Here is a 142,500-nt window from a genome sequence, read left to right on the forward strand (position 1 = left end):
AACATCCGGCTGATGTCACTCCTTTGCTCATCTCCAGCATGGACATAGAAAGGGTCAAAGGTCAAAGCCCTCCTTCGGCTCTGGGTTGCCTGTATCTCCCAGTGAGGTCACAATTAAGCTTCCACGTTGGTGTGCCATAAGCTGGATTCCAATACCCACAAAATCACTCCAGCATGGTACAGTAGGTAGGTGGTGAATCACATCAACGTCGTCATTGTCCGAACGTAAATCATTGTGGTTTACTTTATTAGATTAAGCATAGTCCCTGCATGGGACGCGCTGAGAGCTTGTAGATCTGCTAAATTATAATACCCTTTTAGGGTATTTCAGCCCCTGCCTCTCTGCTCGTCACCCCCGTGCTCAGATGTGTGAAGGAGAAGGGAAGAGGAGGAGAGAGACCCTCCCTCCTCCTGGGGATCAAAGTCTGTCTCGTGATACAGGTCTGGAACATCATGTGAACCGTGTGAACCCAGGACGGTGATGTAACATGTCTCTGTAACTAACCTAATAACCCTATGTAAACGCCATCATTTTATATTAAAACGCAATAAACCTCAGAACCATAATTCCTACCCGTCCCCTTGAATGTGTCGTACATACAGTAGAGATTTTAACAAGAGGACTTACAGCTTTCACGTAACTTTTTTTGTTGTTTTTCTAGGACAGGCTTATGTGAGCCCAGCCATGCATGAGCCCTTATATGGAATGTATGGAATGCAATGTGCTAATAAAAAACCTATTTAAAATATTGTTTTGATGTTCACATTAGCCTTCGGGAAGTATAATTTATTTTTTATTTTTTAAATCACATGCATTCCATACATTCCGTAGGGCTGGGCGAATACAAGACAGCTCGCCCACAAAACACTCTCGCTCAGAGAGAGCGCGCTCACCAGTCTCACCAGGGATTCCTATAAACCTGCCCAAACATTACCTATAATTGCTCCATTCATATTCTGTACCGTTAGTCATAGAATAATCTCTTACATCAAAGCTGTTCAGGGCAACACGCCACACAGTAAAATCTGTAACAAGAGTTTACAAAATGTAACCAAATGGACCGGTGATCGAGGGCCATAATCAGTAAGTAAGTCCCATGTACAGTAACAGCACGGTATGCATATGGGACTGGGGCGAAAGATTACGCTATGTACTGTATGGCAAAATGGACACAAATATAGCAATCCAAGTGAGAAGACCAACTTTGCCATTGCCATGAATACGTTTTCTGTGATTTCGAGGTGTTTAAAGGGATAGTTCAGATTTTTTTAACTTAAGTTGTATGAAATACTTGCCATTAATATAGTGGTTGCAACTGTATTCATTGATTGCCCGAGTCCCGTGGTGGGAGTTCTGCTCTGGTTTTGGTGAAATATCAAGTAGTTCCGGTCATTTTGTGGGGGGGGGGGGGCCACTGGGGGCCACGCAGTAAAGGTAAATTAATCCACAAAACTAACGTCATTTGTATTGTTGACCTATTTCTATTTCTAAATATTAGTGCAACTTTCGTTATTTTTTTACCCCTCTATCACACAGAACTATGTTTTTTGTGTCCATATCACTACGCCCAAAGAATAGTTCCATGTGATGGAGGGGTCAAAGTTGAACGAAAGTCACCAGAGCAGAACTCCCACCACAGAACTCGGGCAATCAATTAATACAGTTGCAACCACTATATTAATGGCAACTATTTCATACAACTTAAGTTGAAGAAATCTGAACTATCCCTTTAAGACATGTTTTGAAAGACATCAAACGTCAAGGCATACATGAGGCAGATGCATTAATTATGGAAAAGATTAAAAAAGGGATCCACAAAGCAGTAGAATGAAGGGCAGTGGTGTGGCGAGGGCGATAATACATTCTGTGACATGTTGATGCCGACAGGCAGCAAAGATTAAAAAAGGGATCCACAAAGCAGTAGAATGCAGGGCAGTGGTGTGGTGAGGCCGATAATACATTCTGTGACATGTTGATGCCGACAGGCAGCAAACTTTGATTTAGTTTAGTGGCGAGTCAGTGTGCAATTGTTCAATAAAAAAGGGCTTTTATAATATAGGCTAATTGCCAAGTATAGCCGTGGTCCTGAGCTACTTAAATCAATAAATTAACTAGAGTTGCGTTATGCAAGTAGCCTATACCTGACGTCGGGGAAAAAAAATCTAAATCATGACATTTTTTGGAAAGATTTGAGGCACATTTTAACGATTTTTCAAAAATAGCAGACCTACAAGTTCATAGCGCGCCACTCGGTGGCGCGCTATGAGCTTGTAGATCTGCTATTTTTCCAAGAGCTAAATTATAACAACATTTGAAAAACCAAAAGGGGTTCCCGTCTAGAATGGGTTAAATATATTTAACGTTCAGTCAGTTGACTCGCCTGTCAGAATAAGCTGATCTACCAGTTCATATGCTGCGCGGTGCATCGCGGACCACCGCGTTCACCGCGGTACGCTCGGAGATGAGGAGATCTGAGCATTCTGCAGGAATGAGATGACGTTTTCCCCCCCGAGGAAATATGTTTCCCGTTGCCTTATATGGCGTGGAACGGGCGTGGAGGCGAATAATCGCTGGGGAAAGAGGCGAAATCAGCTCCAGCCGCGATCGGCACAAATGAAGCCATTATGCAGCCTTTGGTGAACGACGCGTGAGATTAATACGCTCTCATTACGCACTTCATTTACAGCTGTTAAAATGTACATTTCCTTCTCCTAGATCTATTTTTAGACCGCAACACCCAAGTCTAAGGAGACTTAGACTTGGGTCTATAGAGTCCCCAGACTTAGTCTAAGTCTAGGGCCCGCATAAATAAATGAGTCTTAGACAAAGGGCCCTTATGCAAGCGTAGCCCTTATGTCCATGTCGCCACAGTGCAACGCCAGTGGTGGAAAGTACATTTACTTAAGTACTGTACTCAAGTACAATTGTGTTATTTGTACTTTACCTGAGAAATTCCAATAATATTACTTCTACTCCACTACATCTCAGAGGCAAAACTTTTTTCTTTTTTTAAACTTTTACTACTACATTTATTTGAAAACTTTAATTACTAGTTACTTTGTAGATCTGGGCTCACAATGCGTTGCGATGCATTGTGAGCTTGTAGATCTGCCATTTCCAAATATCTGTAAACATTTGAAAACTTGAAATGAGACATTCTGCATCGTGAGTACTTTCCACTTTAGTATACATTTTGTACTTTTACTCTAGTACATTTTGAATTGCGGACTTTCAGGCTACTCGCAACGGAGTAATCTTTATTTATTCATTTAATGGGATTAACCTATTCTGAACGGGAACCCATTTTGGTGTCAGCATCATGTCATGCTTTAGCTATTGAAAAATAGCAGATCTACAAGCTCATAGCGCGCCACCGAGTGGCGCGCTACGAGCTTGTAGGTCTGCTATTTTTGAAAAAAAATCGAAGAACGACTGACATTTTTAGAATCTGATCTCAGGTCAGAATGGGTTCATCAGACCAGTGTGTGTGTCCAGTGGAAACCTCGTATGAATCTGATCTCAGGTCAGAAGGGGTTAAAAACGGAGTAGTTCTGTAATCAGAACCAGCTGTATTTGGAGGACGCTGCCGCAATGGGAATGATGGAGGGGTGTGACATCATCATGACATCATCATCAAACCAGGAGGATATGCATGAACGCCCACTGAGTAAATAAACTACTTTCTGATTGACAGCCCAGACACATCCACACAGAGAAGTCCTGTCTGATTGACAGCCCAGACACATCCACACAGAGAAGTCCTTTCTGATTGACAGCCCAGACACATCCACACAGAGAAGTCCTTTCTGATTGACAGCCCAGACACATCCACACAGAGAAGTCCTGTCTGATTGACAGCCCCAGACACATCCACACAGAGAAGTCCTGTCTGATTGACAGCCCCATACATCCACACAGAGAAGTCCTGTCTGATTGACAGCCCCAGACACATCCACACAGAGAAGTCCTGTCTGATTGACAGCCCCAGACACATCCACACAGAGAAGTCCTGTCTGATTGACAGCCCCAGACACATCCACACAGAGAAGTCCTGTCTGATTGACAGCCCCAGACACATCCACACAGAGAAGTCCTGTCTGATTGACAGCCCCAGACACATCCACACAGAGAAGTCCTGTCTGATTGACAGCCCAGACACATCCACACAGAGAAGTCCTGTCTGATTGACAGCCCAGACACATCCACACAGAGAAGTCCTGTCTGATTGACAGCCCATACATCCACACAGAGAAGTCCTGTCTGATTGACAGCCCAGACACATCCACACAGAGAAGTCCTGTCTGATTGACAGCTCATACATCCACACAGAGAAGTCCTGTCTGATTGACAGCCCAGACACATCCACACAGAGAAGTCCTGTCTGATTGACAGCCCCAGACATCCACACAGAGAAGTCCTGTCTGATTGACAGCCCCAGACATCCACACAGAGAAGTCCTGTCTGATTGACAGCCCAGACACATCCACACAGAGAAGTCCTGTCTGATTGACAGCCCAGACACATCCACACAGAGAAGTCCTGTCTGATTGACAGCCCATACACATCCACACAGAGAAGTCCTGTCTGATTGACAGCCCAGACACATCCACACAGAGAAGTCCTGTCTGATTGACAGCCCAGACACATCCACACCAGACCTACAAGCTCGTAGCGCGCCACTCGGTGGCGCGCTACGAGCTTGTAGATCTGCTATTTTTTAATAGCTAAAGCATAACATGATGCTGACACCAAAATGGGTGCCCGTTCAGAATGGGTTAAAACATGCGCATACCCTCTATACAGATTAATTAAATCAAGATTAATTTGCCACTCGGCACGTCACCACGCATCACGTTTTCGTTCAAAGGAAGTAATTAAAATTAGATTTTTATGGACTTCTGATGTAAAAATAGTAAAATACACAAAAATGTTCCCAATTTTTTTGCCATCCATTGTTGGGTACAGTATGCCCATATATATGATGACCACGTATATGGTCTAAAAGTTTTTTTTTTTTTTTTTACATTAGGTACAATGTTTAAATTATGTTTAAATTAATTGCATGACTAAAATCTGAAAAACAAAAAAGTAATCTATAAATTGGGTGCTTTTCTGAAAAATGTTCTTCCAATATACAAACAATAACAAATAGGGAAAGCCTTCCGATATGTCTATGTGTATATCGTGTAATCTGTAATGTATTGTATACTTCCAATTGTATACTTTTATGAATCTGTGCTCTGAACCATGTGATCATGGTTGTGAGTTAAATAAATGAATTCTTCCACCCCTGATGAACACCATTTGTTTGGTGTTGTGAGGGAAACCAAACCGATCACCATCACAAGACATAACAGCTCCCCAAGGACATGAACGAGGCACAAAAACACCTCATGAGTCTCATGTTGCCTCTGAATGAAGCCGACAGTCAGAGAATAATAATGTCAAATCTGGGAATACATTTCTTACCAAGACATTTATTTCTTCACCAATGTGTTTGTAAAAAGGTGTCCGTCTAGCGTGTAATAACCAGTGTTGTTTTTGGCAGCAAATTTCTATTTTAGTTTTAGTCATAGTCCTTTGGACAGAAACGTCATTTAGTTTATGTCATATTTTAGTCACCTGGAAATGTCGTAGTGTTAGTCTAGTTTTAGTCGACTAAACGTCATAAAGATTTTAGTCGACTAAATCTATAGATTTAAATCTATAGATTTAGTCGACTAAAATGTATTTTGGTTGGCCTTGATGCCGTCGTAATGAGTGTTTTTACACTTGCTGAAACTAGACTTGTAGATCAGCTTGTAGATCAGCTTGTAGATCGGCTATTTTCAGCATGCAACCAAAGTGTAAAATGACTTATACTGGATCTCTTGTCCACTAGTCCCTTTCCTAACATTTTAGTCTAGTTTTTATTTGTCGACGAAATTGTCAGTATATTTAGTCTTAGTTTTAGTCACCGTAGCTTAATTTTCATTTAGTTTCCATTCGTTTGTCAGTGAAAAAAGGTAGTCGAACATTTTTCGTCTTAGTTTTAGTCGACGAAAATAACACTGCTACTAACATATACAACATTGGTTTCCATTGGTTTCTATTCAGCCACCCCCCCCCCCCCTCCACCGGCAGGAGCGATGGCTGGGGTCCTCTGAACAGCACTCGATAAATCTAATCATCAGACCTAATCAATCTGCAATTTCATCATGCTTTAAGTAGCGTGTGTGATTGTGTTTCAAACTAGGGGGTTTTCATGATTCTGAATCCAATTCAGAGCATTAGTTTTACACGAAGAACCCTCCTTGGGCTAAACGTGGCCATATTATTATCCACTGCTAAATCAGGTCCTTCATTTTAATCTGCCTTTGCGATGCAAGCTGCTCCACGCAGTGATATTGGTATCATGGCTATACGCGAGGCCATGGCATTTGGAGACGTTTCCGAGAACCCATTTTATCATCACACTGTCCGAGCTGGTTATGTGGACTGCAAGTCTGCTGCTATCCTACTACTATCAGTGGCGTGCACAGATAGACACTAGGGGGTGCTAGAGCACCCCCTGCCCTTTTGGCAATGTGCCCTTTTGAGAAGAAAAAAAAAGGGTGGTGTTAGCATTATGTTATGCTTTAGCTATTGAAAAATAGCAGACCTACAAGCTCATAGCGCGCCACCGAGTGGCGCGCTACGAGCTTGTAGGTCTGCTATTTTTGAAAAATCGAAGAACGACTGACATAGAAACATGGCTTTTTCAGAAAACTGTCAGGATGTAGAAGACATTTTTTAGAATCTGATCTCAGGTCAGAATGGGTTAAGGCATCCGGGCCGGTTCCACATGCTATAGGTGCCCTTTTTTCACTTGAGCACCTGCCCCTCTAAATGTCTGTGCACGCCACTGCCTACTATAAATGCGCCACGTCTCTCTGTGTGTGTGTGTGTGTGTGTGTGTGTGTGTGTGTGTGTGTGCGTACGGTATAATGCACGTAACTCGAGAACCGTTTGCCACACCGACTTCAACAAACAGAAAATGCAGCGAAAACAAACAAATACAGTTCTCTGTCCCAACTGCCATGGCGGATCCAGACATGGATAAGGTGTTATCTTTTTTTAAAGGAGATTCCTCTACCATCGACACTGCTATTATATATATATATATTACTGCCCATGTGAACTACTTCTCAGAGAAGATCACCCAACACCCAACCAGCTGGACCAAATTCATGAATGACCTACGACCTATGACCCAAAGAGCAAAGAGGCTTAAGAAAGAAATATGAACCACTGTCAATCTCTCCCCGCGCGTACACACACACACACACACACACACACACACACACACACACACACACACACACACACACACACACACACACACACACACACACACACACACACACACACACACACACACACACACACACACACACACACACACACACACACACACACACACACACACACACACACACACAGTTGTTAAACTAGTCCTTTCTGAATATATGAACACCAAAGTATGTGTGGGTAGGATTTGTTAACAGATGATCTTGGGAAGTTGGGCTGGGCACAAAAGTAGGATAATGTTAGCATCTAAGACGGACGGTCGGACGGACAGATAGATAATGTTGCTGGGTGTCCATTGCTGTCCAAGCGATAACCGTTAGGCGTGAAGATTTTAATAGCCAGCCCTACGGGGCGCCCGCACTGGTCTAACTTCCTCCCCGCCATTAGCCCCGAACATGGTGGACCCTCTTGTAAACAACATGGTGAACATGGTGGACCCTCTTGTAAACAACATGGTGAACATGGTGGACCCTCTTGTAAACAACATGGTGAACATGGTGGACCCTCTTGTAAACAACATGGTGAACATGGTGGACCCTCTTGTAAACAACATGGTGAACATGGTGGACCCTCTTGTAAACAACATGGTGAACATGGTGGACCCTCTTGTAAACAACATGGTGAACATGGTGGACCCTCTTGTAAACAACATGGTGAACATGGTGGACCCTCTTGTAAACAACATGGTGAACACGGTGGACCCTCTTGTAAACAACATGGGGAACATGGTGGACCCTCTTGTAAACAACATGGGGAACATGGTGGACCCTCTTGTAAACAACATGGTGAACACGGTGGACCCTCTTGTGAACAACATGGGGAACATGGTGGACCCTCTTGTAAACAACATGGTGAACATGGTGGACCCTCTTGTAAACAACATGGTGAACATGGTGGACCCTCTTGTAAACAACATGGTGAACATGGTGGACCCTCTTGTAAACAACATGGTGGACCCTCTTGTAAACAACATGGTGAACATGGTGGACCCTCTTGTAAACAACATGGTGAACATGGTGGACCCTCTTGTAAACAAGCGTTACTAGTGCTTCATTTTTGTCGTCCTGCACCAATTCCTTGTTAAGCATTTGAGCCTGATTTATATACCGCATTGCTCTGCGAAAATAGCCGATCTACAAGCTCATGCCCCCCCCCCCCAAAATAAAAATGGCTGCCAGGTTGAAGATGGTTAATGATGAGCCTTGACATGCGTTTCTTCAAGACAAAAGTTCTGTATAGTTGTCCACTATAGTTGTCCAGTTGTCCACTATAGTGCAAATTTACTCATTGAATTATGGTTCAATTTGGAACGCCCCTTCAAGTTACTAAATCAATGGATGTTATCCACCCCCCCCCCCCCTCCCCTGGGCAATAATGTAATCTTGTGACCGCCATGACTAAATAACATTAAGTTCAAATTAGTTGTTTTTGAGGCTACACGACAAGAACACTTAAAACACGGAACATGTCCACTTAAATTCTGCCACGGCGTTTAAAAGTCCAAAAACAAAATGGTTAAAGCTTTGCGTGTTTGTCCAGTGACAGACGGGGGTCTCCCCATCGTTCAGTGACAGACAGGGGTCTCCCCATCGTTCAGTGACAGACAGGGGTCTCCCCATCGTTCAGTGACAGACAGGGGTCTCCCCATCGCTCAGTGACAGACAGACGGGTCTCCCCATCGTTCAGTGACAGACAGGGGTCTCCCCATCGTTCAGTGACAGACAGGGGTCTCCCCATCGTTCAGTGACAGACAGGGGTCTCCCCATCGTTCAGTGACAGACAGGGGTCTCCCCATCGTTCAGTGACAGACAGGGGTCTCCCCATCGTTCAGTGACAGACAGGGGTCTCCCCATCGCTCAGTGACAGACAGGGGTCTCCCCATCGCTCAGTGACAGACAGACAGGGGTCTCCCCATCGTTCAGTGACAGACAGGGGTCTCCCCATCGCTCAGTGACAGACAGACGGGTCTCCCCATCGCTCAGTGACAGACAGGGGTCTCCCCATCGTTCAGTGACAGACGGGGGTCTCCCCATCGTTCAGTGACAGACAGGGGTCTCCCCATCGTTCAGTGACAGACAGACAGGGGTCTCCCCATCGTTCAGTGACAGACAGGGGTCTCCCCATCGCTCAGTGACAGACAGGGGTCTCCCCATCGTTCAGTGACAGACAGGGGTCTCCCCATCGTTCAGTGACAGACAGACTGGTCTCCCCATCGTTCAGTGACAGACAGGGGTCTCCCCATCGTTCAGTGACAGACAGACTGGTCTCCCCATCGTACAGTGACAGACAGGGGTCTCCCCATCGTTCAGTGACAGACAGGGGTCTCCCCATCGTTCAGTGACAGACAGACTGGTCTCCCCATCGTTCAGTGACAGACAGGGGTCTCCCCATCGTTCAGTGACAGACGGGGGTCTCCCCATCGTTCAGTGACAGACAGGGGTCTCCCCATCGTTCAGTGACAGACAGGGGTCTCCCCATCGTTCAGTGACAGACAGGGGTCTCCCCATCGTTCAGTGACAGACAGGGGTCTCCCCATCGTTCAGTGACAGACAGGGGTCTCCCCATCGTTCAGTGACAGACAGGGGTCTCCCCATCGTTCAGTGACAGACAGGGGTCTCCCCATCGTTCAGTGACAGACAGGGGTCTCCCCATCGCTCAGTGACAGACAGGGGTCTCCCCATCGCTCAGTGACAGACAGGGGTCTCCCCATCGTTCAGTGACAGACAGGGGTCTCCCCAACTCCTTAGTATACAGAAAATACATTGTCAGGTTGGGATCCCACTGAGCATGTTTTGGTCTAATAGACGTCTAATATTCGTCTAAAGGGCCGTCTAAAAATGGGATAAAAAACGTCTAAAAATTGAAGTTTTATAGACGTCTATCTACTAGATTAGACGTTCATTAGCTGTTGTTTAAACGTCTATATATAGACGGTCTATATATAGACGTCTAAACAACAGCTAATCAACGTCTAATCTAGTATAGACGTCTAAAAAACTTCCATTTTTAGACGTTTTGTATCCCATTTTTAGACGCACGTCTAAAAGTCCAAAAACAAAATGGTTAAAGCTTTGCGTGTTTGTTCAGTGACAGACGGGGGTCTCCCCATCGTTCAGTGACAGACAGGGGTCTCCCCATCGTTCAGTGACAGACGGGGGTCTCCCCATCGTTCAGTGACAGACAGACGGGTCTCCCCATCGCTCAGTGACAGACGGGTCTCCCCATCGTTCAGTGACAGACGGGGGTCTCCCCATCGTTCAGTGACAGACAGGGGTCTCCCCATCGTTCAGTGACAGACAGGGGTCTCCCCATCGTTCAGTGACAGACAGGGGTCTCCCCATCGTTCAGTGACAGACAGGGGTCTCCCCATCGTTCAGTGACAGACAGACGGGTCTCCCCATCGCTCAGTGACAGACAGGGGTCTCCCCATCGCTCAGTGACAGACAGACGGGTCTCCCCATCGTTCAGTGACAGACGGGGGTCTCCCCATCGTTCAGTGACAGACAGGGGTCTCCCCATCGTTCAGTGACAGACGGGTCTCCCCATCGTTCAGTGACAGACAGGGGTCTCCCCATCGTTCAGTGACAGACAGGGGTCTCCCCATCGTTCAGTGACAGACGGGTCTCCCCATCGCTCAGTGACAGACAGGGGTCTCCCCATCGTTCAGTGACAGACAGGGGTCTCCCCATCGTTCAGTGACAGACGGGGGTCTCCCCATCGCTCAGTGACAGACAGGGGTCTCCCCATCGTTCAGTGACAGACGGGGGTCTCCCCATCGTTCAGTGACAGACAGGGGTCTCCCCATCGTTCAGTGACAGACAGGGGTCTCCCCATCGTTCAGTGACAGACAGGGGTCTCCCCATCGTTCAGTGACAGACAGGGGTCTCCCCATCGTTCAGTGACAGACAGGGGTCTCCCCATCGCTCAGTGACAGACAGGGGTCTCCCCATCGTTCAGTGACAGACAGGGGTCTCCCCATCGTTCAGTGACAGACAGGGGTCTCCCCATCGTTCAGTGACAGACGGGGGTCTCCCCATCGTTCAGTGACAGACAGGGGTCTCCCCATCGTTCAGTGACAGACGGGGGTCTCCCCATCGTTCAGTGACAGACAGGGGTCTCCCCATCGTTCAGTGACAGACAGGGGTCTCCCCATCGCTCAGTGACAGACAGGGGTCTCCCCATCGTTCAGTGACAGACAGGGGTCTCCCCATCGTTCAGTGACAGACAGGGGACTCCCCATCGTTCAGTGACAGACGGGGGTCTCCCCATCGCTCAGTGACAGACAGGGGTCTCCCCATCGTTCAGTGACAGACAGACAGGGGACTCCCCATCGCTCAGTGACAGACAGGGGTCTCCCCATCGCTCAGTGACAGACAGGGGTCTCCCCATCGCTCAGTGACAGACAGACAGGGGTCTCCCCATCGCTCAGTGACAGACAGGGGTCTCCCCATCGTTCAGTGACAGACGGGGGTCTCCCCATCGTTCAGTGACAGACAGGGGACTCCCCATCGTTCAGTGACAGACAGGGGTCTCCCCATCGTTCAGTGACAGACAGGGGTCTCCCCATCGTTCAGTGACAGACAGGGGTCTCCCCATCGTTCAGTGACAGACAGGGGTCTCCCCATCGTTCAGTGACAGACGGGGGCCTCCCCATCGTTCAGTGACAGACAGGGGACTCCCCATCGTTCAGTGACAGACAGGGGTCTCCCCATCGTTCAGTGACAGACAGGGGTCTCCCCATCGCTCAGTGACAGACAGGGGTCTCCCCATCGTTCAGTGACAGACAGGGGTCTCCCCATCGCTCAGTGACAGACAGGGGTCTCCCCATCGTTCAGTGACAGACAGGGGTCTCCCCATCGTTCAGTGACAGACAGGGGTCTCCCCATCGTTCAGTGACAGACAGGGGTCTCCCCATCGTTCAGTGACAGACAGGGGTCTCCCCATCGTTCAGTGACAGACAGGGGTCTCCCCATCGTTCAGTGACAGACAGGGGTCTCCCCATCGCTCAGTGACAGACAGGGGTCTCCCCATCGTTCAGTGACAGACAGACAGGGGTCTCCCCATCGCTCAGTGACAGACAGACAGGGGTCTCCCCATGGTTCAGTGACAGACAGACAGGGGTCTCCCCATGGTTCAGTGACAGACAGACAGGGGTCTCCCCAACGTTCAGTGACAGACAGGGGTCTCCCCATCGTTCAGTGACAGACATGGGTCTCCCCAACGTTCAGTGACAGACAGGGGTCTCCCCATCGTTCAGTGACAGACAGACAGGGGTCTCCCCATGGTTCAGTGACAGACAGACAGGGGTCTCCCCATCGCTCAGTGACAGACAGGGGTCTCCCCATCGCTCAGTGACAGACAGACGGGTCTCCCCATCGTTCAGTGACAGACAGGGGTCTCCCCATCGTTCAGTGACAGACAGACGGGTCTCCCCATCGCTCAGTGACAGACAGGGGTCTCCCCATCGCTCAGTGACAGACAGACGGGTCTCCCCATCGTTCAGTGACAGACAGGGGTCTCCCCATCGTTCAGTGACAGACAGACGGGTCTCCCCATCGCTCAGTGACAGACAGGGGTCTCCCCATCGCTCAGTGACAGACAGACGGGTCTCCCCATCGCTCAGTGACAGACAGACGGGTCTCCCCATCGCTCAGTGACAGACAGGGGTCTCCCCATCGCTCAGTGACAGACAGACGGGTCTCCCCATCGCTCAGTGACAGACAGGGGTCTCCCCATCGCTCAGTGACAGACAGGGGTCTCCCCATCGTTCAGTGACAGACAGACAGGGGTCTCCCCATCGTTCAGTGACAGACAGGGGTCTCCCCATCGCTCAGTGATGCTGAACGATGATTGAACCCTAACCCTAACCCTAACCCCCTGGAGCTCGCCTCATGAGGGTCCCCGGACCCCACTTAAATTGAGAATCACCGTTACAGAACACAGGAAAGCCTACACCCTACAGAATAAACAAGTGACAATATAAGTAAACAAACGAACAAATAGCAGACAGATTCTGAACTGTAACACAATTCAAATCGAATCCGATATAAATGGGTCCTCTCTTCTGACTATAAGTTTGTTTTTTTTCTCTTCTTCTCACGTCTAACTTAATCATTTTTGCTCACCTGTTGCAATTATAAGCTATTAAGGCTCCCACACAGGTAGGACATGTATAGTGGCAAAGAACAAATGGATTGTAAAATGTGTGGAATGAACCTTTAAGAGAAAAAGGCTTCTGAAAATAACATTAAAAGGAATTCGCATGGAATCTTTAAAACTGTATTTACAAAAAAAAGGACAGCAGGGCGTTAAAAAGTGGATGAGTAGCCCACAGAGCTCGACCAATTATAATAGCTATACTTAATCATTATCACCGCTCTGCCCAAAACAGCAACAATAACAATAATAGTCATGATTCAACATATCAAGGCTAGTAATCCTGACATCATGGCGTGTTAATTAGGCGTAATTGACAACAAGGGCATGTTCACTGAGGAAGCGCGCAGAAAGAAAGAAAGAAAGTCAGCTGCTGTGTTGTTGTTATAAGTTAGGTCATTTCTTACCTCACAAAATGCTCAATGCAGAATACAAGCCGAGCCAAATGCACGCTTTGCTTTGCAGACAGAGCGCTGACCGGTGGAGACGCGCCTCTCTCTCCTCTCCTCTCCTCCGCTGGGGGAGAAAGAGTAAAGTCCTATCCGTGCCGTGCGCTCCACTCTACTCCTCTCCTCTCCTCCGGGAATAAAGTCCTATCCGTGCCGTGCGCTCCTCTCCTCTCCTCTCCTCTCCTCTCCTCCGCTAGGGAAGAATTAAAGAGTAAAGTCCTCTCCTCTCCACTCCTCTCCTCCGCTAGGGAAGAATTAAAGAGTAAAGTCCTCTCCTCTCCACTCCTCTCCTCCGCTAGGGAAGAATTAAAGAGTAAAGTCCTCTCCTCTCCACTCCTCTCCTCCGCTGGGGAAGAAAGAATAAAGATCCTCTCCTCTCCTCCGCTGGGGAAGAAAGAATAATTAAAGTCCTATCCGTGCCGTGCTCTCCGCTCCGCTCCGCTCCTCTCCTCTCTGCTATAGTTGGAGTTGTTGAATAATATCCTTTGATTTCCTGAAGAAGGCAATCAGCCTAATGAAGAGCTGCCTGTGCGCGCAGACTGTTGTTAGCCCCTCTGGGTCAGCTCGATCTATCGTGCCGCCGCGTCTGGGTCTCAAAAAAGTCAGAAACTTCAGTACCATTGGGTTCTGACTTGTGTTGTGGGGCTAGCAGACTGTCTGTCTGTCTGACTGACTGTGCTGTGTGTGCACGTACGGTAACGCGTGTCTTCGTTCAACAGCTGTGAGTGTTGACAGTTCAACAGCTACGGCAGCAATATGTAGCCTACTGCACTCACTCACTGCAAGTCTGCAACTACAGCCAGCCTACCTATAATGTACTCTACAGTACAGTTGAGTGAGTGAGTCCACTACTAACTGACTGGCGTCATATTATACGGACCGTGATCAGTCAGTCAGCGATCAACTCGTGTGTGTGTGTGTGTGTGTGTGTGTGTGTGTGCCTGTAGCCTAGTAGAGGCTTCATTCCATACCCCGGAGGTATGGGTGAATAGACGCGCTGTGATTGGATAGTTTTACTTGTCAGGCCAACAGCTGACTTTAATAATAATTGTCCTCATGATCCTGTACTGTATAGAGTACAGGATCATCGACATTATTGATCACAATCTATTGCTTGACAAACTTTCATGTTATGGTTTTACCTTATCTGCACTAAGGTGGATAAAAAGCTATTTATCCAGCAGATCACAGAGAATATACCATAATGGGAGTCTCTCAGACACTAAACATATTCACTGTGGAATTCCACAAGGAAGTTGCTTAATAGGTCCTTTGTTGTTCACTATATTTACAAATGACATGCCACTGGTCTTAGACAGGGCCAATATAGCCATGTATTCTGACGACACTACTTTGTATAATGTCTGCCACTAATGTGGAAGATCTGTCTGTAGCTCTTAACAAGGAACTACAGAACATATCAGAGTGGGTGGTGAACAATAGGATGGTCCTGAACATCTCAAAGACCAAATCCATTGTATTTGGATCACAGCATATGCTCAAGTCAAAACCCAAATTGAATCTGAATCTGAGCGATGAAGCAGTTGAACAGGTAGATGAAACAAAACTACTTGGGGTTACATTAGACAGTCATCTAACATGGTCTACTCATATTCAAAACATAACTAAGAAAATGGGAGGGGGTTTGTCCATGATTAGGAGAGGTGCTGAGTTCTTAACTCCAACATCTGCTGTCCAGGTCATCCAGGTACTAGTGATATCCCACCTTGACTATTGTCCAGTTGTGTGGTCCAATGCAGCTAAAAAGGACCTGCGTAAATTACAAATAGCCCAGAATAAGGCAGCTCGCCTTGCCCTGAACTGCAATACTAGATCTAGTACACTGTTAAATCATCAGAAGCTGTCATGGATGTTGGTGGAGCAGAGATTAGCTGCCAGTCTGGCTGGATTTCTTAGGAACATTTGTTCAAATAAAAAACCAAAATGCTTATATAAAAATATTCATTATACCAGTGATAGACATATACATAATACCAGACATGTTGCAATGGGTCGATTTACAGTGCCTAAGCCAAGAACTGATGCAATGAAGAATACAGTCATGTACAGGGCAATGCCTTTCTGGAACTCTCTACCAGTATGCATTACAGAAATGAAGGGTAAAAGGCATTTTAAGAAAAGACTGAAGGACTTTTTATATATATGGTAAATTGTAATTCTGTTTATTTTAATGTAATCTAGAGTGAATGCACGGTTGTTGCATGGTTGTTATGCTTTAATGTATTTATTTTGTGATATCTGTAATGTTGTTCTTGTTTCAATTTTTGTATGTATGTTGTTCTGTGAGGACCCCAGGAAGAATAGCTGTTTTGATTGATTGATTGAAATATTTATTAACAGTTTGTAGAATTTACAGTACATTTTAAGCACAAACTCAATACAAAGACTGTCAACTGTGAGTGGACGACCCAATTAAGCATTACACTTGTTTACAACAGGGTCCACATTGTTCAATTCATCAAAACATTTAAAGACATACAAACATTTAGAGACATACAAATAGACATTTCTATGTAGCTAAAGAACAGAACAGGAATTCATCATATGGGAAGCAAAAAAGGGAAAAGATACAATATACAGTGAGGGAAAATGGGGGTGGGGGGGTGGGGGGGATTCAGATTTTACAGAGGCCAGTTTCGAATTGCAGCCATCCGTAGGTGCCCTTTGAGAGCGGTTTTGAAGGAGTCAAGGGATTCACATGTCTTAATGACTGTTGGTAGGGCGTTCCACATTTTGGTGGCATAGGAGCGAAAATAATTTAGTCCCTTGTTTGTGCCAAATCTGGGTTGTACATGGTTTGTTGCACTCCCTCTGGTGTTGTGGGTGTGGACTTCGTTTACATTAAGGAAGTATTTAGACAGGTACATGGGTATCTTGGTGGTGTATCGAATATTGTGGACCAGACCCATTGCAAGATGCTGTACTCTGTCGACGACCCTAAGCCATCCCAGCCTGTCAAAGTGGGCAGGGGTGAGGTGGGTTCGGGGGGTGAGGCCAAGTAGGAGCCTGACCAGTTTGTTTTGGGAGGTCTGGAGCCTTGTTTTAAGGGCCTTTGAGGTGCTGTGGTACCAAGAGGTGGATGCATAGTCAAAGAAACCTTGTACGAGGGCTCCTGTTAAGGTCTTCAAGGTGTTTTTGCTGACCAGTGAGGAGATCCTGTAGAGGAATCTTGTTCTTTGATTGACTTTTTTGATTGCCAGGTGTAGCAGCTAATGGGGCAAATATCTCACAACGGGTAAGGGCTAGTACAGTATGTACAGTATGTACAGTATTCAAAAATGTAAACATTTTGATGCTGCTATATAAATATTTGAAGTTTTTCCAGAAACCTTAGGTCAGGATTCAGAGGCGTTTTTGGAATCGGCCTCAGGCCTGAATGGGTTAACTGTCTCTGGGCTGTCAGTTAGAGAGACAGCCTAGAGACCGTTAACTGTCTCTGGGCTGTCAGTTAGAGAGACAGCCTAGAGACAGTTAACCCATTCAGGCCTGAATGGGTTAACTGTCTCTAGGCTGTCAGTTAGAGAGACAGCCCAGAGACAGTTAACTGTCTCTGGGCTGTCAAAGTAAAAAAAAAATCAAAGAAAGGCGTTGAGCTGAGGCTGAGCGCTAACCAATGGACAGCCAGCCCGCCATGCAGCCAGCCAATGGACAGCCAGCCCGCCATGCATGCAGCCAACTGCTATACAGTTCACTGTTACTGTATGTCTGCTACAGTTCACTGTTACTGTATGTCTGGACTTGTGATTTCCCCACAACCGTTTCACCATCACTTACCCTACCCCCTTAGATAGCATTTGATACAGACTCATAGCATGTTATGTAGACGGCACTATAATTGTATTGCATATAGTTATAGCACGCCATAGTACATATGTATAGCATAGTATAGTATATATGTATAGTTTATATGTATAGTGTATGTATAGTTTCATTATATAGATATTCCACTGTTACGTTCTTAGCTTACGCATGTTTTATGATAAATGCTTTTTATGTGATGTATTCCCATGCTTTTTTGTTCTTGCTTAATGTAAGTCGCTCTGGATTAAGAGCGTCTGCTAAATGCCTAAATTGTAAATTGTATCACAGCCCTGAGCCAGGGCAGGGAGCCCTGAGCCAGGGCAGGGAGCCCTGAGCCAGGGCAGGGAGCCCTGAGCCAGGGCAGACAGCCCTGAGCCAGGGCAGACAGCCCTGAGCCAGGGCAGACAGCCCTGAGCCAGGGCAGGGAGCCCTGAGCCAGGGCAGGGAGCCCTGAGCCAGGGCAGGGAGCCCTGAGCCAGGGCAGGGAGCCCTGAGCCAGGGCAGGGAGCCCTGAGCCAGGGCAGGGAGCCCTGAGCCAGGGCAGGGAGCCCTGAGCCAGGGCAGGGAGCCCTGAGCCAGGGCAGGGAGATGAGAGACAGCCCTGAGCCAGGGCAGGGAGCCCTGAGCCAGGGCAGGGAGCCCTGAGCCAGGGCAGGGAGATGAGAGACAGCCCTGAGCCAGGGCAGGGAGCCCTGAGCCAGGGCAGGGAGCCCTGAGCCAGGGCAGGGAGCCCTGAGCCAGGGCAGGGAGATGAGAGACAGCCCTGAGCCAGGGCAGGGAGCCCTGAGCCAGGGCAGGGAGATGAGAGACAGCCCTGAGCCAGGGCAGGGAGCCCTGAGCCAGGGCAGGGAGCCCTGAGCCAGGGCAGGGAGCCCTGAGCCAGGGCAGGGAGCCCTGAGCCAGGGCAGGGAGATGAGAGACAGCCCTGAGCCAGGGCAGGGAGATGAGGAGAGACAGCCCTGAGCCAGGGCAGGGATTTCACTGAGGCCAGGAAGGCCATGGCCGTCTTAAGCGCCTCAAGTTTGGCCTTGTGGCCCCCAAAAAACAGAAAAAAAAAGGCATCCACAGTGGACCGTAATGCCCCAGAGGACTGGACCACTTCATCTGGTCTCAGACTAGACATCCACAGTGGACCTTAATGCCCCAGAGGACTGGACCACTTCATCTGGTCTCAGACTAGACATCCACAGTGACCTTAATGCCCCAGAGGACTGGACCACTTCATCTGGTCTCAGACTAGACATCCACAGTGGACCTTAATGCCCCAGAGGACTGGACCACTTCATCTGGTCTCAGACTAGACATCCACAGTGACCTTAATGCCCCAGAGGACTGGACCACTTCATCTGGTCTCAGACTAGGACCTTAATGCCCCAGAGGACTGGACCACTTCATCTGGTCTCAGACTAGACATCCACAGTGGACCTTAATGCCCCAGAGGACTGGACCACTTCATCTGGTCTCAGACTAGACATCCACAGTGGACCTTATAATGCCCAGAGGACTGGACCACTTCATCTGGTCTCAGACTAGACATCCACAGTGGACCTTAATGCCCCAGAGGACTGGACCACTTCATCTGGTCTCAGACTAGACATCCACAGTGGACCTTAATGCCCCAGAGGACTGGACCACTTCATCTGGTCTCAGACTAGACATCCACAGTGGACCTTAATGCCCCAGAGGACTGGACCACTTCATCTGGTCTCAGACTAGACATCCACAGTGGACCTTAATGCCCCAGAGGACTGGACCACTTCATCTGGTCTCAGACTAGACATCCACAGTGGACCTTAATGCCCCAGAGGACTGGACCACTTCATCTGGTCTCAGACTAGACATCCACAGTGGACCTTAATGCCCCAGAGGACTGGACCACTTCATCTGGTCTCAGACTAGACATCCACAGTGGACCTTAATGCCCCAGAGGACTGGACCACTTCATCTGGTCTCAGACTAGACATCCACAGTGGACCTTAATGCCCCAGAGGACTGGACCACTTCATCTGGTCTCAGACTAGACATCCACAGTGGACCTTAATGCCCCAGAGGACTGGACCACTTCATCTGGTCTCAGACTAGACATCCACAGTGGACCTTAATGCCCCAGAGGACTGGACCACTTCATCTGGTCTCAGACTAGACATCCACAGTGGACCTTAATGCCCCAGAGGACTGGACCACTTCATCTGGTCTCAGACTAGACATCCACAGTGGACCTTAATGCCCCAGAGGACTGGACCACTTCATCTGGTCTCAGACTAGACATCCACAGTGGACCTTAATGCCCCAGAGGACTGGACCACTTCATCTGGTCTCAGACTAGACATCCACAGTGGACCTTAATGCCCCAGAGGACTGGACCACTTCATCTGGTCTCAGACTAGACACCAGTGTCTCAAGGTTCAAGGTTCAAGGTTGTCTTAATTTGTCTACTATTTTGGAGCAGATTGCCCAAACTGTAAACTACTTTTGGTACCAAAAGCTTTTTAAATCTTAAATCTTAAAAACAAACTAAAAAATGCAAAATCTCAAATATATAAAATATTTAAAAAATGTATTTAAAAAATACTAAAACAGTCTGTAACAAGCAAAAATACCAGCAAGTTTTATTGAAACTGTTGTCTTATTGTAACCTTACTTGATGTGGTGGTCATTCATGTTCATATATATTGTTATATTTTTTGTCATGTCACTTATTGGTGTTAGTGAATCACCTGCCCATGCAGTCGTCATCAGTCACGTGATGTGACGACTGGGTTTAAAAGGGAGTTGTCACATATACTGCCGATTATCACCTGATGAAGGCCGTTCACGGCCGAAACGTTGTGTATTAATTATGGTGTTTTGAATAAAAAGCAAACACCTTGGAGCAAATCTGTGTGCGGACTCTCCTCTCTTCATTGTCTTAATTTGTCTCCCTTGGGAGACATATGTCTTGGAGACAGAGTCACAGCTGCATACGAATAACAGACACGTTCACATACGAAAAGGAAAAAACACCATGAAACACCCACATATACACAAAACAGAGATATTGCACACATTCCCTTGAAGTGCAACTATAGTCAAAGAAGTGCTTTTGGCAACCTCTGAATCTCTGAGTCATTAAAGTGCATTCGGCAATCTCTGATTGAGCATTTTGATTGACAGGGGAACAAAAGAGTGTTTGACCCTTTCTGAACGGGAACCCATTTTGGTGTCAGCATCACGTTATGCTTTAGCTATTGAAAAATAGCAGATCTACAAGCTCATAGCGCGCCACCGAGTGGCGCGCTACGAGCTTGTAGGTCTGCTATTTTTGAAAGAAATCGAAGAACGACTGACATTTTTAGAATCTGATCTCAGGTCAGAATGGGTTAATCAGACACAGTGTGTGTCCAGTGGAAACCTCGTATGAATCTGATCTCAGGTCAGAATGGGTTAATCAGACCAGTGTGTGTCCAGTGGAAACCTCGTATGAATCTGATCTCAGGTCAGAATGGGTTAAATCTATATTAAACATACCGGATGGCATTAGCTCATACTCTCGGTACGAGTCGGTCTCTTTCTTGTCAATATGTAGACTATGCAACATAGTCATTATTTTGAACAAACATATATATAATCGATATATATATTGATATATCGTTATATATCGTATCATGGCCTCTGTATCGTGATACATATCTATCGTGAGATTGCAAGCAATATCCACCACTACTATTTGATGGCCTTCCTGCCCTAGCTGGCATTTGGTATTTGTGCCCTCAAAAAAATGGACACCACTAGAAATGGTAAATGGTGCATTTATATAGCGCCTTTATCCAAGGCGCTTTACAGAGATTGTGCATTACATTCACCCATTCATACACCGATGGCAGCGGAAACCATGCAAGGCACCAACTAGCACATCGGGAGCAATTAGGGGTTCAGTGTCTTGCTCAAGGACACTTCGACAGTAACTCTGGGGGAGCCCACAGGGTTCGAACTGGCAACCTTACAGTTACAATCCAGGCACTCTACCCCTGAGCCACCGCCGCCCATAAAAATTGATTTTTAGAAGTCAAGCTGGCCTTGCCCCGGCCCCTAAAAATGACAAAATTCCACAGCCAAGATCTCCAATCCATTGTGTATATTTACATTATAACCAATCCTCGTAGATTAACACGATAAGCCTTTGGCTTATGTTCTTATACGGGTAAGAACAACAAACAAGCGGTATCCATAATGAATAATGTACAGTTGTCTGTCAGTGCAAGCTGAGTAATAAGAGGCTATGTTATGCCAAGTCCTGTTGTAGGCTACTTATCCCATTCTGACCTGAGATCAGATTCATACGAGGTTTCCGCCGGACACACACTGGTCTGATGAACCCATTCTGACCTGAGATCAGATTCTAAAAATGTCAGTCGCTCTTCAATTTTTCAAAAATAGCAGACCTACAAGCTCGTATCGCGCCACTCGGTGGCGCGATATGAGCTTGTAGATCTGCTATTTTTAAATAGCTAAAGCATAACATGATGCCGACACCAAAATGGGTGCCCGGTCAGAATGGGTTATAGGACTTATGTACAGAATGGCTATGTACAGTATAGCCTACTTTGTTTAATATTCTGTTGTTGTTACACATGACATGCTAACCATTTATGCGTGCCCTGCAACATGATAAGAAGTAGACAGTATGTTTTCAGTCTTTTGGGGGGTCTATGAAGGGAGTCCATAATCTTTGAGAATGTCTAATCCATATTAGATGTACGTATGAAAAATACCGCGTGTCAGCCTGGGTCTTTTATGTGTATGTCTTTAAATGATCTGATGAATTGAAAATGGGTGACCCTTATGTAAACGAGTATTTGTCTGGTTTTATCCTCTTAGCATATTTTGTATTGACCTGTACTGTTGAACTGTACCCACTCTAAAAACTGTTAATAATAATTATGTAGGGATCTGATCATCAAGGGAACATGAAGCTATCTCAGTCAGTTTAGGGGTCTGATCATCAAGGGAACATGTAGCTATCTCAGTCAGTTTAGGGATCTAAACATCAAGGGAACATGTAGCTATCTCAGTCAGTTTAGGGATCTAAAGGGAACATGTAGCTATCTCAGTCAGTTTAGGGATCTGATCATCAAGGGAACATGTAGCTATCTCAGTCAGTTTAGGGGTCTGATCATCAAGGGAACATGTAGCTATCTCAGTCAGTTTAGGGGTCTGATCATCAAGGGAACATGTAGCTATCTCAGTCAGTTTAGGGGTCTGATCATCAAGGGAACATGTAGCTATCTCAGTCAGTTTAGGGATCTAAACATCAAGGGAACATGTAGCTATCTCAGTCAGTTTAGGGATCTAAAGGGAACATGTAGCTATCTCAGTCAGTTTAGGGATCTGATCATCAAGGGAACATGTAGCTATCTCAGTCAGTTTAGGGGTCTGATCATCAAGGGAACATGTAGCTATCTCAGTCAGTTTAGGGATCTGAACATCAAGGGAACATGTAGCTATCTCAGTCAGTTTAGGGATCTAAAGGGAACATGTAGCTATCTCAGTCAGTTTAGGGATCTGATCATCAAGGGAACATGTAGCTATCTCAGTCAGTTTAGGGGTCTGATCATCAAGGGAACATGTAGCTATCTCAGTCAGTTTAGGGATCTGAACATCAAGGGAACATGTAGCTATCTCAGTCAGTTTAGGGATCTGAACATCCAGGGAACATGTAGCTATCTCAGTCAGTTTAGGGGTCTGATCATCAAGGGAACATGTAGCTATCTCAGTCAGTTTAGGGGTCTGATCATCAAGGGAACATGTAGCTATCTCAGTCAGTTTAGGGGTCTGATCATCAAGGGAACATGTAGCTATCTCAGTCAGTTTAGGGATCTAAAGGGAACATGTAGCTATCTCAGTCAGTTTAGGGATCTAAAGGGAACATGTAGCTATCTCAGTCAGTTTAGGGATCTAAAGGGAACATGTAGCTATCTCAGTCAGTTTAGGGATCTAAAGGGAACATGTAGCTATCTCAGTCAGTTTAGGGATCTAAAGGGAACATGTAGCTATCTCAGTCAGTTTAGGGGTCTGATCATCAAGGGAACAATGTAGCTATCTCAGTCAGTTTAGGGTCTGATCATCAAGGGAACATGTAGCTATCTCAGTCAGTTTAGGGGTCTGATCATCAAGGGAACATGTAGCTATCTCAGTCAGTTTAGGGATCTAAAGGGAACATGTAGCTATCTCAGTCAGTTTAGGGGTCTAAAGGGAACATGTAGCTATCTCAGTCAGTTTAGGGGTCTAAAGGGAACATGTAGCTATCTCAGTCAGTTAGGTATCTCTTTGTAAGGGTTCGTTCCCTGAAGAAGACCTTATGGGTCGAAAACATTGATTCTTGTTAATAAATATTCAGCATTGTGGCTATATGAGTGTGCAGCCTTTTTCTTATAATAATAATAATAATACATTTTATTTATAAGGCGCCTTTCAGGGCACTTTATAAGGTCGCCGTACAGGTTAAAAACTGTACAAAAACACAGTTAAAGGCAGAAGACACCGAGGTCACACAGAGTCATAGGCCTGCCTAAACAGGTGGGTTTTGAGGTGAAGACACAGAGGTCACACAGAGTCATAGGCCTTTCCTAAACAGGTGGGTTTTGAGGTGAAGACACAGAGGTCACACAGAGTCATAGGCCTTTCCTAAACAGGTGGGTTTGGAGGTGAAGACACAGAGGTCACACAGAGTCATAGGCCTTTCCTAAACAGGTGGGTTTGAGGTGAAGACACAGAGGTCACACAGAGGTCACACAGAGTCATAGGCCTGCCTAAACAGGGGGTTTTGAGGTGAAGACACAGAGGTCACACAGAGTCATAGGCCTGCATAAACAGGTGGGTTTTGAGGTGAAGACACAGAGGTCACACAGAGTCATAGGCCTGCCTAAAACAGGTGGGTTTGGAGGTGAAGACACAGAGGTCACACAGAGTCATAGGCCTGCATAAACAGGTGGGTTTGGAGGTGAAGACACAGAGGTCACACAGAGTCATAGGCCTGCATAAACAGGTGGGTTTGGAGGTGAAGACACAGAGGTCACACAGAGTCATAGGCCTGCCTAAACAGGTGGGTTTTGAGGTGAAGACACAGAGGTCACACAGAGTCATAGGCCTGCCTAAACAAACAGGTGGGTTTGGAGGTGAAGACACAGAGGGTCACACAGAGTCATAGGCCTGCCTAAACAAACAGGTGGGTTTGGAGGTGAACACACAGAGGTCACACAGAGTCATAGGCCTGCCTAAACAGGTGGGTTTTGAGGTGAAGACACAGAGGTCACACAGAGTCATAGGCCTGTCTAAACAGGTGGGTTTTGAGGTGAAGACACAGAGGTCACACAGAGGTCACACAGAGCCATAGGCCTGTCTAAACAGGTGGGTTTTGAGGTGAAGACACAGAGGTCACACAGAGTCATAGGCCTGCCTAAACAGGTGGGTTTTGAGGTGAGTTCGGAATATGGTGATAGAGTCCATGTTTCTGATGTCAGAGGGGGGGGGGGGAGGGGGGGGGGGTTCCAGAGGTGAGGGGGGGGGGAGTTCCAGAGGTGGGGGGCAGAGCGGGCTGACGGCTCTTGACCCCCATGGTGGACAGACAGACAGACGGGCTGGGAGGACTTCCAGTTTGACGGAGGAGGCAGACCGAAGAGACCGGGTGGGAATGTCGACGTGGACGAGGTCAGGCAGATAAGTGGGGGGGGGGGGGGAGAGGTTATGGATGGCCTTGAAAGTATGGAGAAGGATCTTATTGTTCCATGTTTACCGCCCAAGGCCATTTAGCACTTCACCTTCTCTTTATCTCTTTGTAAGGAAACATGGACCTGCGTCAGTTTACCGTAAGGTCGGTCGGTATGTGTCAGTGTATTGAAAACAATACATAAAATATTCTGTCCTCTTTTTCAGCGCGTTTCTTTTCCCCCTAGGGGTTCGTGGTACAGATCGTGGGGCCCATCCTCCCTCACCTATGGGTTCATGGACAGATCGTGGACCCCATCCTCCTCACCTATGGGACCCATCCTCCTCACCTATGGGACCCATCCTCCTCACCTATGGGACCCATCCTCCTCACCCTATGGGACCCATCCTCCCTCACCTATGGGTTCGTGGACAGATCGTGGACCATCCTCCTCACCTATGGGTTCGTGGACAGATCGTGGACCCATCCTCCTCACCTATGGGTTCGTGGACAGATCGTGGACCCATCCTCCTCACCTATGGGTCTCGTGGACAGATCGTGGACCCATCCTCCTCACCTATGGGTTCGTGGACAGATCGTGGACCCATCCTCCTCACCTATGGGTTCGTGGACAGATCGTGGACCCATCCTCCTCACCTATGGGTTTGTGGACAGATCGTGGACCCCATCCTCCTCACCTATGGGTTTGTGGACAGATCGTGGGGCCCATCCTCCTCACCCTATGGGTTTGTGGACAGATCGTGGGCCCATCCTCCTCACTATGGGTTTGTGGACAGATCGTGGGCCCCATCCTCCTCACCTATGGGTTTGTGGACAGATCGTGGACCCATCCTCCTCAACCTATGGGTTTGTGGACAGATCGTGGGCCCATCCCTCCTCACCTATGGGTTTGTGGACAGATCGTGGGCCCATCCTCCTCACCTATGGGTTTGTGGACAGATCGTGGACCCATCCTCCTCACCTATGGGTTCGTGGTACAGATCGTGGAACCATCCTCCTCACCTATGGGTTTGTGACAGATCGTGGACCCATCCTCCTCACCTATGGGTTTTGTGGACAGATCGTGGACCCATCCTCCTCACCTATGGGTTTGTGGACAGATCGTGGACCCATCCTCCTCACCTATGGGTTTGTGGACAGATCGTGGGCCCATCCTCCTCACCTATGGGTTCGTGGACAGATCGTGGGCCCATCCTCCTCACCTATGGGTTCGTGGACAGATCGTAGCCCATTTTGGTGTCAGCATCATGTTATGCTTTAAGCTATTGAAAAATAGCAGACCTACAAGCTCATATCGCGCCACCGAGTGGCGCGATATGAGCTTGTAGGTCTGCTATTTTTTTTTAAATCGAAGAACGACTGACATTTTTAGAATCTGATCTCAGGTCAGAATGGGTTATAATCAGACCAGTGTGTGTCCAGTGGAACCTCGTATGAATCTGATCTCAGGTCAGAATGGGTAAAGGAGATGGGAGACACGTCGGTATCTTTCCAAACCCTCCGGCCAAACACAGCATGAGGGTCACTGTCACTGATGACTTACATCACACTCTGGAGGTGGTCTTATATAAAAGGTGCACAAACACACGCGCCCTTGCGCGACACACACAGACGGCTAACATCGCGCATGTGTGTGTGTGTGTGTGTTCGTGTGTGTGTGTGTGTGTGTGTGGTGTGTGTTTTTCTCTTTTGTGGATTGTGATGTGTAGGACTGAACTGGGGGGGGGGGGGGGAGGGGGGGGGGGGGGGATTAGTAGAATTGTGTCGCTAACAGCAGACAGTGTGGATTTCCACAATAAGGTGATCAGATTGATAAACCTACTAAACCTATTGGCATCTTTCATGACACAGGGCTGCAACTAACCATTATTTTCATAATCGATTCATCTGCCGACTATTTAAACCCATTCTGACCTGAGATCAGATTCATACGAGGTTTCCGCCGGACACACACTGGTCTGATTGACCCATTCTGACCTGAGATCAGATTCTAAAAATGTCAGTCGTTCTTCGATTTTTTTCAAAATAGCAGACCTACAAGCTCGTATCGCGCCACTCGGTGGCGCGATACGAGCTTGTAGATCTGCTATTTTTCAATAGCTAAAGCATAACATGATGCTAACACCAAAATGGGTGCCCGGTCAGAATGGGTTAAACGATGAATCAATGAATCGGATTATGACACTTATTTAGCTATCACCTTAAAAATATAATTTTAGGTTATTTTAGACATGTTCTAAAAAATATATAATTCATTCAAAAATTAATTTGATTAGCTGCTGATTATAGGCTGCTATTCGAATAAAAGAAAAAAACTAAAATGTATTTAATTAAAGCAACTCATGGTGTCTGATAAATTGCAAAAAACTCTAGTGATTAGTTGCCGATTCGATGAATCGATTACCAAATGAGTTGACAACTAATTGAAGAATCGATTCGATTAAGATTAATCGATGAATCGTTGCAGCCGTCTTATTGGGGCTTTTATCCCCCACATGTCATTTATTCCAAATCACGCGCCATACTTTAAGTCCTCATCATTTTCATTTCTGATCATTTTCCTGAATTTGGTTTAAAGGGCAAATAACATGCATTTTAAAACTGCTTTTAATATTTAATAATCATATGGTCTATGTCCCTCAAAGTTATTTCTAATGGTTTGAGCCTCAATCACCACTCTGATATAACCAGGCCTTGTCATTACTTTCTGGACTTTGAAAGCAGTTTTAGCTGCAGTACCACAATGTCCTGAGGTGGTGGGGGGTGCTGATATGCACATTATTTAATATTTGAGTCATTATAATACTGATGCTAGATAAAACCAGGCTTGTTTCCATTCCATGCCAGCTTGGAAAATCAACAATGGTGGACATTGTAAACAAAGTGGAAATGCAAATTTGGAACTGAAGACTGAAGAAAAGGAGGAATTATACAAAGTAGGGTGACATTGATGACATCACGATGAGGCCAAAATCAGTCGAGCTGTTCCTGAGAGCAATTTCCATTAAAACACCCATATGACATGAAGGCCTGATTGTTCAGAATTGGTTATTTGTGGGGATAGAAAACACACATGGGAGCCCCAGAAACACAAAAGAAATGGAAAAAGTTGAATTTTATGTTATAGGTCCTTTAAGTGATTATACGAGGGAGATGATATTTCCTAAAAGAGGATTCTGTCAGGCACGTACTGTACAAGCAAAACCCACAATGTACATTCTATGATACAGATTATTTGTATTCCTTTTTTTAGGGAACAATAATTAAGCACAATTAGCACACTTGTATTCCCCTTTACTCTCCTTTATCGCAGTTTGTATAAAGTTTAAAAGAACGACCAAAAAGCAAAGAAAATAATGTAATCAGCAATAAACAAGTAAGTGTGTTCTTTTTAAACATAGTTTATAAATGATTCATTATTAAACCAATATATGCACGGTCTATTCAATTAAAGTGGAGTATGAATCGGCCCATAGTCATGCTGTGCATCGACCAGCATCGTGGTAAATGGTGCATTTATATAGCGCCTTTATCCAAGGCGCTTTACATAGATTGTGCATTACATTCACCCATTCACACACATTCACACACCGATGGCAGCGGAAACCATGCAAGGCACCAACTAGCACATCGGGAGCAATTAGGGGTTCAGTGTCTTGCTCAAGGACACTTCGACAGTAACTCTGGGGGAGCCCGGGTTCGAACTGGCAACCTTACGGTTACCATCCAGGCACTCTACCCCTGAGCCACCACCACCCGTGGCTATATGAGTGCTGCCTTTTTCTTATTTTCCTATATTTACCGCACAAGGCCATTTAGCAAATGGCCCTTAGCAAATGGCCATTAGCAAATGGCCCTTCTTCCTGTTGCAATGAATCGATTCAGGTCATCTTTCACATAGCATAACATTCCATGTGCTACGTGTATATATATATATATATATATATATATACAGTATACGACATACTGTTTCGCTGTTAAACTGCAAATATTGTCTACTGTTTAAATATGGTGTTCTGCCCTGTCCTCTTTAGAGTTTAAAGGAGAATTCCATACTAAAAGGCTTTCTTACCTTTCTTTGTAGTCGTTACGTCCCCACCAAAGAGGTCCAGGTGTTATTTTGTGCAAAAGCTCCTTATTGGCTATTTCCCCTACCATAAGCCCTACATGAATTGCATTGAATTGAATGGGGCTATGGGGTGTTGTGCTAATTCGCTTATTTCCATCGCTCAAAATTAAAATTTCTTTGTATATATCCTCTCTTCATAATGTAAATAATATCCCAAGCGGCACACTTTACTACTTATTTCGATGGAAATAAGCGAACTAGCATAACACCCCATAGCCCCATTCAATTCCCATTCAATACAATGCAATTTCATTGAGGGCTTATGGTAGGGGAAATTGCCAATAAGGAGTTTTTGCACAAAAAAAAAACACCTGGACCTCTTTGGTGGGGACGTAACGACTACAAAGAAAGGTAAGAAAGATAAGAAAGCATTCTAGCATGGAATTCTCCTTTAACATGAGCATCAGTTCAGATTGAACAGGTGGAACCTCAAAGTGTTTGAAGTCTAAGCCAATCGCTTTGTCTGGTGTCAGTGTTGTTTTCGTCGACTAAAACTAAGACGGAAAGTGTTCGTCGACTACCTTTTTTCCACTGACTAAAACTAAATTAAAACTATGCTATGGTGACTAAAACTAAGACTAAATATACTGACAATTTCATCAACAAATAACAATTTCATCAACAAATGTTCGTCGACTACCTTTTTCCACTGAATAAAACTAAATTAAAACTAAGCTATGATGACTAAATCTAAGACTAAATATACTGACAATTTCATCAACAAATAACAATTTCATCAACAAATGTTCGTCGACTACCTTTTTCCACTGAATAAAACTAAATGGAAACTAAATTAAAACTGTGCTATGGTGACTAAATCTAAGACTAAATATACTGACAATTTCATCAACAAATAAAAACTAGACTAAAATGTTAGGAAGGGACTAGTGGACAAGAGATCCAGTACAAGTAATTTTACACTTGGTTGCATGCTGAAAATAGCAGATCTACAAGCTCACAACGCGTCAAGTGTAAAATAAGTAATTATGACGGCTACAAGGCCCGCAAAAATACATTTTAGTCGACTAAATCACCTGTAGATTTAGTCGACTAAAATCTTATGACATTTAGTCGACTAAAACTAGACTAAACACTAGAACATTCCAGGTGACTAAAATGTGACTAAGACTAAGTGAAAACTATTCAGGAGACTATGACTAAAACTAAAATAGAAATCTATTTAAAAATAGCAGATCTACAAGCTCGTATCGCGCCACCGAGTGGCGCGATACGAGCTTGTAGATCTGCTATTTTTGAATAGCCAAAAACAACACTGTCTGGTATTACTGTAAGAGCTTTTACACAATGCTGTACCCATTGAGCTACACGGGGGATTCAATCCCCTCAGAAAATGTATGTACTTATAGTTACTTTCCACCACTGCTGAAACTACTGCCTCGCCTTTTCAAAACGATGCAAGGGCTATTATATTATTATATATTATATTATTATATTATATGATGTGGTAGAAACCGTAAACGAAACGAAGTCCACACCCACAACACCAGAGGGAGTGCAACAAACCATGTACAACCCAGATTCGGCACAAACAAGGGACTAAATTATTTTCGCTCCTATATGCCACCAAAATGTGGAACGCCCTACCAACAGTCACTAAGACATGTGAATCCCTTGACTCCTTCAAAACCGCTCTCAAAGGGCACCTACGGATGGCTGCAATTTGAAACTGGCCTCTGTAAAATCTGAATCCCCCCCCAGCCCCCCCCCCCCCTTTCCCCTCACTGTATATGTATCTTTTCCCTTTTTTGCTTCAAATTTGATGAATTCCTGTTCTGTTCTTTAGCTACATAGAAATGTCTATTTGTATGTCTCTAAATGTTTGTTGTCTCTAAATGTTTTGATGAATTGAACAATGTGGACCCTGTTGTAAACAAGTGTAATGCTTAATTGGGTCGTCCACTCACAGTTAACAGTCTTTGTATTGAGTTTGTGCTTAAAATGTACTGTAAATTCTACAAACTGTTGATAAATATTTCAATCAATCAAAAACCGTAGAACAGCAACTACCTTCGCTCTGTCTGCAAATGAAGCAATCTACTACAACTGTTCTGCTGATGAAAACACAATCGATAATGCTGGGATTATAGAAAGGATTACTTGTCAAATTTAGCAGGGATTTTAACTATTATGCACTAATGGTATACCGTAGAAACCAGAAAGCCAGGCTGTGCTGTTGTTACAGCCTAAATATTTTAATTATAAAATAGTGAAGCACGTGAAGGGAGTCTCAAAATATTTAACATTTGAACGTCGGCATTTTTTTTTTTTGCCGTTTCACAAACAATAGAGAAGGAAATGTGGGAATGCACTTCCCATTGCAGTCAGAACTGCAGCATCACTCCCAATCTTCCGCCGTAGTCTGAAAACCCACCTTTTCAGACTCCATCATGGCCCATAGCACTTACCCTAACCCCTTAGATAGCATTTCTGTAGACTTAGACAGCATTTGATACAGACTTATAGCACTTATAGCACTATAATTGCATTGCATGTAGTCATAGCACGCCATAGTACATATGTATAGCATATAGTCAGGGGCGGCCTTAGGAATCTGGAGGCCCGTTTCAAGACCAAATATGAGGCCCCCATATACCTATGACATCATTATTTTGTTGAGGCCCCCCTGAGGGTGGAGGCCCGTTTCAATTGAAACTGATGAAACATACTTAAGGCCTCCTATGAGTATAGTATATATATATGTATGTATAGTTTATATGTATAGTTTCATTATATAGATATTCCACTGTTACGTTCTTAGCTTACGCATGTTTCATGATAAATGCTTTTATGTGATGTATTCCCATGCTTTTTTGTTCTTGCTTAATGTAAGTCGCTCTGGATTAAGAGCGTCTGCTAAATGCCTACATTGTAAATTGATAGTCAAGGCATTTATCACAACATATCAACAGTTCACCAGGCAAGTATATCACAACATATCAACATATATATATATGTGATAACATATCAACATATGACACAACATATCAACAGTTCACCAGGCAAGGAGATCATAGAGAGTCATCCATGCACATACGTACGGCATGCGTGTAATTCATGTTGCCATGGTTGCCATGGTTGCCAGCGTGCGTTTATTGCGTGTATTCTTGGCTCTCCTTACAAATTATCAATGAACTAGTGGAAATTGGAAACACTCAAATAAAGTACAAATACCTCAAAATTGTACTTAACCCGTTTTGGGGCGGGAACCCGTTTTGGTGTCAGCATTACGTTATGCTTTTAGCTATTTAAAAATAGCAGATCTACAAGCTCTTAGCGCGCCACCGAGTGGCGCGCTATGAGCTTGTATAGGTCTGCTATTTTTGAAAAAATCTAAGACACTTTTAGAATCTGATCTCAGGTCAGAATGGGTTAATAATAATGAAACTGTCAGGATGTAATAATAGACTTTTTTTTTTAGAATCTGATCTCAGGTCACTATGGGTTAAGTAAAAGTACTTAGTTACTTTCCACCACAGAATAATGATCTTTCCGTGGAGTGGAGCTACTGGGCTATTAGATAATGTCATTAGATAATGCTGTAGTTAGAGAGAGAGGATTAGTTCTGCCTCTGCATCCAGATTGTTGACCACGTCATCTCATACTTAAACTAGAGTGCCCAGTATTCTTCACATACACTTGTTTTCTTCTTTACATATCAGACAGTCAGGAACAGCTTTATACATGTAAGAACCAATCAGAACCATGCGTTTGCTTTATGTCATGTAAGCCTCCGTTTAATCAGAGGGTGGAATTTAGGATTTTCTCCATGGATACGTAGCTAATGGTATATATATATATATATATATATATATAGTGGCGGACAGTGTTGTTTTCGTCGACTAAAACTAAGACGAAAAATGTTCGTCGACTACCTTTTTTCACTGACAAAAACAAATGGAAACTAAATGAAAACTAAGCTACGATGACTAAAACTAAGACTAAATATACTGACAATTTCGTCGACAAATTAAAACTAGACTAAAATGTTAGGAAGGGACTAGTGGACAAGAGATCCAGTATAAGTCATTTTACACTTGGTTGCATGCTGGAAATAGCTGATCTACAAGCTCACAACGCGTCGCAACGCTATTGCTATTTTCAGCAAGTGTAAAAACACTCATTACGACGGCATCAAGACCCGCCAAAATACATTTTAGTCGACTAAATCAACTGTACATTTAGTCGACTAAAATCTCATGACATTTAGTCGACTAAAACTAGACTAACACTAGAACATTCCAGGTGACTAAAATGTGACTAAAACTAAATGACGTTTCAGTCCAAAGACTATGACTAAAACTAAAATAGAAATTTGCTGCCAAAAACAACACTGGTGGCGGAAACAATCAGCTTATATTGGAAATAATCCCCAACAGAAGGTTAAAGTATGTGTGTGTGTATATATATATATATATATATATATAATTATATATTATATATATATATATATACACACATACATACTTTATCCATTGATATAATGGTGAAATCAGTGATTGATGACGCAAAACCAACGAACGTTGGTTTTGACCTCTCAGAGTAGCGATGAAGATCTTATTATTAATTTCCGGGAAGGAAACTCGCCACGGCGACAATAATAACATAACAACAGTGAAAGTACATTTTCCGAGCTCTGCTTCTATACAAACAGCAGCGGAATATAATTATAACAAGTATTAGTTCCTTATTCTTGATTTAAACACCCACTTTGCTTTGTTAATATTTATCGGTACGGTGAAGATCCAACTTCCTCCACTGCAAATGAACTATGTCGCCATAATAACTTCCTCCATAGGTTGTGTGGTCGCTCCAATATGGACTAATCATTTGTTTGTATTTCTTTTCATTATTTCCACAGCTACTAGTGTTGCAATCTCTTGAGAACAAAAGCAGGAAGTAAGCTCAAATATCCTCTTTTGTCCCTTAATTTATAGGCCTTAAATCCCCTGAGAGACTATATGATAGTATATATATATATATATAAGATATAGGACTAGTGGAATATCTGTCTCTGCATTTCAGAGATACTTTTACACCACTACAATAGTCATAGCCTACTTACACTTACACTTTTTCCCTATATACTCAAAACCCCTTTGCCAGAAATAGACAGTCTACAAGTAGCTAATGTTCCCCTCAGAATATAGGGTTCAAGTAGCTAATGTTCCCCTCAGAATATAGGGTTCAAGAAGCTAATGTTCCCCTCAGAATATAGGGTACAAGTAGCTAATGTTCCCCTCAGAATATAGGGTTCAAGTAGCTAATGTTCCCCTCAGAATATATGGGTTCAAGTAGCTAATGTTCCCCTCAGAATATAGGGTTCAAGTAGCTAATGTTCTCCTCAGAATATAGGGTTCAAGTAGCTAATGTTCCCCTCAGAATATAGGGTTCAAGTAGCTAATGTTCCCCTCAGAATATAGGGTTCAAGTAGCTAATGTTCCCCTCAGAATATAGGGTTCAAGTAGCTAATGTTCCCCTCAGAATATAGGGTTCAAGTAGCTAATGTTCCCCTCAGAATATAGGGTACAAGTAGCTAATGTTCCCCTCAGAATATAGGGTTCAAGTAGCTAATGTTCCCCTCAGAATATAGGGTTCAAGTAGCTAATGTTCTCCTCAGAATATAGGGTTCAAGTAGCTAATGTTCCCCTCAGAATATAGGGTACAAGAAGCTAATGTTCCCCTCAGAATATAGGGTTCAAGTAGCTAATGTTCCCCTCAGAATATAGGGTTCAAGAAGCTAATGTTCCCCTCAGAATATAGGGTTCAAGAAGCTAATGTTCCCCTCAGAATATAGGGTACAAGTAGCTAATGTTCCCCTCAGAATATAGGGTACAAGTAGCTAATGTTCCCCTCAGAATATAGGGTACAAGAAGCTAATGTTCCCCTCAGAATATAGGGTACAAGTAGCTAATGTTCCCCTCAGAATATAGGGTACAAGTAGCTAATGTTCCCCTCAGAATATAGGGTTCAAGTAGCTAATGTTCCCCTCAGAATAGAGGGTTCAAGTAGCTAATGTTCCCCTCAGAATAGAGGGTTCAAGTAGCTAATGTTCCCCTCAGAATATAGGGTACAAGTAGCTAATGTTCCCCTCAGAATATAGGGTTCAAGTAGCTAATGTTCCCCTCAGAATATAGGGTTCAAGTAGCTAATGTTCCCCTCAGAATAGAGGGTTCAAGTAGCTAATGTTCCCCTCAGAATATAGGGTACAAGAAGCTAATGTTCCCCTCAGAATATAGGGTTCAAGTAGCTAATGTTCCCCTCAGAATATAGGGTTCAAGTAGCTAATGTTCCCCTCAGAATATAGGGTACAAGTAGCTAATGTTCCCCTCAGAATATAGGGTACAAGAAGCTAATGTTCCCCTCAGAATATAGGGTTCAAGTAGCTAATGTTCCCCTCAGAATATAGGGTTCAAGTAGCTAATGTTCCCCTCAGAATATAGGGTACAAGAAGCTAATGTTCCCCTCAGAATATAGGGTACAAGTAGCTAATGTTCCCCTCAGAATATAGGGTACAAGTAGCTAATGTTCCCCTCAGAATATAGGGTTCAAGTAGCTAATGTTCCCCTCAGAATATAGGGTTCAAGTAGCTAATGTTCCCCTCAGAATATAGGGTACAAGTAGCTAATGTTCCCCTCAGAATATAGGGTACAAGTAGCTAATGTTCCCCTCAGAATATAGGGTTCAAGTAGCTAATGTTCCCCTCAGAATATAGGGTTCAAGTAGCTAATGTTCCCCTCAGAATATAGGGTTCAAGTAGCTAATGTTCCCCTCAGAATATAGGGTACAAGAAGCTAATGTTCCCCTCAGAATATAGGGTTCAAGTAGCTAATGTTCCCCTCAGAATATAGGGTTCAAGTAGCTAATGTTCCCCTCAGAATATAGGGTTCAAGAAGCTAATGTTCCCCTCAGAATATAGGGTTCAAGTAGCTAATGTTCCCCTCAGAATATAGGGTTCAAGTAGCTAATGTTCCCCTCAGAATATAGGGTACAAGAAGCTAATGTTCCCCTCAGAATATAGGGTACAAGTAGCTAATGTTCCCCTCAGAATATAGGGTTCAAGTAGCTAATGTTCCCCTCAGAATATAGGGTTCAAGTAGCTAATGTTCCCCTCAGAATATAGGGTACAAGTAGCTAATGTTCCCCTCAGAATATAGGGTACAAGAAGCTAATGTTCCCCTCAGAATATAGGGTACAAGTAGCTAATGTTCCCCTCAGAATATAGGGTTCAAGTAGCTAATGTTCCCCTCAGAATATAGGGTACAAGTAGCTAATGTTCCCCTCAGAATATAGGGTACAAGTAGCTAATGTTCCCCTCAGAATATAGGGTTCAAGAAGCTAATGTTCCCCTCAGAATATAGGGTTCAAGTAGCTAATGTTCCCCTCAGAATATAGGGTACAAGTAGCTAATGTTCCCCTCAGAATATAGGGTACAAGTAGCTAATGTTCCCCTCAGAATATAGGGTTCAAGAAGCTAATGTTCCCCTCAGAATATAGGGTACAAGAAGCTAATGTTCCCCTCAGAATATAGGGTACAAGTAGCTAATGTTCCCCTCAGAATATAGGGTACAAGTAGCTAATGTTCCCCTCAGAATATAGGGTTCAAGAAGCTAATGTTCCCCTCAGAATATAGGGTTCAAGAAGCTAATGTTCCCCTCAGAATATAGGGTACAAGTAGCTAATGTTCCCCTCAGAATATAGGGTACAAGTAGCTAATGTTCCCCTCAGAATATAGGGTTCAAGTAGCTAATGTTCCCCTCAGAATATAGGGTACAAGTAGCTAATGTTCCCCTCAGAATATAGGGTTCAAGAAGCTAATGTTCCCCTCAGAATATAGGGTTCAAGTAGCTAATGTTCCCCTCAGAATATAGGGTTCAAGTAGCTAATGTTCCCCTCAGAATATAGGGTACAAGTAGCTAATGTTCCCCTCAGAATATAGGGTACAAGTAGCTAATGTTCCCTTCAGAATATAGGGTACAAGTAGCTAATGTTCCCCTCAGAATATAGGGTTCAAGAAGCTAATGTTCCCCTCAGAATATAGGGTTCAAGTAGCTAATGTTCCCCTCAGAATATAGGGTTCAAGTAGCTAATGTTCCCCTCAGAATATAGGGTTCAAGTAGCTAATGTTCCCCTCAGAATATAGGGTACAAGTAGCTAATGTTCCCTTCAGAATATAGGGTACAAGTAGCTAATGTTCCCCTCAGAATATAGGGTTCAAGAAGCTAATGTTCCCCTCAGAATATAGGGTTCAAGTAGCTAATGTTCCCCTCAGAATATAGGGTTCAAGTAGCTAATGTTCCCCTCAGAATATAGGGTTCAAGTAGCTAATGTTCCCCTCAGAATATAGGGTACAAGTAGCTAATGTTCCCCTCAGAATATAGGGTACAAGTAGCTAATGTTCCCCTCAGAATATAGGGTACAAGTAGCTAATGTTCCCCTCAGAATATAGGGTACAAGAAGCTAATGTTCCCCTCAGAATATAGGGTTCAAGTAGCTAATGTTCCCTTCAGAATATAGGGTTCAAGTAGCTAATGTTCCCCTCAGAATATAGGGTACAAGTAGCTAATGTTCCCCTCAGAATATAGGGTTCAAGTAGCTAATGTTCCCTTCAGAATATAGGGTTCAAGTAGCTAATGTTCCCCTCAGAATATAGGGTTCAAGTAGCTAATGTTCCCCTCAGAATATAGGGTTCAAGTAGCTAATGTTCCCTTCAGAATATAGGGTTCAAGTAGCTAATGTTCCCCTCAGAATATAGGGTTCAAGTAGCTAATGTTCCCCTCAGAATATAGGGTACAAGTAGCTAATGTTCCCCTCAGAATATAGGGTACAAGTAGCTAATGTTCCCCTCAGAATATATGGGTTCAAGTAGCTAATGTTCCCCTCAGAATATATGGGTTCAAGTAGCTAATGTTCCTCTCAGAATATATGGGTTCAAGTAGCTAATGTTCCCCTCAGAATATAGGGTTCAAGTAGCTAATGTTCCCCTCAGAATATAGGGTACAAGAAGCTAATGTTCCCCTCAGAATATAGGGTACAAGTAGCTAATGTTCCCCTCAGAATATAGGGTACAAGTAGCTAATGTTCCCCTCAGAATATAGGGTACAAGAAGCTAATGTTCCCCTCAGAATATAGGGTACAAGTAGCTAATGTTCCCCTCAGAATATAGGGTTCAAGTAGCTAATGTTCCCCTCAGAATATAGGGTACAAGTAGCTAATGTTCCCCTCAGAATATAGGGTACAAGTAGCTAATGTTCCCCTCAGAATATAGGGTTCAAGTAGCTAATGTTCCCCTCAGAATATAGGGTTCAAGTAGCTAATGTTCCCCTCAGAATATAGGGTACAAGAAGCTAATGTTCCCCTCAGAATATAGGGTACAAGTAGCTAATGTTCCCCTCAGAATATAGGGTACAAGTAGCTAATGTTCCCCTCAGAATATAGGGTTCAAGTAGCTAATGTTCCCCTCAGAATATAGGGTACAAGAAGCTAATGTTCCCCTCAGAATATAGGGTTCAAGTAGCTAATGTTCCTCTCAGAATATAGGGTTCAAGTAGCTAATGTTCCCCTCAGAATATAGGGTACAAGTAGCTAATGTTCCCCTCAGAATATAGGGTTCAAGTAGCTAATGTTCCCCTCAGAATATAGGGTTCAAGAAGCTAATGTTCCCCTCAGAATATAGGGTTCAAGTAGCTAATGTTCCCCTCAGAATATAGGGTTCAAGAAGCTAATGTTCCCCTCAGAATATAGGGTTCAAGTAGCTAATGTTCCCCTCAGAATATAGGGTTCAAGTAGCTAATGTTCCCCTCAGAATATAGGGTACAAGTAGCTAATGTTCCCCTCAGAATATAGGGTTCAAGTAGCTAATGTTCCCCTCAGAATATAGGGTACAAGTAGCTAATGTTCCCCTCAGAATATAGGGTACAAGAAGCTAATGTTCCCCTCAGAATATAGGGTTCAAGTAGCTAATGTTCCCCTCAGAATATAGGGTTCAAGTAGCTAATGTTCCCCTCAGAATATAGGGTACAAGTAGCTAATGTTCCCCTCAGAATATAGGGTTCAAGTAGCTAATGTTCCCCTCAGAATATAGGGTACAAGTAGCTAATGTTCCCCTCAGAATATAGGGTTCAAGTAGCTAATGTTCCCCTCAGAATATAGGGTACAAGAAGCTAATGTTCCCCTCAGAATATAGGGTTCAAGAAGCTAATGTTCCCCTCAGAATATAGGGTTCAAGAAGCTAATGTTCCCCTCAGAATATAGGGTTCAAGAAGCTAATGTTCCCCTCAGAATATAGGGTTCAAGTAGCTAATGTTCCCTTCAGAATATAGGGTTCAAGTAGCTAATGTTCCCCTCAGAATATAGGGTTCAAGTAGCTAATGTTCCCCTCAGAATATAGGGTTCAAGAAGCTAATGTTCCCCTCAGAATATAGGGTACAAGTAGCTAATGTTCCCCTCAGAATATAGGGTACAAGTAGCTAATGTTCCCCTCAGAATATAGGGTTCAAGTAGCTAATGTTCCCCTCAGAATATAGGGTTCAAGAAGCTAATGTTCCCCTCAGAATATAGGGTTCAAGTAGCTAATGTTCCCCTCAGAATATAGGGTTCAAGTAGCTAATGTTCCCCTCAGAATATAGGGTACAAGTAGCTAATGTTCCCCTCAGAATATAGGGTACAAGTAGCTAATGTTCCCTTCAGAATATAGGGTACAAGTAGCTAATGTTCCCCTCAGAATATAGGGTTCAAGAAGCTAATGTTCCCCTCAGAATATAGGGTTCAAGTAGCTAATGTTCCCCTCAGAATATAGGGTTCAAGTAGCTAATGTTCCCCTCAGAATATAGGGTTCAAGTAGCTAATGTTCCCCTCAGAATATAGGGTACAAGTAGCTAATGTTCCCTTCAGAATATAGGGTACAAGTAGCTAATGTTCCCCTCAGAATATAGGGTTCAAGAAGCTAATGTTCCCCTCAGAATATAGGGTTCAAGTAGCTAATGTTCCCCTCAGAATATAGGGTTCAAGTAGCTAATGTTCCCCTCAGAATATAGGGTTCAAGTAGCTAATGTTCCCCTCAGAATATAGGGTACAAGTAGCTAATGTTCCCCTCAGAATATAGGGTACAAGTAGCTAATGTTCCCCTCAGAATATAGGGTACAAGTAGCTAATGTTCCCCTCAGAATATAGGGTACAAGAAGCTAATGTTCCCCTCAGAATATAGGGTTCAAGTAGCTAATGTTCCCCTCAGAATATAGGGTACAAGTAGCTAATGTTCCCCTCAGAATATAGGGTACAAGAAGCTAATGTTCCCCTCAGAATATAGGGTTCAAGTAGCTAATGTTCCCCTCAGAATATAGGGTACAAGTAGCTAATGTTCCCCTCAGAATATAGGGTACAAGTAGCTAATGTTCCCCTCAGAATATAGGGTACAAGAAGCTAATGTTCCCCTCAGAATATAGGGTTCAAGTAGCTAATGTTCCCTTCAGAATATAGGGTTCAAGTAGCTAATGTTCCCCTCAGAATATAGGGTACAAGTAGCTAATGTTCCCCTCAGAATATAGGGTTCAAGTAGCTAATGTTCCCCTCAGAATATAGGGTACAAGTAGCTAATGTTCCCCTCAGAATATAGGGTACAAGAAGCTAATGTTCCCCTCAGAATATAGGGTTCAAGTAGCTAATGTTCCCTTCAGAATATAGGGTTCAAGTAGCTAATGTTCCCCTCAGAATATAGGGTTCAAGTAGCTAATGTTCCCCTCAGAATATAGGGTTCAAGTAGCTAATGTTCCCTTCAGAATATAGGGTTCAAGTAGCTAATGTTCCCCTCAGAATATAGGGTTCAAGTAGCTAATGTTCCCCTCAGAATATAGGGTACAAGTAGCTAATGTTCCCCTCAGAATATAGGGTACAAGTAGCTAATGTTCCCCTCAGAATATATGGGTTCAAGTAGCTAATGTTCCCCTCAGAATATATGGGTTCAAGTAGCTAATGTTCCTCTCAGAATATATGGGTTCAAGTAGCTAATGTTCCCCTCAGAATATAGGGTTCAAGTAGCTAATGTTCCCCTCAGAATATAGGGTACAAGAAGCTAATGTTCCCCTCAGAATATAGGGTACAAGTAGCTAATGTTCCCCTCAGAATATAGGGTACAAGTAGCTAATGTTCCCCTCAGAATATAGGGTACAAGAAGCTAATGTTCCCCTCAGAATATAGGGTACAAGTAGCTAATGTTCCCCTCAGAATATAGGGTTCAAGTAGCTAATGTTCCCCTCAGAATATAGGGTTCAAGTAGCTAATGTTCCCCTCAGAATATAGGGTACAAGTAGCTAATGTTCCCCTCAGAATATAGGGTTCAAGTAGCTAATGTTCCCCTCAGAATATAGGGTACAAGTAGCTAATGTTCCCCTCAGAATATAGGGTACAAGTAGCTAATGTTCCCCTCAGAATATAGGGTTCAAGTAGCTAATGTTCCCCTCAGAATATAGGGTTCAAGTAGCTAATGTTCCCCTCAGAATATAGGGTACAAGAAGCTAATGTTCCCCTCAGAATATAGGGTACAAGTAGCTAATGTTCCCCTCAGAATATAGGGTACAAGTAGCTAATGTTCCCCTCAGAATATAGGGTTCAAGTAGCTAATGTTCCCCTCAGAATATAGGGTTCAAGTAGCTAATGTTCCCCTCAGAATATAGGGTACAAGTAGCTAATGTTCCCCTCAGAATATAGGGTTCAAGTAGCTAATGTTCCCCTCAGAATATAGGGTTCAAGTAGCTAATGTTCCCCTCAGAATATAGGGTACAAGAAGCTAATGTTCCCCTCAGAATATAGGGTACAAGTAGCTAATGTTCCCCTCAGAATATAGGGTACAAGTAGCTAATGTTCCCCTCAGAATATAGGGTTCAAGTAGCTAATGTTCCCCTCAGAATATAGGGTTCAAGTAGCTAATGTTCCCCTCAGAATATAGGGTACAAGTAGCTAATGTTCCCCTCAGAATATAGGGTACAAGTAGCTAATGTTCCCCTCAGAATATAGGGTACAAGTAGCTAATGTTCCCCTCAGAATATAGGGTTCAAGTAGCTAATGTTCCCCTCAGAATATAGGGTTCAAGTAGCTAATGTTCCCCTCAGAATATAGGGTTCAAGAAGCTAATGTTCCCCTCAGAATATAGGGTACAAGTAGCTAATGTTCCCCTCAGAATATAGGGTACAAGTAGCTAATGTTCCCCTCAGAATATAGGGTTCAAGTAGCTAATGTTCCCCTCAGAATATAGGGTTCAAGAAGCTAATGTTCCCCTCAGAATATAGGGTTCAAGTAGCTAATGTTCCCCTCAGAATATAGGGTACAAGTAGCTAATGTTCCCCTCAGAATATAGGGTTCAAGTAGCTAATGTTCCCCTCAGAATATAGGGTACAAGTAGCTAATGTTCCCCTCAGAATATAGGGTTCAAGTAGCTAATGTTCCCCTCAGAATATAGGGTACAAGTAGCTAATGTTCCCCTCAGAATATAGGGTACAAGAAGCTAATGTTCCCCTCAGAATATAGGGTTCAAGTAGCTAATGTTCCCCTCAGAATATAGGGTTCAAGTAGCTAATGTTCCCCTCAGAATATAGGGTACAAGTAGCTAATGTTCCCCTCAGAATATAGGGTTCAAGTAGCTAATGTTCCCCTCAGAATATAGGGTACAAGAAGCTAATGTTCCCCTCAGAATATAGGGTTCAAGAAGCTAAGTTCCCCTCAGAATATAGGGTACAAGAAGCTAATGTTCCCCTCAGAATATAGGGTTCAAGAAGCTAATGTTCCCCTCAGAATATAGGGTTCAAGTAGCTAATGTTCCCCTCAGAATATAGGGTACAAGTAGCTAATGTCCCCTCAGAATATAGGGTACAAGTAGCTAATGTTCCCCTCAGAATATAGGGTACAAGTAGCTAATGTTCCCCTCAGAATATAGGGTACAAGTAGCTAATGTTCCCCTCAGAATATAGGGTTCAAGTAGCTAATGTTCCCCTCAGAATATAGGGTTCAAGTAGCTAATGTTCCCTCAGAATATAGGGTACAAGTAGCTATGTTCCCCTCAGAATATAGGGTACAAGTAGCTAATGTTCCCCTCAGAATATAGGGTTCAAGTAGCTAATGTTCCCTCAGAATATAGGTTCAAGTAGCTAATGTTCCCTCAGAATATAGGGTTCAAGTAGCTAATGTTCCCCTCAGAATATAGGGTTCAAGTAGCTAATGTTCCCCTCAGAATATAGGGTACAAGTAGCTAATGTTCCCCTCAGAATATAGGGTACAAGTAGCTAATGTTCCCCTCAGAATATAGGGTACAAGTAGCTAATGTTCCCTCAGAATATAGGGTACAAGTAGCTAATGTTCCCCTCAGAATAATAGGGTTCAAGTAGCTAATGTTCCCCTCAGAATATAGGGTTCAAGTAGCTAATGTTCCCCTCAGAATATAGGGTTCAAGTAGCTAATGTTCCCCTCAGAATATAGGGTACAAGTAGCTAATGTTCCCCTCAGAATATAGGGTACAAGAAGCTAATTTCCCTCAGAATATAGGGTACAAGAAGCTAATGTTCCCCTCAGAATATAGGGTTCAAGTAGCTAATGTTCCCCTCAGAATATAGGGTTCAAGTAGCTAATGTTCCCCTCAGAATATAGGGTACAAGTAGCTAATGTTCCCCCTCAGAATATAGGGTACAATAAGCTAATGTTCCCCTCAGAATATAGGGTTCAAGTAGCTAATGTTCCCCTCAGAATATAGGGTACAAGAGCTAATGTTCCCCTCAGAATATAAGGGTTCAAGTAGCTAATGTCCCCTCAGAATATAGGGTTCAAGTAGCTAATGTTCCCCTCAGAATATAGGTACAAGTAGCTAATGTTCCCCTCAGAATATAGGGTACAAGAAGCTAATGTTCCCCTCAGAATATAGGGTACAAGTAGCTAATGTTCCCCTCAGAATATAGGGTTCAAGTAGCTAATGTTCCCCCTCAGAATATAGGGTTCAAGTAGCTAATGTTCCCCTCAGAATATAGGGTACAAGAAGCTAATGTTCCCCTCAGAATATAGGGTTCAAGTAGCTAATGTTCCCCTCAGAATATAGGGTACAAGTAGCTAATGTTCCCCTCAGAATAAAGGGTTCAAGTAGCTAATGTTCCCCTCAGAATATAGGGTTCAAGTAGCTAATGTTCCCCTCAGAATATAGGGTACAAGTAGCTAATGTTCCCCTCAGAATATAGGGTTCAAGTAGCTAATGTTCCCCTCAGAATATATGGGTTCAAGTAGCTAATGTTCCCCTCAGAATATATGGGTTCAAGTAGCTAATGTTCCTCTCAGAATATATGGGTTCAAGTAGCTAATGTTCCCCTCAGAATATAGGGTTCAAGTAGCTAATGTTCCCCTCAGAATATAGGGTACAAGAAGCTAATGTTCCCCTCAGAATATAGGGTACAAGTAGCTAATGTTCCCCTCAGAATATAGGGTACAAGTAGCTAATGTTCCCCTCAGAATATAGGGTACAAGAAGCTAATGTTCCCCTCAGAATATAGGGTACAAGTAGCTAATGTTCCCCTCAGAATATAGGGTTCAAGTAGCTAATGTTCCCCTCAGAATATAGGGTTCAAGTAGCTAATGTTCCCCTCAGAATATAGGGTTCAAGTAGCTAATGTTCCCCTCAGAATATAGGGTTCAAGTAGCTAATGTTCCCCTCAGAATATAGGGTTCAAGTAGCTAATGTTCCCCTCAGAATATAGGGTACAAGAAGCTAATGTTCCCCTCAGAATATAGGGTACAAGTAGCTAATGTTCCCCTCAGAATATAGGGTACAAGTAGCTAATGTTCCCCTCAGAATATAGGGTTCAAGTAGCTAATGTTCCCCTCAGAATATAGGGTACAAGAAGCTAATGTTCCCCTCAGAATATAGGGTACAAGTAGCTAATGTTCCCCTCAGAATATAGGGTACAAGTAGCTAATGTTCCCCTCAGAATATAGGGTTCAAGTAGCTAATGTTCCTCTCAGAATATAGGGTACAAGTAGCTAATGTTCCCCTCAGAATATAGGGTACAAGTAGCTAATGTTCCCCTCAGAATATAGGGTTCAAGAAGCTAATGTTCCCCTCAGAATATAGGGTTCAAGTAGCTAATGTTCCCCTCAGAATATAGGGTTCAAGTAGCTAATGTTCCCCTCAGAATATAGGGTACAAGTAGCTAATGTTCCCCTCAGAATATAGGGTTCAAGTAGCTAATGTTCCCCTCAGAATATAGGGTTCAAGTAGCTAATGTTCCCCTCAGAATATAGGGTTCAAGAAGCTAATGTTCCCCTCAGAATATAGGGTTCAAGTAGCTAATGTTCCCCTCAGAATATAGGGTTCAAGAAGCTAATGTTCCCCTCAGAATATAGGGTTCAAGTAGCTAATGTTCCCCTCAGAATATAGGGTTCAAGTAGCTAATGTTCCCCTCAGAATATAGGGTACAAGTAGCTAATGTTCCCCTCAGAATATAGGGTTCAAGTAGCTAATGTTCCCCTCAGAATATAGGGTACAAGTAGCTAATGTTCCCCTCAGAATATAGGGTACAAGAAGCTAATGTTCCCCTCAGAATATAGGGTTCAAGTAGCTAATGTTCCCCTCAGAATATAGGGTTCAAGTAGCTAATGTTCCCCTCAGAATATAGGGTACAAGTAGCTAATGTTCCCCTCAGAATATAGGGTTCAAGTAGCTAATGTTCCCCTCAGAATATAGGGTTCAAGTAGCTAATGTTCCCCTCAGAATATAGGGTTCAAGAAGCTAATGTTCCCCTCAGAATATAGGGTTCAAGTAGCTAATGTTCCCCTCAGAATATAGGGTACAAGTAGCTAATGTTCCCCTCAGAATATAGGGTACAAGTAGCTAATGTTCCCCTCAGAATATAGGGTACAAGTAGCTAATGTTCCCCTCAGAATATAGGGTTCAAGTAGCTAATGTTCCCCTCAGAATATAGGGTTCAAGTAGCTAATGTTCCCCTCAGAATATAGGGTTCAAGTAGCTAATGTTCCCCTCAGAATATAGGGTACAAGTAGCTAATGTTCCCCTCAGAATATAGGGTACAAGAAGCTAATGTTCCCCTCAGAATATAGGGTTCAAGTAGCTAATGTTCCCCTCAGAATATAGGGTTCAAGTAGCTAATGTTCCCCTCAGAATATAGGGTACAAGAAGCTAATGTTCCCCTCAGAATATAGGGTACAAGAAGCTAATGTTCCCCTCAGAATATAGGGTTCAAGTAGCTAATGTTCCCCTCAGAATATAGGGTTCAAGTAGCTAATGTTCCCCTCAGAATATAGGGTTCAAGTAGCTAATGTTCCCCTCAGAATATAGGGTACAAGTAGCTAATGTTCCCCTCAGAATATAGGGTTCAAGTAGCTAATGTTCCCCTCAGAATATAGGGTTCAAGTAGCTAATGTTCCCCTCAGAATATAGGGTACAAGAAGCTAATGTTCCCCTCAGAATATAGGGTTCAAGTAGCTAATGTTCCCCTCAGAATATAGGGTTCAAGTAGCTAATGTTCCCCTCAGAATATAGGGTACAAGAAGCTAATGTTCCCCTCAGAATATAGGGTTCAAGTAGCTAATGTTCCCCTCAGAATATAGGGTTCAAGTAGCTAATGTTCCCCTCAGAATATAGGGTACAAGTAGCTAATGTTCCCTTCAGAATATAGGGTACAAGTAGCTAATGTTCCCCTCAGAATATAGGGTTCAAGAAGCTAATGTTCCCCTCAGAATATAGGGTACAAGTAGCTAATGTTCCCCTCAGAATATAGGGTACAAGTAGCTAATGTTCCCCTCAGAATATAGGGTTCAAGTAGCTAATGTTCCCCTCAGAATATAGGGTACAAGAAGCTAATGTTCCCCTCAGAATATAGGGTACAAGAAGCTAATGTTCCCCTCAGAATATAGGGTACAAGTAGCTAATGTTCCCCTCAGAATATAGGGTTCAAGTAGCTAATGTTCCCCTCAGAATATAGGGTACAAGAAGCTAATGTTCCCCTCAGAATATAGGGTTCAAGTAGCTAATGTTCCCCTCAGAATATAGGGTTCAAGTAGCTAATGTTCCCCTCAGAATATAGGGTTCAAGTAGCTAATGTTCCCCTCAGAATATAGGGTTCAAGTAGCTAATGTTCCCCTCAGAATATAGGGTACAAGTAGCTAATGTTCCCCTCAGAATATAGGGTACAAGAAGCTAATGTTCCCCTCAGAATATAGGGTTCAAGTAGCTAATGTTCCCCTCAGAATATAGGGTTCAAGTAGCTAATGTTCCCCTCAGAATATAGGGTACAAGAAGCTAATGTTCCCCTCAGAATATAGGGTACAAGTAGCTAATGTTCCCCTCAGAATATAGGGTACAAGAAGCTAATGTTCCCCTCAGAATATAGGGTTCAAGTAGCTAATGTTCCCCTCAGAATATAGGGTTCAAGTAGCTAATGTTCCCCTCAGAATATAGGGTTCAAGTAGCTAATGTTCCCCTCAGAATATAGGGTACAAGTAGCTAATGTTCCCCTCAGAATATAGGGTACAAGAAGCTAATGTTCCCCTCAGAATATAGGGTTCAAGTAGCTAATGTTCCCCTCAGAATATAGGGTTCAAGTAGCTAATGTTCCCCTCAGAATATAGGGTACAAGAAGCTAATGTTCCCCTCAGAATATAGGGTACAAGAAGCTAATGTTCCCCTCAGAATATAGGGTTCAAGTAGCTAATGTTCCCCTCAGAATATAGGGTTCAAGTAGCTAATGTTCCCCTCAGAATATAGGGTACAAGAAGCTAATGTTCCCCTCAGAATATAGGGTTCAAGTAGCTAATGTTCCCCTCAGAATATAGGGTTCAAGTAGCTAATGTTCCCCTCAGAATATAGGGAACAAGTAGCTAATGTTCCCCTCAGAATATAGGGTTCAAGTAGCTAATGTTCCCCTCAGAATATAGGGTACAAGAAGCTAATGTTCCCCTCAGAATATAGGGTACAAGTAGCTAATGTTCCCCTCAGAATATAGGGTTCAAGTAGCTAATGTTCCCCTCAGAATATAGGGTTCAAGTAGCTAATGTTCCCCTCAGAATATAGGGAACAAGTAGCTAATGTTCCCCTCAGAATATAGGGTACAAGTAGCTAATGTTCCCCTCAGAATATAGGGTACAAGTAGCTAATGTTCCCCTCAGAATATAGGGTACAAGTAGCTAATGTTCCCCTCAGAATATAGGGTTCAAGTAGCTAATGTTCCCCTCAGAATATAGGGTTCAAGTAGCTAATGTTCCCCTCAGAATATAGGGTTCAAGAAGCTAATGTTCCCCTCAGAATATATGGTTCAAGTAGCTAATGTTCCCCTCAGAATATAGGGTACAAGTAGCTAATGTTCCCCTCAGAATATAGGGTACAAGAAGCTAATGTTCCCCTCAGAATATAGGGTACAAGTAGCTAATGTTCCCCTCAGAATATAGGGTTCAAGTAGCTAATGTTCCCCTCAGAATATAGGGTTCAAGTAGCTAATGTTCCCCTCAGAATATAGGGTTCAAGTAGCTAATGTTCCCCTCAGAATATAGGGTTCAAGTAGCTAATGTTCCCCTCAGAATATAGGGTACAAGAAGCTAATGTTCCCCTCAGAATATAGGGTACAAGTAGCTAATGTTCCCCTCAGAATATAGGGTACAAGAAGCTAATGTTCCCCTCAGAATATAGGGTACAAGAAGCTAATGTTCCCCTCAGAATATAGGGTACAAGTAGCTAATGTTCCCCTCAGAATATAGGGTACAAGAAGCTAATGTTCCCCTCAGAATATAGGGTACAAGTAGCTAATGTTCCCCTCAGAATATAGGGTTCAAGTAGCTAATGTTCCCCTCAGAATATATGGTACAAGTAGCTAATGTTCCCCTCAGAATATAGGGTACAAGAAGCTAATGTTCCCCTCAGAATATAGGGTTCAAGTAGCTAATGTTCCCTCAGAATATAGGGTACAAGAAGCTAATGTTCCCCTCAGAATATAGGGTACAAGTAGCTAATGTTCCCCTCAGAATATAGGGTACAAGAAGCTAATGTTCCCCTCAGAATATAGGGTACAAGTAGCTAATGTTCCCCTCAGAATATAGGGTTCAAGTAGCTAATGTTCCCCTCAGAATATAGGGTACAAGAAGCTAATGTTCCCCTCAGAATATAGGGTTCAAGTAGCTAATGTTCCCCTCAGAATATAGGGTTCAAGTAGCTAATGTTCCCCTCAGAATATAGGGTTCAAGTAGCTAATGTTCCCCTCAGAATATAGGGTTCAAGTAGCTAATGTTCCCCTCAGAATATAGGGTTCAAGTAGCTAATGTTCCCCTCAGAATATAGGGTACAAGAAGCTAATGTTCCCCTCAGAATATAGGGTACAAGTAGCTAATGTTCCCCTCAGAATATAGGGTACAAGTAGCTAATGTTCCCCTCAGAATATAGGGTTCAAGTAGCTAATGTTCCCCTCAGAATATAGGGTACAAGTAGCTAATGTTCCCCTCAGAATATAGGGTTCAAGTAGCTAATGTTCCCCTCAGAATATAGGGTTCAAGTAGCTAATGTTCCCCTCAGAATATAGGGTACAAGTAGCTAATGTTCCTCTCAGAATATAGGGTACAAGTAGCTAATGTTCCCCTCAGAATATAGGGTTCAAGTAGCTAATGTTCCCCTCAGAATATAGGGTACAAGTAGCTAATGTTCCTCTCAGAATATAGGGTACAAGTAGCTAATGTTCCCCTCAGAATATAGGGTACAAGTAGCTAATGTTCCCCTCAGAATATAGGGTACAAGTAGCTAATGTTCCCCTCAGAATATAGGGTTCAAGTAGCTAATGTTCCCCTCAGAATATAGGGTTCAAGTAGCTAATGTTCCCCTCAGAATATAGGGTACAAGTAGCTAATGTTCCTCTCAGAATATAGGGTACAAGTAGCTAATGTTCCCCTCAGAATATAGGGTTCAAGTAGCTAATGTTCCCCTCAGAATATAGGGTTCAAGTAGCTAATGTTCCCCTCAGAATATAGGGTACAAGTAGCTAATGTTCCCCTCAGAATATAGGGTACAAGTAGCTAATGTTCCCCTCAGAATATAGGGTTCAAGTAGCTAATGTTCCCCTCAGAATATAGGGTACAAGTAGCTAATGTTCCCCTCAGAATATAGGGTTCAAGTAGCTAATGTTCCCCTCAGAATATAGGGTTAATTAATTACCATTTCATGTCAGGACCCCCAAATTGACACTAATTAGCCCGCGGACCCCCATTTGAAAAGATATGCCATAAGAGAAGATCTTTACGGCTCTAGCAGTGATTCTCCAGGATCCTACAGACCCCCATTTAATGGCATTTCTATCACATTTATATTGTAAAATCAATGTTAATTTAACACTGTAACGGGGTCCATTTGGTTCCATTTGTACAGACCCATTAAGGGTCCATTTGGTTCCAAACTATCATTTAGCTGGGGACCCCCTGGAACTCCCTCAAGGACCCCTGGGGGTCCCCGGACTACTATATGCATCGCCATTCACCAGAAATAATAGCCTCTCATTGACCTGAGCAAAACAAATTTCCCCTTGTGGATAATAAAGAGGATCTAATCTAATCTAATCTAAATACTGTATGGCATTCATATTGGTGAACAATTGGAAATAGAGCCTTACAGTAATTAGCATCACATCTTGCCAATAATGTGACAGCTAGGGCCTTATAGTTCCTTCTGAGAAATAAATAAATAAAAATGCACTTCCTTATTTGCTACCTAGCAAGGATATAAAGGTAGTGATGATGACACCACCTGCCTTGCCTCAGAGTGTGTCAACCAGCACGCTCTCTCCTACAACTTCCTCCTGTTATTATCTGCTGTAGCCTATTAGAACACACCCTCACACACACACACACCCTCACACACACACACACACACACGGTCAGAACAGACGCTCCTTCAAACAAACGCAGTCACCATGGGCTTCGCTGCAAACGAGGGACTGTCCATCTTTGTCATTGTGAGTATAATAATTATACCGTAGGATGCATTTGAATAGCTGCTGCTGGGGTGAATTCCATGTTTTAGCTTTCGGATTTAACTTTGATTCTTTCAGCTATACTCAATATATATATATCTTTTGTGTCTGTACCCGTGTCGTGAATTAAATGTGTGCAAAGTAGCCTATAAGTAATCACTGAATGAGATAACAAAACTTTGGGAGTAAAAGATATTGGAAGTAGTATTTGAATTGACGACGTCCGTTAATAGACCGTTAACATTAGTTGTGTTGGGAGAACTTCATATTTTCCATGCAGACTGTATATACAGTATCTATGTTTCTCTGCATAACCTTCTACGGCAGGGCTTCTCAAACGCCCTGACGCAAGTCCTGCATCCATATGGGTGTGCCTCAGAATACTTTGATAATATTTGGAATTCATCTTCAATGTCACTTCAGCCTAACCACGTAGACCTCTATACTGTATAAACTTATTAATCCATTTTGACTTGCGATCAGATTCTAAAAATGTCTTCTACATCCTGACAGTTTCCTGAAAAAGGCCATGTTTCTATGTCAGTCGTTCTTCGATTTTTCAAAAATAGCAGACCTACAAGCTCGTAGCGCGCCACTCGGTGGCGCGCTATGAGCTTGTAGATCTGCTATTTTTCAATAGCTAAAGCATAACGTAATGCTAAACCTAAGTTATACTAGTGTACAGCCTACTGTACAGTTCACCAACAATAGCAAGCAATACAATACAATAACAATACAAGCTCAGGAAACAAATGTTCTCTCCAGTTTTCCTCGTGACATACTGTATCTTTGAGGAAAAACCCCTTTTGGTGGTTACATACATTATGTCATAATTTAGCTATTGAAAAATAGCGGATCTACAAGTTCATAGCGCGCCACCGAGTGGCGCGCTACGAGCTTGTAGATCTGCTATTTTTGAAAAATCGTTAAAATGCGCCTCAAATCTTTCCGAAAATGGTCATGATTTAGATTTTTTTCTTTTTTTTTTGACGTCAGGGCTGAATGGGTTAATATGACAAAAGATGCAATAAAGTAACTTCAGTCATTCAGGGGTGCCCTGTCTGTCTGAAAGAGTTCCATACTGAGACCTTTGAGATAAGACCCAATACTGCTCTCCAGACTGATCTGTGATCTGTGTCGTTAGACCCATTGCTCTGCTAGTGTTTCATACTGCTCTCCAGACTGATCTGTGATCTGTGTCGTTACAGTTCGTATGGATGGCCATCAACACCTACCTGTTTGTCCAATTCTACCTCAACTTCCTGACGCCCAGATGGTTCTACACCAGGGTACTTCTGGGGGTAAGTCTGTCTTTTTCTGGCTCCGTCTTCTACATGCCTGGGTTATCCCATTCTGACCTGAGATCAGATTCATACGAGGTTTCCGCCGGACACACACTGGTCCTGATTAACCCATTCTGACCTGAGATCAGATTCTGAAAATGTCAGTCTCTCTTCGATTTTTCAAAAATAGCAGACCTACAAGCTCGTATCGCGCCACTCGGTGGCGCGATATGAGCTTGTAGATCTGCTATTTTTCAATAGTTAAAGCATAACATGATGCTGACACCAAAATGGGTGCCCGGTCAGAATGGGTTAAAGATAACCTACTGTAGGCCGTGGATAAGTCTGTGTCCTACAGTAGGGCTCTCTTATGGGGGTATCTCCTACGAATACCGGATGACTCGCCCCGGTGCTTGCCCGTTTTTCCTCCCGGAATTGTCACCAGTGAGGGGGATAACTTTTTAATAATATGCTATTGGCTGTTTGTATTCTTTTTGGAAAAATTATAAAAAGATACTCCTGTGGAAAGGCTATATTATTTTACTTATATTGACCCTATAAACAATTTAGTATTATTTAGTATATGTAAGGTTTTGCCCCCTCAGATGGTACCTCGTCAGATAATCCCCACATATCCTACAACAACTTCTGTGAACAGACTTCAATGTAGTAGCTTTTCATAAATTATATTTGTACTTAGGCTGTCTGCTGTCATGAAAGTTTATAGTTAGAGAAATTCAAAGTCCAGCCGTCTGCTGTCCAGCCTCTCCCACCCCTCACTGGGGAAAATTCTGGGAGGAAAACAGAAACGGGGCGAGTTGTCTTGTTACCTCTCCTACCGGCTGGGGAGATTAACCCATTCTGACCCATTCTGAGATCAGATTCATACGAGGTTTCCACTGGACACACGCTGGTCTGACGAACCCATTCTGACCTGAGATCAGATTCATACGAGGTTTCCACTGGACACACGCTGGTCTGATTAACCCATTCTGACCTGAGATCAGATTCTAAAAAATGTCGATTTTTCAAAAATAGCAGACCTACAAGCTCGTATCGCGCCACTCGGTGGCGCGATATGAGCTTGTAGATCTGCTATTTTTAAATAGCTAAAGCACGACATGATGCTCAACACCAAAATGGGTGCCCGTTCAGAATGGGTTAAAGATAGGGAAGTATAGGTCTGTCAGAGGGGATGTAATTTGGCTATTTGAGGTTAACATCTGTGTTCATGACTGACTGACTGACTGACTGACTGGGGGAAGCCCCTGCCGCTGGCTGCAGTCACAGGTGACCGGCCCTGAGCAGAAGTGAAACGGAGGCAGTTTCACTTTCTGCAAAAGGTATACATTTACTTAAAGGACCACTTCACCACTTTTCAACCTATCTTCATATAATAGGTCCTCACTAATATTCATGATAAAATTGCGCAATTTTTTTCCTACTCAGTCTGTGTCTCATAGGAGGGCTGTCATGGGCAGTTCAGAAACCGTCCTCCAGTGACATCATCGATGGGGAATACAAGCTAATAGAAACTGCAGGCTTTTGTTTAAAAAATATCTGCCTAATGATGATGTCACTGGAGGACGGTTTCTAAACTGCCCACAGCCCTCCTATGAGACACAGACTGAGTAGAAGAAAACCGTGCCATTTTATCATGATTATTAGTGAGGACCTATTATATGAAGATAGGTTGAAAAGCGGTGAAGTGGTCCTTTAAGTACACTTTTGAGGTATTTTTTTTTTTTTACTTTACTTGAGTATTTCCAATTTCCAATACTTTTACTTCTACTCCACTACATCTCAGAGGCAAATATTGTACTTTTACTCCGCTACAATTATTTGTATTATCAGGCTTTGCAGACTCAGGTGTGCTCAATGTGGGGGTCCTTGAGGGGGTTTCCAGAGGGTCGGAGGGTCCCCAGCTAAAAGAATGAATAGTTAACCCATTCTGACCTGAGATCAGATTCATACGAGGTTTCCGCCGGACACACACTGGTCCTGATGAACCCATTCTGACCTGAGATCAGATTCTAAAAATGTCTGTCGCTCTTCGATTTTTCAAAAAATAGCAGACCTACAAGCTCGTATCGCGCCACTCGGTGGCGCGATATGAGCTTGTAGATCTGCTATTTTTAAATAGCTAAAGCATAACATGATGCCAACACCAAAATGGGTGCCCGGTCAGAATGAGTTAAGAGGAACCAAATAGACCAGGGCTGGGCAACTTTGACGATGGCGAGGGCCAATATATTTCCACACTCACTCCAGAGGGGCCACAGTGCATAATTACTGTCGTAGCAAAAAATAGCCGATCTACAAGCTCAAAACACGTCGCAATGCGACGCGTTTTGAGCTTGTAGATCAGCTATTTTTTGCTATATTTGAATTGAAAACCTGAATAATGTTTTGCTATTTTTTAATTGGAATCCTGAAAAGTAACCTTTTTTTTTTATTGAATTTCAAAAGCATTTAGTTATAACTTTATGAACTGTTCTGTTATGAACACAAAAAGATAACATTTTAATACTAGTCATTAACCCATTCTGACCGGGCACCCATTTTGGTGTTGGCATCATGTTATTCTTTAGCTATTGAAAAATAGCAGATCTACAAGCTCATATCGCGCCACCGAGTGGCGTGATACGAGCTTGTAGGTCTGCTATTTTTTGAAAAATCGAAGAACGACTGACATTTTTAGAATCTGATCTCAGGTCAGAATGGGTCCATCAGACCAGTGTGTGTCCGTCGGAAACCTCGTATGAATCTGATCTCAGGTCAGAATGGGTTAAGTACTGGTCATTTAATACTAGTCATGAAGTAATTAAAGCAGGTTTGGAATTGTAAACAGCTGAAGTCAATACTGTAGCATTCTGATATCAACATGTGGGCCGCATTAAGTGAAGGTGGGGGCCGCATGTGGCCCCCGGGCCGCCAGTTGCCCACCCCTGAAATAGACCATATATCCTATGCACACGGCAGCCTTCTTGTCATAAGTTAATGTCAGGGTGGTAACTAGGTGAAACTGGCCATAGACAGCCCATTCATCCAAACAGAACAGTCCTCTCTGATTGTATTAAAGGGATAGTTCAGATTTCGTTTTACTTAAGTTGTATGAAATACTTGCCATTAATATAGTGGTTGCAACTGTATTCATTGATTGCCAGAGTCCCGTGGTGGGAGTTCTGCTCTGGTTTTAGTCAATATTAAGTAGTTCCGGTCATTTTGTGGGGGGCCACTGGGGGGCCACGCAGTAAAGGTAAATTAATCCACAAAACTAACGTCATTTGTATTGTTGACCTATTTCTAAAATATTAGTGCGACTTTCGTTCTTTTTTTACCCCTCTATCACACATCAGAACTATGTTTTTTGTGTCCATATCACTACGCCCAAAAAATGTGATGGAGGGGTCAAAGTTGAATGAAAGTCGCACTAATATTTTAGAAATAGGTCAACAATACAAATGACGTTCGTTTTGTGGATTAATTTACCTTTACTGCGTGGCCCCAGTGCCCCCCCACAAAATGACCGGAACTACTTGATATTCACCAAAACCAGAGCAGAACCCCCCCCCCCCCCCCCCCCCCCCCCCACGGGACTCGGGCAATCAATTAATACAGTTGCAACCACTATATTAATGGCAAGTATTTCATACAACTTAAGTTTAAAAAAATCGGAACTATCCCTTTAAACAACGTCAAACTCACCAACATTGCAGCTGTACGAATAGCTCTAATTATCCACTTTCTACCTGCAAAGTGTTTGTTTTATAAGAATCCACCGTATAGACATGTTATACTTTCTGTCAATACATTCTGTGCAGGTGATAATCTTTCACTCAGTGGCCCTGATATATTATATATTATATATTTTATATTTCAGCGGCCCTGATATATTATATATTATATATTTTATATTTCAGTGGCCCTGATATATCATATATTATATATTTTATATTTCAGCGGCCCTGATATATCATATATTATATATTTTATATTTCAGCGGCCCTGATATATCATATATTATATATTTTATATTTCAGTGGCCCTGATATATCATATATTATATATTTTATATTTCAGCGGCCCTGATATATTATATATTATATATTTTATATTTCAGTGGCCCTGATATATCATATATTATATATTTTATATTTCAGCGGCCCTGATATATCATATATTATATATTTTATATTTCAGTGGCCCTGATATATCATATATTATATATTTTATATTTCAGTGGCCCTGATATATCATATATGATATATTTTATATTTCAGCGGCCCTGATATATCATATATGATATATTTTATATTTCAGCGGCCCTGATATATCATATATGATATATTTTATATTTCAGCGGCCCTGTGAACCACCCGTTTTTAAACGCAGGAGGCAGCGAGACGTTGCTTTACTGAAAGCCAGCGACTCGGTTCCACAGATAAACATTCACAAGGCTGTTTTATTTTCACGGGCTATTTTCAAAAGTCTTTCTTTTGACAGTTTGGCCAATGTTTAACCCGTTTTAAAGTATAGTTTGTTAAATTGTCACTTTACAGTCCTCTGGGTGGGGACCCCCCCCCCCCCCCCCCTCCCAGGTTGAGAACCACTGATTAAGCCCAAACCACGCACAAATGGTTGGCCATGCAACTCCTTGCAACATGCAACCTTTATCTTCCAATGGCAGTTGCAAGGAGTTGCATTGGTGCGGTTGACCAAGTTAAAACTGTTTTGTTGCGACTGTAGTTTGGGCAAGAAGGTACATGTGTTCAGTGTTAGTCTTTTCCTGTGGTGTAAAGTAACATTACTTATTTTTTTACTCAAGTACTGCACAATTTAGACATTTGAAAACTCGAAATATGGGACTTTCTGCATAATGATGAGGCCCCTCACCAAGGAAGAAGCTCAACGGTCGATTGAATCTTTGTTGCTGAATCAAAGTGATGATGATGACTGTGTGACTGATGAAGAATTTCTAACACCCTCACCAGTACATCTCTCTTTCACCCCGGACATGGTGGAACGGATGAACATTGGATTAAAGTCGACCCCCCATACCAGACGTTGCCTCCAACTGTCACCAAACCCAGCTACCGATTTTCAGATTTCTGATTATCAATTTACATTTGACAACTGATATGAACAGGGTCCATTATGCGCAGCAACAATCATGTATGGACCCCATGCTTCTAGAAAGCCTGGTGTTTCAATCACTGTACAGGTTGAGGTCCACAACATTCCTACTGTTATTTCAAATAGATTGTCCAACACAAGGAGTGGTCTGAAGAGAGAATGCTGTTTGGTTAATGTACCTCTCAGGCATCACAGCCCCCAAAAATGTGATAACAAGCTTAATCTTGCCTTGTTTAACATCAGGTCACTAACAAATAAGTCCTCCTCTGTAAAAGATATAATCTGTAAAGAGAAGCTAGATATAATCTTTCTAACAGAGACATGGCTGGGCTCAGATGGAGCTGTTCTCCTAGCGCCAGCCTGTCCCGCAAACTACAGTTTCATTCACTCTGTTCGCGAGGCTAAGAAAGGAGGTGGACTGGCAATAATTTTTTCAGACACGTTAAAATTCAAGGCTCTGACCCTTGGCAGCTTTACATCCTTTGAATACCAGGCCACTATACTACATGGTGCCTCCATGCCAATGATTAGCATTTATCGCCCGCCAAAATGCAGTAAAGCAATATTTCTAACAGAAATATCAGAACTTCTATCTATCTGCTCCACTAACTATGACAGAACTCTTATCTCAGGTGATCTTAATCTTCACCTGGATGATGCTACAGATGCTATGGCTATGGGTTTCCTAGAGTTATTGCACTCCTTTGATTTTATCCAACATGTTGTTGGGCCTACACATAAACATGGGCACACTCTGGACCTGGTGATTTCTAGAGGGCTGAACATCACTGTGGAAAGGACTATTGAAAGGCCCGAGCTGTCAGACCACTTTCTGCTGTGTTTTAATATGACTGTCTCTGATCTAGAGAAAAACATCACTGAATATACCATAAAAAAGCGTTTTTTTAGCTCTTCTGCTGCCAACGAGTTCTCTCGTCACCTGGGTCCCCCAATGCCCGATACCCCCCCAGTGAATGATATGGTTCAAATTTTTAATCTTAAACTAGAGTCAGCTCTTGATATAGTGGCTCCCTTGAAAACAAAAAAGAAACATAATACCAGAGTAACACCCTGGATAAATGAGCTTTCACGCTCACTGAAGCAAGAATGTCGAAGAGCTGAGCGAGCTTGGAGAAAAAACAAACTCACCATCCACCTAGAGATTCTTAAAAAGTCAACAGTCGCCTATAACAAAGCCTTGCGTTTAGCAAGGCAGGCATATTTTTCTGGCATTATTAACGAGAACAAGAAAAATGCTAGAGTCCTATTCTCTACCATTGATCGACTTTTAAACCCCCCCCAGTCCTACAAGCAGTCATTCCCGGCCTCTAAAGCTAAGTGTAATGAGTTTGCATGCTTTTTTGACAACAAAATTTCAAACATTAGAGCCGATATTATGAATGGTGCTGCTGCTAGCGCAAACCGTCAAACAGCAGCAAATGGTCCCAGGGTAGATCTCTCCAGGGGGAGCCTATCATCGTTCTGCGAAGTAGAGGAAGACGAACTCCGCAAAACTATATCACAGATGACATCATCCTCCTGTTCATTAGATACAATTCCCACCAACTTTCTCAAAGAAGTCTTAGACAGTGTGATTGGAGATATCCTAAAAATTGTAAACAGCTCTCTACAATCAGGCGTCTTCCCAGACTCACTGAAGACTGCTGTAGTTAAGCCCCTTCTCAAGAAACACAATCTTGATCCCTCTGTTTTGGGTAACTATCGACCCATTTCAAATCTACCCTTTCTGGGCAAGGTTTTAGAAAAATGTATCTTTCATCAATTGGATGTGTTTCTACAGAACAATAATGTACACAACAAATTCCAATCTGGCTTTAGGAAAGGCCACAGCACAGAAACAGCACTTGTAAAAGTAATGAATGATCTGAGGGTGTCTGCTGACAAGAAACATGTATCCGTTCTCTTACTTCTAGATTTAACGGCTGCATTTGACACGATTGATCACTCAATTTTAATACAGCGTCTGGAGCACTGGATAGGCCTGTCTGGTACGGCCCTGTCCTGGTTTTCCTCCTACCTATCAAACAGAAGTTACTTTGTCAATCTAGCCGAGTTTGACTCAGACAAACACGACATCAGTTCTGGTATTCCACAGGGCTCGATTCTTGGCCCTCTGCTTTTCTCCTTGTACATACTGCCACTGGGCGAACTCATTGCCAATCACGGAGTCAATTTTCATTTCTATGCTGATGATACCCAATTATATCTATCTGTGGCTCCAGATGATCCCTGTGCTTTAGACCCGCTGCTTACCTGTCTGTCTAGCATCAAATGTTGGATGAGTGAGAACTTTCTCAAGCTAAATGAGGACAAGACAGAAGTTCTCATAATCGGCTCTAGTGAGCAGAAAGAATCAATATTAAGCAGACTTGGCAACCTGACTGTAGACAGTAACAGTACAGTAAAGAACCTGGGGGTTATTATTGATTCCGAATTGAATTTTAATTCACACATTAATCATGTTACCAAGATTGCCTTTTTTCACCTTAGAAATATTGCACGAATCAGAGCCTATGTGTCCTTGGACGATGCAAAAACGCTAATCCACGCCTTTGTTTTCTCTCGGCTTGATTACTGCAATGCACTTTTTTCAGGACTGCCTAAGAAAACAACTGACAGATTACAACTTGTCCAAAATGCAGCAGCCAGAGTTTTAACTAGAACTAAGATGAGAGAACATATTACTCCAGTTTTGGCATCACTGCACTGGCTTCCGGTTGTTTTTAGGATTGATTTTAAAATTCTTCTACTTGTCTATAAAGCCCTCAATGGTCTCGCACCTTCCTACCTACATGACTGCTTGCCTAAATATGTCCCAAACCGCTCGCTAAGGTCTTCCACTGCTGGCCTGCTCGCTTTGCCTAAAAAAATGGCAACTAAAAAATACGGGGAAGCAGCTTTTTGCTTCTACGGGCCATCGGCATGGAACAAGCTCCCTCTGTACCTTCGTCAGGCAGCCTCTGTAGACATTTTTAAAGCTCAGCTCAAGACCCACTTCTACAACATTGCCTTTAAGTGATCTTATATTTTGTGTTATTCATGTCCTCACTGTATTGCATTACTGCTTGTTTTTTAATGCCGTTGCCTTGCTTTTCTTTTATGCTTTGCTTTTATTTTATTCTCCATTGTTCTGTAAAGCACTTTGAGCTGCATTTGATGTCATGAAAGGTGCTATACAAATAAAGTTTTATTATTATTATTATTATTATTATTATTATTATTATTATAATGAGTTGCAGAAAGTACAGTTAGATGCAAATACTTTTGTAGTACATGCTGAATTACATGCTGAATCCCAAACTTTTACTTGTATTGATACTTTTACTTAAGTAAAAATCACACCTGTGTGAAGTGAGGGGCGCTCTTATCATACATCATCTCATTCTGGCCAATCACAATTTGCGCCCTCACTTTTTATCCTCAATAGTGTGTGACATCATGGAGGGTATGTGTGTGACATCATTATTTATCCTCAATAGAGGGTATGTGCGTGACATCATCACCAAACCAGGAAGTTATGCAGGAACGCCTACTGAGTGGCAGAAAACTACTTTCTGGCCTCGACAGAGAAGTCCTGTCTGATTGCATTAAACAACGTTAAACTCACTTTGCCACTCCATTTACCATTCACTTTATGCATGCGCATATTATACCCTCTATACGTACTTTGCTCAGCCAATCAAAATCATCTCAATTCCGTGCTCAGCCAATCAAATCACTGCTATTATTTAGACAAACACACAGAGCTGGGCATAGGCCCCCAAAAATGTGACTATACTTTTCACTCCACTGATCATTTCTGTCTGTAACTCAAATGCCACCATATTACGTAACACTAACTCTCTCTCACTCTCTCTCTCTCTCTCTCTCTCTCTCTCTCTGTCTCTCTCTGTCTCTCTCTGTCTCTCTCTGTGTCTCTCTGTGTCTCTCTCTCTCTCTCTCTCTCTCTCTCTCTCTCTCTCTCTCTCTCTCTCTCTCTCTCTCTCTCTCTCTCTCTCTCTCTCTCTCTCTCTCTCTCTCTCTCTCTCTCTCTCTCTCTCTCTCTCTCTCTCTCTCTCTGTCTCTGTCTCTCTCTCTCTCTCTCTCTCCAGCATGCGTTGCCGTGGGCCAGAGCCCCCGCCGCCGTCCTTAACTTCAACTGCATGCTGATCCTGTTGCCGGTGTGCCGAAACCTCCTCTCCCTGATACGAGGCACCATCCAGGTAAACCTCCTGGTTAGGCGGCGCAGCGCCGTGATGCGTTGTGAGCTTTTGTAGATCTGCTATTTTCAGCACTCTATATTTAACGGAGAACTCACCCCACATTCCCTGTCCTCTTTCGCCCCATTGTGTGTTCAGTGTTTCGGCCGTACAGTCACTCGCCAACTCGACAAGAACCTGGCGTTTCACAAACTGGTGGCCTACATGATCGCCCTGCAGACAGGTGAGATTTCACAGACGCGTGATTAAGTAGCCTTTGCCGAGCCATGAGGCCCATAGGGGCAGGAGCCTATCTCCTGTTTCTGTAGCCATGAGGCCCATAGGGGCAGGAGCCTATCTCCTGTTTCTGTAGCCATGAGGCCCATAGGGGCAGGAGCCTATCTCCTGTTTCTGTAGCCATGAGGCCCATAGGGGGCAGGAGCCTATCTCCTGTTTCTGTAGCCATGAGGCCCATAGGGGCAGGAGCCTATCTCCTGTTTCTGTAGCCATGAGGCCCATAGGGGCAGGAGCCTATCTCCTGTTTCTGTAGCGTGAGGCAGCTTGATGTACAAGTACACCCCCTGGACATGACGCTATAGCATGTCTCAGGGACTTATCCCCAATCCAACCCTTGATGCTGAGTGCCAAGCAGGGAGGCACTGGGTCCCATTTTTACAGTCTTTGGTATGACCCGGCTGGGGGGGGTTTGAACCCCAGCCTCCCAGTCCCCAGGGCAAACACTCTAACCACAAGGCCACTGATTAGGTTAGATTAGATTCAATGTATTGTCACTGCACATAGTATACAAATACTTTGACAATGAAATGAAGAGTGGCGTCTACTAGCAGTGTTGTTTTCGTCGACTAAAACTAAGACGAAAAATGTTCGTCGACTACCTATTTTCACTGACAAAAACAACTGGAAACTAAATGAAAACTAAGCTACGATGACTAAAACTAAGACTAAATATACTGACAATTTCGTCGACAAATGCAAACTAGACTAAAATGTTAGGAAGGGACTAGTGGACAAGAGATCCACTATAAGTCATTTTACACTTGGTTGCATGCTGAAAATAGCTGATCTACAAGCTCACAACACAGTAGTGGGCTTGTAGATCGGCTATTTTCAGCAAGTGTAAAAACACTCATTACGACGGCATCAAGACACGCCAAAATACAATTCAGTCGACTAAATCAACTGTACATTTAGTCGACTAAAATCTCATGACATCTAGTCGACTAAAACTAGACTAAACACTAAGACATTCCAGGTGACTAAAATGTGACTAAAACTAAATGACGTTTCAGTCCAAAGACTATGACTAAAACTAAAATAGAGATTTGCTGCCAAAAAACAACACTGGCGTCTATAGCCAGAGTGCAATACAGTGAATTGATGTGGTTGGGGTGTGATTGAGGCAGTCTGCTAAATTGTAAATTGTAACCTGCCCCCCCCTCCCCCCCCCTCCCCCCAAACCCCAAACCCAAACAATTAGTCAAAAATATAACTACAAAACGCGTGTTAGAGATTAAACAACGAATAACAACCAGAACCAGCAACTGCATTTACTTAATCACATGTAACAAATGTGGTTTACAATATGTCGGAGAAACGGGTAAAACAATAGGTACAAGGCTGGGACAACACAGATACAATATTAACAATGGAAAAAAAGACAACCACAAGGTTTGTGCAACATTTCATGGCTCATGGCATTGAAGCTTTAAAATGCGCTGGACTACAACACAATCCCAACTGGACAGTAGGACAAAGACGTTTTAATGAAAAACAGTGGATTAAGAACCTCAACACGGATTTTCCTGGAGGCTTAAACATGCCTAAAATCAGATCTTGAACACAACAAAACCTAAACGCAGGATTAAACTGGAGAAATCTAAAAATGATTGGATCAGACTTCCTCCAGATACATGGCGAATGCATTTATTCCTTGCATTGTGCCTACACATGTTGCGACTTGCGGTCGCAACATGTTTAGGCACAGTGCACTGAAGTTTTTTAATCCCCCCCCCCCCCCCACAGCGGTCCATATCGTGGCCCACCTGTTCAACTTCGAGTACTACATGGAGGCTCAGCTGGACCGGAGGAACACGAACACGCTGCCCTTCGTCCTGTCGCAGATCGGAGACGACCCCAACGACACCTTCCTCAACGTCATCAGGACCAACGACACCGTGAGTTCACCAATTCTGACCTGAGATCAGATTCATACGAGGTTTCCACATGGACACACACTGGTCTGATTATAACCCATTCTGACCTGAGATCAGATTCTAAAAAATGTCAGTCGTTCTTCGATTTTTCTAAAAATAGCAGACCTACAAGCTCGTATCGCGCCACTCGGTGGCGCGATATGAGCTTGTAGGTCTGCTATTTTTCAATAGCTAAAGCATAACATGATGCTGACACCAAAATGGGTGCCCGGTCAGAATGGGTTAATTGTTGTTTTAACATTTTTATTAATGACTTATAAACCCCTCTTTGGGCTGGGTCCGTTATATTTGACAGAGCTACTCCACCCCAGGGTTTATACAAGACAACTTAGGTCTTCTGATGAGAATACTGGACTACTCGCTTGCCCGTTTTTCCTCCCGGAATTGTCCCCAGTGAGGGGGGATAACTTTGTAATATGCTATTGGCTGTTTGTATTCTTTTTGGAAAAATATAAAAAGATACTCCTGTGGAAAGGCTATATTATTTTACTTATATTGAACCTATAAACAATTTAGTATTATTTAGTATATGTAAGGTTTTGCCCCCTCAAATGGTACCTCGTCAAGATAATCCCCACATATCCTACAACAATTTATGTGAACAGACTTCACTGTAGTAGCTTTTCATAGATTATATTTGTACTTAGGCTGTTCTGCTGTCATGAAAGTTTATAGTTAGAGAAATTCAAAGTCCAGCCGTCTGCTGACCAGCCTCTCCCACCCCTCACTGAGGAAAACAGAAACGGGGCGAGTTGTCGTTACCTTCTGATAAAGGCCTTCTTATCATCCCTGCTACTAAGATGAGAACTAAAGGTGATGGAGCCTTCTCAGCTATAGCACCCACACTCTGGAAGGAGTTACCTCTGAACTAAAAAAATGCAGAGTCAGTCGACACTTTTAAAAAGCTGCTAAAAACACACTTGCGACGCGTTGTGAGATTGTAGATCTGCTATTTTCAGCATGCAACCAAAGTGTAAAATATGTCATTACAACGTCATCAAGGCCTGTCAAAACACATTTTTGTCGACTAAATCAACTGTAGATTTTTTTTTGACATTTAGTCGACTAAAACTAGACTAAACACTAGAACATTCCAGGTGACTAAAATGTGACTAAATGTGCTGCCCGACTACTAACTGGCACGCGTAAGAGAGAGCATATAACTCCCATCCTCGCCTCTCTCCACTGGCTGCCAGTGAACTTTAGAATCCAGTTCAAGGTTCTGCTTTTTACTTTTAAAGCTTTAAATGGTCTCGCCCCTCCATAACTCTCTGAGCTCCTCCACCCCTACTCTCCCGCCCGCTCCCTCAGGTCAGCTGACCTGATGCTGCTAGAGGTCCCGAGGGCGAAGCGGAAGCTTAGAGGGGACAGAGCTTTTTCAATCGCTGCCCCAAGCTCTGGAACGACCTTCCCCTTAGACCTGCAACTTAGGCAGGCCCCCTCTCTGGCCATTTTTAAAACCTCACTGAAAACGCACTTTTATTCTTTGGCTTTTAACACAGCATGAGACCTCTGTTCCTGAACTTGCTTCCCCCCCCTCCTTTTCTTGTTTTGTGTGTTGTCTTTGTATTCTGTGTTTTTAGTCTATGTGTTTACTTACTGTTTTTACCTATGTACTGTACAGCACTTTGTGGCAGCTATGGTTGTTTTAAATGTGCTATATAAATAAAGTTGAGTTGAGTTGACTAAAACTAAGTGAAAACTATTCAAGAGACTATGACTAAAACTAAGTGAAAACTATTCAAGAGACTATGACTAAAACTAAAATAGAAATAGCCAAAAACAACACTGCTGTACTCACGTCATCCTTCCTCCTCTCCCATGGCGACGGCGTGGCCCCTCCCTCCTCCATGGCGACGGCGTGGCCCCTCCCTCCTCCATGGCGACGGCGTGGCCCCTCCCTCCTCCATGGTGACGGCGTGGCCCCTCCCTCCTCCATGGCGACGGCGTGGCCCCTCCCTCCTCCATGGTGACGGCGTGGCCCCTCCCTCCTCCATGGTGACGGCGTGGCCCCTCAGAGCCCCACCTTGGTGCTGTTCACCACGGTGGCGGGGGTGACGGGCGTGGCCATCACCCTGGCTCTCATCCTCATCATCACGTCCTCCATGGAGGTGATCCGCCGCTCCTACTTCGAGGTCTTCTGGTACACGCACCACCTCTTCGTCGTCTTCTTCATCGCGCTGGTGTTCCACGGCTACGGGTAAGGGGGGTCCATCTTCCACTGGTCTTAACCCATTCTGACCTGAGATCAGATTCTATAACGCACAGAAGAATGGTGGTTCTTTAACGCATTTTGACCTGAGATCAGATTCTAAAAATGTCTTAAATCCTGACAGTTAAAAGAAAATAGCAGACCTACGAGCTCGTAGCGCGCCACACGGTGGCGCGCTACGAGCTTGTAGATCTGCTATTTTTAAATAGCTAAAGCATAACATGATGCTAACACCAAAAGGGGTTCGTGCCTAAGATGGGTTAACCCATTTAGACCGGAGTTAAAAACATTCACTTTGAGAGAATATATTATTCAAAGATTTGCGGCACATTTTTTACGATTTTTCAAAAATAGCAGATCTACAAGCTCGTATAGCGCACCACTCTGGTGGCGCGCTATGGGGGGAGGGGGGGGGCAGCGTTGTGGATGTCGTTTTAGTCAAATGTCAAATTTACCCCCCTCATTCACCCATCCTAATTTACAATTTAGGCATTTAGCAGACACTCTTATAATCCAGAGCGATTTACAGTAAGCAAGAACAACACACGGTAAGGTAATACATTAAATGCATAATAAGAGTCATCAAGAATCATACTGTCTAACAGCAGAATATCTGTACAATGAAACTGAGTATACACTATATAGAGTGCCTGTCTAATTGTCTACATAAATAAAAACTAAATGACATAAATTGGGCCTTTGCGTACCCCTGTAAGGTCGTATTAGGGCAAGCAAGTGTTACGGCAAGTGCTGTGGGCCAAGATGGAGTCTGAAGGGTTCACAAAGACCCTCTCCCCCCAAAGAAAAGAATATCTTTGAACTGGGGGACCCACCCACCCACCCTGACAAGTACTTGGAATTGTAGGCATTTCATTTAGTTTGACTCGGTTGCACAGATACATATTGTATTATTAAGCGGTGTGAGCTTGTCGATAGGCTATTTTCGCAATCTTTGCCTCTTATTGATATTTATCTTTGACAATTTGTTAATGAAAAGGTCTTACAAAAGTCATAAATTGCAACTTTAGAAATGTGCAGATACCCTGTATATACTTCTACTGTATGGTGGTTTGTTCACAGTCTAGTGTGAAGACAATGTTGCACATGAAAGTCAATCATCTGGGGACCTCGCAGCTCTGTCTCTGTCTCATGAAAGCCAATCATCTGGGGACCTCGCAGCTCTGTCTCTCGGCTGTTAACGCTTTGCCTGCCCAAGTACTACTGGTTGTCTAATCAACACAACATCCATCCTCCTCATCATGTGTTCATGTGTTCCTGTGTTCCTGGTGGCAGGAGGATCGTGCGAGGCCAGCCGCAGTCTGATCTGGACCGGGACATCCATCGCCCCGATAACTGCTCTGAGCGCTTCCTGGAGTGGGGGCAGAACGGAACCGACTGCCCCGTGCCCAGCTTCGCCGGGAATCCCCCAGGGGTGAGCTAACTGACCTGAGATCAGATTATAACCCTAAACCTAACCCCCCAGGGGTGAGCTGACTGACCTGAGATCAGATTCTAACCCTAACCCTAAACCCCCAGGGGTGAGCTAACTGACCTGAGATCAGATTATAACCCTAACCCTAATCCCCCAGGGGTGAGCTGACTGACCTGAGATCAGAATCTAACCCTAACCCTAATCCCCCAGGGGTGAGCTAACTGACCTGAGATCAGATTCTAACCCTAACCCTAACCCCCCAGGGGTGAGCTATATGACCTGAGATCAGATTCTAAAAATGTCTTCTAAATCCTGACAGTTTTCTGAAAAAGCTATGTTTCTGTGTCAGTCGTTCTTCCATTTTTTCAAAAATAGCAGACCTACAAGCTCGTAGCGCACTATGAGCTTGTAGATCTGCTATTTTTCAATAGCTAAAGCATAACATGATGCTAACACCAAAATGGGTTCCCGTTCAGAATGGGTTAATATAAGTAGACGAGACGAGACGAGACGAGACAACTGCGTCGTGGCATTAGAGTACAGTATCTGGATGCTGTTGATCATTACATCAGTACAGTACAGTACAGTACAGTACATCAGTACAGTACAGTACAGTACAGTACAGTACAGTACAGTACAGTACAGTACAGTACAGTACTGTACTGTACTGTACAGTGTCTGGATGCTGTTGATCATTTGTAATTGTTGATTTGGTGTTTGTGTGGGCTATATATATATATATATAGTATATATTATTGTATATCCCGACTCCGAGCAGGGAGAAAAATACAGCAGAGCCGAACCGTACGCCAGGATAAAATATTAGATCCACACTTGTATTCTCATTCTATAATACATAATTGGTTCAATCTATTCGCGGGTAATCTGACCGTTTTCACAACGAGTTTTTACCACACTATGGCGACACTATGGCGACGCAAGACAAAGGCTCCGTTATTCATGACTTGGCCAACGCGTTTCTGCAACAGCTTCCTCAGAGTCAGACCTTAGTGTGACTACAGTCGTTCCTCAGAGTTAGACCTAGATAGTGTGACTATGTCACAATACAAGGCAGGAGGTTTTCGGACCCAAGTGCAGGACAGACAGAGGCAGAGAGGCAAAGTAGGTTTATAGGCAGAAGGTAAAAGGTTTATTACCAAAATCCAGGTACAGGAACACGAGGCAAACAAGAACGGGAAATACTCTGGGAGTTCACTATACGATCAGACACTAGTCACATACAACAATGATCTGACTAAGGAAAAGACAAAACCAGGGGCAGAGATGGGCAAAATACATTGAAAATGTATTTTGATACAAAATACAAATACTGGGTCAAAAAATGTATCTAAATACAAAATACAAAATACATCTTCCATCCCCATCGAAATACAAATTACAAAATACAAAAAAGTATTTCAAATACGTATTTCAAATACATGTATTTCAAATACTGCCCATCTCTGATGGGCAAAATATATTGAAAATGTATTTTGATACAAAATACAAATACTGGGTCAAAAAATGTATTTAAATACAAAATACATCTAATTTCTTCCATCTCAGCAAAATACAAAATACAAAAAAGTATTTCAAATACGTATTTCAAATACATGTATTTCAAATACTGCCCATCTCTGACCAGGGGAGTATAAATACACAAAGACACAGGTGAACTCAACAGATAATTATCACAATGATTGGCTAAAAGGACTAACAAGACAAGGTGGAAACACTGTAGGGTAATCAGGGTACTGGTGAGACAACCATAGACTGTAAAAAATATGGACAAAGCGTTCCCCGGGTCTAACATGAACGTAAAATCAAGCCTGTAATGATATGCTAATTCCTGATGTAAGTCGCCATCTTTTGGTACCAGCTGGCCATTGGCTGGCTCCGTTTTGTACCAGCTGGTCATTGGCTGCCCAGACAACGAGGCGGGACTTCCCCCCTTCTTCTCCGTTGGTTTTTATTTTGACTCGAGTGGGAGGAGAAGACTCTTGAGTGGGAGGGGAATCCCGATCATAGACTGTAACGGTAGCCACGCCCCTCAGAACATACGCGACTTTATGGTCATTATTTTAATTAATGGGACCATAATTTTCCAAAAAGAATATTATGACATTAGAAATGAGACTTTAAACTAGTGACTGGAAGAAGAAAGTATTCATGACCATGTTTATTAAGGTAATACAGTCTAGGTGAAGTTGGGCCAAAATACATGGGCCTCTATGGAGCTATGGGGCTTTTTGGGTCCAGTCCAGCGCCACAACAGGCCATTATATGAACTACCGATTTCAAATGAGGCTTCACGAAATATCTGGCTGACTGCCCCCCTGGTGGAAACACTAGGGTAATCAGGGTACTGGTGAGACAACACAGGTAACATGAGCCACACAGGAAACACTAACAGACTGCAAAATAAAAGCACACAAGTGTAAAGTAAAACCAAAAGCGAGAACCAGGAACATAACAAAAACACAACACATGTCACGGACCGTGACAGACTATAGTCGTTCCTGTGGCCGAGCACCCGCCTATACTGTACCAACCTAGTGTCTTATTAGAAAATTAATAATAAATCTACTTTAGCAATCCTATCTATACAATCATATAATTGGGCAACAGAGTCTCACTAGGGCGGCGGTGGCTCAGGGGGTAGAGTGCCTGGATGGTAACCGTAAGGTTGCCAGTTCGAACCCGGGCTCCCCCTGCAGAGTTACTGTCGAAGTGTCCTTGAGCAAGACACTGAACCCCTAATTGCTCCCGATGTGCTAGTTGGTGCCTTGCATGGTTTCCGCTGCCATCGGTGTATGAATGTGTGTGTGAATGGGTGAATGTAATGCACAATCTCTGTAAAGTGCCTTGGATAAAGGCGCTATATAAATGCACCATTTACCATTTACTCTCACTCCCGAAAAGGGTGTCATAAACTGTATAAAATGTATTTCTCCAGGCGGCAGATGTGCCGTGGTAGGAATTCCATTGATAATTAATACATCTTATATAATAAGACCATATCAAAATATAATATTAGATAATGATAAATTCCATTGATAATACATCTTATATAATAAGACCATATCAAAATATAATATTAGATAATGATAAATTCCATTGATAATACATCTTATATAATAAGACCATATCAAAATATAATATTAGATAATGATAATTCCATTGATAATACATGGGGCTTCAAAAAACGTTGGAGATTGGGAGATGATTCTCCGAATGACTGTGAGCTTCAGTTCTTAACCCATTCTGGGCGGGCACCCATTTTGGTGTCGGCATCATGTTATGCTTTATAGCTATTGAAAGATAGCAGATCTACAAGCTCATAGCGCGCCACCGAGTGGCGCGCTACGAGCTTGTAGGTCTGCTATTTTATTTTTTTAAATCAAAGAACGACTGACATTTTTTTTAATCTGATCAGAATGGGTTAAATGTTGGTTCTAACATCAATGTGTGTTTTTCTCCTCCAGACGTGGAAGTGGGTGATCGGACCGATGGCCATCTACGTGACCGAGCGCCTGGTCCGTTTCTACCGCTCTGTTCAGAAGGTGGTTATCACTAAGGTATGTTACTGTATGTTACTGTATGTTAGGGACACTCCCCTCTGTGTGTGTATGTGTGTGTGTGTGTGTGTGTGTGTGTGTGTGTGTGTGTGTGTGTGTGTGTGTGTGTGTGTTACTATGCACTTGTGAGGCGCCCAAACTAGCGTGAAAATAGAAACGGGAAGCTAACCTATTTACTTCCTATGGGAGCACATGCATGACCATCAAACTCTCTCCTCTCCCCTCCCCTCCCCTCCCCTCCCCTCTCAGGTGGTGGTCCACCCGTCCAAGACCAAGGTCCTGGAGTTGCAGATGAAGAAGAAGGGCTTCCAGTCGGAGGTGGGCCAGTACGTCTTCATCAAGTGTCCGTCCATCTCTCACCTGGAGTGGCATCCGTTCACGCTCTCCTCCTGCCCCGAGGACGAGAACCTCAGCATCCACATCCGCCTGGCGGGCGACTGGACGCAGGCTCTGTACGAGGCCTGTGGAGGCGACAAGAAAGAGGGCCTGGAGGCCTGGAAACTGCCCAGGTAAGAGACCCTATGTGGGCCTGGAAACTGCCCAGGTAAGAGACCCTATGGAGGCCTGGAAACTGCCCAGGTAAGAGACCCTATGGAGGCCTGGAAACTGCCCAGGTAAGAGACCCTATGTGGGCCTGGAAACTGCCCAGGTAAGAGACCCTATGGAGGCCTGGAAACTGCCCAGGTAAGAGACCCTATGGAGGCCTGGAAACTGCCCAGGTAAGAGACCCTATGGAGGCCTGCAAACGGCCCAGGTAACAGACCCTATGGAGGCCTGGAAACTGCCCAGGTAAGAGACCCTATGTGGGCCTGGAAACTGCCCAGGTAAGAGACCCTATGGAGGCCTGCAAACTGCCCAGGTAAGAGACCCTATGGAGGCCTGCAAACTGCCCAGGTAAGAGACCCTATGGAGGCCTGGAAACTGCCCAGGTAAGAGACCCTATGGAGGCCTGCAAACTGCCCAGGTCTGTCTCTCTCCTCCTGTGTGTTCAGGGTAGCCATAACGTCTCTCTCCTCCTGTGTGTTCAGGGTAGCCATAACGTCTCTCTCCTCCTGTGTTCAGGGTAGCCATAACGTCTCTCTCCTCCTGTGTTCAGGGTAGCCATAACGTCTCTCTCCTCCTGTGTTTTTTAGGGTAGCCATAACGTCTCTCTCCTCCTGTGTTTTTTAGGGTAGCCATAACGTCTCTCTCCTCCTGTGTTTTTTAGGGTAGCCATAACGTCTCTCTCCTCCTGTGTTTTTCAGGGTAGCCATAACGTCTCTCTCCTCCTGTGTTTTTTAGGGTCGCCATAACGTCTCTCTCCTCCTGTGTTTTTTAGGGTAGCCATAACGTCTCTCTCCTCCTGTGTTTTTTAGGGTAGCCATAACGTCTCTCTCCTCCTGTGTTTTTTAGGGTAGCCATAACGTCTCTCTCCTCCTGTGTGAACAGGGTAGCCATAACGTCTCTCTCCTCCTGTGTGAACAGGGTAGCCATAACGTCTCTCTCCCCCTGTGTGTTCAGGGTAGCCATAACGTCTCTCTCCCCCTGTGTGTTCAGGGTAGCCATAACGTCTCTCTCCCCCTGTGTGTTCAGGGTAGCCATAACGTCTCTCTCCTCCTGTGTGTTCAGGGTAGCCATAACGTCTCTCTCCTCCTGTGTTTTTTAGGGTAGCCATAACGTCTCTCTCCCCCTGTGTGTTCAGGGTAGCCATAACGTCTCTCTCCTCCTGTGTTTTTTAGGGTAGCCATAACGTCTCTCTCCCCCTGTGTGTTCAGGGTAGCCATAACGTCTCTCTCCTCCTGTGTTTTTTAGGGTAGCCATAACGTCTCTCTCCTCCTGTGTTCAGGGTAGCCATAACGTCTCTCTCCTCCTGTGTTTTTCAGGGTAGCCATAACGTCTCTCTCCTCCTGTGTTTTTTAGGGTAGCCATAACGTCTCTCTCCTCCTGTGTTTTTTAGGGTAGCCATAACGTCTCTCTCCTCCTGTGTTTTTTAGGGTAGCCATAACGTCTCTCTCCTCCTGTGTTCAGGGTAGCCATAACGTCTCTCTCCTCCTGTGTTTTTTAGGGTAGCCATAACGTCTCTCTCCTCCTGTGTTTTTCAGGGTAGCCATAACGTCTCTCTCCTCCTGTGTTTTTCAGGGTAGCCATAACGTCTCTCTCCTCCTGTGTTTTTCAGGGTAGCCATAACGTCTCTCTCCTCCTGTGTTTTTTAGGGTAGCCATAACGTCTCTCTCCTCCTGTGTTTTTCAGGGTAGCCATAACGTCTCTCTCCTCCTGTGTTTTTTAGGGTAGCCATAACGTCTCTCTCCTCCTGTGTTTTTCAGGGTAGCCATAACGTCTCTCTCCTCCTGTGTGAACAGGGTAGCCATAACGTCTCTCTCCTCCTGTGTTTTTTAGGGTAGCCATAACGTCTCTCTCCTCCTGTGTTTTTTAGGGTAGCCATAACGTCTCTCTCCTCCTGTGTGTTCAGGGTAGCCATAACGTCTCTCTCCTCCTGTGTTTTTTAGGGTAGCCATAACGTCTCTCTCCTCCTGTGTTTTTTAGGGTAGCCATAACGTCTCTCTCCTCCTGTGTTTTTTAGGGTAGCCATAACGTCTCTCTCCTCCTGTGTTTTTTAGGGTAGCCATAACGTCTCTCTCCTCCTGTGTTTTTTAGGGTAGCCATAACGTCTCTCTCCTCCTGTGTTTTTTAGGGTAGCCATAACGTCTCTCTCCTCCTGTGTTTTTTAGGGTAGCCATAACGTCTCTCTCCTCCTGTGTTCAGGGTAGCCATAACGTCTCTCTCCTCCTGTGTTTTTTAGTGTAGCCATAACGTCTCTCTCCTCCTGTGTTTTTCAGGGTAGCCATAACGTCTCTCTCCTCCTGTGTGTTCAGGGTAGCCATAACGTCTCTCTCCTCCTGTGTTTTTTAGGGTCGCCATAACGTCTCTCTCCTCCCGTTTTTTAGGGTCGCCATAGACGGGCCGTTTGGGACGGCGAGTGAGGACGTGTTCCGCTACGAGGTGGTGATGCTGGTGGGCTCCGGCATCGGGGTCACGCCCTTCGCCTCCATACTCAAGTCGCTGTGGTACAAACGCACCCAGAGCAACCAGGAGGTCTTCACCAAGAAGGTGAGTGGTACAAAACAAACGCACCCAGAGCAACCAGGAGGTCTTCACCAAGAAGGTGAGTGGTACAAACGCACCCAGAGCAACCAGGAGGTCTTCACCAAGAAGGTGAGAGAGGCTACAGAAGGCCGATCAGCCGCGACACACTGCTATGCTCTCTATTGAGCGTCGCAGTCCCTCCCCCTTTCAGAACGACCAGTGGCCCAGGAAATGAAACGCAATGCATTTCTCCCATAGGCTTTTCTTTAAGTATTTATTTAAAGACGGTTACGCCGCGGACAAAGCCAACTTGGATCGTGACAAATCATGACAATGAACACAATATTTTGTGCCGATCAAATCATTAGAAAGAAGAAAATAAAGGCAGGATACAACACTATTTGTTTGGTTTTTCTTCTTATATAGAATAGCGTGGAAATGCATCGACCAGACGTTTAAAGACCCTGGAAGAGACGCCGCCTGGGGCTCATGTTTTAGAGACGCGAAAGTCTGCATGCTTACACCCAATGGGTGTATAGATCTATTTCTATTGGCTGTGTCATTTAATTAGATCCATTTCTATTGGCTGTGTCCTTTTCATTAGATCCATTTCTATTGGCTGTGTCCTTTTCATTAGATCTATTTCTATTGGCTGTGTCCTTTCATTAGATCTATTTCTATTGGCTGTGTCCTTTTCATTAGATCTATTTCTATTGGCTGTGTCCTTTCATTAGATCTATTTCTATTGGCTGTGTCCTTTTCATTAGATCTATTTCTATTGGCTGTGTCCTTTCATTAGATCTATTTCTATTGGCTGTGTCCTTTTCATTAGATCCATTTCTATTGGCTGTGTCCTTTTCATTAGATCTATTTCTATTGGCTGTGTCCTTTCATTAGATCTATTTCTATTGGCTGTGTCCTTTTCATTAGATCCATTTCTATTGGCTGTGTCCTTTCATTAGATCTATTTCTATTGGCTGTGTCCTTTTCATTAGATCCATTTCTATTGGCTGTGTCCTTTTCATTAGATCTATTTCTATTGGCTGTGTCCTTTCATTAGATCTATTTCTATTGGCTGTGTCCTTTTCATTAGATCCATTTCTATTGGCTGTGTCCTTTTCATTAGATCTATTCTATTGGCTGTGTCCTTTTCATTAGATCTATTTCTATTGGCTGTGTCCTTTCATTAGATCTATTTCTATTGGCTGTGTCCTTTTCATTAGATCTATTTCTATTGGCTGTGTCCTTTTCATTAGATCTATTCTATTGGCTGTGTCCTTTTCATTAGATCTATTCTATTGGCTGTGTCCTTTCATTAGATCTATTTCTATTGGCTGTGTCCGGAGACGGAGGCGTTCGAGTGGTTCGCCGACCTGCTGCAGTCTCTGGAGAGCCAGATGGCGGAGAAAGGCGTGACCGATTTCCTCAACTACAACATCTACCTGACCCGCTGGAAGGAGGCTGAGGTACGCGCACGCACACACACACACACACAGTCACACACACACACACACACACACACACACACACACACACACACACACACACACACACACACACACACACACACACACACACACACACACACACACACACACACACAAACAAGTGTTGTTTTTGGCAGCAAATTTCTATTTACATTTTTGGTCCTAGTCTTTTAAATAGTTTTCATTTAGTTTTAGTCACATTTTAGTCACCTGGAATGTGTTGGTGTTAGTCTAGTTTTAGTCGACTAAATGTCATGATATTTTAGTCGACTAAATCTACAGGTGATTTAGTCGACTAAAATGTGTTTTGGTGGGCATTGATGCCGTCGTAATGAGTGTTTTTACACTACAATAGCCGATCTGCAACCGATCTGCGTCGCCTTGTGAGCTTGTAGATCTGCTATTTTCAGCATGCAACCAAGTGTAAAATGACTTATACTGGATCTGTTGTCCACTAGTCCCTTCCTAACATTTTAGTCTAGTTTTTATTTGTCGACGAAATTGTCAGTATATTTAGTCTTAGTTTTAGTCGTCGTAGCTTAGTTTTCATTTAGTTTCCATTTAGTTTTCGTCAGTGAAAAAAGGTAGTCGACGAACATTTTTCGTCTTAGTTTTAGTCGACGAAAACAACACTGACCACATACACACACACACACACACACACACACACACACAGCTAACGCCGTTAGCGAAGCATTCACTGGATCAATAACGTGTCCGTCTGTGTGTTCTTCTGGATCAATAACGTGTCCGTCTGTGTGTTCTTCTGGATCAATAACGTGTCCGTCTGTGTGTTCTTCTGGATCAATAACGTGTCCGTCTGTGTGTTCTTCTGGATCAATAGCGTGTCCGTCTGTGTGTTCTTCTGGATCAATAACGTGTCCGTCTGTGTGTTCTTCTGGATCAATACCGTGTCCGTCTGTGTGTTCTTCTGGATCAATAACGTGTCCGTCTGTGTGTTCTTCTGGATCAATAACGTGTCCGTCTGTGTGTTCTTCTGGATCAATAACGTGTCCGTCTGTGTGTTCTTCTGGATCAATAACGTGTCCGTCTGTGTGTTCTTCTGGATCAATAACGTGTCCGTCTGTGTGTTCTTCTGGATCAATAACGTGTCCGTCTGTGTGTTCTTCTGGATCAATAAGGTGTCCGTCTGTGTGTTCTTCTGGATCAATAACGTGTCCGTCTGTGTGTTCTTAGTGGATCAATAGCGTGTCCGTCTGTGTGTTCTTAGTGGATCAATAACGTGTCCGTCTGTGTGTCTTCCAGGCCGCTCACTTCTGGGTGCACCACGAGGCGGAGAACGACCCCATCACGGGCCTGAAGCAGAAGACACTGTACGGGAAGCCCAACTGGGACAACGAGTTCGGCTGCATCGCCATGAAGCACCCGGGGTGAGGCACGCACACACACACACACACACACACACACACACACACACACACACACACACACACACACACACACACACACACACACACACACACACACACACACACACACACACACACACACACACACACACACACACACACACCATGAAGCACCCGGGGTGAGGCTCCATGTTCACACACACACACACACACACACACACACACACACACACACACCATGAAGCACCCGGGGTGAGGCTCCATGTTCACACACACACACACACACACACACACACACACACCATGAAGCACCCGGGGTGAGGCTCCATGTTCACACACACACACACACACACACACACACACACACACACACACACACACACACACACACCGCCTCAAAGTTCACCCTCCATGTTCACAAGGCGCCAGTGTTGTTTTTGGCAGCAAATTTCTATTTTAGTTTTAGTCATAGAGTGTAAAATCAGGTTAACACCATCAAATAATGGAACATTAGGTGCGAAGCGACGCGTTTTGAGCTAGCATAATGTGCTTACAGTAGCTATACTTTTGCTATTTCTTTATTTGAATCCTGAAAAGTAACAGTTTTGGACGGGAGGTTTCCACGGTACGTCTCTGATACAGTATGTCTCTGATACAGTATGTCTCTGATACAGTACGTCTCTGATACAGTACGTCTCTGATACAGTATGTCTCTGATACAGTATGTCTCTGTCCTTATGGGAAAATGTAGACAATTTAACAATTGAAATAAATAAATAAATAAATCATAATAATGAAGGGAAAGTTCCACTATATATCCCATTCTGACCTGAGATCAGATTCTAAAAACGTCTTCTACATCCTGACAGTTTTCATTCTGACCTGAGATCAGATTCTAAAAAGGTCTTCTACATCCTGACAGTTTTCTGAAAAAGCTGTGTTTCTATGTCAGTCGTTCTTCCATTTTTCAAAAATAGCAGACCTACAAGCTCGTAGCGCGCCACTCGGTGGCGCGCTATGAGCTTGTAGATCTGCTGTTTTTTCAATAGCTAAAGCATAACATAATGCTAACACCAAAAGGGGTTCCCGTCTAAAATGGGTTATATATATATATATATATATATATACAGTATATTAACCCATTCTGTACGGGAACCCATTTTGGTGTTAGCATCGTGTCGTGCTTTACCTATTGAAAAATAGCAGATCTACAAGCTCATATCGCGCCACCGAGTGGCGCGATACGAGCTTGTAGGTCTGCTATTTTGAAAAATCGAAGAGCGACTGACATTTTTAGAATCTGATCTCAGGTCAGAATGGGTTCATCAGACCAGTGTGTGTCCAGTGGAAAACCTCGTATGAATCTGATCTCAGGTCAGAATGGGTTAATGACCATATCTCTATTCATGTGTCCTCAGTACCAAAGTGGGCGTGTTCCTGTGTGGCGCGGCGGCCATAGGCAACGCCCTGTCGAAGCAGTGCGTCAATCACAACGAAGGAGGCTCCTCCTTCATCTTCAACAAGGAGAACTTTTAACAACTGTCCCAGGATCTGCTGCTGCTGCAGCAACAACACAACACCGACCCATAAGAACTGTCCCAGGATCTGCTGCTGCTGCAGAAACAACCAACCCCACCTTCCCTTAATGGTTAAATTAACCCATTTTGACCTGAGATCAGATTCTAAAAGTGTCTGTTTGAAAATGACAGTTTTCTGAAATAGCTATGTTTCTATGTCAGCCGTTCTTCGATTTTTTCAAAAAATAGCAGACCTACAAGCTCATAGCGCGCCACTCGGTGGTGCGATATGAGCTTGTAGATCTGATATTTTTCAATAGCTAAAGCATAACAAAAGGGGTTCCATTCCCAAAATGGATTAAGAGCACAGATGTGTTCTAAACGTCGACCAAGTGGTCATTTCACAAAAAGGTCCCGTGTTTCCGCCTTTCTTTCTCAATTGGATAAAGAAATTACCTCCAGTATTTACAACATCGTCCTCTTCTTCTTCTCTTTCTGTTTCCTCAACGTTAGAAACTGTTGGTTTCAAAACCACTCTTCCTGTATTTCACATGTTGCTGCGTTGCCATGTCCTGTTAAAAGAAGCAGTTCACCCCAAAAAAAGGGACATATTTTATGATCAATTTCATGGAATTCATGGAGATAGTGTTAGTTGTTATCGCCAGTGGTATATATATATAAAGTAACTTACGGTAAGTTAATTTACTGACAGTCAAATGATTGGCCCAGGAATTTGACAAAAACATAAGAATCTGAGTGTAACCGAATAATAAGTAATATTTTTGGGTGAGCTACTCCTAGTCATCAAGTCAAGAAAGAACTAGTGAGAGATCACAGACTTTGACATCCTTTGAATCAGTGTTGTTTTTGGCAGCAAATTTCTATTTTAGTCGTTGAACTCTTGAATAGTTTTCACTTAGTTTTAGTCACATTTTAGTCACCTGGAATGTTCTAGTGTTTAGTCTAGTTTTAGTCGACTAAATGTCATACGATTTTAGTCGACTAAATCTAGTTTGATTTAGTTTTGACAGGCCTTGATGTCGTTGTAATGACATATTTTACACTTTGGTTGCATGCTGAAAATAGCAGATCTACAATCTGAGAGAGATTGTAGATCTGCTATTTTCAGCATGCAACCCAGCATAAAACTGGATCTCTTGTCCACTAGTCCCTTCCTAACATTTTAGTCTAGTTTTTATTTGTTGACGAAAATTTCAGTATATTTAGTCTTAGTTTTAGTCATCGTAGATTCGTTTTTATTTAGTTTTAGTCAGTGAAAAAAGGTAGTCGACGAACATTTTCTCGTCTTAGTTTTAGTCGACGAAAACAACACTGCTTTGAATACTCAATTGCCAGGAGGAACAACGTCAAAGGAAAGTTCCATGAAATATGGGACTACTTTTATTTATATACTAAAGCAGGGCTGGGCAACTTTGACGATGGCGAGGGCCAATATATTTCCACACTCACTCCAGAGGGGCCACAGTGCATATTACTGTCGTAGCAAAAAGTAGCCGATCTACAAGCTCAAAACACGTCGCGCTGCGACACGTTTTGAGCTTGTAGATCGGCTAATTTTTTGCTATATTCGAATTGAAAACCTGAATAATTATTTTGCTATTTTTTTAAATTGGAATCCTGAAAAGGAACCTTTTTCATGAATTTCAAATGCATTTAGTTTATAGTTACGTTGACTTTATGAACTGTTAGCATAACTACATTGGACACAAAAAGACAATGACATTTTAATACTAGTCATGAAGTACTAGTCATTTATTCATGGTTTATAGCAGCTGAAATAAATACTATATCAGTATTCTGACATTAACATGCGGGCCGCATTAACCCATTCTGACCGGGCACCCATTTTGGTGTCGGCATCATGTTATGCTTTAGCTATTTAAAAATAGCAGATCTACAAGCTCATATCGCGCCACCGAGTGGCGCGATACGAGCTTGTAGGTCTGCTATTTTTTGAAAAATCGAAGAACGACTGACATTTTTTAGAATCTGATCTCAGGTCAGAATGGGTTAATCAGACCAGTGTGTGTCCGGCGGGAACCTCGTATGAATCTGATCTCAGGTCAGAATGGGTTAAGTGAAGGTGGGGGCCGCCAGTTGCCCACCCCTGTATTAAAGGATGGTTACAGTAACAATTTGTATTTATACGTTACAGATGACATAATCACGAGTGTCAACAACAGAGTGTGGAGGGGTGTTGTCCTGTATTTTTTACTGCTAGTTGTGTTTTGTTTTTGGTTTGTTTTTTCTTGTCTTTTTCTTTTGTGTAAGGCATTTTGTATGCTTTATTGAAAAAATAATTAACCCATTCTGACCTGAGATCAGATTCTAAAAATGTCAGTCGCTCTTCGATTTTTCAAAAATAGCAGACCTACAAGCTCGTATCGCGCCACTCGGTGGTGCGATATGAGCTTGTAGATCTGCTGTTTTTCAATAGCTAAAGCATAACATGATGCTGACACCAAAATGGGTGCCCGGTCAGAATGGGTTAAAAACTATAGTCAAGCTGCTTCAAATGCAAAGTTTCTTTTAATCCTCCTTACTTGAAGCTTGTGAACTACATTTGCAAACAATAAAGTTAAAAGTTATGTAAGTTTACAAATCAATGTAGTGGAGTAAAAGTACAATATTATTTGTTTTACTCTTGAGTAGAAGTAAAAGTATTGGAAAATGGAATTACTCATGTAAAGTACAAATACCTGAAAATGGAACAGTACTTAAGTAAATGTACTTTCCACCACTGTTGGCGACCCAGAAATGGGGCAGATAGAGTTACAATACCGCTGTGGTGCACACGCGTGTGCGCATTATGAAATGCACACGCGCATTTCATAATAGTACATTTTGCAATCCATGTGTTCAATAACCCATTCTGACCGGGCACCCATTTTGGTGTCAGCATCATGTTGTGCTTTAGCTATTGAAAAATAGCAGATCTACAAGCTCATAGCGCGCCACCGAGTGGCGCGCTACGAGCTTGTAGGTCTGCTATTTTTTGAAAAATCGAAGAACGACTGACATAGAAACACAGCTTTTTCAGAAAACTGTCATTTTCAAACAGACATTTTTAGAATCTGATCTCAGGTCAGAATGGGTTAACTCAAAATGTAACCAAAGGGACACGTAAAAGACCCATTCGCTTACATTTGTACACTCTCGAATGGATAAATGAACTGGGGGGGGGGGGGGGGAGTTATGGTGTAATATTAGTTCAAAACAAATGACTCTATAGAATAGATGGTTTGTTTTCAACTCCACTTTATTGCCTCTCATTCCTGTAAATAACTTTATAAAACCTATAACTATAGACCATCCTTTCTTTCACCATTATGGGGCACGGTATACAGTATTAAACAAAGCATCTTTATAATCTATAATATAATGTAATGAACACATGATGGAATACACTGAGTAAGTGCAGTACAACTGTATTGTTCACCGATGGGAGGCCGGCCGTGTGCTGTTGAGTGATATTATAACTCAGGATAGAACACTGTATGGCCTTTGATGCAAGCTTTTAACCCATTCTGACCTGAGATCAGATTCATACCAGGTTTTCCACTGGACAACACACTGGTCTGATTAACCCATTCTGACCTGAGATCAGATTCTAAAATTGTCAGTCGTTCTTTCGATTTTTTCAAAAATAGCAGACCTACAAGCTCGTATCGCGCCACTCGGTGGCGCGATACGAGCTTGTAGATCTGCTATTTTTAAATAGCTAAAGCATAACATGATGCTGACACCAAAATGGGTGCCCGGTCAGAATGGGTTTTAAAGCACAGCGCTAAAGCCCAAACTCCGCTGCAACTCCTTGGAACAGAACCGTTTGAACCCAGTCGGGACAGGAACCCCTTTTGGTGTTTTAAGCATCATGTTGTTGTACTTTAGCTCTGTTGTACTTTAGATCTACAAGCTCATAGCGCGGCACCGGGTGCCGCACTACGAGCTTGTAGATCTGCTATTTATTTTTTTTAATCGGGAAAATGTGGTTGCAAATCGTTAAATATATATTCTTTCAGAGCGAACGTTTTTTTAACTCAAATCTTTGCTTCTGCTACAGATGGAGGGGGGGGGGGGGGGGGTCCGCGGCCAAATACAGATAAATCTGGGAGCTTCTTGGCGTGAAAAAAGTTGAACACCGCTGACAATAGAAACATAGGTTTCTAATATGCCTCACCAATGATAATATGATAATAATAATAATATATAATAATATGCCACACCAGAAGTTGCATTGCTGAGGTTTGGGCTTTAGAAAACATTTCCTTTGAATTGGCCATTTCATCCATTCAGTTTGTTAATCAGACCAGTGTGTGTCCAGTGGAAAACCTCGTATGAATCTGATCTCAGGTCAGAATGGGGTTGTCTCTTTTTACACATTCATGATTTACATTACCAGAGAAAAGGAAGGAAACAAACACAGCAGCTCTCCTTGAACTCTGAGCCAAATTACAACACCCACCCACTCACTCACTCACTCACTCACACTCCATCACTCCAGTGTTACGGTGAGAATTGGTGACCTACCGAAATGTGTGACCGTCTTGTGGACAATTTACATGTCTTTAATGTCTTTAAATATGTGGCTAGGTTGAACTCTTGCTAATAAACAAACTGCAACGATGTACATTCGGGCACTGACATCATGTGATTGTCTACAAACACACAATTGTCACATATTTCATCAGGTCCTTGCTAACCAACTCTAATACTAAGCATGTGTTGTACATGGAGAATACAGGTTGCTGCCTTCAGGAAGGAGATATGGTGTACCAGCATACAATAGACTCAGACTAAAGAGGTCCTTTGTCCACCAGTCGACCTTGAGGCTTAATCAGGAGTTGTAGTAGCCACGGGGTAATCTAAGCGCTGGATATTGCTCTTGTCTTCATGTCTTTATGTATGTAAATTGTCTTGTTCTTTGTGTTTATGTCTAATGTGTGTATATGTGTTTTCTGCATACTTGGCTGCTGGGTCGCAAGACACATTTCAGTGTGAACTGACAATAAAGTACTGTAATCATATCATATCATATCATATCATCAGGTCACCAATTTCACCGTAACACCACCATGCTGGAAGTGACCCAGATTTTAGGGTATTGGAATTATTTGGCTTCATTAGGGTAAGAACGGACAGCCAGTCAACAAGATGTACATCCCTACTGCAGATTGTGTGGCACTTGGGCGCCCCCTGCTGGCTGTGGGGACGCATTGCATTGTCTTTGAGTGGTTTGTTGTGTACTGGTATGTATGTGCATGTGTATGTATGTGCATGTGTATGTACGTTCATGTGTATGTATGTGCGTCAGTGTTGTTTTTGGCAGCAAATCTCTATTTTAGTTTTAGTCATAGTCTCCTGAATAGTTTTCACTTAGTCTTAGTCACATTTTAGTCACCTGGAATGTCTTAGTGTTAGTCTAGTTTTAGTCGACTAAATGTCATAAGATTTTAGTCGACTAAATCTACAGTTGATTCAGTCGACTAAAATGTATTTTGGCGGGCCTTGATGCCGTCTTAATGAGTGTTTTTACACTTGCTGAAAATAGCCGATCTACAAGCTCACAACGCGTCGCGTTGCGAGCTTGTAGATCAGCTATTTTCAGCATGCAACCAAGTGTAAAAGGACTTATACTGGATCTCTCGTCCACTAGTCCCTTGTTAACATTTTAGTCTAGTTTTTATCTGTTGACGAAATTGTCAATATATTTAGTTTAGTTTTAGTCATCGTAGCATAGTTTTCATTTAGTTTCCATTTAGTTTTCGTCAGTGAAAAAAGGTAGTCTTAGTTTTAGTAGACGAAAACACTGATGTGCATGTGTATGTATGTGCATGTGTATGTATGTGCATGTGTATGTACGTGCATGTGTATGTATGTGCATGTGTATGTATGTGCATGTGTATGTACGTGCATGTGTATGTATGTGCATGTGTATGTATGTGCATGTGTATGTATGTGCATGTGTGAGCGTGCCGTGTCCCGTCCCTATGCTACGGCCACAGCGAAGACACTGACCACACAGTTCATCGTGCGGTTCTCCCATCTTACTGTGCAGCTTCCTGTGGACGGGGAGAAAACACAAAGAAAGAATATATATGTGAGATGGAGGGCGACTGATTTAACCCAATCTGACCTGAGATCAGATTCATACGAGGTTTCCCACTGGACACACACTGGTCTGATTAAAACCCATTCTGACCTGAGATCAGATTCTAAAAATGTCTTCTACATCCTGACAGTTTTCTGAAAAAGCCTATGTTTCTATGTCAGTCGTCAGTCATTTAAAAAAAATAGCAGACCTACAAGCTCATAGCGCGCCACTCGGTGGCGCGCTATGAGCTTGTAGATCTGCTGTTTTTCAATAGCTAAAGCATAACATGATGCTAACACCAAAAGGGGTTCCTGCCTAAAATGGGTTAAGCAGTCACACCTGGCCTGAGTCAAACTAGAACTGGACTCAGAGATGGAGGGTGACTGATTTAAAGGAGAATTCCATGCTAGAATGCTTTCTTGTCTTTCTTACCTTTCTTTGTAGTTGTTACGTCCCCACCAAAGAGGTCCAGGTGTTTTTTTGTGCAAAAACTCCTTATTGGCTATTTTCCCTACCATAAGCCCTCAATGAATTGCATTGCATTGAATGGGAATTGAATGGGGCTGTGGGGTGTTATGCTAATTAGCTTATTTCCATCGAAAGAAGTAGTAAAGTGTGCCGCTTGGGATATTATTTACATTATGAAGAGAGGATATATACAAAGAAATTATAATTTTGAGCGACGGAAATAAGTGAATTAGCACAACACCCCATAGCCCCATTCAATTCAATGCAATTCATTTAGGGCTTATGGTAGGGGAAATAGCCAATAAGGAGCTTTTGCACAAAATAACACCTGGACCTCTTTGGTGGGGACGTAACGACTACAAAGAAAGGTAAGAAAGCCTTTTAGTATGGAATTCTCCTTTAACCCATTCTGACCGGGCACCCATTTTGGTGTTGGCATCATGTTATGCTTTAGCTATTGAAAAATAGCAGATCTACAAGCTCATATCGCGCCACCGAGTGGCACGATACGAGCTTGTAGGTCTGCTATTTTTGAAAAAAATCGAGAACGACTGACATTTTTAGAATCTGATCTCAGGTCAGAATGGGTTAATCAGACCAGTGTAGTGTCCAGCGGAAACCTCGTATGAATCTGATCTCAGGTCAGAATGGGTTAAGCATGTCACACCTACTGGCCTGAGTCAAACTAGAACTGGACTCAGAGCTGGGTGTGAGGCTGAGCACCTGTTGTCCATCATGGACTCGATCAAGGCAGGATAAACAGGTTAAATCAGTCATCTCCACAAACACTCGGTCCAGTGATAGCCTAGTCCAGGGGTCCTCAACTAGAAATGATGAAGGTCCACAATTCTTTTTTGAATAAGACCGAGGTCCGGTCCCATGCGCGGCGTCCTTCGGAGAGCGGGGCTCTATGCCCGTTTAGTATGGTCAAGCCAAGCTTATACAAATCAGATCCCCTTCCACCCAACCAATAATGGGGTGCAGAGTGCAGGCCCGGAGTGGAACTCCAAATCAGGCCGGGAGTTATACGCCCTGGCAGGCCACACTGCACGCGCGCATAGCGCGCGCCAGAATTTTGGAGGCCCTTGGGGGACATTTTGGGGGCCTTTGCAGCAATTTCACATGAGAAATGTACCATCTGATGTTATTTATATTATTAACTTAAAAAAAAAAGGAAAAAGAAAAAAAAAGGGGTTTTCTTTTTTTCGTTTTTGGGTGGTCCGCAAAGAGGTGGTCCGCGGTCCGGTCGCGGACCACGGTCCGCCAGTTGAGTACCCCTGGCCTAGTCGGTCCAGTGGAGGGCTATCGCCTCTCCTGTGTGAAGTGTCATATGTTGTGTTATTCCTCGCACATGGAGGAATAAACCAGTGTACTTAAGAAAGCTGCCCTGTGTTGTGTCCTTCCTAGCCCTGGGTACTAGTGATTTGATTTATTTGATTTGATTTATTTAGAAAAGCAATCATAACACAACATTACATTATAATCAGCGATTCAAGGATTACACAGTAAAGTCCAAAGACTTGTTTCCACTGAGGTCCTCTCACACTGAACGGAACAATACTTTAAAATACATCACAAATGGCCCAGGCCGTAGCGTAACGGTCTGGGCACCGGACTGGTAATCCAGTCGCAGTGTGCCGCGGGTTCGACTCCCGGACCCGACACGGCCTTTACTGCATGTCATCCCCCCATCTCTCTCCCGTTTCCTGTCAGCCTACTGTCTGTCCCTTCAAAAATCAATAAAAGGCGTAAGCCGCAAAAAAATATCTTTAAAAAAAAAAAAAAATACATCACAAATGCATAACGGTACATATACATTACATACACAACACAACACAACAAGTACGTCCCTATCCATCCCTCTAAGATGGCCCTTTATAGGGGAACCTTTTCCAGTAGCCATTTTTTTGTCTTCTGTTTAAATGTCCTCAAGTTGGAGGTCAGTTTAACACTGGATTCCAGGCTGTTCCACTGTGTGGCTCCTATGTGTGTGGCTCCCCCTAAGGTCTTCCACCGCCGGCCTGCTCGCTTTGCCCCAAAAAATGGCAACTAAAAAATACGGGGAAGCAGCTTTTTGCTTCTACGGGCCGTCGGCATGGAACAAGCTCCCACTGTACCTTCGTCAGGCAGCCTCTGTAGACATTTTTAAAGCTCAGCTCAAGACCCACTTCTACAACATTGCCTTTAATTTATCTTATATTTTTTATTTTTCATGTCCTCACTGTACTGCATTACTGCTTGTTTTTTAATGTCATTGCCTTGCTTTTCTTTTATTCTCCATTGTTCTGTAAAGCACTTTGAGAGGGAGGGAGTGGATTCTTACCGTCTGTGGTGGTGTCCCAGTAGCACGAGTTGGCCGCATGGAGTCCTGCCCCGCTCTTCTGCATCACGGCACACGTCACTGCACAGAGGTACAGTACAGAGTACAGTACATCACAGAGGTACAGGACCACGTTAGCCTGGGTTATAGCCTGTGTTGATTTCGTCGATTAAACTAAGACGAAAGATGTTCGTCGACAACCTTTTTTCAACGACGAAAACTAAATGGAAACTAAATGGAAACTAAGCTACGACGACTAAAACTAAAACTCACACACGCACACACACACACACACACAACATACCAATGTACTTGTAGGCCTTGGCCTGTTTGACCAGCTGGGTGAGGGACATCTCCACAATACTGGCCGTCCATTTGTTGACCAGGTTAACGTTGTAGTCTAGAGCACCTATGATGTTGTCGACGCACTGCAACACACGCAACGCAGTGCGCGCGCGCACACACACACACACACACACACACACACACACACATACACACACACACACACACACAGTTAGGACAAATAAGGACAGTGCGGTATCATCAGTCATGTGGTAGTCACTGGTTGTTGAAGCACCTAAGGCAAAGAAAACTGAGCCTCACTTTGTGTTTGGCAATGACTGACGGAGAGTATTTATTTATAGCTGTGTTGGAACAGAGGAGATAAGCTCACAAGTTCACAACATTACAGAACAGTGGTTTTCAACCAGTGGTCCTTGTGGCGGTTCTAGGTGGTCCCGTGCTAAATGGAGAGTTGGTAACCAAATGGACCCTTATATTAGAGTTAAATTATTGCTAAACATCTTCCTTACTTAATTTACAAGGCGGCGAGAATGTGGAAGAATTGTTATTTTGATCAACGTATGGCCAATAGCATGGAACTGTGGACAAAATCTCATCCAACGACAACAAAATATTATTTCGTTTTGGGTCTAAATCTCATGGTGGGTCCCTGGATCAAATGGCGAATATATAATGTCCCTTGATATACATAAAGAGTTGAAGACTCCTCTCAGTAAGGCGTCTGTAAAATGCTCTCCTTCCAGAATATTGATTCAATTAATGGACCAGCATTATCCGACATCAGATGTGATATGACGAAACGGTATACTCGAACCAGTCTTAAACCCAAGCTTCCATCTTTAGGGGAAATGCAGAAAATAGCAGGTCGACCATCTCACAACATCTAACATAAATGCATTAAAATGTTTTGACAATAATTGCAGATCTATAAGCTCACAACGCAGCCATGAGCTAAGTTGTAGCATTGTCTATTTTTAAATAGCCAAAGTTTAAATAGGGCTGCGTGGTTAAGGTATGTTTTGTAATAGTTAATTAAAATCTACAAAGTAAATAGTTTTCAAACAAGAATTGATTACATAAATTAATTACCAGCTGCTACCTTATATCCCATGGCTGTAAGGCATGTAAATAAATACCTCTTTAACAGTGTTACTGGCATCATCGGCATTGAATGAGCCCTGCAATTCCAAAGAAAAAATGCATATGTATGAGATACTGTAATGATAATAACAATAAATGCATATGTATCTGATACTGTAATGATAATAACAATAAATCATGTGGGCTCTTATAATAGCCTTGGATCAAGGCTAAATCGTTATGCCTCTTTTTACCTCCTTTATGATGAATTCCTGTTCTGTTCTTTAACTACATAGAAGTGTCTATTTGTACGTCTCTAAATGTCTTGATGAATTGAACATGGTGGACCCGATCTTGTAAACAAGTGTAATGCTTAATTGGGTCGTCCACTCACAGTTAACAGTCTTTGTATTGAGTTGTGCTGGAAATGTATACTGTAATTCTGCAAACTGTTAATAAATATTTAAATCAATGAATCAATCAAAAACTCATATTATAATAGCATGGTTTGCCTAAGTCATATCATTTGTAAGGTTTTCAAGAAGGAAATGAAAAACCCCTATATCAGCCTCATAGGTGACTTAGGCAATCAAATATAAATATAAATATATAGTTTGATTTGATATTAATCCGCCTGTATTTTATATCTCCTTACCTACCTGTATAGTGTATACTCTACTATACTGCATGATTGAGTCATGATTCTTCCTGCCTTATTTTCCCCTGTTCTCAGCCCTATATATATATATATATATATATATATATATATATATATATATATATATATATATATATATAATATAAATTCTGCCTATTATAGTACAGGAGTAGACAATAGGCCAATAAATCCCCTATGGGATGGGCTAGCCGCAATTTGCAACTCTAGATTTTTTTATAATGGGATGAATCTAGAGTTGCAACAAGCTCCATCCACTTCCTATTCATCATTTTTGGTTTGTGATCTGCTTGTCTTAAATTACGTTAAACTCACCAACATTGCAGCTGTAGTCCAAGCTTGAATTATCCTCTTTCAATCTGCCGAGGTTGTTTTTCATAAAAATCCACCGTAGAGATGTTATGAGTTACTTTCTGTCAAGACATCCTCTGCAAGTGATTCTTTTTCTAAGTGCTGGAGTTTGGAAGCACTCGTCGTATGTCACTGAACGGCCCTGCGTTCCACCTGTTTCAAATTTGCACATAATGCAGGAGGCAGCAGCGCGACCCGTTAACAAAAACGAGTGCTTCCAAACTGCAACACTTAGAAAAAGAATCACCTGCAGAGGATGTCTTGACAGAAAGTATCTCATAACATGTCTACGGTGGATTTTTATGAAAAACAAGCTCGGCAGATTGAAAGAGGATAATTCAAGCTTGGACTACAGCTGCAATGTTGGTGAGTTTAACGTAATTTAAGACAAGCAGATCACAAACCAAAAATGATGAATAGGAAGTGGATGGAGCTTGTTGCAACTCTAGATTCATCCCATTATAAAAAAATCTAGAGTTGCAAATTGCGGCTAGGGATGGGCCAAAGTGGCCAAAAAAAACATTAATTCATTCATAAAAGGCCCACAGTGAAGCAGCAGTAATATGACAGCAGAGTTTAGGCAGAAATAAATAAATAAAAATATCTTTAACTCAAATACAACCTTACTATAATATATACCACAAAATACAATATAGCTATGATGATAGTCTTGATCAAAAGGGCCCCATTAGCTCTGGTCCATAGCTCTAATGCGCATTAGAGCTATGGGGTTTTTATTTTGATTGAAATATGTATTAACAGTTTGCAGAATTACAGTATACATTTAAAGCACAAACTCAATACAAAGACTGTTAACTGTGAGTGGACGACCCAATTAGGCATTACACTTGTTTACAACAGGGTCCACATTGTTCAATTCATCAAAACATTTAGAGACGTACAAATAGACACTTCTATGTAGTTAAAGAACAGAACAGGAATTCATCATATAGGAAGCAAAAAGGGAAAAGAAACATATACAGTGAGGGGAAAGGGGGTGGGGGGATTCAGATTTTACAGAGGCCAGTTTCGAATTGCAGCCGTCCGTAGGTGCCCTTTGAGAGCGGTTTTGAAGGAGTCAAGGGATTCACATGTCTTAATGACTGTTGGTAGGGCGTTCCACATTTTGGTGGCATATGGAGCGAAAATAATGTAGTCCCAATTGTTTGTGCCGAATCTGGGTTGTACATGGTTTGTTGCAACCCACATAATAAGTCAAGACAAATAAATCAACAATCATCCCAGTGCCCACCATTCAAGGCTAGCTATAGCTGACCATAGCCCAAACATTTAGATTCTCGTAGAGGTTTTTTTTTTCGATTCTGACGAATCTCTCTACGAGAGTCTAAACGTTAACCCAGCCCCTAACGTCGAAGAAGCGTCCTTGATGCCTTTAAATCACTCTTACCTTGTACAAATGCAATATTTAAGCTGATTTTATTTTTGCCCCACTTGTTTGTGACGTCTACGGAACCATATTGAACGTCTACGGAACCATATTAAACCCCGTAAAAGGTATTTTAATCCACTCAGTGTCTGAATCCTCCATTGTAGAACAGAACATTGCGCGCGCCCCTAGCGGCCAGGGTTCTCTTGCGCATTTACAATGGAGAGAAAAGCAAGATGGCCGCCAGATTCTGAGACAGAGTTGATAAAAAATACCTTTTACGGGGTTTAATATGGTTCCGTAGACGTTTAATATGGTTCCGTAGACGTCACAAACAAGTGGGGCAAAAATAAAAGCAGCTTAAATATTGCATTTGTACAAGGTAAGAGTGATTTAAAGGCATCAAGGATGCTTCTTCGACGTTAGGGGCTGGGTTAACGTTTAGACTTCTACGATAATCAAAATGTTTGGACTAAGCTGACCACATTACTACCATAATATAGTCCATATGGACAAAATGCAACTTGATCAAACCTCATCGCTGGGGTGATATTCTTCCATTCTTCAAACCAAAACAAGTAGGATTATGTCAAAACTAGCTTGTTGTTATATTGTGTCTTTGGTTGTAATGTTGCTGCTTACGAAGACAAATATGATGAGGCATGTGACTTCCTGCTTGCTGCTGCTGAAGACAGAGGTTGGAAGGAAAAAAAAAGAGGAGAAAAACATTCATGAACTTGACTGATGCTGCCCCCTATCGACGCGGTTGGGTTTCACTGTTGTCCCCTCCTCAACTCGTTTAATATCAAGGACCCCCCCCCCCCCTGTTTGACATGCATTAGTCTATACGGACCCCCATTTATAATGGCATTTATATCTCTGGGACCCCAATGCCTAATTTGTAAAATCAATGCTAATGTAAGTGTTCAAATGGAAGCAAATGGACCCGTTATAGGGGTCCATTTGTACACTCTCAGGGTCCATTTGGTTCCATTTGTACACTCTGAGTTACAGACCCATAAGTCCATTATATTTGCAAATTGGAACGAGGTCCCCATATGCAGCTTAAATTATAGCTTGGAACCACCCAGCTAACATTGCTATTATGGTTCCAAGCTATCATTTCATATCACCCTGGAACTCTAAGGACCCCTGGGGGGCCCCGGACCCCACTTTGGGAACCCCTGCACTGCAGTAGGGAGGGTGAAACCTTTAGTTTGTACAGTCTATGGGTGAAACCGGGGGAAAACAACACTGATTTGATTTGGGGGTTTTACCCAATATATACTCTAAGGTTTTACCCTTGGAAAATAAATCTAATCTGATGGACTCGTTTCATTTTAGCGGCATCTCCGTTATAAATTCTCTCAGACAGAGCCGAGTTCTTTAGTTCAGAACACTACCTCTCTTATGTCAGTAGGGGGCGTCCTCTAGCCATTTATATGTAACGGCCCAACTCTAACAGACACGGCTGCACTGTGACGGTTTCCACTCAAACATGCTGTAGAGCTGGAGATTGGGAGAGCGAACAATTTAACTGAATGTACTAGTGCTGTAACCTTTTAACAAAACGTACTAGTTACCTTTAATAGAGAAAATACATTTTCAGGCGGGTTGCCAATGTGTCAGCCAATCAGTTTAAAATATTCCAGTAACAAACCATTTGACTTTTGTCTGCTAATTTCTTTGTCATATCACTTCCAATTCCACCTGTTTGTCTTGTATGAGTATAATCTCCTGATTCGATATAATTGGTATCCCGACCTGAACAATGCATTTTGTTTAATAGAGCCAGGGAGATCGACCAGGGTTTCTGAACAAACACAATGATTGCATGAATGAGAATATAGATTTAACATTAATTTTAACAAAACATCAACCCAGTTTATTAAAATAACAGTAAAGTTCTCAAATACACAAACCTATACACATTTGCATATAGGCCTACAGTATATCTGGTGTGTGTGTGTGTGTGTGTGTGTGTGTGTGTGTGTGTGTGTGTGTGTGTGTGTGTGTGTGTGTGTGTGTGTGTGTGTGTGTGTGTTATACCAACAACTCCTGATAAGTTAACCTTGATACACACCCTTGCCACTGACAGAACAATAAAATAATCAGCTGATTCTACTGACACATTCTGTTGATTGATTGCTGATTCTAGAACAGTCACCCAGTGAAAACACAAGTCAAATACATTATTTCACAGTACTTTTCTTTATTAAAAGCATGGGAGCAGGAATGTGCTTCTTAATAAAACATGTCCAATCCATTCAATCTTTTGTGGGGTGTTTAGCCTTGTGCTACTTCATTGAATATTGTAACAAAACGTATTGGAAGAAACAGCAAAATTACAGTTGTCAAACTGGTTTACCGGTAATGACGATGACCTTTGATATCACGTACTGTACTCTTCGCCCTAGTACTCTTCGCCCTCCTCCTCTCCCTCTGCGACACTGTCGGTGCCCACCTCTTCGTAGTCCTTCTCCAGGGCGGCCATGTCCTCTCTGGCCTCAGAGAACTCTCCCTCCTCCATGCCCTCGCCCACGTACCAGTGGACGAAGGCCCTCTTGGCGTACATGAGGTCAAACTTGTGGTCCAGGCGGGCCCAGGCCTCGGCGATGGCCGTGGTGTTGCTCAGCATGCACACGGCCCTCTGGACCTTGGCCAGGTCTCCTCCGGGGACCACGGTGGGGGGCTGGTAGTTGATGCCCACCTTGAAGCCCGTGGGGCACCAGTCCACGAACTGGATGGTGCGCTTGGTCTTGATGGTGGCGATGGCCGAGTTGACGTCTTTGGGCACCACGTCGCCTCGATACAGCAGACAGCAGGCCATGTACTTGCCGTGGCGCGGGTCGCATTTCACCATCTGGTTGGCCGGCTCGAAGCAGGCGTTGGTGATGTCGGCCACAGAGAGCTGCTCGTGGTAGGCCTTCTCGGCGGAGATAACCGGGGCGTAGGTGGCCAGAGGGAAGTGGATACGAGGGTACGGCACCAGGTTGGTCTGGAACTCCGTCAGGTCCACGTTCAAGGCACCGTCGAAGCGCAGAGAGGCGGTGATGGACGACACGATCTGACCAATGAGCCTGTTGAGGTTGGTGTACGAGGGACGCTCGATGTCCAGGTTCCTGCGGCAGATGTCGTAGATGGCCTCGTTGTCCACCATGAAGGCACAGTCCGAGTGCTCCAGGGTGGTGTGGGTGGTCAGGATGGAGTTGTAGGGCTCCACCACGGCCGTGGACACCTGGGGGGCGGGGTAGACGGCAAACTCCAGCTTGGACTTCTTGCCGTAGTCGACGGAGAGACGCTCCATCAGCAGGGAGGTGAAACCAGAGCCGGTTCCTCCACCGAAGGAGTGGAAGATGAGGAAACCTTGGAGCCCAGTGCACTGGTCCGCCTAAACCGAGAAGAACAAAGAGGTGATCAAGCGCTCGCCTTCTCCTGTAGCACCTCTCCACATTTTCTACATGTTATTTCACTAGTATTGTTTTGAGTGGCGCTAGCTTTCAGAAATGACATGTCATGTGGCAGCCAAGTCTTTTGACCCCTCACTCACTGTCACTGACCCCTCCTATGGCCCTCCTATGGCCCTCCTATGGCCCTCCTATGTCCCGCATTTGGTGTAGCCTATGTGCACAAACGTTGTCCTACACAAACATTACATTTCCATTGACAATGAATGGAGAATTTTAGTGACGGCGTATATTTTACGAGCTACTTTTATAATTCACGTTTGCACAATGCTATAGTAGGCGATGACCATAAGAGCAGATCTACAAGCTTGTAGGTCTGCTATTTTTGAAAAATCGTGAAAATATTTACTTCAGAAAACTGGAGGATTTAGATTTTTTTATTTTTATTTTGAGGTCAGGCCTGAATGGGTTAAAATGAAGATGACACTGCCACGCCCCCAAGAGTGTCTCCTTCATGTTCTCCCAGATTTTGTTTTCTCTCTGAAAACTAAATCTTCCAGAAGTCCACAGAAACCCCATAAAGACATATATACTAATACACTAATGTCTTACGGACACAGAAACCCCATAAAGACATATATACTAATACACTAATGTCTTACGGACACAGAAACCCCATAAAGACATATATACTAATACACTAATGTCTTACGGACACAGAAACCCCATAAAGACATATATACTAATACACTAATGTCTTACGGACACAGAAACCCCATAAAGACATATATACCAATACACAGAAACCCCATAAAGACACATAATACTAATACACTAATGTCTTGTCGTACCAGCTTACGGGTCCTGTCCAGGACCAAGTCGATGATCTCCTTACGTACACAGAAACCCCATAAAGACATATATACTTGTCGTACCAGCTTACGGGTCCTGTCCAGGACCATGTCGATGATCTCCTTGCCGATGGTGTAGTGACCGCGGGCATAGTTGTTGGCGGCGTCCTCCTTGCCGGTGATCAGCTGCTCGGGGTGGAACAGCTGGCGGTAGGTACCTGAGCGCACCTCGTCTGTGGAGGGACCAATCGGATACATTTATATTTAGTAGAATTGTAACCATAGGGTTGGCATCCGGGAATCGGAGGAACCCGGATCCAAAATTGAGTGGAAAACACTGGAATGGGTTCCATCACATTTTGGAAACCGTTTCCACCGGAACCGGTTTATCTGTCAGAGCTGGTATTATGTGGACTTAACACGGCGGTTAATGATTTTTAATAGTCCAGTGGTTCTCGAACATTTTATTTTCAAGGACCAACATCACTCTCAGAGTTAAAGACCTGTTAGGGTCCATTTGGAAACCCCCTCAAATAACCCAGAGGGTCACTGGACCTCACTGTGTGTATGTATTTTGTGTTTCTCAAAAAAAAAAAACGAAACGCCAACATTGTTTTCTTTAAATATAGGAATAGTTGAGAGGGAATCGTTAAGGAATGGGATGGTTACAATTAAACACCGATTCACTAAACTCACGATATACGTTTTTTAACAAATTTATTTTCCAGACAAATGACAGATTTCTTTTTTAAATCATTTCTCTCACACAATGACAAATCTAGTATTTAATTTCTCCTTTCATTTCCTTACCTTATCCTCTTTTCAATACAGTAGCAAATGACTGAATGGCTGACTTTTTAAAATCATTGAGCTCTCCTCTCCCCATGGGTTGGACACTTTCCAGCTGGGCTCATTCATTCCAATGTAAATATCATTAAATACTGGTTTTTAAAACAATGTTTTATCATAATAGGAAAACTATGGTGGAGAGGTTTGTCCAACCCATGCTTATGCTTGATTGGACCATAGCAGTTTGGGGAGGGGCTTAGCTAAAGGTCTAAGGGCTGTGTTTTGCGTGTCTTAAGTACCAGATCTTATTCCCTATAACTTGAGTAAACTAAAGACCTGGAGGCGTGATCAATGCTCTTTGGCCACTCAGAATAGCCAAATGGCATTGATCACGCCTCCAGGTCTTTAGTTTACTCAAGTTAGGGAATAAGACCTGGCACTTAAGACACGCAAAATACAGCATTTAAGAGTCTGTATTTTCTTCTCTTTTTTTACACGCCCTCTGCTGGGTTCAAATTAAAATTGTCACCGGTTTCAATCGACTACAAATCCTAAAGGATCGCAACCCAAATTACAACCGATAATACAAAATATTACATAACAGAAATGCCTGGTCGACAACCGCTCCACTTTGGACCTCTTTTCTTACCTATGACGGTGGGCTCCAGGTCTACGAACACGGCCCGGGGAACGTGCTTCCCTGCTCCCGTCTCGCTGAAGAAGGTGTTGTAGGAGTCGTCTCCCCCGCCGATGGTCTTGTCGCTGGGCATCTGACCGTCCGGCTGGATGCCGTGCTCCAGACAGTACAGCTCCCAGCATGCATTGCCCATCTGGGTGCCGGCCTGGCCCACGTGCATTGAAATACACTCACGCTGCAAGAGAATATAACACCACGGGTTAAGAGTTGATCCAATATGAATATGTCAGAAAAGCTGCAGACACTGGATAAAGTTATTATCGGTGTCGGCGACTATGCCAGTCAATCTATGCCACTCTGGTGCAGTGTAATTTATCACATGAGACATAATTTACAGTTATGTGTTTTGAATGTTTCAGTTGACGTTGATGACTGTTTTATAGTCTTCCTATACTATTTACATTATTATTCTTTTGACTAACTTGTAGCTGCTCTTTAACGATTTGGATTTTAAATAGATCCGTGGTTCTCAAACCTTTTAATTCCAAGGACCCCCATAACTCTGAGTGAGTTACAGACCTGTGAGGGTCACTGAAATTACGCACTGGTATCGGATTGGTACTCGGTAACGATAATTACTGGTACATCTTTGCAAAAGATTCCTATAGTATACTGTGAGAGTGACATGCCACCTATTCTATGCCTTGTTCCGTATGTGAGGTCCTTGGGTTGAATTAGTGCGTGTATGTTGTGTGTGACATGTCTGTGTTGTACAGTAGAAGTATTTTATGTGCTCATGAAAGTGGAGTTTACAGTCGCTCAAGAGGAGCCACGTTTTGTCCTTGTTGAGCCAGATTGGGTTTTTGCCTGTTTTATATTCCTCGCAGCCCGACTATACAATTTCAACTTCAAGACTTTGCTTCCGCCTGGCCCATTTTTAAACAAAGCAAGCATCAAAATAGTTCCATTATTTAGAATGCAAGGCCACAAAACAAATGCCAATATCATGATTTGAGACTAGACATTGTCAGGGATTTTGGATATCTTATAAATCAGGTGTCATCTTTTCCTGGCTTTAAAGACGGCATTACAGTAAGACGCATCTACTTACCGGATTATTTTAGCTCAACTGCATCATTTTTCTTTAGGCATTGCATTACTGATTATTGTGTTATTATTATGTCAATATTTTTTGCAAAAGCAGCAATAGTCAGACTCATCCCCACAATATATAGATTTAGAGGTCGTCATCAAAAGATCATCGAAAATATAATTATATTTGATTGTCCATATTGCCCATGCAGCCCAACTATGATCATGAATTTAAATTACTTAAAAATTATATTTCGCAAAAAAAGGTTGCGATTATGAACATAAAGAGTCAACATGTGAAATGCAACCAGTCAAGGTTAGACCCAAACAAACTGTATCAATCCATTTACAAAATGTAAAACCTTTCCCCATCTAAAAAGCCTTTTAATACCATATACAGTAGCTACCATGTCTACCATTGTTTTATTTATTTGACTATTACCGGTATACAGTATGTCATATAATCCCATTACGGGATGGGACGCAGAGTGCTGCATGATTGACACGTTAATGAAATATTGATTCACCGCGTACCCGTATCCACTTGCGCATCTTAAAGGGACCAAAGGAAACATAGTCTGCGGTTGTTGTTGTAATTGCATATATATTAGGTCATGTTTAATTTAAGTGCTCATGGTGCTAACATCCCCATGCCGGGGTGGTGCTCATGGTGCTAACATCCCCATGCCGGGGTGGTGCTCATGGTGCTATCATCCCCATGCCGGGGTGGTGCGGCGCTATCATCCCCATGCCGGGGTGGTGCGGTGCTATCATCCCCATGCCGGGGTGGTGCTCATGGCGCTAACATCCCCATGCCGGGGTGGTGCTCATGGTGCTATCATCCCCATGCCGGGGTGGTGCTCATGGCGCTAACATCCCCATGCCGGGGTGGTGCTCACGGTGCTATCATCCCCATGCCGGGGTGGTGCTCATGGTGCTAACATCCCCATGCCGGGGTGGTGCTCATGGCGCTATCATCCCCATGCCGGGGTGGTGCAGTGCTATTATCCCCATGCCGGGGTGGTGCTCATGGCGCTAACATCCCCATGCCGGGGTGGTGCTCATGGTGCTATCATCCCCATGCCGGGGTGGTGCTCATGGTGCTAACATCCCCATGCCGGGGTGGTGCTCATGGCGCTATCATCCCCATGCCGGGGTGGTGCTCTTGGTGCTATCATCCCCATGCCGGGGTGGTGCTCACGGTGCTATCATCCCCATGCCGGGGTGGTGCGGTGCTATCATCCCCATGCCGGGGTGGTGCTCATGGTGCTATCATCCCCATGCCGGGGTGGTGCTCATGGTGCTATCATCCCCATGCCGGGGTGGTGCTCATGGCGCTATCATCCCCATGCCGGGGTGGTGCGGTGCTATGATTGCTATCATCCCCATCCCCTCCCCTCCCCTCCCACCCCCTCCCCTCCCCCACAACATGGACACAGTGGGCTGACTGACTGACGCCAGCGGATCATGGAAGGCTTGTGCTACAAAGAAAAGCCACTCCCCATCTACACCCCCCCCCCCCCCCCCCCATAGACCTGGCCGCTTGTTTCTTTAGCGGAAAATAAAAGACCAGCTGCCACTGCTGATATTAGCATCATTATTAATATTACTACACTTAGGTAGAGAGTAGGGATGTGTAAATGTGTCCAAAATGAAAATCGATTTGTATAATTCAATATTAACGATTAATCGATTCATCGTTTTTTGGGGGGGGGGGGGGGGGGGGGGGTTATCTTTTTTTTTTTTTTTAATGAACCCTTCATATAAAAAAAATCTTCCCCCCAAGGGGTACCTAAGTCAAAAAAGTTTGGGAACCCCTGATGTAGTTGATTAACAATAATTGTAACTCTTGAGAGTTAATAAGGGTCCATTTGGTTACTAACTCCATCTTTTAAATGAGGACCACTGGTGGTCCCTGGACCACTGTTGATCCAATTGATCACCATAGCAACCCCAGCCTAGGCCTGATTAGGTAAATTCCCAACACCTGCTAAATCCTCCAAACCTGTATCTTGATTGGAATCAATCTCCACTCACACTCCTCTCAGTCATGCAGCTACACAGACACATCCCAGGCACACTTTGGTAGGCCTATAGCCCTGTCCTGTTTGGATGACAATATTGCCTTTCCAACAGATTTTCATTTAAAAAAAAAAACAGAAAAAAAAGAAAAACGATTATCGATTATTAATTTTCATAATCGATTTCGGGTCCTATCAACGATAATCGATTAATCGATTAATCGGACCCATCCCTAGTAGAGAGCGGTATAATACCTTGCCATGATGTATTGTATAGCAGGCCACTTGTAGGCTAGTATGAATATAACTAAAAATATTGGTGGTGAGATTCATTTTAAATAGTTGAGTCGTAGATATTATACCTTAATGCACGGCATGGTGAAACGATGCGTAGCCTATTGCACGCACGCGCGCACACATTACACACACTATTGTGCCAGTGTGTGTGTGTGTGTGTGTGTGTGTGTGTGTGTGTGTGTGTGTGTGTGTGTGTGTGTGTGTGTGTGTGTGTGTGTGTGTGTGCGTGCGTGCATGCGTGCGGTAAACCTATACACAATATGCCATCTGTTTTTACATGGTGTCTGTATTATACAGTATCAACAACACAGACAGCTGGCATGCTGATGTGGGTCATTAATCTCACAGATGGCTCTAGGCTACAGACTTAGCCTAATCTTTAGACTCTCGTAGATTCTGACATTTTCAAGATTGAAAATGTCAGAATGGATAAATATAGTAAATGCTATATATAGGCTTGGTCAGTCCAGTCTTATTTGTCTCCCTTTTGTCATTTCATGTTCTAACCCCCCCCCCCCCCCCCCCCCTCCCACGGAGAATCAACAAAGGTCTATCCACTATCCATGTACAGTAGACGCAGTGTGTGTGTGTGTGTGTGTGTGTGTGTGTGTGTGTGTGTGTGTGTGTGTGTGTGTGTGTGTGTGTGTGTGTGTGTGTGTGTGTGTGTGTGTGTGCGACTGTGTGTGTGTGTGTGTGTGTGTGTGTGTGTGTGTGTGTGTGTGTGTGCGTGCGCGAGCCTGCACGTGTGTGTGCACTGTGCAGTGCCAGTGTGTGGCGCGCGCGGCATCACATCCAGTTCAAATATCGCGTAACTGTAACTGTGCATAGGCTACACTAACACACCCGCATTGATTTCTTCCCTCCTCCTCCTCCTCCTCCTCCTCGACACGCATCAATGATTCAATGCACCCGAACAACAAAACAATGAACTTAAACGAACGCATAATCAACGGGATAAATGACTAGTTTAATAAAGTGACAGTTGCACAAACGTGCTTTTATTTGACTATACAGATTAAACTGTACAGTACAGTACAGTAGGCCTGACCATGTGGCTCTAAAAGCCATCGATAGTCTCACAATGAACCTGCAGTCCTGCACCAAATGTAGGCTACTGATAGAGCCTATAGTCTAAATGTTTGGGCTAGATAAAGCCTATACTACGTTTGAAAGAAAAAAGATATTACTGAAGAATATACGCTAGGCTATATAATTCAAACAGAAATCGTCTTATCGTCAAAGCATCTTTTAACGACCACGATCGAACGTCCTACAGTGACCTACAGTGCAGTACACCACCCACCTCATTCTAGATTTGTAAATTAAAAAAATAAATAATAGCCGGCTATTAAAACGTCCCGATGTTGTGTCTATAGTCTTAGCTGTTAAAACAAGGATCTCGTTTCATTAGCATATTAATAATAACACTCACCATTTTCAACGGGTCTTTTTTGTGCTTCCCTTCTGGCCGAAGTTGAGGATTCGGTGAATGAAGGATGAATGAGGCTCTGGGCGTTTCAGAGAGGCTTTTATACGGGCTCTGACGGAGACAGAGGGGCGGGGCTTAACCTCGCATGGGAGGATCATATTTCATCCTTGTTATATAACACTGTGGATGTGAGTGGAGTGACTGATATGACATTAGAGTGATATATTATGGGTGTGAGTGGAGTGACTGATATGACATTAGATATATTATGGATGTGAGTGGAGTGACTGATATGACATTAGAGTGATATATTATGGATGTGAGTGGAGTGACTGATATGACATTAGATATATTATGGATGTGAGTGGAGTGACTGATGTGACATTAGAGTGATATATTATGGGTGTGAGTGGAGTGACTGATAGAGTGATATGGATGTGAGTGGAGTGACTGATATGACATTAGAGTGATATATTATGGGTGTGAGTGGAGTGACTGATATGACATTAGATATATTATGGATGTGAGTGGAGTGACTGATATGACATTAGAGTGATATATTATGGATGTGAGTGGAGTGACTGATATGACATTAGATATATTATGGATGTGAGTGGAGTGACTGATATGACATTAGAGTGATATATTATGGGTGTGAGTGGAGTGACTGATATGACATTAGAGTGATATATTATGGATGTGAGTGGAGTGACTGATAGAGTGATATTATGGATGTGAGTGGAGTGACTGATATGACATTAGAGTGATATATTATGGATGTGAGTGGAGTGACTGATAGAGTGATATTATGGATGTGAGTGGAGTGACTGATAGAGTGATATTATGGATGTGAGTGGAGTGACTGATATGACATTAGAGTGATATATTATGGATGTGAGTGGAGTGACTGATAGAGTGATATGGATGTGAGTGGAGTGACTGATATGACATTAGAGTGATATATTATGGATGTGAGTGGAGTGACTGATATATTAGAGTGATATATTATGGATGTGAGTGGAGTAGATTTAACCCATTTAATTTAGACCTGACAGTTTTCTGAAAAACCTATAATATATTATTATATCAGTGGTTCTCAAACATTTTCATGTCAAGGACCCCAAAAATATATGAACCCCCCAGAAGCAAAGATTTTAGTTAAAAAACGTTCGCTCTGAAAGAATATACATTCAAAGATTTGCGCCTTCACGATTTTTCAAAAATCTGTGTATATAATATATACACAGAGTGCCGCGCTACGAGCTACAAGCTCGTAGCGCGGCACTCTGTGCCGCGCTATGAGCTTGTAGATCTGATATATATTCTTTTTCTATAAGAACAATAATGTTCTCAAATAGGCTAGCAAAAAATTGCTGTACAATGCGACACATTGACCTTATATCAGCTATTTTTGCCACACTATATAACTTGTACATAAACTGTAATGTAGTATATATGGTGGTTGTAACTCACCCCCCCAACAAAATGTTTTTTTAAGCTCTAGTCATAACTAATTTATTATGAATTTATAACCATGTAATCACCATACTTTCATCTGACAATATACCACTTTTCTTTCGTAATAAAAAGGAAATGTCTGTTTGTGCTTGTTTGTCATGTATGCACACTTTATCCACTACTTTAACTCATTGTGCAGGGCATAAGGGAATACAAATAAACCTTAATTGTTTAAAGTCTGTGATGCTATATATGTGCACAAGACATGTTAATGGCATTAAGCGACGAGCAGTGAGCCCTATGTGAACCATGTGACTTGAGATGCCAGTCGTTTTGTCGTTATTTGGCTTAATTTATTCACACAAAAAGGACATCATTTGTGCACCAAAATACGCGAAGAACCAAGCTGTAAGTTAGCTTTCTATATAGAGAGAAGAGTGTTGATTGTCATTTAAACTTGGAAACAATGACAAATTTGACACTAAACCTTTTCTTTAATTCAACCAATTTCTGAAAGTCACGGCACATTGAGTCTGGCTATTTCATTTCCCATGTGAAATCAAAGTCGCTGTAAAATATAAGGTTTATTCATGAAATTCTCATATGAATTACTGTTACATAAGTGACCAAAAAAAAGAGAACCTTACAGCATTGATTTTGTGACGTTTACTGTTCTGAACCCTAATATAAAAGAGAACCTTACAGCATTGATTTTGTGATGTTTACTGTTCTGAACCCTAATATTCTTCGCCCTCCTCGCCCTCGTCCGCGAGGGTGTCGGTGCCCACCTCTTCGTAGTCCTTCTCCAGGGCGGCCATGTCCTCTCTGGCCTCAGAGAACTCTCCCTCCTCCATGCCCTCGCCCACGTACCAGTGGACGAAGGCCCTCTTGGCGTACATGAGGTCAAACTTGTGGTCCAGGCGGGCCCAGGCCTCGGCGATGGCCGTGGTGTTGCTCAGCATGCACACGGCCCTCTGGACCTTGGCCAGGTCTCCCCCGGGGACCACGGTGGGGGGCTGGTAGTTGATGCCCACCTTGAAGCCCGTGGGGCACCAGTCCACGAACTGGATGGTGCGCTTGGTCTTGATGGTGGCGATGGCCGAGTTGACGTCTTTGGGCACCACGTCGCCTCGATACAGCAGACAGCAGGCCATGTACTTGCCGTGGCGAGGGTCGCATTTCACCATCTGGTTGGCCGGCTCGAAGCAGGCGTTGGTTATCTCAGACACAGAGAGCTGCTCGTGGTAGGCCTTCTCGGCGGAGATAACCGGGGCGTAGGTGGCCAGAGGGAAGTGGATACGAGGGTACGGCACCAGGTTGGTCTGGAACTCCGTCAGGTCCACGTTCAAGGCACCGTCGAAGCGCAGAGAGGCGGTGATGGACGACACGATCTGACCAATGAGCCGGTTGAGGTTGGTGTAAGTGGGCCTCTCGATGTCCAGGTTCCTGCGGCAGATGTCGTAGATGGCCTCGTTGTCCACCATGAAGGCGCAGTCCGAGTGCTCCAGGGTGGTGTGGGTGGTCAGGATGGAGTTGTAGGGCTCCACCACGGCCGTGGACACCTGGGGGGCGGGGTAGATGGCAAACTCCAGCTTGGACTTCTTGCCGTAGTCGACGGAGAGACGCTCCATCAGCAGGGAGGTGAAACCAGAGCCGGTTCCTCCACCGAAGGAGTGGAAGATGAGGAAACCTTGGAGCCCAGTGCACTGGTCCGCCTGGATAAGAAATAATACGGGAGTACACATTTCATGATTTTGTTCAAAGTTAATAACAATATCAAAATGAATGTTGTACTACTGTACAGATAGCGTACCAGCTTACGGGTCCTGTCCAGGACCAAGTCGATGATCTCCTTGCCGATGGTGTAGTGACCGCGGGCATAGTTGTTGGCGGCGTCCTCCTTGCCGGTGATCAGCTGCTCGGGGTGGAACAGCTGGCGGTAGGTACCTGTGCGGACCTCATCTGGAAATGGAAAGTATTGTATTGACATATTATTCAATATGCCCGTTACCTCCACCTGTTGAGTTGTTTGTTTGTTTGTCTGTGAATGTCGACAAAATAACTTATTGGTGTATTCTTTGTGAAACTTGGCAGGACGTCCCAAAGAGAATAAAGGCAAACATTTGGGTAAAAAGGTGTATGTAAAACGAGAGTGAGTCGGTTGATTTTCATGAAACGTGTAATGGTTACTGGCTGTATTGTCCATTATGTCTCAACACCTGACGATAACATGTAATAGTTACTGGCTGTATTGTCCATTATGTCTCAACACCTGACGATAACATGTAATATAATAGTTACTGGCTGTATTGTCCATTATGTCTCAACACCTGACGATAACATGTAATAGTTACTGGCTGTATTGTCCATTATGTCTCAACACCTGACGATAACATGTAATAGTTACTGGCTGTATTGTCCATATGTCGTGCACCTGACGATAACATGTAATAGTTACTGGCTGTATTGTCCATAATATGGACATATTATGTCTCAACACCTGACGATAACACAGAGAAAACATTATCTTTGCTGGTTTATATGACCATTCTGATGTTACATATATATGTTTCAATTCTTACAGAATTATCTTTTGAGCACATAGCCTATACTGTGCTGCTTCGGTTAACTTTGATGTCTGTTTCGAGAAAGGATAATGGATGAGATCGGTAATGATTCAAAATATACATTTCATAATGCAGGGCAGTGGCTCTCGTGGGGTAAACTATTAAGACCTGAGGCCGATTCTACAAATGTCTTGATTCTAAATCCTTACAGTTTTCTGGAAAACCTATGTTGCTAAATATCAGTGGTGCTCAGACCCCCAAAATGAATGATATGTATTTGGCTGACGACCCCCATCTAAAAATATATATATATTCCAGGGACCCCCAGAAGCAAAGGTTTGAGTTCAAAATGTTCACTTAAAAACATTATTTTCAAAGATTTCTTTCCAATGATAAAATCTACACAACAACACAGATGCTTTCCCAGTTTCAATGGCTTTAAGCATCCGTGAAAATCAAGGGACAGGATAATGAATGCTTTGGTGGACTAAACTAACTTATACCTATGACGGTGGGCTCCAGGTCTACAAACACGGCCCGGGGAACGTGCTTCCCTGCTCCCGTCTCGCTGAAGAAGGTGTTGAAGGAGTCGTCTCCCCCGCCGATGGTCTTGTCGCTGGGCATCTGACCGTCCGGCTGGATGCCGTGCTCCAGACAGTACAGCTCCCAGCATGCATTGCCAATCTGAGCGCCGGCTTGGCCCACGTGGACGGAGATACATTCACGCTGTGGGGAAGGTCAAGGGTCAAGGGTCAAGTGTTTTCTTTACACAAATGTTTTGTTTTCTGAAAAAAACATTTGTTGCCATATCAGTGGTAAATGGTGCATTTATATAGCCTTTATCCAAGGCGCTTTACATACAGTAGAGTGTGCATTGCATTCACCCGTTCACACACACATTACATACACCGATGGCGATGGAAACCATGCAAGGCACCAACCTGCACATCAGGAGCGATTAGGGGTTCAGTGTCTTGCTCAAGGACACTTCGACACTAACTCTGGGGGGGTTAGTGTGGAAGGGTTCGAACTGGCAACCTTGCTGTTGCCATCCGGCCACTCTACCCACTGAGCCACCGCCGCTCCATGGTCCTCAAACGTTTTCATGAACGTCCCAACATTAGCCTATTATGTATTTGACTGCAGTGTGAAAACTATTTGTTTCAGGTAGCGCACAGAAGCAATGATTTGAGTTAAAGATGTTCACTTTAAAATATATATTATGCTATTTATGAAAAGTCATCAAATCTAATTACATCTATATTATTATATCATATATATATATATATATATATATATATATATATATATATATATATATATATATATATATATATATATATAAATAATCACATTTATTTTATAATGGGTTAAAGCTGCACTATGTAACCTTCCTCTTCTACCCCGGATTTGAACCCGATTCGTCTTTACCATTGAGCTAGTAGAGCCTGCCTGCCTGCTCAGGGGATGAATTGAATCTTGACCATCAGGTAAATATTGTGTCAGAAGTCAGATCATGTGTCTAACTAGTGAGACATGACATGATCTAAATGTCTCAATAGTCCAATCCACCATGCATGCAGATTGGACAAAAGTACAGTTTTATACTATACTATAGTTTTATGCGTTTCCTCTTAGTGAGCAAAGGTCTTATAGGCTAGCAAATAATTATGGTAGTCCATCATTCATGAGCTTTATGAAAAGGGAAGGAGTCAAGAAATAGTTGATAGACCTATTTGACTATTACTGTGCAACATGAGGCCAAAGGTTACTGTATATACGTATTACTGTGCAACATGAGGCCAAAGGTTACTGTATATACGTATTACTGTGCAACATGAGGCCAAAGGTTACTGTATATACTTATTACTGTGCAACATGAGGCCAAAGGTTACTGTATATACGTATTACTGTGCAACATGAGGCCAAAGGTTACTGTATATACGTATTACTGTGCAACATGAGGCCAAAGGTTACTGTATATACTTATTACTGTGCAACATGAGGCCAAAGGTTACTGTATATACGTATTACTGTGCAACATGAGGCCAAAGGTTACTGTATATACTTATTACTGTGCAACATGAGGCCAAAGGTTACTGTATATACTTATTACTGTGCAACATGAGGCCAAAGGTTACTGTATATACTTATTACTGTGCAACATGAGGCCAAAGGTTACTGTATATACTTATTACTGTGCAACATGAGGCCAAAGGTTACTGTATATACTTATTACTGTGCAACATGAGGCCAAAGGTTACTGTATATACTTATTACTGTGCAACATGAGGCCAAAGGTTACTGTATATACGTATTACTGTGCAACATGAGGCCAAAGGTTACTGTATATACGTATTACTGTGCAACATGAGGCCAAAGGTTACTGTATATACTTATTACTGTGCAACATGAGGCCAAAGGTTACTGTATATACGTATTACTGTGCAACATGAGGCCAAAGGTTACTGTATATACTTATTACTGTGCAACATGAGGCCAAAGGTTACTGTATATACTTATTACTGTGCAACATGAGGCCAAAGGTTACTGTATATACGTATTACTGTGCAACATGAGGCCAAAGGTTACTGTATATACGTATTACTGTGCAACATGAGGCCAAAGGTTACTGTATATACTTATTACTGTGCAACATGAGGCCAAAGGTTACTGTATATACTTATTACTGTGCAACATGAGGCCAAAGGTTATATACTTCATCATCAAAATAAGTAGTTTAACATAAATGGTGTCTTTTACCCTATTGCTTTCTAACACAAGATGTCACTTACTCCAACTTTGTGGTGTCTGTCTGGCTCATTTTTAAATGAAACACTACGTGGACATATACATACTATTAACTAACTAACTAACTAAGGTACACAAGGTTGAAGTGCACAACTACATTTCCCCAGAACATAGAAACATTTAGGCCTATATCCTTGTGTTGCATCACAAATATCTAACATACATTACTAGAACATTGATCATTTTTTGTTTTCATCGCATTAACATTTTGACCATAAATGAAAAAAGGGCCTCACCATTATTGCTTGCAGAGTAAGTATATAGTCTCTCGCTCAGGCTGCGATGTGTCTGTCTCTGGGACCTTTTGTTGTGTCAGGTGTAAAGTGCGTGAAGCACCTTTATAGGCTGGGGGTGTCGCTAGGCGACAGGCTTTGGCATGTTGTGGTAACCAGAGGAGCCAGAGAGACCAAAAAAAGTGGGGCAAACAGAGAATCCGCTGCTATGCTCTCGTGCACAGATCCAAGGAATGACGGCTGTCGTTTCACAGACGTCTCCCAGGCAACCAAGATTACAGCAGCTGTGAAATGTGACCCATAATTGTTCTCTTGTCCTGCACCAAGAGTCTGCAGGAAACAATATTGTTCCCTGGGACTGCAGGGAGTAAAGCCTAATATACTGCAGGCCACAGTATGCACTGGACAAAATGTATGTATGTGCTATTTCAAAACATCTTAGATTTGGGGTATTTAAAGCCCAGTTTACACATTTTACAAACAAAGCGCATACCAGATAAATTGCTGGTGAGTGGTGACATAATACTGGGCTTCTCAAAGTGGTTGCCATCACAACTTATACTATAGGTTAGGGTTAGGGACATAATACTGGGCCATCACAACTTATACTATAGGGTTAGGGTTAGGGACATAATACTGGGCCATCACAACTTATACTATAGGGTTAGGGTTAGGGACATAATACTGGGCCATCACAACTTATACTATAGGGTTAGGGTTAGGGACATAATACTGGGCCATCACAACTTATACTATAGGGTTAGGGTTAGGGACATAATACTGGGCCATCACAACTTATACTATAGGGTTAGGGTTAGGGACATAATACTGGGCCATCACAACTTATACTATAGGGTTAGGGTTAGGGACATAATACTGGGCCATCACAACTTATACTATAGGGTTAGGGTTAGGGACATAATACTGGGCCATCACAACTTATACTATAGGGTTAGGGTTAGGGACATAATACTGGGCCATCACAACTTATACTATAGGGTTAGGGTTAGGGACATAATACTGGGCCATCACAACTTATACTATAGGGTTAGGGTTAGGGACATAATACTGGGCCATCACAACTTATACTATAGGGTTAGGGTTAGGGACATAATACTGGGCCATCACAACTTATACTATAGGGTTAGGGTTAGGGACATAATACTGGGCCATCACAACTTATACTATAGGGTTAGGGTTAGGGACATAATACTGGGCCATCACAACTTATACTATAGGGTTAGGGTTAGGGACATAATACTGGGCCATCACAACTTATACTATAGGGTTAGGGTTAGGGACATAATACTGGGCCATCACAACTTATACTATAGGGTTAGGGTTAGGGACATAATACTGGGCCATCACAACTTATACTATAGGGTTAGGGTTAGGGACATAATACTGGGCCATCACAACTTATACTATAGGGTTAGGGTTAGGGACATAATACTGGGCCATCACAACTTATACTATAGGTGACCAGATTTGACTGAGGAGAAAAACCTTTTTCACATACTCATGTCTGAAATAAGTGTCAAAGCTGAAATCGACATGTAAATATGAAATAAATGCTTAAAGGTATATTCAGTGATTTCACTCAAAAAACTTTAGGTTTCGTTTTTGGCTGTGGGACCCAGCCTTTCGTCCAATCAGGATAGAGAGTCAAAAACGAAACCTAAGATTTGTTGACCCCCAGGGGTTAACTGGGGACAGGGAGGAACTCCTTATATGGCCAGCACACTCTATAGTAGGGAGGATTATCACAACAAAACAAAAAAAATAAGTGATATTTGAATTAAGTGAAATCACTGAATATACCTTTAAACATGTAGCTAGGTGTAATGTTAGAGACCACAGAAGACATGTAAATATGAAATAAATGCTTAAACATGTAGCTATAGGTGTAATGTTAGAGACCACAGAAGACATGTAAATATGAAATAAATGCTTAAACATGTAGCTATAGGTGTAATGTTAGAGACCACAGAAGACATGTAAATATGAAATAAATGATTAAACATGTAGCTAGGTGTAATGTTAGAGACCACAGAAGACATGTAAATATGAAATAAATGCTTAAACATGTAGCTAGGTGTAATGTTAGAGACCACAGAAGACATGTAAATATGAAATAAATGCCTAAACATGTAGCTAGGTGTAATGTTAGAGACCACAGAAGACATGTAAATATGAAATAAATGCCTAAACATGTAGCTAGGTGTAATGTTAGAGACCACAGAAGACATGTAAATATGAAATAAATGCTTAAACATGTAGCTATAGGTGTAATGTTAGAGACCACAGAAGACATGTAAATATGAAATAAATGCTTAAACATGTAGCTATATGTGTAATGTTAGAGAACACAGAAGACATGTAAATATGAAATAAATGCCTAAACATGTAGCTATAGGTGTAATGTTAGAGAACACAGAAGTGAACCTTTCAAGCCTGTTTTCTCAACTCGCTGTTTCTCTGCAAGACATCACTCTATAAGCCATATCTCCAAAGCTGGTGGGTCAAACTGAACAACCAATATGTCCATTTGAAGCTATGATTCCCTGCTTTGATATGAAATGAAAAAAACTAAAAATTCAAAAACATCCAATGGCAGTCTCCTAGTCAAATTTGGTCACGTGCCAGCCCAGTCCAGGGGTGCCTCCGGATACTTGGATAATATTTGGTATTTATCAATGTCACTTCAGTTTAACCACTTGGACCCTCGATACTTTACCCAAGTTAAACTGTACTTGGCGAGTTATTTTACTGAGCTATGTGTGTGTATAGATCGTCTATTTCTAGTGAATGTTCCCACAAGAATAGAAATGCTTGGGTTTAAGTGGTTAAACGGCAAGTATAACAGTTATTTTCAGTCAATCCTAATAAAATAATATTAAACTTTAGGTTAGACCAATTGACTCAAAGAACAACCAATTTTCCCTCAGAAAATGGATACCTTAACTTGGCTCGGGTGACCCGAGTAGTAGTAGTAGTAGTAACAGATCAGTGCGGGTCGAGAACTCGAGATACATTTGCAATGCAAAAGTAAGTGGTGGACATGCAGGCGCCTATTGGGCGAAAACCTGGCGCGCTTCTTTCAAAAGCCAGGTGACACCTGAGATGAACGCTTCTATCCAGAGTGAAACAGGACACCGGTGGACGTGTGTGTGTACGTGTTTGCATTTCCATGGAGTTTTATCAGGCCAAATTGTGGTCTGCGCATTAAAAACACGGCCTTCTCATGTAAGGGGAGTAGACAGGCGAGGGGGCCAGTACAGTACAGTATGTACAGTAAGGGGAGTAGACAACAATTTAGAGATTACAAATGCAATCAGTTAATTATTAGAGGGGGACAGCAACAACACAAGATGACCATGAAACTAAATGCTGTCCCACACGAGTAAGAATGGCTGAGGGGGGATCAAAACAAGTGGGTTGTGCACATCCTGTTCCTTTGCTGGTCCTAGTGGACACAAAATGACAATTATGAAAAGGTCTGCACACAGCTTTGTTCCTATCAATGTTTAAATATATATATATATATTTAAATATATATATATATATATATATATATATATATATATATATATATATATTTTTTTTTTTTTTTTAAAGGTCTGCACACAGCTTTGTTCCTCAATGTTAAAATATATATATATATTTAAAATACTGTCAGCGTGCACAGCGTTTCGGCCATTGCCTTCACCTGATGAAGGAGAAGCATTTCATAAGAATGGCTACCTGTAACCTAGGTTTCAAATGGTAGGCCAGCAATAGCAAATAACAAGTGGCACTGTCTAGCAACTTTTAGTCAGTAGCAGGTACCTGTAGTTTATAGATTAGATTATACAGCACTGTAGTGTGTATAATCTGGAATCATTTGAGTTCTCTTTTACCATCACCTCACATCTGCACACACTGTATAGTACAGTATATCGGCTAATGGCAAAATGCACATAGGCTCTACCAATTTTCATCCAATTCTATTAAAACACTAGAAGGTCTGAGAGGTCATTTTGACCGTTTTTTTAATATTTTAAAGTTAATTATCTTTGCCCAGGACGGTTTCAGAAGGTTCCCCTTCCATGACCCTCATCAACCATCACCATTCTATCATCTCAGACATTCTTTGACATCTGAAACATTTTCCAAATATGAATTTAAGCACATGCTAGTTTTGCCCTTTTTTCTTCAGACCTTCTAGTGTTAAAGAAAAGGAGGAAAAAAAAGATGTTTTTTTTTACCTCTGAAATTGGAGGATCTGGATTCCAGCACCATGCTGTAATGAAGTTAACTTCAATCAACACACTTAAAACAATAATTTAGTACAACTATTGATCAGATAATATAAGCTATAGGCAATCAGTCATGATCATGTTGCGATGTGCGGTGCCTACTGTGCACACACTGCACAGCCATGACTCCTGGGGATTAGCACATTTTGACCTGACGTCGAAAAAAAAAAAAAAAAGTCTTCTAAATCATGACAGTTTTCTGAACAACCTCATGTTTCTGTATCAGTGGTGCTCAATATTTCATGTCAAGGACCCCCAGAATTATCTGTATTTGGCCACCGACCCCAATTTGAAAACATGTTGTTCCAGAAAAAAAGATTTGAGTAAATAAAAACAAAAAAACGTTCGCTCTGAAAGAATATATAGTCAAAGATTTGCGCCCACATTTTCACGATTTTTCAAAAAATAGCAGACCTACAAGCTCTACAATGAGCTTGTAGATCGGCTATTTTTCAATAGCTAAAGCATAAAATAATGCTTAAAAACACCAACAGGGGTTCCCGCCAAGAATGGATTAACCATAGCCCATTTCACAATGAAACCTTCATCTATTCATCGTTATCTATTCTATATCATGAGACAATACCTCAAAACCATCAACTCACCACCAACCTTATCCTTCATCTATTCATCGTTATCTATTCTATATCATGAGACAATACCTCAAAACCATCAACTCACCACCAACCTTATCCTTCATCTATTCATCGTTATCTATTCTATATCATGAGACAATACCTCAAAACCATCAACTCACCACAAACCTTATCCTTCATCTATTCATCGTTATCTATTCTATATCATGAGACAATACCTCAAAACCATCAACTCACCACCAACCTTATCCTTCATCTATTCATCGTTATCTATTCTATATCATGAGACAATACCTGAGACCATCAACTCACCACCAACCTTATCCTTTATCTATTCATCGTTATCTATTCTATATCATGAGACAATACCTCAAAACCATCAACTCACCACCAACCTCATCCTTCATCTATTCATCGTTATCTATTCTATATCATGAGACAATACCTCAAAACCATCAACTCACCACCAACCTCATCCTTCATCTATTCATCGTTATCTATATCATGAGACAATACCTCAAAACCATCAACTCACCACCAACCTCATCCTTCATCTATTCACCGTTATCTATATCATGAGACAATACCTCAAAACCATCAACTCACCACAAACCTTATGGTGGCCCGATCCTTCACACATTCCAGTTGCCTCCAGGCGGTTGCAATAGCAACCCCCAGGGGTCCTTGAGGCAGTTCCAGGGGGTCCCCAGCTAAATGATAGTAATGGTAACTCTGAGAGATGTACAAATGGAACAAAATGGACCTGTTAGGGTCCATTTGGTTCCATTTGTACACTCTCAGAGTTAAATTAACATTGATTTTACAATATAAATTGGGGGTCCCTGAGATGGAAATGTCATTAAATGGGGGGTCCGTAGACTAATGCATGTCAAACTGGGGGGTCCTTGAAATTAAAATGATTGAGAATCACTGCTAGAGCCGTAAAGATCTTCTCTCATGGGGGTCCCTGGCATGTCTTTTCAAATGGGGGTCCGCGGGCTATAATTAGTGTCAATGTGGGGGTCCTTGAGATGAAAAAGTTTGGGAACCACTGTGTTAAAGTATTCATTCATTCATTCAATCAATCAAACCAGCTCTAGATTATTGATTCTGAAGGAACAAAATGGATAATCATCTACAGATTCAGAGCATCTAAACTTCAACGTCATAGTAGATGGCAGATTTACAGTACAAGCTCACACATTGCGATGTTGTGAGCTTAATGCAACCATTGATCTATACCGTAACAATAACCACTTTCAACGTAGCAACCATAGTTTGGGAATGTCATGTCCTTATATACGTAGGCGAACACTTTCAAACATTTTCTCTTTTTCACCCCTAAACAAATAGTGAAAATAGTTCATCTGCCATCTCTCAACGTGTTGCTTGGCGACGTGCGTTGAGAGATTTGTAGATCCACTTTTTATTTTAGTAGTTTTATGGGGCTATGGTATGCTTATGCCACGTCTTTCTGAAACTACGCCTCTGCTCTGCTGGACTCCATTGTCTGGGTGGCTGTCCTGTAACGCTATCCAAAGCATCAGAGCCGTAACCATGGAGACAAACCTTTAAACATTTGCATTGTGGAGACTGCCAGAACAAGCTCCTATGGCTGCCATGGCAACAGATCTGTTTACACTTGGTTGTCGGCTGCGGGGACATGCAGAGAGTGTTAGAGAGGGACAGGGACGTATATATATATATATATATATATATATATATATATATATATATATATATATATATATACACACATACACATGCAGTACATATACTGTACATTCATACAAATGTATCCATGTCAGGAGAGAAACACTGAAATGAACAATGCTCTTTGCATCTTATCATATACTAAGCTCAATGACGGTCAACAATTAAGTTTGAATGGTGATAACAGGTCGTTTTAGGCACTTAATAAAGCATAAAGTACCAGAAAATATAATTAAATCTCTGTGTAATATTTCATTTGAGCAAAGCCTACGGTACGCTGGGCTTAACTGATGCCGACCCAAGAAGACCCATAGAGAACAACGTGGAGGCTCTGGTTGAAAAGGCTGCAGTGGAATGCCAGGCCGGGCCTGATCAGCCTTGGTCGGGTCGCCTGGAGGAGGGTCTCTGTTGAAAGACCCACAACACCCTATGATATCCCTGCAGGACTCAACACTGATGTGTCCAAGTCTGTGCATCGGTAGATGTATTGTTAACTATAGTCTATACTTTCTTTGTGCTACTGTAACATGCTAACATTGGCCCATGAGCTCTGGAAGCAGAATACACACACTAAACCTCCTTGAACCACAGTGACAACATAACCAGTGCAATGCCCATTATGTGATCACATCTTGCATTGCTATGCCAATGACAAGCTGTTACACTGTACACTGTACACACACTGTACACACACTGTACACACACAGTATACTGGACGTTCAATACAGATCCAGACGGAAGTCAACCAGCTCCTCTCCTCTGCCCAGTCAGTTTAATGTGTTCTCCTCTGCCCAGTCAGTTTAATGTGTTCTCCTCTGCCCAGTCAGTTTAATGTGTTCTCCTCTGCCCAGTCAGTTTAATGTGTTCTCCTCTCCTCTGCCCAGTCAGTTTAATGTGTTCTCCTCTGCCCAGTCAGTTTAATGTGTTCTCCTCTGCCCAGTCAGTTTAATGTGTTCTTCTCTGCCCAGTCAGTTTAATGTGTTCTCCTCTGCCCAGTCAGTTTAATGTGTTCTCCTCTCCTCTGCCCAGTCAGTTTAATGTGTTCTCCTCTCCTCTGCCCAGTCAGTTTAATGTGTTCTCCTCTGCCCAGTCAGTTTAATGTGTTCTCCTCTGTCCAGTCAGTTTAATGTGTTCTTCTCTGCCCAGTCAGTTTAATGTGTTCTCCTCTGCCCAGTCAGTTTAATGTGTTCTCCTCTGTCCAGTCAGTTTAATGTGTTCTCCTCTCCTCTGTCCAGTCAGTTTAATGTGTTCTCCTCTGCCCAGTCAGTTTAATGTGTTCTCCTCTGCCCAGTCAGTTTAATGTGTTCTCCTCTGCCCAGTCAGTTTAATGTGTTCTCCTCTGCCCAGTCAGTTTAATGTGTTCTCCTCTCCTCTGCCCAGTCAGTTTAATGTGTTCTCCTCTGTCCAGTCAGTTTAATGTGTTCTCCTCTCCTCTGCCCAGTCAGTTTAATGTGTTCTCCTCTGCCCAGTCAGTTTAATGTGTTCTCCTCTGCCCAGTCAGTTTAATGTGTTCTCCTCTCCTCTGCCCAGTCAGTTTAATGTGTTCTCCTCTGTCCAGTCAGTTTAATGTGTTCTCCTCTGTCCAGTCAGTTTAATGTGTTCTCCTCTGCCCAGTCAGTTTAATGTGTTCTCCTCTGCCCAGTCAGTTTAATGTGTTCTCCTCTGCCCAGTCAGTTTAATGTGTTCTCCTCTGCCCAGTCAGTTTAATGTGTTCTCCTCTGCCCAGTCAGTTTAATGTGTTCTCCTCTGCCCAGTCAGTTTAATGTGTTCTCCTCTGCCCAGTCAGTTTAATGTGTTCTCCTCTGTCCAGTCAGTTTAATGTGTTCTCCTCTCCTCTGCCCAGTCAGTTTAATGTGTTCTCCTCTGCCCAGTCAGTTTAATGTGTTCTCCTCTGCCCAGTCAGTTTAATGTGTTCTCCTCTGTCCAGTCAGTTTAATGTGTTCTCCTCTGCCCAGTCAGTTTAATGTGTTCTCCTCTGCCCAGTCAGTTTAATGTGTTCTCCTCTGCCCAGTCAGTTTAATGTGTTCTCCTCTGCCCAGTCAGTTTAATGTGTTCTCCTCTCCTCTGCCCAGTCAGTTTAATGTGTTCTCCTCTGTCCAGTCAGTTTAATGTGTTCTCCTCTGCCCAGTCAGTTTAATGTGTTCTCCTCTACCCAGTCAGTTTAATGTGTTCTCCTCTGCCCAGTCAGTTTAATGTGTTCTCCTCTGCCCAGTCAGTTTAATGTGTTCTCCTCTACCCAGTCAGTTTAATGTGTTCTCCTCTGCCCAGTCAGTTTAATGTGTTCTCCTCTCCTCTGCCCAGTCAGTTTAATGTGTTCTCCTCTGCCCAGTCAGTTTAATGTGTTCTCCTCTACCCAGTCAGTTTAATGTGTTCTCCTCTCCTCTGCCCAGTCAGTTTAATGTGTTCTCCTCTACCCAGTCAGTTTAATGTGTTCTCCTCTGCCCAGTCAGTTTAATGTGTTCTCCTCTCCTCTGCCCAGTCAGTTTAATGTGTTCTCCTCTGCCCAGTCAGTTTAATGTGTTCTCCTCTGCCCAGTCAGTTTAATGTGTTCTCCTCTGCCCAGTCAGTTTAATGTGTTCTCCTCTCCTCTGCCCAGTCAGTTTAATGTGTTCTCCTCTGTCCAGTCAGTTTAATGTGTTCTCCTCTGCCCAGTCAGTTTAATGTGTTCTCCTCTGCCCAGTCAGTTTAATGTGTTCTCCTCTCCTCTGCCCAGTCAGTTTAATGTGTTCTCCTCTGCCCAGTCAGTTTAATGTGTTCTCCTCTGCCCAGTCAGTTTAATGTGTTCTCCTCTGCCCAGTCAGTTTAATGTGTTCTCCTCTCCTCTGCCCAGTCAGTTTAATGTGTTGCTTCACAATTGGGTTACCACAATTTGATTTAGAAAGTAATCAAATGCATTGAATGTAATTGAGTTATGTGTATGTCACAATTTAGCCATTTAGCAGACATGCACTCCAGAGCGAATTACAGTAAGCAAGAACAAAACATGGTACTACATCAAATACATAAACATCAAGAATCATGTACGTAATAAGCTAAGAACCTAAGAGTGGAATATCTATATAAGGAAACGAATGCATATACACTACTATAGAGTGCTATTTCTACATCAAATGACACCCCCTGGTGCCCCAAATGACACCCCTGAGAGGGAGGCCTATGGACCGTTATGCACTATGCAGACCGCTGCCATCTTACCCTATGCAGTAAGTTAACACATTCTGACCTGAGATCAGATTCATACGAGGTTTCCACTGGACACACACTGGTCTGATTAACCCATTCTGACCTGAGATCAGATTCTAGAAATGTCAGTCGCTCTTCGATTTTTCAAAAATAGCAGACCTACAAGGTCGCCACTCGGTGGCGCGATATGAGCTTGTAGATCTGCTATTTTTAAACAGCTAAAGCATAACATGATGCCGACACCAAAATGGGTGCCCGGTCAGAATGGGTTAAAACAACGTCAAACTCACCAACATTGCAGCTGTAAACGAAAAAAGCTTGAATTATTCTCTTTCTAAATCCTCAAAGTGTTTGTTTCATAAAAATCCACTGTAGACATTAAGTTATGAGTTACTTTGTGTCCTTGCAGGTGATTATTTTTGTAAGTGTTGCAGTTTGGAAGCGCTCGTTAGATATCACTCAACTGTCCTGCGTACCACCTGTTTTGAATTAGCACATAATGCAAGAGGCAGCAGGACGCTGCTTTACTGAAAACGAGTGCTTCCAAACTCTGACGGCCACAGTCTTGCAAATAGTCAATACATTATGGCTCAAACCGATGTTACTGTAAAGGGAAATACATCACCCCCAGCCCCCATTACTGTATGTCCCGTGGTGGAGGCCTGACTGAGCTGTTCCATTCCCACGTGACTGCTATTCCCCTATGGTTACAGACACAGACACCATGAGGTCAGAGGTCAGGCCATGATGACCCTATGGTTACAGACACAGACACCATGAGGTCAGAGGTCAGGCCATGATGACCCTATGGTTACAGACACAGACACCATGAGGTCAGAGGTCAGGCCATGATGACCCTATGGTTACAGACACAGACACCATGAGGTCAGAGGTCAGGCCATGATGACCCTATGGTTACAGACACAGACACCATGAGGTCAGAGGTCAGGCCATGATGACCCTATGGTTACAGACACAGACACCATTAGCCGCAATTTGCAACTCTAGATTTTTTTACAATGGGTTGAATCTAGAGTTGCAATAAGCTCCATCCACTTCCTATTCATGATTTTCGGTTTCTGATCTGCTGGTCTTAACCCATTCTGACCTGAGATCAGATTCATACGAGGTTTCCGCGGGACACACACTGGTCTGATGAACCCATTCTGACCTGAGATCAGATTCTAAAAATGTCAGTCGCTCTTCGATTTTTCAAAAATAGCAGACCTACAAGCTCGTATCGCGCCACTCGGTGGCGCGATACGAGCTTGTAGATCTGCTATTTTTAAATAGCTAAAGCACGACATGATGCTGACACCAAAATGGGTGCCCGGTCAGAATGGGTTAAATGACGTTAAACTCACCAACATTGCAGCTGTAGTCCAAGCTTGAATTATCCTCTTTCAATCTGCCGAGCTTGTTTTTCATAAAAATCCCCCGTAGACATGTTATAAGTTACTTTCTGTCCAAAATATTCCAAGAGTGACATTTCCGAGCCGCCATTTGTATTTTTGCAACGTGCCGTAAAACAAGATGTGAGGGGGAGCGCTTGTTTAATAGAATCTTACCTGCGCAGGTAAGACACCCAAAGAAGAGGCAGACACAGTGCGATGCCCCATCACACATAGCCTTCTATTAAACAAGCGCTCCCCCTCACATCTTGTTTTACGGCACGTTGCAAAAATACAAATGGCGGCTCGGAAATGTCACTCTTGGAATATTTTGGACAGAAAGTAACTCATAACATGTCTACGGGGGATTTTTATGAAAAACAAGCTCGGCAGATTGAAAGAGGATAATTCAAGCTTGGACTACAGCTGCAATGTTGGTGAGTTTAACGTCATTTAAGACCAGCAGATCAGAAACCGAAAATCATGAATAGGAAGTGGATGGAGCTTATTGCAACTCTAGATTCAACCCATTGTAAAAAAAATCTAGAGTTGCAAATTGCGGCTAAGACACCATGAGGTCAGAGGTCAGGCCATGATGACCCTATGGTTACAGACACAGACGCCATGAGGTCAGAGGTCAGGCCTTGATGACCCTATGGTTACAGACACAGACACCATGAGGTCAGAGGTCAGGCCATGATGACCCTATGGTTACAGACACAGACACCATGAGGTCAGAGGTCAGGCCACGATGACCCTATGGTTACAGACACAGACACCATGAGGTCAGAGGTCAGGCCATGATGACCCTATGGTTACAGACACAGACACCATGAGGTCAGGCCACGATGACCTTGAAATGCCAGTCAAATCAAGGTAGTGTCAGAGTTCAGTGGCCAGTTCCAAAGTAATACCGCCACCTGGTGGTGTACAATGGGAGCACAGATCAGTGGTGACACTGCACTACTACAGCACAAGCAATGACGTGATGGTAAATGAGACGAGACAACAAAGTCTAACCCATTCTGACCTGAGATCAGATTCATACGAGGTTTCCGCTGGACACACACTGGTCTGACGAACACATTCTGACCTGAGATCAGATTCTAAAAATGTCAGTCGTTCTTTGATTTTTTTCAAAAATAGCAGACCTACAAGCTCGTATCGCGCCACTCGGTGGCGCGATATGAGCTTGTAGATCTGCTATTTTTCAATAGCTAAAGCATAACATGATGCTGACACCAAAATGGGTGCCCGGTCAGAATGGGCTAAACGACGACAAAAAGATAATGGATGTTTGTGTATTGTATTACTCTTTAATTAATGACACTGCTTTGATCCAACAGATTTCTGTGTTGGCTCTGCACGGCCTATAATTCTATATCATGAGCGGAAACCAGCTATCTTCTTTTATTTATTGTAATAAATCAGTGTGGGAGTTTTATATTATATTAAATATTGAACGAATGAAAAGTATTCTTACTAAACCTGGGTCGGCATGCGGTTGGCTAAAATGAAATTAGCACGAGGGTGTTGAGGCGAGCATTCCGTTTACCGCTAAAAGCCTATATCAATCTTTTCTCAAGATATCTTATCTCTTAATTTCATTTTAGCCATCCACGATTTACACAAGATTTGATTCAAAAACATTTAAAAATATTCATTTACCTTTTTCGTGTGCCTCTGTCAGTTCCTGGCACCATCCATCCATCCATCCGTAGGCCTCTCATTGTAGAAACACCATCCATCCATCAGTAGGCCTCTCATTGTAGAAACAGCCTACATAACATTACGCGGTACACGCGTGCACGCGCGGGCACAGGGTTATTAGTGGTAATCATGCTCAGAATGGCATAATATACCATGTTACGGTGAAATTGGTGACCTGCTGAAATATGTGACAATCATGTAGACAATCACATAATGTTTGTAGCGCCTAAATCCCTATATTAGCCCATTCTGAACGGGCACCCATTTTGGTGTTAGCATCATGTTACGCTTTAGCTATTGAAAAATAGCAGATCTACAAGCTCATATCGCGCCACCGAGTGGCGCGCTACGAGCTTGTAGGTCTGCTATTTTTGAAAAATCGAGAAGAACGACTGACATTTTTAGAATCTGATCTCAGGTCAGAATGGGTTAATCAGACCAGTGTGTGTCCCAGTGGAAAACCTTGTATGAATCTGATCTCAGGTCAGAATGGGTTAAAGTGCTACTGGCTGGCAGTGGCTGCTGACGGTTGAGGATGAAGTTTAGACGGATGTGGATATTAAATTATATTTATTTACCGTCCAGAATCCTATACTTTGAATGCAAATGACATAAATAACAAACAGTCAAACGTGGTGAATGCAACGGTCCCTGTCTGCACAGTCAGAGATCAGTTTGCCTCCCATCAGCAACACCTGCAGTTCATTAGGGACAGCTGGGTTAAATACCCTCCCTGTAACCATGGCAACCTATAGGCCTTGATTGATGAATTAAATACCCTCCCTGTAATTTACAATTTACAATTTACAATTTAGGCATTTAGCAGACGCTCTTAATCCAGAGCGACTTACATTTAGGCAAGAACAAAAGCATGGGAATACATCACATAAAAGCATTTATCATGAAACATGCGTAAGCTAAGAAGGTAACAGTGGAATATCTATATGATGAAACTATACATACACTATACATAATAAACTATACATATTCACTACTATGCTATACATATGTACTATGGCGTGCTATGACTAAATACAATACAATTATAGTGCTGTCTACATAACATGCTATAAGTCTAAGTCAAATGCTATCTAAGCCAACAGAAATTCTATCTAAGGGGTTAGGGTAAGTGCTATGGGCCATGATGGAGTCTGAAAAGGTGGGTTTTCAGGCTACGGCGGAAGATTGGGAGTGATGCTGCAGTTCTGACTGCAATGGGAAGTGCATTCCACAGTTTTGGAGCCAGAAGGGAGAAGAGTTTGGGACGTGTGGAGCGTTGTCCCGGCGTTTTTAGTGAGGGTACTTCCAGGTTCCCTGCGTTGGCTGATCTGAGTGCACGGGAGGGTAAAAATAGCAGATCTACAAGCTCATATCGCGCCACCGAGTGGCTGTAACCATGGCAACCTATAGGCCTTGATTGATGAATTGGCACTGCCCTGTAGTGACATCACAGAGATGATAAGGAGGCTCAAATGGCTCTTACAATGTTAGTGTCCTAATGTAAACTGATGCAGTTTGTTCATTAGCAGGTATTTAGGGCAGGCCACGTATTTAACCCATTCTGACCTGAGATCAGATTCATACGAGGTTTCCGCCGGACACACACAGGTCTGATGAACCCATTCTGACCTGAGATCAGATTCTAAAAATGTCAGTCGCTCTTCGATTTTTCAAAAATAGCAGACCTACAAGCTCGTATCGCGCCACTCGGTGGCGCGATATGAGCTTGTAGATCTGCTATTTTTAAATAGCTAAAGCATAACATGATGCTGACACCAACATGGGTGCCCGGTCAGAATGGGTTAAAGTAGGGCTGTCAATCGATTAAAATATTTAATCTGATTAATCGCATGATTGTCCATAGTTAACTGTGATCAATCGCAAATTAATCGCATATTTTTTATCCGTTCTAAATATACCTTAAATCAGTGGTTTTCAAGATTCTTCTTATCAAGGCCCATTATTTATTCTGCATTTGAGCCACGGAACCACCATTTGATGACATTTAGCCTTCCAGACCCAAACTAAAGAACTGTATTGATGTTGGCCAATGGTACCATTACGAGAGATAACAGGCCATGTTGATCAAAATAACATGTTTTCTAAGTTTTCTAATTGTGTAGACTTAAATTAACTTAAGTAATGCAGCTGTTTAACAATTATTCAACTCTTCAGTGTAAAATTGCCATGCGTCTCTCAACCATTCTGTCAAACTTCACAGTGCGTTAATCGCACATCAAAACAAATTGTGCCGTTAAAAGGATTGTGAGTTAACTAGTTAATAGTGCGTTAACTTTGACAGACCTAATTTAAAGACCTCCATGTAAGTTGTGTGAAGTCCACAAGATGGTCACATATTTTGGAAGGTCACCAATTTCCCCATAATCTGAGTGTGAGTGAAGTGAGCGAGTGGCCGAGATTTTGGGTGTTGGAATTTGGCTATACACTATACAGATGGGCGGCTACGGCAGTCCGCTCCGGAAAACAGAAATGGATCATTGCTCGATAGATAAACCAGAAATGGATCAGTGCTCGATAGATAAACCAGAAATGGATCAGTGCTCGATAGATAAACCAGAAATGGATCAGTGCTCGATAGATAAACCAGAAATGGATCAGTGCTCGATAGATAAACCAGAAATGGATCAGTGCTCGATAGATAAACCAGAAATGGATCAGCGCTCGATAGATAAACCAGAAATGGATCAGTGCTCGATAGATAAACCAGAAATGGATCAGTGCTCGATAGATAAACCAGAAATGGATCAGTGCTCGATAGATAAACCAGAAATGGATCAGTGCTCGATAGATAAACCAGAAATGGATCAGTGCTCGATAGATAAACCAGAAATGGATCAGTGCTCGATAGATAAACCAGATAAATGGATCAGTGCTGGATAGATAAACCAGAAATGGATCAGTGCTCCATAGATAAACCAGAAATGGATCAGTGCTCGATAGATAAACCAGAAATGGATCAGTGCTCGATAGATAAACCAGATAAATGGATCAGTGCTCGATAGATAAACCAGAAATGGATCAGTGCTCCATAGATAAACCAGAAATGGATCAGTGCTCGATAGATAAACCAGAAATGGATCAGTGCTCGATAGATAAACCAGATAAATGGATCAGTGCTCCATAGATAAAACAGAAATGGATCAGTGCTCCATAGATAAACCAGAAATGGATCAGTGCTCGATAGATAAACCAGAAATGGATCAGTGCTCCATAGATAAACCAGAAATGGATCAGTGCTCGATAGATGAACCAGAAATGGATCAGTGCTCGATAGATAAACCAGAAATGGATCAGTGCTCGATAGATAAACCAGAAATGGATCAGTGCTCGATGGATAAACCAGAAATGGATCAGTGCTCGATAGATAAAACCAGAAATGGATCAGTGCTCGATAGATAAACCAGAAATGGATCAGTGCTCGATAGATAAACCAGAAATGGATCAGTGCTCGATAGATAAACCAGAAATGGATCAGTGCTCGATAGATAAACCAGAAATGGATCAGTGCTCGATGGATAAACCAGAAATGGATCAGTGCTCGATAGATAAACCAGAAATGGATCAGTGCTCGATAGATAAACCAGAAATGGATCAGTGCTCGATAGATAAAGCAGAAATGGATCAGTGCTCCATAGATAAACCAGAAATGGATCAGTGCTCGATAGATAAACCAGAAATGGATCAGTGCTCGATAGATAAACCAGAAATGGATCAGTGCTCGATAGATAAACCAGAAATGGATCAGTGCTCGATAGATAAACCAGCTTGCTGTCGCAGACCTTCCTCCTACGGCAGAACCTACACTTCCATTTATTTATATTTATTAATATTTATTGAAATAAACTGTCATACTGTACATTTACACCGATTGCTCCATCACCTCTCTCTCTTCTGCCGTGTAATGTGTTGGCATGCTCTGAATGAAGAAATAACACTAATTCCATATGTCATAATAATAATAACCATGTTTATTAAAACCGTTTTAGAATAACACAGATTGCTCCAGCACCTTCCTCTTTCCACCGCTGATCATGTCCAGCACATGTAAGAGGAAAGTTATCTGACGCGCGACGGGGTGTTCTCTTTTTTAACCCATTCTGAACGGGCACCCATTTTGGTGTCAGCATCATGTTATGCTTTAAAAATAGCAGATCTACAAGCTCATATCGCTCCACCGAGTGGCAAGATACGAGCTTGTAGGTCTGCCATTTTGTAAAAATTTAAGAACGACTGACATTTTTAGAATCTGATCTCAGGTCAGAATGGGTTCATCAGACCAGTGTGTGTCCAGTGGAAACCTCGTTATGAATCTGATCTCAGGTCAGAATGGGTTAATGTCTGTGTTTATGTTTGACGCGTGCTGCATAGACGCGTCGTCACCATGGCAACCAGAAAGCCATGGGAACGCGTCGCGTGGTGGTAACTAGGTGGGGGTAACTAGGTGGGGGTAACTAGGTGGTGGTAACTAGGTACAGCCCGTACATCTAAACAGAAACATCCTATCAGATTGTATTAAGCAATGTTAAACTCACCAACATTTGCAGCTGTGTACGAAGAGCTCTTTCTGTCTGAAAATAGTGTCAGAGAGTTGAGCCGCAATTGTACGGCCAGGTAGAAATCAGGCAATACTAGTATTTTGGATGCATTTGAAAAAGCAACAACTCACAATACAAGTCAAAAAATGGGTGTCATGCAAAGGAACTGTGAAAAGGGTGTGAAAATCCCATGACATCACAGAACATGTTTTAAAGTAGCACAGTACATTCATCAGTTACTTTTCCCCTTTTTATTGCTAATAACATATTTGGTTTCGCATAAATAATAGTTGTGACTCGTGTAACAAAACAGAAACATGCTGATGATTTGGGTCATACTGTATTATATATATATATATATTCTTCTTTTTTAGTTTTTACATCCCATCAACTCTTAACTAAAAATGCTTTGATACTGTTTAGCTGTATTTGAGCGTGTGTGTGTGTGTGTGTGTGTGTGTGTGTGTGTGTGTGTGTGTGTGTGTGCGCGCGTGCATGTGGTGTGTGTGTGTGTGTGTGTTTGTACAGAACTGGCACTGTTTTCTAACCCCACTCCACGAGAACAATGTAAACCTCAAAACATAAAATCAATCGATAACGCAAACCCGCGTATTTCAACGGGAAACTCCTCAATCCCCACAACGTACCAGGATTACTTATTTCAATTCAGAGAGACACGTCTGTGTGCCGACTCCACTCTGGTGTCTCTCCAGAGGAGAGACGTTCAAGACATTTTGGGACAGAGAGAGAGGTGAAGAAGGACGGGCCGGGCGGGCGCGGCCGGGCGTGGCTGGGCGCGGCGGCGCTCGTCTCAAACCTTCTGAGTAAAGTTTTCGGGGAACACTCCCTTGATGGACAGGTCCTTATGTTCCAACCAGTGAGACTCCTTCACCCCCACGAGCCAGCCGTCGTCCTGACAACACACAGTAAACAGATATTTATGTATACAGTACGTACGTATTTTAGTTTAGTAACAGTCTTTGGAATGTTTAGTGTTTAGTCTAGTTAGTCTAGTTTTGGCTGATTTTATGCACTTGCTGAAGATAACCTGGAAAATCTACGAGCTCACATCTCGCTGTGATCTTGTAGATCTGCTATTCTCAGCATGCAACCTAGGGCTGTATTTTGCGTGTCTTATTCCCTAACTTGAGTAAACTAAAGACCTGGAGGCGTGGTCGATGCCATTTGGCTATTCTGAGTGGCCAGAGAGCATTGACCACGCCTCCAGGTCTTTAGTTTACTCAAGTTAGGGAATAAGACCTGGTACTTAAGACACGCAAAATACAGCCCCGAGTGTGCAATGACTTATCCTGGAGCTCAGGGGTGCTAATGTGTGTTACATATTTAGTTCAGGGGAGCTCCAGCTCCCAGGCACCCCCGTAGTCGTCGCCGCTGGTGTCGTGAGTTGAATCATAAATGAATCACTACAGTGAACAGTAGTGTAACAGTAGTGAACAGTAGTGTAACAGTAGTGAACAGTAGTGTAACAGCACTGACCTGCTCGTCAGGAGCGTCGAAAGCCATCACCAGCACGACGTCGCCCGCCTTCAGCTCCAGCTCATCTCCGTCTGTCGCTGCGTAGTCGTGCACCGCCTTTACCTGGACAAACCATCACGCATATATTAATGTACCTTTACCTGGACAAACCATCACGCATATATTAATTTACCTTTACCTGGACAAACCATCACGCATATATTAATTTACCTTCACCTGGACAAACCATCACGCATATATTAATTTACCTTTACCTGGACAAACCATCACGCATATATTAATTTACCTTTACCTGGACAAACCATCACGCATATGTTAATTTACCTTTACCTGGACAAACCATCATGCATATATTAATGTACCTTTACCTGGACAAACCATCACGCATATGTTAATTTACCTTTACCTGGACAAACCATCACGCATATATTAATTTACCTTTACCTGGACAAACCATCACGCATATATTAATGTACCTTTACCTGGACAAACCATCACGCATATATTAATTTACCTTTACCTGGACAAACCATCACGCATATATTAATTTACCTTCACCTGGACAAACCATCACGCATATATTAATTTACCTTCACCTGGACAAACCATCACGCATATATTAATTTACCTTCACCTGGACAAACCATCACGCATATATTAATTTACCTTTACCTGGACAAACCATTATAATTAATTGCATTATTTATAGTGCTTTTCCAAGTGCTCAAAGCGCTTTACAACGGTTCATTCATTCATACAGACATTGGGAGGTGAAGCGGCGAACAGTCGACGCCAGCGTCCTCACTTCCCACATTCACACACCAACGGTGGCGAGCTCACACCGACCGACGCATTGGAGGCAATGTAGGGTTCAGTGTCTTTGCCCAAAGGACACTTCGACATGTGGACAGGAGGAGGAGGAGCCGGGATTCGAACCGCCGACACAGGGATCATTGGACGACCTGCTCTACCTCCTGAGCCACAGCCGCCCCTGCATTGGACCATATTTAATTGCGATTGCTTTTTAATCGGGGTTGATTAAAGAATCCCACCTTGTAGATGAATCCTGGTGGTAGTTCTCCATCAGAGCCGTTGGTCACCACCTCCTAAACCAGAAGAAATACCGTTAAAATGTGGAGAAAAATAATAATAATAATAAACGTGTATGTTTTGAAGGGTGGCAGCGGGGGCTGTCTTGAGTGTACAGGGTTCGATGAGGTCAGATCTGACTGACACATTAGGTTTGATTGACAGGTTTTGCAGGTTTTCATAGTAAACTGTGACCTACAGTCGCAATCATAGTACCTGATGATCATGTTTTGTTTTTTTTGGGGGGGGGGGGGGGGTGACATCACGGCACTCCATCTTTAAATGATTATTTCAAAAGATTTAAAAAAAATCTAAAATAAATCATTTAAAAAATCTAAACTTCTAAAAAAAAATCAATTTTTTTTCTTAAAAAAAGGAAATCTGGAAAAAAAATTTTTTAATTCAGAATGTATTTTTGTACGTTTGGGTCTCGAGCTGGAAAGGTTTGGTAGCCCCTGCTTTAACCCATTCTGGGCGATAACCCCTTTTGGTGTTAGCATTACGTTATGCTTTAGCTATTGAAAAATAGCAGATCTACAAGCTCATAGCGTGCCACCGAGTGGCGCGCTATGAGCTTGTAGGTCTGCTATTTTTGAAAAATCGAAGAACGACTGACGTAGAAGACATTTTTAGAATCTGATCTCAGGTCAGAATGGAAAACTGTCAGGATGTAGAAGACATTTTTAGAATCTGATCTCAGGTCAGAATGGAAAACTGTCAGGATGTAGAAGACATTTTTTAGAATCTGATCTCAGGTCAGAATGGAAAACTGTCAGGATGTAGAAGACATTTTTAGAATCTGATCTCAGGTCAGAATGGAAAACTGTCAGGATGTAGAAGACATTTTTAGAATCTGATCTCAGGTCAGAATGGAAAACTGTCAGGATGTAGAAGACATTTTTAGAATCTGATCTCAGGTCAGAATGAAAAACTGTCAGGATGTAGAAGACATTTTTTTTAATCTGATCTCAGGTCAGAATGGAAAACTGTCAGGATGTAGAAGACATTTTTAGAATCTGATCTCAGGTCAGAATGGGTTAATGAAGTGGTCATGGATGGAGCCTGTGTGACAGACGGTATGCACTGTGTGGTCTACTCCCACCACGCTTGTGTCTTGTGGTGTTTGAGTGCATAAGGTGTTCTACTCCACCGGTTCTCAACGTATATGTGGGGTCCAGGGACCCCCAGGGGTCCTTGAGGGGTTTCCAGGGGGTCCAGGGACCCCCACGGGTCCTTGAGGGGTTTCCAGGGGGTCCAGGGACCCCCAGGGGTCCATGAGGGGTTTCCAGCAGATCTACAAGCTCATATCGCGCCACCGAGTGGCGCGATACGAGCTTGTAGGTCTGCTATTTTTGAAAAATCTTAGAGCGACTGACATTTTTTAGAATCTGATCTCAGGTCAGAATGGGGTAAATCAGACCAGTGTGTGTCCAGTGGAAACCTGGTATGAATCTGATCTCAGGTCAGAATGGGTTAAGGGCCTGTAGCTCCAACACTGTATAGGCTATACCAAATGCAACCAAACGGACCATGCAGGCATGCAGAGCACAGATTATAAAGAAAATGAACACAAAACAAATCAAATGTGGATCCGTGTCCTATCAGACAGACTGAGGGTGGATCCATGTCCTATCAGACAGACTGAGGGTGGATCCATGTCCCATCAGACAGACTGAGGGTGGATCCATGTCCCATCAGACTGGGGTTGAGAACCAGTGAGTTCTACTCTACTCTACCCCCCCCCCCCCCCCCCCGGCCTTCCCCCGCCCTGCCTCAGCGTCCCAGTTGGGCTGTGCGTAGGGTGAGGTTCCATCATCGCCGGGGGGCGCCGTGTCTTCGTCGTCCCAGCCCCCAGCCCCTCCTCCTCCTCCTCCTCCTCCCCCTGCCTGGGGGGGGGCGTCATCCCCCCAGCCCCCCCCCTGAGCTTCCTCCTGGGGGGGGTTCGGGTGCCGGTCGTCATCCTCCTGCCCCGCGGCGGGCTGCTCCGGCTGGGGGAGGCGTTTGTTTTGGTAATAGGGAAGGAGGGGGGCGTTGGATGGAATGGGGGGGGGGGGGGGGGGGTAATGGCAGCACCCCAGGAGGATTTGGTTTCACGGGTACAATGGGATCAGGGTTGGTTTTACGGGTACAATGGGATCAGGGTTTTACGGGTACAATGGGATCAGGGTTGGTTTTACGGGTACAATGGGATCAGGGTTGGTTTTACGGGTACAATGGGATCAGGGTTTTACGGGTACAATGGGATCAGGGTTGGTTTTACGGGTACAATGGGATCAGGGTTGGTTTTACGGGTACAACGGGATCAGGGTTGGTTTCACGGGTACAATGGGATCAGGGTTGGTTTCACGGGTACAACGGGATCAGGGTTGGTTTTACGGGTACAACGGGATCAGGGTTGGTTTCACGGGTACAATGGGATCAGGGTTGGTTTTACGGGTACAATGGGATCAGGGTTTTACGGGTACAATGGGATCAGGGTTTTACGGGTACAATGGGATCAGGGTTGGTTTTACGGGTACAATGGGATCAGGGTTTTACGGGTACAATGGGATCAGGGTTTTACGGGTACAACGGGATCAGGGTTGGTTTCACGGGTACAATGGGATCAGGGTTGGTTTTACGGGTACAATGGGATCAGGGTTGGTTTCACGGGTACAATGGGATCAGGGTTGGTTTCACGGGTACAACGGGATCAGGGTTGGTTTTACGGGTACAATGGGATCAGGGTTGGTTTTACGGGTACAATGGGATCAGGGTTGGTTTTACGGGTACAATGGGATCAGGGTTGGTTTTACGGGTACAATGGGATCAGGGTTGGTTTCACGGGTACAACAGGATCAGGGTTGGTTTCACGGGTACAATGGGATCAGGGTTGGTTTTACGGGTACAACAGGATCAGGGTTGGTTTTACGGGTACAATGGGATCAGGGTTGGTTTCACGGTACAATGGGATCAGGGTTGGTTTTACGGGTACAATGGGATCAGGGTTGGTTTCACGGTACAATGGGATCAGGGTTGGTTTTACGGGTACAATGGGATCAGGGTTGGTTTTACGGGTACAATGGGATCAGGGTTGGTTTTACGGGTACAATGGGATCAGGGTTGGTTTCACGGGTACAATGGGATCAGGGTTGGTTTCACGGGTACAATGGGATCAGGGTTTTACGGGTACAACGGGATCAGGGTTGGTTTTACGGGTACAATGGGATCAGGGTTGGTTTCACGGGTACAATGGGATCAGGGTTGGTTTCACGGGTACAATGGGATCAGGGTTTTACGGGTACAACGGGATCAGGGTTGGTTTTACGGGTACAATGGGATCAGGGTTGGTTTTACGGGTACAATGGGATCAGGGTTGGTTTCACGGGTACAATGGGATCAGGGTTGGTTTTACGGGTACAATGGGATCAGGGTTGGTTTCACGGGTACAATGGGATCAGGGTTGGTTTCACGGGTACAACGGGATCAGGGTTGGTTTTACGGGTACAATGGGATCAGGGTTGGTTTCACGGGTACAATGGGATCAGGGTTGGTTTTACGGGTACAATGGGATCAGGGTTGGTTTCACGGGTACAATGGGATCAGGGTTGGTTTTACGGGTACAATGGGATCAGGGTTGGTTTTACGGGTACAATGGGATCAGGGTTTCACGGGTACAACGGGATCAGGGTTTTACGGGTACAATGGGATCAGGGTTTTACGGGTACAATTGGATCAGGGTTGGTTTCACGGGTACAATGGGATCAGGGTTTTACGGGTACAATGGGATCAGGGTTTTACGGGTACAATTGGATCAGGGTTGGTTTCACGGGTACAATGGGATCAGGGTTTTACGGGTACAATGGGATCAGGGTTTCACGGGTACAATGGGATCAGGGTTGGTTTTACGGGTACAATGGGATCAGGGTTGGTTTCACGGGTACAATGGGATCAGGGTTCACAAAACCAAGAGAGGGAGATTGACAAAAGAGAGTTTTAAGTCAAGTGTTATTAAAGGAAAAGAGCTTTCTTTTCATATTATAGTCCTTTAAGGTTTTTACTGTGTATGAATGAATGTCCCAACCGACTCTGCAGGAGGCTAGCCATTTATTTATCCGTCTTATGGCCCCAGGGGGGTGAAGCTCTCAAACCGCTGGTCCAATCAGTGCCAGGCTCCTTGTATGTATTCATATCGCTGGTCCAATCAGTGCCAGGCTCCTTGTATGTATTCATATCGCTGGTCCAATCAGTGCCAGGCTCCTTGTATGTATCCATATCGCTGGTCCAATCAGTGCCAGGTGGTTCCTTGTATGTATCCATAATGCTGGTCCAATCAGTGCCAGGTGGTTGCTTGTATGTACTCACACATGTATTCACTGTTTACAGAAGAACATGCTTACCGTCGCCTCCCATGAATCCCAAGATGGCGCCTGTCCCGTGCAGCGGTAACAAACAGAGAGGGCTAGTGAGACGAGGGTGTGACGCAGACGGTACAACAATAAAAGACTTATGCAACGCCTGAGACTCAAACCCGGGTCTCCCACACAGCACTATAGAGGCAAACATCTTATCCACTTATCTTAGCCTAAAGTGCAGACCTTGGCTAGTGTGGGAGATGTTAGGCTTATAATCGGTCGTCAGGCTTCAGTAACTCTGCTACAACATGAACACAGGATGCAACTTGTTTGGAGTGACTCTCCCATAACCAACCGGTCAAAGACTTGGACCGTAACCAACGGGTCAAAGACTTGGACCATAAACCAACCGGTCAAAGACTTGGACCATAACCAACCGGTCAAAGACTTGGACCATAACCAACCGGTCAAAGACTTGGACCATAAACCAACCGGTCAAAGACTTGGACCGTAACCAACCGGTCAAAGACTTGGACCATAACCAACCGGTCAAAGACTTGGACCATAAACCAACCGGTCAAAGACTTGGACCATAAACCAACCGGTCAAAGACTTGGACCGTAACCAACCGGTCAAAGACTTGGACCATAACCAACCGGTCAAAGACTTGGACCGTAACCAACCGGTCAAAGACTTGGACCATAACCAACCGGTCAAAGACTTGGACCATAACCAACCGGTCAAAGACTTGGACCATAACCAACCGGTCAAAGACTTGGACCGTTGTCCAACGTCCAGTGTAAGTGAGTTCTCCTGGTCCACAGAGACGCCTGCTGACCTGCGTTGCCGTGGGAACAGGCTGTGTGTACGGAGCCTCGTCGTCAGAAAGCTCGTCTTCGTCCTGGTTGGGGGCGGAGGTCGGACGTGGAGGCGGGCGGTTTGCCGGTGGTCCGGGCGGGCCGGGCCTCTGAGTGGCGCGCACACACACACACACACACACACGTACATGCACACACACACCCATACACGTTTGTGTGCACACACATCCACATGCGTGCATGCACAAGAAGTGATGTTAACGCACGCGCACACACACGAGCAAACACACACACACACACACACACACACACACACACACCATGCAGAGTTAGTAACCACAGGTTAATAACCACAGGTCAATAGTTGTAAGAGTTGATGCGTTGTTTATTACTGTTTATTCATCTGTCTCTTACTGTACCTTTGGTGGTGAGTCGGCGGACTCGCTGTGATTGGCTCCCTCCATCTCGCTGACAAGAGAGACACAAGAGGGTTGGGCACAATATTACTGACTGACATTTAGGAGACCAGTTCAGTACATGGTTAAGACCACAGGAGGGCAGCAGAGGGCTTCAAACAGGTAGCTCCAGTCTCACACAGACAGCAGCAGCAACAGTTAAAGAGAGAAAAACAGGTGTGCTTCCTCTGGAAACTGCCATAATTTGTTTAAAGGTATATTCAGTGATTTCACTCAAAAAACCTTAGGTTTCGTTTTTGGCTGTGGGACCCAGCCTTTCGTCCAATCAGGATAGAGAGTCAAAAACGAAACCTAAGGTTTTTTGACCCCCAGGGGTTAACTGGGGACAGGGAGGAACTCCTTATATGGCCAGCACACTCTATAGTAGAGAGGATTATCACAACAAAACAAAAAAATAAGTGATATTTGAATTAAGTGAAATCACTGAATATACCTTTAAGGCAGTGAAAACTCATAAACCAACTAAATGGAAAAAGCTGCACTCCAAAATAAAACTATAAGTCTGGAGGCTACTGCTGTTAATAAACATGAGATATTCCATCTGAGCCAGTCTTGCATCTTTTATTTTGGAGTGCTGCTTTTTTCCATGTAGTTGCAGGTTTATGAGTTAAGCTGCAGCAGCAGTTTTTGGAAAGAAAGGTTTTTGTATGAAATACATTCAACAGACAAAAGAAAAAACACGTTTTTGCTACGAGTTAGACTACATAATATCATGCGATATCAAATCATCATGCGATGATGATATATCTATAGTGTAAATGAACTCCTGTGAAATTGTTGTGATTAGTTTTCCGGAGATTTTGTTAGTAGTAACTACGGAAGCCCAGTGGTCCAAAAGCGTTGGAATAAAAATGTCTATGGGATAGAAAAATAACAAAGAAAAGATAAATACATATTGTGTCTATGGTTGCCTATAATTGCTTGATATGTTTTCATTGTTTATTTCATTGTGGTATTTATTGTTAAATGTTTGGACAAATGGACTTCCATAACATCCTCTCGAGCTGACATTAAAGGTATATTCAGTGATTTCACTTAATTCAAATATCACTTATTTTTTTGTTTTGTTGTGATAATCCTCCCTACTATAGAGTGTGCTGGCCATATAAGGAGTTCCTCCCTGTCCCCAGTTAACCCCTGGGGGTCAAAAAACCTTAGGTTTCGTTTTTGACTCTCTATCCTGATTGGACGAAAGGCTGGGTCCCACAGCCAAAAACGAAACCTAAGGTTTTTTTAGTGAAATCACTGAATATACCTTTAAGGTTAAATAAATGAGTTCTGCGGGACACCTCTGACTATCAACATCTTGTCAAGCATGCTGGGCCAATTGGAACAACCCTCAGGCAGTGAAACGGCCAATCGGAAGCCAGGACAGAGTCAGACGCAGCAACCAGGAAGTAGCGTTAATGATACGACGCACAAGGACGAGGAGTGTTATTGGCTGGTTTAGTGGAGCGGCCGGGCGGTTCAAAGAGTGTTATTGGCTGGTTTAGTGGAGCGGCCGGGCGGGTCCCAGAGTGTCATTGGCTGGTTTAGTGTGGAGCGGCCGGGCGGGTCCAATTACCTCTTCCCAGAATCTTCTGTATTTCCTGCTGCCTTGTCAACCTTTCTGCAGAGGGGCGGTATGAAGTATAAACACATCACTGACGTGACCGTGACACTGTATTCTAGGGGTTAAGAACACGTTCATCCCGGTGTTCTGACCGTGACACTGTATTCTAGGGGTTAAGAACGCTTTTATCCCGGTGTTCTGACCGTGACACTGTATTCTAGGGGTTAAGAACACTTTTATCCCGGTGTTCTGACCATGACACTGTATTCTAGGGGTTAAGAACACGTTCATCCCGGTGTTCTGTCGGCTAGCATGTCTAGCATATACACCACACACCTCCAGAGTTACTTTTTATATACCTGGTATATTATTATTTCACTCCGAAAAGATTACAAAAACCTGTAATCCATTATTACATTTGAGAGAATTCCACGCCCACAATGCAAATGTATTTGTGCCCATGGAGCGCACGGCTTTGTGCACGGATTCAAGGTCGGCCATTCACGCCTGTGCCTTGTGGCCTTGACCTCTGTGACCTCTGCCTTGTGCTGCCTTAGTGGCAGCGGTGGCCGAACGGTTTGCGGAGCGGTCTTGATATCGTGAAGGTCGCTATAGTTCGTATCCCCGGACCGGCACGTTAAAATTACCACCGCTGAAGTGCCCTTGGACAAGGCATTGAACCCCTACCATGAAATGTTCTATGAGCAGGGCCTGGCTGTAAACAAGTTCTTGAGCTTAGTCCAGTTACCCTGGGTAAACATAGTACCTTTCCTTTCCTTAGTCCAGTTACCCTGGGTAAACATAGTACCTTTCCTTTCCTTAGTCCAGTTACCCTGGGTAAACATAGTACCTTTCCTTTCCTTAGTCCAGTTACCCTGGGTAAACATAGTACCTTTCCTTTCCTTAGTCCAGTTACCCTGGGTAAACATAGTACCTTTCCTTTCCTTTAGTCCAGTTACCCTGGGTAAACATAGTACCTTTCCTTTCCTTTCCTTAGTCCAGTTACCCTGGGTAAACATAGTACCTTTCCTTTCCTTAGTCCAGTTACCCTGGGTAAACATAGTACCTTTCCTTTCCTTTAGTCCAGTTACCCTAGGTAAACATAGTACCTTTCCTTTCCTTAGTCCAGTTACCCTGGGTAAACATAGTACCTTTCCTTTCCTTAGTCCAGTTACCCTGGGTAAACATAGTACCTTTCCTTTCCTTTAGTCCAGTTACCCTGGGTAAACATAGTACCTTTCCTTTCCTTAGTCCAGTTACCCTGGGTAAACATAGTACCTTTCCTTTCCTTAGTCCAGTTACCCTGGGTAAACATGGTACCTTTCCTTTCCTTAGTCCAGTTACCCTGGGTAAACGTAGTACCTTTCCTTTCCTTAGTCCAGTTACCCTGGGTAAACATAGTACCTTTCCTTTCCTTAGTCCAGTTACCCTGGGTAAACATAGTACCTTTCCTTTCCTTTCCTTTAGTCCAGTTACCCTGGGTAAACATAGTACCTTTCCTTTCCTTTCCTTAGTCCAGTTACCCTGGGTAAACATAGTACCTTTCCTTTCCTTAGTCCAGTTACCCTGGGTAAACATAGTACCTTTCCTTTCCTTAGTCCAGTTACCCTGGGTAAACATAGTACCTTTCCTTTCCTTTAGTCCAGTTACCCTGGGTAAACATAGTACCTTTCCTTTCCTTAGTCCAGTTACCCTGGGTAAACATAGTACCTTTCCTTTCCTTAGTCCAGTTACCCTGGGTAAACATGGTACCTTTCCTTTCCTTAGTCCAGTTACCCTGGGTAAACGTAGTACCTTTCCTTTCCTTAGTCCAGTTACCCTGGGTAAACATAGTACCTTTCCTTTCCTTAGTCCAGTTACCCTGGGTAAACATAGTACCTTTCCTTTCCTTTCCTTTAGTCCAGTTACCCTGGGTAAACATAGTACCTTTCCTTTCCTTTCCTTAGTCCAGTTACCCTGGGTAAACATAGTACCTTTCTTTCTTTCTGTGGCCGTTGACATGTCACTGCCTTGACCTCTGCCATTTCAACCAAGCTCTGTGGCTGTTCGACCATTTTGTTTTATAGCCTTGCAATGATTCAGTTTGGCTGATTGGTGACTCGTATTATTCCAATGAATTGCAGTCAGTTCTAAAAAGGACCAGTGCTTTTCAACCCTTTTCATGTCAAGGCCCATTATTTATTCTGTATTTGAGCCACGGAACCACCATTTGATGACATTTAGCCTCTCAGATGCAAAACTAAAGAATACTTTGTTGTCGTTGGATAGGATTTTGTCTACAATGCCATGCGTTTGTCAAACGTTGACCAAAATAACAATTCTTCTACATCCTCTAGTTCTGTAGACTGTAGAATTCTGGGAGATTTTTAACAATAATTTAACTCTTGAGAGTGTAAAATGAAACCAAATGGACCCATCAAATAATGGTCCGTGGCTCAAATGCCAACTAAATAATGGTCCCTCATTATGAAAGAGTTTGAAAACCACTGATTTACAAAAATAAATTGAACGTTCAAAGAATGGAGAAACAAGGTTTCTGCCCGTGTTCGGAGAGGAGACTCTGGTACCTAAAGAATGGAGAAACAAGGTTTCTGCCCGTTAGGAGAGGAGACTCTGGTACCTACTTTGCCTCTTTCTGTTCCTCCAGTTTGGTCATGATGTCATTGAGGTTCTGACTCAGCTGGAGGAAGAGCAAAGGTTATGGATGCACCACATAATAATAACAATAATAATAAATAATAAAGGTTAGGGATGCACCATATAATAATAACAATAATAATAAATAATAAAGTTTAGGGATGCACCATATAATAATAACAATAATAATAAATAATAAAGGTTAGGGATGCACCATAATAACAATAATAATAAATAATAAAGGTTAGGGATGCACCATAATAACAATAATAATAACAATAACAATAACAATAACAATAAAGGTTATGGATGCACCATATAATAATAATAATAATAAATAATAATAAAGGTTATGGATGCACCATATAATAATAATAATAATAATAAATAATAAAGGTTAGGGATGCACCATAATAACAATAATAATAACAATAACAATAACAATAACAATAAAGGTTATGGATGCACCATATAATAATAATAATAATAAATAATAATAAAGGTTATGGATGCACCATATAATAATAATAATAACAATAACAATAACAATAACAATAACAATAACAATAACAATAACAATAACAATAATACTAATACTAATAATAATAATAATAATAATAATAATAATAATAATAAATAATAAATAATACATAATAAATATAATAATAATAATAATAATAAAGGTTATGGATGCACCATATAATAATAATAATAATAATAATAATTATTATAATAATTATAGTCTGTACCTGTCCATCTCTATTCATATATACTCTAAGGTATGACCCTGCAAATAATCGGAGATCAGATATCGGCCATAATTTCATAATCGTGCACACCTAGTACACTACATACATGGCAGAGCACACGCACGCACGCACGCACGCACGCACGCACACACACACACACACACACACACACACACACACACACACACACACACACACACACACACACACACACACACACACACACACACACACACACACACACACACACACACACACACACACACACACACACACACACACACACACACACAGCAGGGGGAAAAAACATTCGGTCTCACCTTCCCCATTTCCTTGTGGAACATCTCCTGATATCCTGCCATGCTCTGGAATGTATGAACATACAAGCCAACACGACTGGACACACACACACACACACACACACACACACACACACACACACACACACACACACACACACACACGCACACACACACACACACACACACACACACACACACAGTGAGAATATATCTGGATGTTGCAAGGTGGGTGAACGAACACATAGGTAGGTAGGTAGGTAGGTATGTGGGTGAACGAACACATAGGTAGGTAGGTATGTGGGTGAACGAACACATAGGTAGGTAGGTATGTGGGTGAACGAACACATAGGTAGGTAGGTATGTGGGTGAACGAACACATAGGTAGGTAGATATGTGGGTGAACGAACACATAGGTAGGTAGGTAGGTAGGTAGGTAGGTATGTATGTGGGTGATTAACACATAGGTAGGTGAACACGGACATTGCTGTTCTTTGGAGTGGTTGCACCACTCCACCACACCCCTGTGAACTGAGTGGTGCAACTACAATATCGTGTGCAGCCTTAATACCTGTCCCCACAGCAACGATATAGTGTGCAGCCTTAATACCTGTCCCCACAGCAACGATATAGTGTGCAGCCTTAATACATGTCCCCACAGCAACGATATAGTGTGCAGCCTTAATACCTGTCCCCACAGCAACGATAAAGTGTGCAGCCTTAATACCTGTCCCCACAGCAACGATAAAGTGTGCAGCCTTAATACCTGTCCCCACAGCAACGATATAGTGTGCAGCCTTAATACCTGTCCCCACAGCAACGATATAGTGTGCAGCCTTAATACCTGTCCCCACAGCAACGATATAGTGTGCAGCCTTAATACCTGTCCCCACAGCAACGATATAGTGTGCAGCCTTAATACCTGTCCCACAGCGCGGGGAGCTCATCTTGTAGCTCCACATTCAGCTCCTCAAACACCTTCTGGGCTCTCCCCAGCTCCTCCTCCGCCTACACACACGCACACACACACACACACACACACACACACACACACACACGGACGAGCGCACACACACACACACACACACGGACGCGCACACACAGAAGAAGAAGCGTGTTGTTTTTGTAGCACTTTTCCTATAAGACATTTTTACAATGTTGTCAACGAAGGAGACGGTTGTTAAGTAAGAAACAGAAACAAACAGATTAGCAGGAGCAGGTAACATTAAAGTTGGTGTAAGTGATAGGTTTTGTTTATTTTGTTTCTTTTGGTTAAAATAAGTGTTAATTTGATCCAAACCAGAGAGAGACCTCATACAGTACTGTATGTATACTGTACTATATACTGTACAGGCCTAATACAGTACACAGAATAAACAAGTTGAAGTGAACAATAAAAACACAATTGGAACAGGGACACTTTAACCCATTCTGACCTGATTCTAAAAATGTCTTCTACATCCTGACAGTTTTCCATTCTGACCTGAGATCAGATTCTACAAAATGTCTTCTACATCCTGACAGTTTTCCATTTTGACCTGAGATCAGATTGTCTTCTACTGTACGTCAGTCGCTCTTTGATTTAAAAAAAATAGCAGACCTACAAGCTCTTAGCGCGCCACTCGGTGGCGCGCTAAGAGCTTGTAGATCTGCTATTTTTCAATAGATAAAGCATAACATGATGCTGACACCAAAATGGGTGCCCGGTCAGAATGGGTTAAAGTGTAAGCTGGTGAATGGGTTCTCTCTCCTCATTGGATGCAATTGGTGTCCTGAAAGGTCTATAGCAAACTAAATATACACTTACACCACCTTTAAAGGGCTCGTTCACGCCCTAAATTACTTTCTTTCCTATCGATTACTCACCCCGTGAAGACTTGAATTCATGGACACTTTTTCTCCCATTCCTAAGCCAATAATGATGTGATGACCAGCAGTTGTTCCCTATGGAGACACAAAGACTCTCCTTTGTGTCTCCATTAGGAGCCCACCACCCGGTCATCAAATTATTAGCGTAGGAATGTGACAAAAAAACAAACTAAAAGTATCTCTATGAATTTGAGGCTTCACGCGATGTGTAATTGATAGAAATTAAGTCATTTCTTTGAGTGAACTACTACATTTATTTATTATTATTATTTTTTTTGCTTTAGTAAAGTAATTAATTTCACCTGGTTTCTTGACAAGTTAGTCTGAGCC

General features: G+C 43.2%; 5 protein-coding genes across 6 annotated transcripts in view; 1 reads left to right on the forward strand and 4 right to left on the reverse strand.

Moving 5' to 3' along the window:
- Positions 1–51,467: 51,467 nt before the first annotated feature.
- On the forward strand, positions 51,468–79,194 carry cybb (cytochrome b-245, beta polypeptide (chronic granulomatous disease)). The gene is made up of 13 exons (XM_083758322.1): positions 51,468–51,579; positions 52,806–52,898; positions 62,129–62,239; positions 62,375–62,459; positions 64,259–64,410; positions 66,468–66,649; positions 67,955–68,093; positions 71,579–71,671; positions 71,921–72,180; positions 74,596–74,758; positions 76,054–76,200; positions 77,488–77,612; positions 79,010–79,194. Exons 1-13 carry the CDS (start codon positions 51,538–51,540, stop codon positions 79,125–79,127), a joined length of 1,710 nt encoding a protein of 569 aa, XP_083614448.1. The 5' UTR covers positions 51,468–51,537; the 3' UTR covers positions 79,128–79,194.
- A 3,151-nt stretch (positions 79,195–82,345) lies between these two features.
- On the reverse strand, positions 82,346–92,473 carry LOC310854375 (dynein light chain Tctex-type 3-like). Of its 2 annotated transcripts, none has more exons than XR_014568897.1 (6): positions 92,346–92,473; positions 89,454–89,495; positions 88,316–88,439; positions 88,015–88,092; positions 85,068–85,191; positions 82,346–84,363 (listed from the first exon to the last, which is right to left on the reverse strand). XR_014568897.1 is itself a non-coding variant. In XM_083758979.1 (6 exons), the coding sequence occupies exons 1-5, from the start codon at positions 92,370–92,372 to the stop codon at positions 85,118–85,120; spliced, it is 345 nt and encodes a 114-aa protein (XP_083615105.1). In that variant the 5' UTR covers positions 92,373–92,473; the 3' UTR covers positions 82,346–84,369; positions 85,069–85,117. The 2 variants fall into 2 exon arrangements, 1 of the variants encoding a protein (XP_083615105.1); XM_083758979.1 differs by having other exon boundaries at positions 82,346–84,369; positions 85,069–85,191.
- A 1,518-nt stretch (positions 92,474–93,991) lies between these two features.
- LOC310854372 (tubulin alpha chain-like) lies at positions 93,992–102,378 on the reverse strand. The gene is made up of 4 exons (XM_083758976.1): positions 102,338–102,378; positions 97,508–97,730; positions 96,154–96,302; positions 93,992–95,202 (listed from the first exon to the last, which is right to left on the reverse strand). The coding sequence occupies exons 1-4, from the start codon at positions 102,338–102,340 to the stop codon at positions 94,225–94,227; spliced, it is 1,353 nt and encodes a 450-aa protein (XP_083615102.1). The 5' UTR covers positions 102,341–102,378; the 3' UTR covers positions 93,992–94,224.
- A 2,151-nt stretch (positions 102,379–104,529) lies between these two features.
- LOC310854217 (tubulin alpha-1A chain-like) lies at positions 104,530–107,080 on the reverse strand (the record flags this gene model as incomplete). Its single annotated transcript, XM_083758769.1, has 3 exons — positions 106,863–107,080; positions 105,606–105,754; positions 104,530–105,507 (listed from the first exon to the last, which is right to left on the reverse strand). The coding sequence occupies exons 1-3, from the start codon at positions 106,981–106,983 to the stop codon at positions 104,530–104,532; spliced, it is 1,248 nt and encodes a 415-aa protein (XP_083614895.1). The 5' UTR covers positions 106,984–107,080.
- A 19,180-nt stretch (positions 107,081–126,260) lies between these two features.
- The window catches only part of bin1b (bridging integrator 1b), a gene marked incomplete at its 5' end in the record, with an annotated part of 30,979 nt that continues 14,739 nt past the window's right edge, over positions 126,261–142,500 (reverse strand). Inside the window, 8 exons of the mRNA XM_083758977.1 lie at positions 126,261–127,763; positions 128,348–128,449; positions 129,400–129,453; positions 135,008–135,056; positions 136,629–136,673; positions 139,241–139,296; positions 140,323–140,398; positions 141,224–141,309. Of these exons, the coding sequence (XP_083615103.1) occupies positions 127,662–127,763; positions 128,348–128,449; positions 129,400–129,453; positions 135,008–135,056; positions 136,629–136,673; positions 139,241–139,296; positions 140,323–140,398; positions 141,224–141,309 (570 nt within the window). The 3' untranslated portion in view covers positions 126,261–127,661. The remainder of the gene's footprint in view (positions 127,764–128,347; positions 128,450–129,399; positions 129,454–135,007; positions 135,057–136,628; positions 136,674–139,240; positions 139,297–140,322; positions 140,399–141,223; positions 141,310–142,500) is intronic.

The sequence above is a fragment of the Protomyctophum parallelum genome (genome assembly GCF_964188405.1).
Source record: "Protomyctophum parallelum genome assembly, chromosome: 23".
In the NCBI taxonomy this organism is placed as follows: Eukaryota; Metazoa; Chordata; class Actinopteri; order Myctophiformes; family Myctophidae; genus Protomyctophum; species Protomyctophum parallelum.

Coding starts and splice junctions, on each gene's coding strand:
- cybb (XM_083758322.1), top strand. CDS start 51,538: ATGGGCTTCGCTGCAAACGAGGGACTGTCCATCTTTGTCATT. Junction 62,240..62,374: donor TGATACGAGGCACCATCCAG/GTAAACCTCCTG, acceptor TTGTGTGTTCAG/TGTTTCGGCCGTACAGTCAC. Junction 77,613..79,009: donor ATCGCCATGAAGCACCCGGG/GTGAGGCACGCA, acceptor ATGTGTCCTCAG/TACCAAAGTGGGCGTGTTCC.
- LOC310854375 (XM_083758979.1), bottom strand. CDS start 92,372: ATGGAAGAATATCACCCCAGCGATGAG. Junction 89,496..92,345: donor AATATCACCCCAGCGATGAG/GTTTGATCAAGT, acceptor TTGGAATTGCAG/GGCTCATTCAATGCCGATGA. Junction 88,093..88,315: donor CAAGGCCTACAAGTACATTG/GTATGTTGTGTG, acceptor ACCTCTGTGCAG/TGACGTGTGCCGTGATGCAG.
- LOC310854372 (XM_083758976.1), bottom strand. Junction 96,303..97,507: donor CCTGGAGCCCACCGTCATAG/GTAAGAAAAGAG, acceptor GTCCCTCCACAG/ACGAGGTGCGCTCAGGTACC. Junction 95,203..96,153: donor TGGACAGGACCCGTAAGCTG/GTACGACAAGTA, acceptor TTCTCGGTTTAG/GCGGACCAGTGCACTGGGCT.